The following is a 123,680-nucleotide window of genomic DNA, read 5'->3' on the forward strand; positions in this document are numbered from 1 at the left end:
TACCCTGCCCTTTTTTCAGCTTTCGAATTAATCTTTGCATTCAAAAAAATTTGAATATTGTCATGATTCCTCTCCAGCCGAGGTGGCCTTGTCCAAGGCTTAAAAACGTTTAAATAAATACTTTATGAAATGTCTATGCAAGAAATGAATGGAGAAAACGCTTCCGACACCAGAGTGAGGACGTGGTGGGGCTTCAACTGCGATGCTCTATTACGGGGGGAGGGGTACATTGGGCAGAAATGTTTCAAAATGTGTTCTTCTTTTTGAAAATAGCCCCTCTACAAGCTCACAGACACAGTACGACCTCGTTGGAGGTAGGGATGGGACCATATGAAAATTTCATATCATTGTGACAAAAGAAATCGCAATTTACGATATTATCACGATAATCAAAATCCATTATCCTGGAGCGGAACATTTGCCAAGGTGACGCGTTGTGAGCTTGTAGATCGGCTATTTTTGGGCAAAGACATTTGCGAGAGAGTGAAAAAAAGACTGTATCAAATACGTATATTATAAATACCTTTTACCAATTATAGAGGGTTTAAGTGGTACCGGATATGCAGCTCGGCAAATAAAAGGTGAATTGATCCCAGTGCATGACGGAGGACGATATCACGATAAATCAAATCTCCACGATACGATTATCGTGAGTGTTTTTTTTATCACGATAAACGATAATATCGCGTATCGTCCCATCCCTAGTTGGAGGTCTACCGTCTGCTGAAGCTCTGCTCCATGCACTTCCTCTACATCAAGGGTCTTCAACAGGGGGTCCCCTAGGGGGTCCTCAGAGTTACTACAGGGGGTCCTCCAAATCTTTGTGTGATAGATACTTCTCCTTTATATTAACCCCTTGCCAAAAATAGCAGATCTACAAGCTCACAACGCCTCGCGCTGCGAGGCGTTGTGAGCTTGTAGATCGGCTATTTTAGGCAAAGGGGTTTGGGGTAGAGGGGGAAAGGAGTAGACTATGTATAGAGTGAAAAGTCAAGTTTATTAAAGGAGCTATAGTCAACTTTTTCTTGAAAAACAGATGCTAAAATAAAAATGTTTCGAAGATATTTTATAAAAAAATAAGCTTCATATATGTGTTTCTATTCAAAAATGACCACAAAAAGCGTAAAATAATGATAAAATAATCATTTTGGCCATTGTCAGACCGACACTTTGTTTACATTCTAGTCTATAGACTAGGATGTAAACAAAGTGTCGGCCCTGCAATGAAAAAGTTGACTATAGCTCCTTTAAGTATTGACGGTTCAATGGTGAAATATCTGAAAACACAAATTGACATGAATTTAAAATACACTGATGATTGTGATGTCAAACGATGAAACTACACTACATGGAATCAATGAAAGGGTTGTGGGTGGGGGTCCCTGCTTCATCTCTTTCTCAACTAAGGACTCCTTGGCCTGAACACGTTGAAGACCCCTGCTCTACATAGTAGAAGACTCTCAGCCATGCCAGTGATTTATGGCCTCTCCTTGTCACCCATGGGGCCTCAAGCACTTCAGCGCAAGACAAATGACATTAACAACGCCAACACATAATGTCTTTAACAACGCCAAAACATAATGTCTTCTTTTCCACAGCGTACAGACCTGGCTTTGTTTCAACAAAAGGTGTTCTGTTCGACTTGACATTTATCTTACTGGACTATTGTGCCATTTCTGAAAACTGTTAAGTCAAACAATCGGCCACGGTTTGTCATTACTAATGGAATAGCAAAGGTCGGCCGTAAAAACATGACATTTTTCTCCCTGCGCTGAGCAATAGATCAAAGCCAGCGCTGGTTTGCAAACCCTATATAGATTATCGCAGATGACAAAACCCGTGGTAATCTTTTAGCATTGGTGACAATGGGGGGGGGGGGGGGGGAGTTTTCCGAGCACAGATCGCAGACAGTAACATTTGCATGCGGCATCCATTTTAATTTGTGTAAAAGAGTGCAGGCAACATTACAGAAACCGCTATAATCCCTCATGGATGACAACCTTGATATGGATGTTAATGTTGTGGCCATACTGGTCTGTGCCTGCGGGACAATGGAGGCCATTGGTACAGTCGCTTTGCGCTGCCACAAATTGGCTGCGATGCAAGGTGCTGGAATTGCAATAACTGTACAAAATACAATGGAAACGCTACTGAATGCCGTCGGCCAAGCCAAAGGGATTAACTATGATATACTCATAATGCATTATAATATGCTTATGACAATGTATAAGTATAGTTATAAGGACGCATATGTAAATACTCATAATGTTTACACATTTTAAAGCATTTTATCATGACTTATAAGGTCAAGTATAAATGCTTTGTAATCTCCTTATAACACTGTATAAATATAGTTAAAAGCACTCACTCATAATGCAATCATAATACACTATAAAGCATTATAAAATGACATAGAAGTCGTATCATAATACTTCAGAATTACTGGTCACTCATTGACATTTTCCCTTGGCCATCGTTGAAACACATAATAATAGGCTAATAACATATTTCTTTAGTGATCGTTTTTTAGACTTCTAAACTTAGACTAGACGTCTATTAGACGTCTAATCAACGTCTAGTCTAAGTTTAGATGTCTAAAAAACCTTCACTTTTAGACCAATTTTAGACAGTGTGCTCGGGGGGTTGGTGCTTTAACTAAAGTAAAAGGAGGCCTATTTCCAAATCTATCATCGTTAAAATGAACTTTGAAGTTACAATGGGTGTGTATGTGGAGAGGCACTGAGCCTGGGGGGCAGATAACATTTACATCAAATATCTAAATATTGAATCAAGAAAATTAAAAACTGTTCAGGATGTTCATAAAAGCCTGATTAGATGATAAATTGACCAAAAGTTTTGTTTGAAAGTGGAATAACCCTTTAAAATCCCCCCAGGGCAGCATTCAACGGCTGATATGAGGGTCCGAGGGAACTAAAGGTGGGTGAGGAAAGGAATGCAAAAAGCAACCCCCCCACCCATCACATGTTCATTTGTTTGGCTGCCACCGTGCTGATAGGTTTATCAGCTGTAGAAAACTAATGTAAACCCGAGCGCTGATGAAACCAGCCATGTGTCCCGGGGTCCCCGGAGCGCGGTGGGAAGTCTGTGTAAAGACCACAGACTCCTGGATCAGGGTAAAAGGCTGGTGTTGTAAGTACCTTTCAGCGCCCGCTGATTCAGTGCACATTTAGAGCCGCGTTGCCATGTGCGCTTGTTATAAGCCACTTTTTTCCCCCCTCTCTCCCTGTAAAGTCGCTTGTAAATCATTGCCGTCGGGCAGAAACCCCTTATATTCTCCATATTTTAACGTTTTGTGTTTTCTTTCGTAAATTAACTACGCACTACACAACAGTATCAAAAGTAGCAGATCTACAAGCTCAAAACTGCTTTTGCCATTTTTGAATTTGAATCCTGAAAAGTAACAGTTTGGGACATGCAGTATGAGGTTACTTTCCACCTGAGTCAAAATATTGGCACTGTAGTTGCGAGTTGTGTTTTTTGGGGAGCTTGTTTAAAAAGTGTAGTTGCTTATTTTGGGCTATCTGAGGTGCCTGCTGGCCTAGAGGGCCAGGCGCATACCACATACAGTAGGCTCTGATGCATGACAGTGCATTGTGGGTTCAATCCCGATCCGACGACCTTTGCTGCGTGTCACTCCGTCTCCCTCTCCATGTTTCCTGTCTACCTCCACTGTGTACAACCAGTAAGACTCCCTAATCGGGAGATAAGCGACCGTCAGGTCGCAACGTGATTTTAGGCCAAAATGTGTAGGAGCAGTGTCCAAAAATGTGTTTAAAAAAATCAGCCTGATGGTGGCGCTAGAAGAGAGCCATGTGAGAATTGATGGGTGTGGTGGGGAGGTTGTGGTTTGGCAGGCAAGGAGTGTGTGTGCAACATTTGGCATGGATCGGGGCAATGGTTGCGGAGATGAGCAGGGCAAAAGTGTGACGTGTGACAGACTGACAGACTGACAGACGGACAGCTGGTCGAGGTTTTGACAGTAACTGCGACCGTCAATAATGGCAGAAAAGCCCCAAACATATCTTTAAAAAAATCTGTGGCTATCAAACATGTGTGTGTGGGCTAGTTGCTTCTTTTGGGCACATTTTCATTGACCTGGATCCCTTGTTTCTTTCTGCAAAATCTGGCAACGCTGATTCAGAGGCCCCCACATTACACTACAGGTACGGCACTGTGAGCTGCAGTGGTTTGTGCCCAAAACCACGGCCATCTTTCTGTCATCGAGGGCTCTACTCGGGGATCTCTTTACCAGCTGTTACAATACTCTGGTTTATATAACACTGTCAAGATTAACTCTCTGGGGTTTGACATCCATAATCTCCTGAGAAATACAGGTTCTTATATTCCTCAAGCTCGCAAATGGACGAAGTATTCCTGCGATTTACGGTCTACAAGTTACAGGCGTTCGTCTTGAGTCAACTTACAAGACGCGACGTGGGACTAAAATGGAATGGATCCTAGACAAGCAGCAGGGTTGACGGGCATGTACTGTAAATAGAGAGGAAAGACCACAGTTTTAAAAGCAAAGTAACTAGGATACCAGGAAAGCAAATACATCCTCAATTATTCAGTTACATAGATAGACCTATTGATCCCACGAGGGAAATGCAGTTGTCCTGCCAGTACTGCAAAGTGATACAACCAAAACAATATATTATTATACATAAATTATACTAGGTCAACTAGGACCTTGCCCAGGGGGGGGGGATGTGCTCAGTATATGAGGGATTGAAAGCAGGAGTCTCAGAAGTAATGTTGGAGAACCCAGACGTATCAGTGATGTCGGTCATCTCCAAATTAGGGCATTGTTTCAGCATGTGGATGTTACCATGTCGGGGACGCATGCACATAAGTCGGTGGTATCAGTGATGTCAGAGATGTGTTTTTTTATATGAGTAAACAGGTAGGAATTTACAGGAATTAGTCATAAAATTACAAAAACCAACAGAACATTTAGTTATGGTTTCTATTCGGCCATCTGCACTTGGACCACCCAGGGTTTGCATGTCGCACAAGCATTCTCAAAATAAAGAATACACATAAACATTATTGTTGCTGTCGGGTGGAAACATATGTTCAAAACCGTTCCTTTAAATATTATTAAAAAAAAATTAGAGCTGACAACGTGCCACGTGTCGTAGGCTACGTCTGTTTTCACTACTTTTGTGTGACACTCGATAAAGTAGTGGATTAACATGGAAAAACAGGGAGATACAAGGTTTCTGCCAGACAGCGACCATACTGTATATGCATGTATTTATGAATGTAGTTGTGGCCCAAATGCAGTGTGCATACAACCAGTAGATGACCTGATGAAGATCTGAATAGATCGAAACGTTGTCCAAATAAAGAAAGTCTTTTTGTACCTTATCTGGTGTGCGGGCTCCATCCATTTTTCATACAACCAGTAGAGCCATGGTGATTGGTGGAGGTTTGGCGTTGATCTTATCTTCTAATAGCCTACTTATGGGGGGTAGGTGTTCCCACCCTTAGCAGATGGCAGCGTGCCATCACGGGGACATACCATAGAGAAGAATTTACCTTCTGCTCTCCAGACACTAGATCACAAACACAGACAACACAGACTCTTCCCTGCCCTCCCTATACCTCTATACCTGAGAGCCCCCGACATAGAGTAGATCTCATGTTAGACAAAGTCAACTCAGGTGAAAAACATAGGCCTCAACCTGAGTTAAAACATTTTCCACCATGCCAACTGACCCGTGAGATGATATTGCTTGGGAGCCACCAAACAATAGGGCAAAACAACAAGATTTTATTGATAACATAAAATCTTAGATATTAACCCTAATCGTGCCTATCCCGAACAAGTTCGGGATATTTTCAATCCAATACAATATTTTATTTGCTATTTTACTTACCCTGAGCTGCTTGGAGCAACGTGGGTGGTCCTGGCTCGTCCAGCGCTTACCAACGAGAGACGCTAGATGGTCCGACGATTTATTCCATTGAAAATGGTTTAAAATAAAGTTTAGAGCCCCCCAAAAAAAAAACTCAATCTATACTGTCGGCGGCGCGACGTATTCCAGGGTGCCTATCCCGATCTAGTCCGGGATATTTAATAAAATGAATTATTTAATCGGAGGCCTCAACGAAGCCCCGGTCTAAATTTCCATCCATGGCCGGGGCCGACACTCGGCCATCCACGGGCCGTATTCGCGCAAACGGCCGCATCGCGCCGCCCACTCCAATAATAAGTCACATCTTTAGAGAGGATTTTCTCTGAATTGTGTTCCCAGACCAAAGAGAAAGTTTTTTTGCGACTGAAATAGCTTTAGATCGGGCTTTTAAAGGGGTTAGCAGTGAATGGCTAAGTGTAAGCTAACTTCGTCCTCTCGTCACCCATAGCATTGGCTGGAGTGAAATCCCAAGGCACTTCGGACAGTGTCGACGGAAGCTAGAGCGAAAGCCTATAGAGATTTGTCTGGCACTCTAGTGGCCACTTGTGGCCCGGGGCACTGTATGAGTTAAAGGGGAAGACCACCCATTTTAAATTTTCAACTATGTCATTAATATACCTTTGAGGAGTTAAGAGGAAATAAAAAAAAAGTTCCCCCCCTTCTGTGTTGCCTAGAACTGGAGGATTGAATATTAATTCAATATTGAAAATGGGTGGTCTTCCCCTTTAATACATATAAGAAATATGTCAAAACAATTCAAGATATAAAAAGAAGTTGGCATTGTTTTACCGATTAAGTGAGTGAGTAAGTAGATTAATACTAGAACTATAACATGTTAGTTCCATTGATCATTTAAATAAACATGTTCAGAAAATGCATCCATCAGACCACTTACCACAGCACCTGTCAGCAGGGAGTGTTGGGCGGGAGGAGTAGGACGAAGGCTCTAGGTCTTCCCGGTGGGGGCTCCTCACTGGCAGGTGAGTCAGTGGGATAAAACAGCAGTGAGGCATAACACTAAATTGGGGAGAAAAAGGGTATTAAAAAAAAAAGAGTAACTCAATGGATTTGATGTACAACAGAGCAATACAGGGGATCGCAAGGCTTTTCATTTTCGACGTCGCATCTAAAAGATAAAGCAACTGGAGGGACACCAGTCCTATATTGCAGGGGTCTTCAACAGGGGGTCCTTAGAGTACTACAACCAAATCCTTGTGTGATAGGATCATTCTTTTAAATTAAGAACTTGAACCCTTGCATCCCTATTCCGAGGAGAACTTTAGAAAAAAATCACACCCGTGTGAACTGAGCGGTGGTTTACCCACCAACCCCTAGAGCTTCGAATTAATTTATATTTAATTAAAACAACAAATCTGCAGCACTTAAAATGTGGCTGGTCTCGCGAGGCAGAAGTCTCCATTCGCCGCTGCAAAAGTGGTCTGATCTACAAGTCCACAATGCGTCACTGATCCAATAGGTTGTGGGCAGAGCAGTATAATCAGAGAGTGGTGTCACCGCGGGGTCAGAAACAGCGCTGGTCACGTGGTTCATTGTCACTTTACACCTCATAGACTTCAATGCATTTTGTAAACTTCCGGTTCGCCGTTTGTCACTATACGCCAATAGATGTGTGCGTAGAAGACCTGGCCCCATGAAGTGAACGGGAGTGACGCAACTCTCCATTCTAGGGCTCTGGTTGTGGGCTTGTAGATTAATTAAAAGGGTGCTTGTTTAGCGACACCGACATATAGCGAAGAATAAACCTCCAGCTACTGAACTTTCCCTACACTGACCGTCCTCCGCCTAGCAGACAGTGCTTTGCCTCTTGAGTTAAACGTGCTCACGTTTCACACAATGTAACTTTAATTGATTCAGAATGATAACGAGTCAAGCTGAAACGGGCGACTCATTTGGTAGGGACGGGAAGGCAGACTGTTTACGAGACTTCTCCACCGAAAACACTGTGTAAAGCATGGATTTCTTCTCTCACGAGTCTGCCTGCACGCAGCCACGTTCACGGTAAAACTCCCTCCGTCCCTCTGTAGACTACCTAATTTGGTTCAAACGAAAATATAATCCATTGGTGTGATTATAATTGCTCGTTTCACATCGTGGTTGTTCCACGCTTCGCATAGACGATGCGATGATACTGCTCTTGCTTTTACCAACGCCAGTCGTCAGGCACGTGCACACAGACATCAAACGGGGCTTGAGCCCCTGCCCTTTTAAGAGAGAATTGTCCACCAAAGGGCCCTTTTAGAAATGTCAGCCCCTGCCTCTCTTAACATTCTCTGCACGTCCCTGACCAACGCGGTCCCTGACCAACGCGTGAGAGAGAGAGAGAGAGAGAGAGAGAGAGAGAGAGAGAGAGAGAGAGAGAGAGAGAGAGTGTGTGTTGTCTGCCTCAGTGGTGCGTGTTCCCCACACTCAAGCCCCCACCGTTGCGCTGTGTGTGTGTGTGTGTGTGTGTGTGTGAGAGAGAGAGAGAGAGAGAGAGAGAGAGAGGGGGAGAGAGAGAGAGAGAGTGTGTTGTCTGCCTGCCCTGCTCAATAGCGCCCCTCCTTTAACGTGTGTGTGTGTGTGTGTGTGGTCTGTGTGTGTGGTCAGGAGAGGTATGGCCGGCGACAGACATACACGGCAGGCGACAGACATACACGGCCAGTAACATCTTGAAAGCGAATCACAGGAGCGGCTACCACCGCTCAAAAATAGCAGATCTACCACGCAGCGCGAGGCGTTGAGAGCTTGTAAATCAGCTATTTTCGGCAAATAGGTTTGGTGTAGAGGTAAAAAAGAGCAGACCAAGTACATAGTGAAGGTCAAGTTTACAAAATATTGACGATTTAAGTGGTAAAATGTCTGAAAATACACATTAACATGAATCCAACATAGCCTGGTGACAAAGCTGTCAAACAAGTCTATGAATCTATCTATCAAATTGATGAAAATCTGCATCACACATTTATACAATATATAGAGGGGGTCCCTGCTTCATCTCTCTCTCAACTAAGGGCTCCTTGGCCCGGAAACGTTGAAGACCCCTGCTCTATTGCTTTCATATTATGATAGCAATGTTCTGCTGCCTCGAGCTGTCATCATTACAGCCACACGGGAATACAAAAGAGTTATCCGTGTGATTGTCAAAACCATAACCGAGAATGGAAAACAAACACGTTTCAACATCAATTACCAGTTAACGTCCATCTATTCCCATCCAGCAGGCGTGCAACCAGAACATGTTACTGTACCACTCACGCCGTACAGTATGCAACGTGTAATGACATCAATTAGGTAAAAACCATAATAGCGGTTGACATCTTTGTAGTTGCCCACAAATGTGTTTCGGAGAGTGCTTTGCAAGGGTGTTGGGAATGGGATTCATTTACAGAAAGCAGCATTAACAGAACGACGAAAGGTAGGGTAAGTCATATTTTGGCAGCGTATAAAGAGCCTGTGTTGTTAAATTGGGGATCAGTTTAGCTCAGAGGTTCTCAACCTTTTTAACGCCTCGGACAAAAATAAAAGAAAGAATGCTGATGTAAATGGTAAATGGTGCATTTATATAGCGCTTTTATCCAAAGCGCTTTACAGAGATTGTGCATTACATTCACCCATTCACGCACACATTCATACACCGGTGGCGGAGGAAACCATGCAAGGCACCAACCTACTCACCGGGAGCAATGTGGGGTTCAGAGTCTTGACCAAGGACCCTTCGACATTAACTCAGGGGGAGCCCGGATTCGAACTGGGAACCCTTCGGGAACCCTTCGTGCTCTAATAACGGTTTCTCTACCCCTGAGCTATGCCGCCCCACAAACTAACAGTTTGTAACTGAGTGACACGTTGTTGTGAGGTCGTATACATCTGCTATTTTTGAATAGTCAAAGTGGTTAAAACAATTGTGGTGCTATATTAACTAATTTAGCTGGGGAACCCCCCCCACCGACCACTTTGAGAGGCACAGGTTTAGGTCAGTTCTGTGAGGTGAATCTACTCTTACAGGTTTATACTGTATATTCCAGTAGAGTGAGGTAATAATGATACATTTCATCATTCTGACAAGTTAAGTCCCATGAAATCCATGCCTGTACGCACGCAGAAATTAAACATTTATTAATTCCAGCTCAAAATGATTCATGATCTTCACAGTATTTCTTGGAGTACGGTTGAGAAGGCAGTAAAAACAGTGTGTTCCTCATATAGCCTATATCATACCAGTAAGACACCCTAAGGGGCGAGAGGCGACTGTATATTGATTGAACGCTAAAACTAGACTATAGTATACTATACGTAGGGCTGTCACAATTATTACATAATCGTCTAATCGCAATTATTTGAGGTAATCACAATTATTTTGCATAATCGTCATAATCATTTCCATGTTGAGAAATGTTAATATAGTTTTAAACACTTTCAAAAAGTCCACTATCAATTTTCTTTTTTAAGTGTAAAGTTGTCAAAATGTCAGTAATTTTTTGTATATTTTGGTTATGTGTCATAATTGCCATGTGCAACTTCAAAGCCTAAAAGCCAAACAGAAATGTAATTGTCAACGACAAATACACAAAATCGCAATTATTTGAGTGACAATTAACACATTGGCCGCCATTTTAACATTGACTGTTTGGCTCCCCTGCCATTTTGTTTAATGAAAAAATTTATATATTTTTTTTATATTGACATTTTTCCTAAATTCTGTATTCTGTATTTTGTGTCATACAGTACCTGAAATGAAACAAGACCACCTCTAGTCTCACCAAAAAATAAAAAAATAAAATAAAAAGCTTTTTTTTCTATAGTTGCAGCCATCTCAAAATAGCCATTTTTGACCAAAATCCAGCTATAATTGAAAAAACTGGAGTTATTGACCTTTTTGTGAAAAATCTATTTTCAAGCGAATAACTCACTTGATATTTGTCTTTATGGCTTCAGGCATTATCAGATAAGTGTACTAATGTAATTATGTAATAGGATTTTTTTTTTGAATTTTCTGTTTAGAAAAATGCAGAGAAAAATATTTTTATTGGCTATGTCTGACCATAAAACTCAGCAATTTCACATACTGTTTTGCAGTATTTGTGTGAGTATTTGTGTGAGCCCCCACTTGGGGGCGCGTTCTCTCTGTCTCTGTATGTCTGCTTTGGTCTCAGCTGTTTTTGGGTCTGTACAGGTGCACACACACAAATAGACATCAAAGGGGGCATGAGTCTTTTTTCTAACATGTGCTAGAATGTGAAAATAGCAGATCTACAAGCTCTACAAGCTCAACACATCGCTCTGTGACACATTGAGAGCTTGTAGAGCTTGTAGATCTGCTATTTTCACATTCTGGGACATGTTAGAAAAATGTCTCCCACTGCCCCAAAAAAATCCTCTGCACTGCCCTGCAAGAGCAGGGCAGACGCATTTTGCTAACGAGGCGAGGCTGTTGACGTTGATCGATCGCTTGTTGGCTGTAGTTGATCGCTTGTTTTGGTGGAGCGTGGGCCAGGGACCCCCAGTCCCCCACCTGGTTCCCTAAGTGTTGGCTGGAGACCAGGGACCCCTTTGTGAGACCCCATCGACAGGGACCACTTGTCCCTGCAACTGGATCATATGAACTTTATGTAACAAATGATCGGCTTATTGATTGATTTTACAATGTTATGTAACTCTGCACTGCTCTGCGGAGGTCGGCGAAGCGTTGGACCCGCGGACCCCTTATTGGTTGTTAGAAAGGCGACCAGGGACCCCCACCTTTGCAAAGGCGATCATGGCTTGTTTGTGGACTGAAGTTTGTGGACTAAATACCATTATAAAACTAATATTATAGCCTGGATATATGGGTGTGGATTCAAATCAACCATCATCATTATCAGGTACGTTTTAGAAGCATTTATATGGCAAATTGGCGATAATTGTGTGTTTTGTGTCTTGAGAGAGAGAGAGAGAGAGGCAGAGGCAGATCTCACTATAGCACTGTTTTTTATGGGACTGAACACCATCAGGGGGTCCAACAGGGACCACTGAAACAGAGATACACACACACACACACACACACACACACACACACACACACACACACACACACACACACACACACACACACACACACACACACACACACACACACACACACACACACACACACACACACACACACACACACACACACACACACACACACACACACACACACACACACACAGCTGTTCTCACACTTTTTTTTCTTCTCTTTTTTTTTCCGGCAGCCAGCCTTTTGAGCTCAAATGCGTCTTTTGCCAATTAACTGTGGTTGGGGAGATTTATACATTTGTATTGCAATTTATACATTATTACAGTCTTTTTTTCAAACACACTTACTTTGATGTGTGATATGTGTGAGACAGAAGGCTCAAATTTTGTCACGGGCTGGAGAAAAGTGTAATTAAACATTACATTATATAAAAGCAAATTCTCGGGACTATCGGGCCTGGCGGGGAACGACATTTAAAATTTCTCGGGACTATCGGGGGAGGCGGGGAATGAGTTAATCGTCATGTAAAATGTCATAATCGTGACAGCCCTAACTATACAAAATATTGCAAAGCTGTAGCAAACACAAACACACTTCTGTGAAGTATAGCCTACATCTACATTTATTATGACTGTGTCATGCAAATTAGATAAGAATCAAGTGTAAAATACAGAAAGAGTTTTCTCTGCACATTTTCTTGCATTCAGGCTGTTGGGATTGTTCAACTATAAACCAATGGGAGTAGGAGTAGCCATTCTGTGACCTCTGCCTCTCATATCGTCACACTAATATTCATGGAGATCCAGCTCTCAGCTCCCACTGGAGATGTGATAATAAAATGGCACTGCCAATAACATTAGAATTTATGGAACATTCAATAAGAATTGCCGGGCGTCATGACAGCTCATATGAAAATGATTAGAAAAAATCAAAACCTTCAACTATCTGGCAGAAGAGATAGCATAATAATTCATCACTTCATGTCGTGAACCAAACAGAATAGTTGGGACACTCGTCATGTGTTTTTGTTTTTATACAGATCAATGGATTGGGTTTTTTTTGTACATCGAGTATTAATGTGTGATAATCTATGCTATGTTGATGAATTGAATTCCATAGGACCACAATGGAAGTCCCCAGGATTTATTTGGCGTTATCCTTTTAGCCTAAATGTCTTACTGCAGGGGTCTTCAACCTTTTCAGGCCAAGGACCCCTTAGTTGAGAGAGAGAGATGAAGCAGGGACCCCCACAACCTGTTCATAGATTCCATTTGGTTTCATCGTTTCACAGCACAATCATCATGTATTTTGGATTCATGTCAATTTGTGTTTTCAGATATTTAACCACTTGAACTGTCAGTACTTAATAAAGTTGACCTTTCACTCTGTACTTAGTCTGCTCTTTTTCCCCTCTACAACAAACCTCTTTGCCAAAAATAGCCAAAAATAGCCGATCTACAAGCTCACAACACCTCGCAGCGCGAGGCGTTGTGAGCTTGTAGATCAGCTATTTTTGGCTAATGTTCTCTGAATATGGACACTAGGTTTCAAGTGGTTAATATAAAAAAGGAGAAAAAAAGTTCTATCACATAAATATTTGGAGGACCCCCTGTAGTAACTCTGAGGACCCCCTGTTGAAGACCCCTGTCTTACTGTACCTCCGTGCTGTCTGCATGTCTTATAATCACACACAGTGTGAGGGAGGGTTCAGCTGTCAGTCTTAATAAACCTCTGGAGGACAGACAGCCTTGCTGCTAACAGCTAACACAATCCCAAACGTCAAGAGTTCACACAGACCACCCTTGCTGAATTATGTATACGCGTTGTATAAACAGATAAACAAATGTCACAATCAAACTGACAGCTCCATTTCATACTGTGTGTGTAAATAATATGTATTGTGTTCATCATATTGTATGTACTGTATTAGGCTACTGATGAATGGAGTACAATGGACCACCATGTAAACAAGCCCCCATGGGGCTTTTTGTGTTATCCTTAGCCTAACCTTTGACTGTTACTACTTGTACTGTTAACAATCCTGATAATAAAGTATTCGGTCAGTCAATTGATGTCGTATGACGGTGGCAGAAGGCAAATAATAAGGTGATCCACAGGCTCACAACGCACCTCGGTAAGCTTGTAGATCTGCTATTTTCGGAACGGCTTTCATGAGGCAATGGTTGCAACTTGCAACTTGCTGTGTGTGTCAGACAGGGCTCGATCAGCGAGAGACAGAGACAGTTAGTCAATCAGTCAGTCAAGTGAGAAGTTCAGTCACCCGAGAGAGACTTGGAGTAGAACCGCTGCTCCTACACTTGGAAAGGAGTCAGCTTAGGTGGTTCGGGCATCTAGTACGGATGCCCCCCGAGATCCTGTGGCAGACCAAAGGCCAGATGGAGGGATTATATCTCCAAACTGGCTTGGGAACGCCTCGGTATACTCCCTGAGGGAATGGAGGAAGTTGCTCAGGATAAGGAAATCTGGAGGTCTCAGTTGGAACTGTTACCCCCGCGACCCGATTCCGGATAAGCGGTTGAAGATGGATGGATGGATGGAAGTCAGACAGACAGAAAGAGAGAGGAGTAGGGTGGGAGAGAGCTCTATCAGCAAGAGAGAAAGAGATAGGGAGAAAGTGAGAGAAATAGAGAGAGAGAGAGATAGAGCGGGATTCAGATAGAGAGAGAGACAGAGAGGGAGGGAGAAAGAGAGAGAGAATAACAGTCATGGAGAGAAGAAATCTCTGGAAACATTTCAACCTCGTGTTTCCATGTGTTGGTTTAAGGGCTGTCAGTCGCACCGCTCGCACGCTCTGGCGTCCGTGCCGAAGCAGAACGCCGTGACATCACTTCCAACCGTCCAACGTCTACAACAGTGTTCTTAAGCGACAGGTCAGACATCGGAGCGGTGGTCAAACCAGTCACAACATAAACGCAGCGCTCCCCAAATACGCTCCCTATATGGCCTGACAAGCACTAGGACACGTTCAACTCTCAAGATGATCTGGTAGATTATCAGTCAAGAAGCAGGCCTCATTTTTCAACTCACACTTGAAAGCATATAATGTGCTCGGCGAGCGCGCTCAGACAAGCATGATTTTCTTATTAGTCTTTTTTGATGATCTGTTCCCTTTTGTTTGCACGGGGCCGACCGCAAACACATGCTACTCCTTAAGGGGAGTCATTGGACATGAAGCGTACATTTGATCATTTGTCACGTTGGACAAAAGAGATTAGAGATGGCCATAAAGCATGTGCGCGTGCATGTGACTGCGTTGCATAAGCCTGACACTGTGAAGTATCATCGTTGCAACGCTGCACGGATAGAATTTCTCAACATACTAAAATGTGACACTTCTGTCACTTACTGACTTAAAGAAAAAGACGTACAGTAGATGTGGCCCGGCGTGACAAAGGCTGTTCGTTAGCGCACGTCAGTTGCTTTTCAGAAGGGCAGAATAGCGTTGCAGAAATGTCAGGGTCAAAAATGACTTATCCACAGATTCTGAATCTTTCATTTGCCTAAACATAAGTAGGGCCTACTACTGATATATTTCGTATATGAAACTAACTGCACAAATAGCTATAAGAGAATATGATCGTACGGCTGTCTTGGACTAAAGAAATTCTTTAAAAATCACTAGTAAATGGAGCCAAAAGCCTTTAATGAAATAAGGCAAACATGTTTTGACCTCAACAGGTCTTCATCAGGGCAAAAGGACTGTGTTGTTTTCTGTTTTCAAAGGAAATTAAGTCGACTAATAGTCAAAGGAATTTGTCGACTAATCGACTAGTTGATTTAATCAATAAATTACAAAGTAAAAAACTAGGCTATATTTGCTGAATACTGTGCAATCATGCAGAGAATTAAAGGTTTATATCAATAATTTACAGGAGTATCCCAGGGGTCCGTCCTTGGCCCACTCCTGTCTCCGCTCAAGCTCAACCCCAAACCTCTTCACCGGTAGCCTCGGAAACCCATGGCTTCTTGCTTCACCGGTAATAACCCATCGACAACAGCTTATTTTCGCCAGATGTTCACCCGAGAATAGGGACGCTAGGGTTCATAAATGCAACAGACAATTCATAAACTGTAATCAATGATATTATTCATGTTATCATTTCCGTTCTTTTCTTTTCAAAAACCTGTGTCTCTGTCCATTTTGCGGCTGCAGGGACAAGCGAGCAGCCACCTCCATCAAAAGAGCCCTCTCCTTGCTTTTCCCTCCACCGGTGGTGACTGATGGCTGATCTAAATATCTGAGGGTCCCTGCTGGCTGTGTTCTTCACAGACCCCCATCCCATCCCCACACACACACACCCTCCCAGCCCAGCCCAGCCAGCCCAGGCCCCACCTGCCTGCTGCTGTTAGCTGGGAGCCAGCCAGCTGGGAGGATAATTGGCCCCCCAGTCCAACCCTGACTGCCACCCCCGGTGCCTGAAAGCCCCCTGTTTGCACGTGCCGGGGATACAAAACAAGGTGACCGTCTGCCCCCTGCGTCTCTTGTTTAGCCCCTCATCCCGGCGAAGTCACGGTGCCACATTCATTTCCCTGACGCCAAGAAGAGACTGGGGGTAATGCTGCCTCGTTAATGCTCTGTCGTACGGAAATAGACGATCTGAAAGCTCACGGCGCGCCGTGGATGCGAAGCGCTGTGAGGTTATAGATCTGCGATTTTTGCGACGTGACACCGTCGTACGGCGAAGTAGGCTATAAATCTGAATAATGATGACATCTGTCACTGCGGGAGCTGAGACGGTGGGCTTGGGAGAGAGTGGGGGGGAGACTTGAGGGGGGGACAGAGAAAAGAGGAATGGAAATTAGACCACAATATCCCGAGACCACTCTTCAAAATGGCCCTTCCCCCCCCCCTCCCCCCTTTTCCCCCCACTGCGATGCAACAGAAAAAATAATGGAATTTCCCCGACTGATCCCCCCTTTTCTGTGACTTTAATTGAGACGTCTGCATAAATCAAGCTGCAAAGAGCCCCATTCCCGCTGTTGACACCGTGCGATGCACAAGCGTGCACATTGTTAGTAGACGGCGGATGTGCGCGGCAAACCGGTCATCGGTCAATGTTGAGCGTTTGCTCATTATCAGCACAGACATCTCATTGTCTTCCGGGGGGCTACAGAATCAAACTTGCGCTTTTGTTTCTGCGCCGTGCTTGCAGTTTCCTGAAATGACATTTCTCCCCGCGTTGACAATCAGATTATCTGGCATTAGGTTTCACACATTTCATTGACTTTGGGGCTTTTGTGCCGACTTGGATTCCGGTATAATGAAATAAATGAGCGCAACCATCCATGTTAGATCTGGGCTGATAAATACTCCATCTATATGCAAATACACAGACGCTAAAGGCCTATAGGTGTTTGCGCTGAGAATGTATTCATTTTGATCGGTAGCCGTGGGCTTGCAATGAATTTCTTGAGAGATGAGAATAATGTGCAGATTACTTCTACCTATCGGCGTGACAACAACCTGGACAAATCAAACGGGCGACCTTGAGAAGTTGAAACATGCAACGGAAATATGGATGGAAGTCATTTCAGCGCCGTGCTTTCTGACATCAGAAATGTGATCAAACATTTAGTTCAATGTGAAACTGAGTTAAACACAGTGCATTCGTTTTTTACACCAAAAATCTTTGGAAACTATTTGTGGATTAGAATGAAATTTTTTTTTTAAAAAGTGTTTATACAGAAAGACGTATTACTACAAAATGAGATTATTACTGTAATTTCTGTAAATGTAGCCTGTATGGTTCTCACACATTTTCTGGTTGGCAGTAGACCCCAATCTGAAAACATTTTAGGCCAGGGATCACCAGAAGAGAAGATTGCGTCAATATTTGCCTATATTATAATTTGTTTAAATAGCCGAGCTATAACGTTTGTAATTGTCTATGTTCTAATATAATATAGGATAATATTTTCTTTGACCACTGTATACTGTAGCCCCGAGCCTGGTTGGTATCTCAACCTTTTCTGGATCAGGGCCCACTTGAAAATCTTGAAAGCATTCGTGGCCCACCCATCTGTCCACTTAAAGGAGTAGTTCACCCCCAAAATGACTTTTTTTCTATTGATTAGTCACGCAATGGAGACTAGAGTTCAATAATATTTTAGTTTTTTGTCGCATTCCTAAGACAAAAATGTGATAACAATAAATTTACCCCCATTCGTTCCCGTTTCGAAACGGGTCCCCATCCGGAATCAATGGGGGTAAATTTACTCGAATCTAAAAAAGCAAAACATATTATTGAACTCAAGTCTCCATGGCGTGACTAATCAATAGAAAAAAAGTCATTTTGGGGGTGAACTACTCCTTTAACAAGTGGTGAAATGGACAAATCAATTGATTCTATTCCACCTTGGATCAACAGAATGTAGCAGCATGCTTCTTATTTATTGTAGTATTTTGCTAATTATTTGGGGGCCCAATTGCAGGGGTCATCAACAAGTCCGTCCAAGTAAATGTGTCCGTGGCAAATTTGAGATTTCCTTTTACGCACCATTTAAATGTTCTTATTTTGACCATAACACCCAATTACTGAGTCTCCAGGTTTTCTTCAGAATAAGTATGAGACCATACTAGTGTCATATCCAGGGTTCCCACACATTTTTACCAATTCATTTCCAAAACTTTTCCAGAATATTTAACCCAATTTCCAGGACTATATAACAATAATTCAGCTCAATAACAGGTCGCTTACTCCTATGCCTAAAGACAGGTAGTGTATGCCAGTGGTTCTCAACCTTTTCAGGCCGTGACCCCCGGAATAATCATGTTTTAACTGGGGACCCGGCACCCTGACGAGCACTAAGAGTTGAGGAATTTGGTATAACACGGTTCTATTAGATCGGCTATTTTCAAAATCTTTGCCTCTAATATTTGACAATTTGGCCCATGTTTAATTTGTCATTTCAGAGGTATTAACAAAATCAATAACCAAAGACAATGCATAGCTATTTTTTCCAGGACCTTCCAGGACCCTTGATAAATTCCAAAACTTTTCCAGTACTGGAAAAATATTTTTCTAATTTCAAAATATTTCCAGGAATGTCATGACCGTGGGAACCCTGCATTTCACTATTAGTGGTTCTCAAATGTTGTATTTTCAAGGACCCCTTTAACTCTTGAGAGTGCACAAATGGGGTCCATTTGAGCACTCTCAGAGTTACAGACCTGTTATGGTCATTCAGGGCACTTTATTGTCCACTCATTTTGTTCATGAGTCCGTGGCAAAACTGGAATTCTGACAAGAATGTCCACCAGTAGGCCTCGACCCACGGCTTTAGAACCAGTGCCGCAGCCTAACATGTCGGCTACTCGTTCATACCTCTCATGCCAGATATGTTTTCACTTCCTCCCAGCTGCACTGAGCTAGGACACTTAACATTGTGCAGCGCACGCTAGAAGAAACAGATGTAAACCAAGATAAAAGCGACACAGGAACCAAAAATGTTGCTTCGACTGCGTAGTTGACGATTTTTCCACAATGTCTTCCACATGCTAGATATCAATCAACATACCACAACAGAAAGAACAAGAGAAAGAGGCTTTGATTCGTCCAAAACGGACCTGGCATGGATATGTTACGGCTTTAAATATCTCTTGTGGAGGAGCGGGGGTCACGCTTTGCACACGCATATTTAAACTGAACAGGCTCTATGGAGAAGTGGTTCTCAAACTTTTTTTTTCATGTAAGGACTCCCAAAATTAATATGAAACTCCTTCTGAAAATATTTTGTGCCAGGAACCCATATAGAAGGTTTGTGATGTTAAAATATTATTTAAAAAATAATTTAAAATAAAATAAAAAATGAAAGAAAACAGCATAAGTGGTTAAACTGTTTTTGTTGGGGACCACCTGGACCCGCACCAGAGTAGGCCCCCTCTTTGAAAACCACTGCTCTAGAGCAAATGGTTCTCAAAAGGTGGGTCGGGAGGGACCCCCAGGGGGTGTCCATAAATGATTTGGGGACATTGGCCAAATTGTCATAATAGCCTATTAGAGGCATTTAGAAAATAGCCGATCTACACACTCACAACTGCTATTTTCACAATGTTTATCTGCAGAACTGAGTCAAACTAAAATATTGTGCCTCAACACCTACAATCCAAAGTGCTTTTCAGGGTGGTAGGGAGGTGATTTTTTTTTTTGGCTCTCAGTTCAAAGCTTGATGCAGTGAGTTCTGTGGCCAGAGCCCTATCCACACTTAAGCCTAATTTATCATCATAGGATAGTGTTGATAGTAACAGTTTTCAGCAAAGGATGATGTATGATGTAAGCTTCAGACTTCAGAGTAGATGATATTCAGAGCTGCAACTATGGATTAATGTTCTTAGCAATTATTCTGCCGATTACTTTTTCGATCAAATATTGTATACATCAACCACTTAAGTCCTATTGTATACTTAGTGTTACAACAGAGTCATGCCAAGATTAGGGCATTCACGAATAGCGATTTTTAGTATTTGAATTATTCAACCTCAAAGTATTCAAATAGTCGAATATTCGTCAGGACTCGCCAAACTGGCCAAATTGTCAAATATTAAGTAAGCAAGAGGCGGACATTGTGAAAATAGCCGTTCTACATGCTCACATGTAGATCTGCTATTTTCACAATATTTATCTGCAGAACCGAGTCCGAGTCACATTAAATGTAATACCTACAATTCCAAGTGCTTGTCAGGGTGGGGGTCCCCAGTTCAAATATGTTTATTTTGGGGTCACGGCCTAAGAAAGTTTGAGAACCCCTGGTATAGAGCATTAACAAATTCATCCACCAGGGGCATTGACAACTCATTCTTATGACTTCCTATCTAGCCAAGCTTTATAAACTATGAAGAAATATATATATATTATTTTTTAAAGAGAAAACAATATAAAAAAAAAAAAAGAATACGTTAATATTGGACTTCGGTGAACAATGTCGAATAGTGACTTTGATATTCGAATATTTGGTGAATGCCCTAGCCAAGATACAGAAAATCTCTACTCCCTTTAAACCTGAAGCCGATTCTACAAATGCCTACTATATCAGTATTTTTCGGGTGTCGCTCTCCATTCCGACATGTCGCCACTCCGAAATTGACCTCTTATTGTCGGAGTGGCGAACTTCCATAGGGGTTAAGTTTAGGGTAAGGATTAGAGATAGTGTCGGAATGGAGACATGTCGGAAAGGAGACATGTCGGAGTGGCGGGGTGTAACCGTAATTTTCAAACTTTTTCGTGCCATGGACCCCAAAACCGATTGATTTACTATGAAAACCTGCAGCACCCGTGTGTGAGTCACGCCTCATGTCGCACTCCATATATGGCCAAGACAGAATTCATTTGCACTGACCTGTTCTGACATCACAATAATGACTCGACCAGCTCAGCGTTCTCAACGGGTCCGAAAATTAAGGCCTGGCCCTAACTGGGCTGGCCCGAGGGGAGCGTGTCGCTGTTACTACATGTCATCTTTTCGACACCCGACTCTAACCCTCACCTCCGTGGAGTGAGTCGCTAACCCTCTGGTCGAAATGATGGTCGTTCGAAAGAGCACGATTTTCCCGGCCCGAGGCCCTGTCTAGCCTTACTAATTAGCATACATTTAACACACTGCCTGGCCCGAAAACGTCAATATTAAGTCCATATATGGGCATTCCCAGTCAGATGATGCTAGTTAGGGCAACCACACAAATACAATCCCTTTTATGCCCATATATGGAGATCCCTGGTGTCATCAATATTAAGCCCATATCTGGGAATGCCCATATATGGACATAATGTGTAAGTCTCATGATATAGATTTTGTCCAACTTAAACAACCAACTAGGTCTGAGGATTTTTTGAGTCAAATTTGATGCATGCCAAAGCGCCAGCGCTCGCTCATAGTCTGCTGTCACCCAGGCGGATGCGTGCACATGCCCATAGGCGCGAGGTCACTTCTTGCCCTTAGGGCGTCTTACTGGTAGGCCTATACATCATTTGTGGCATGAAGTGACCCGCTGTGAGCTTGTAGATCTGATATTTATGAATAGCCAACACTAGCCAGTTCTTCTTCCACCACTGGACAATAGATATGTTCACTTCGGGAAAAAAGTGTTACATAAGCAGATTTGTACACACTGACCAATGGGCTAATTGGGCTTGTCGCCATCTTGAATTCTAACATGGCCTCCATGACAAAACTTAAGATGTTATTTGTGGGTTCTGAATCAGGGCCGGCCTGGGACAAATATTAATGCCGGGAGCTTCCAGGCCACCCTTAGCTCCTTTTAGAACCTCTCCCTCAGAGCTGTATAGCGGAGGGAGAGGTTCCGAAAGGAGCTACCTACCCGCAAAATGTGCTCCTCAATACAACATTCACAACAGGAAAATAATGTTATATGGTATCATGCAAAAAGGAGGGGGAAAAAAAGAAAAGAGCACGCAAAGTCAGCAAGGACAGTAGGCCTATACATTATGTCATTATGTTATCTGTGGCAAATATGTTTTGTATCTGTATCTACCATCCACTTTGAATGGAAAAATATCTGGAGAAAGAGATTTTTTTATCTGTTATCTGGCCCAGTGGGAATGGGCCTTTAGGCCTACTTAAGAGTCATCTTATTTCAATAACATGAAAACTTTGACAAAGTCAACTCAGCTAATAATAGGCCTGATAATAACCACAACAAAACACATCTACAAGCACTTTGACAGTAGGCTATAACAACAATAAGACTATCGCCAACGAGTAGGCTACAATTTTACTGTTAACAGCTAATAGCCTACAGCCTTGTAGAATAAGCAACGTTTGCTGCATAGCCTACTGTGACTTCGGACGCCAGCTGCAGTGCATATGCACTGATTAGACCACGGACCTGATCACAGCTGCTAAATGATGACCTAACAATCATTTAGCTGGTCTCAAGCACCTCTGGGATCCCCGACCCCCAGACCCCATGTTGACAAGAACCAGTGTTATGTGTTTGTGTAACTTACTTGGGACAGCAGCAAAAGCAGCATCATCTTATATTTGACTGGGGACCGAATATAGGCCTATCAGTCCGTTTGAAGCGTCCTCCTCAAGCACTGGTCACATGCCTTTTTCTTGTCCTTTCAGCGGCACCTCTCCTCTTTCTCTATAAGAATGAGGTTTTGGTCCATTTGATAAAGATACAATGATGTTATTACTTGTCAATTAGTCTCTGCTTCAGTGTTCAGTTCACAATCACATCAACACAGTCACAGCTGCTCCACGTCATGTGTTTACAATGTGCCCTGGAATCGCCTGGAATCTGCCTGGAATCAAGGAATATCTACAAGGAACAGACAACACCCGGAAGTTGGCACGCCGGGTGGCCACTTTTGGGTGGCGGAAGTGACGAAGTGCTCATAGACGCTAATGTTAATTTTGGGTGGCCAAAGTGTCATGGCGGCGTCCCATGGAGCCTGAAATGACGAAAATGACGTTGGTGTCCGTTCCTTCTTTGATCTTCCTTGCCTGGAATCAGGAAGTAAAACAAACCAATCATATTGATTCAAAAAAAAAAGAAGGAAAAAAAAGATACTAACATTTTGACCAAACGGTACCATTGCCCGCCATTCCGAAACACCGCTATTCCGAACGTTGACTTCTAACCCTAACCCTAACCCTACCCCTAACCCTAACCCTAACCCTTACCCTAACCCTAACTAACCCTAACCCTACCCCTAACCCTACCCCTAACCCTAACCCTAAACCTAACCCTAACCCTGCTTCGGAATAGCGGTGTTTCGGAATGGCGGACTGTTGCCGACTTAAATTAGGCAATCTGGCAAGTGGCAAGCTTGTTGTTAATCTTGGCTACTATGTACCTTACCTAAATTGCTTATACCTTTGCTTCCAGTCTTATTTTGCACCATCAGTCTTTAACTAGCCTCGGAAACCCAGGCATTTTATTTTGGCGATAGTCTTTAACAGAAACATATAGGTGTGCTGTCTTATATAACTCTATGGCTGTCTTCCACATGATAGGCCTACCTAGTTGGAGGCTTTGCCACCCAGGTGTCTCTTCCATGTGGCCTCCTTCAGGGAAGATGGGAGATCATAGCAGTCATTCCACTCAAATCTTTTGTCTTTGTTGGCAGGGGAAAACCTTCAGTGTAGTGGTAGCATTCTGTAGTCCACAGGGCTTTGAGAGACCTTCATGTCATGATGTGATTGATGTGCTCAAGTCAAGTGCATTATTCACACCAATGGCACAACATGGTATCTGATTCTTATTGACCGTGATATTCCATCCATTCCATATCTAGATCTGTGGTCTGACTGCAGGGCCTTCATTTCTGTGATTTAGAGGGGCCTGCTTGTATAGGCCTACTTCTGTTTGTCACATGCAATTTGACAATTTGCATAGCACATTGAGTGAAGAAAGGTGACGATCCCAAAGGCATCTAGAGGGAACTTGGGATTATTTGCCTTGTTCTTTACAAACACTGCTATGGCCTCCAGGACTTTGCTGGACTCCAGCTAGCATGGTCTACTGCTCCTTTGCCCCCGCTTGATGGAAGTTCCCCTCAACACCGCTTCTGTCAACCAGCTGTGCTGACTCTGCACATGGACCCTTCAGGTCGGGGTACTCTGTGGAGGATTTGTTCCACATAGAGGTTAAACAGGGCTTGGATTGCCCACTGCATGTGCTTCCCTGCTAGGATATTTCTTGTGGTAGCCTATATACTTATACAGTATCTGCCTCATTACTGGCTTCATAAAGCCCACTATCTTCTATGGCCAGCAGCCCTCAGTGCTGTCATCACAGTATGCATTACACACAGCCTCAGCATCCACTTACCATGCAGTCATTCTTGGTCCTCTCCTCTCTCGTTGCTTTGTACTTTCATACAGGCCAGGGCCAAGCTCATCCCAGTCTTCCAGTCAGGGCCCATGCATGACTACTATGCAGTTGGTGTGCTCTGTCTGCTTCAATACTCAAGAGTGATATCAAATTGCCATTCACCATGAGCTAGTGTTGCAATCAAAGGCGAAGCACAAAGGCGTCTCAGATGCCAGGATAGAAATATGCTGACCAGGTAAAGTATATTGTGACGCTTAACCCTGGTTTCAGCTGCTGGGTGTGGTGAAGCTTGCACTGCTGTCACCTCAGATCTTTAAGAGGGCACGTGCTCATTTCAAGAAGTAGTGTTGATAACTAGAACTGCATCATTCTCAGTGGGGCTGTGATGGAGGTCTGACTGCTAAGCCATAAAGGACATCTTTCTAGCATCCCCAAGAGGAGAGGGTGGCAGCCAGAAGGTCATCTGTTAGCATGATGTCCAATGACCTAGACATCCTCAGCTCCAATTGTGCACATAATAAAACTTGAATGTTGCCAGACCATGTCTTGTGCATAGTAAGGTTTGATTTCTTCAAGGTGTGTTCCAGCCAGGTTCAGCAAATTTTCCACAAATCAATGTATGCATATTATGTTAATAAGGAAAGGTTACATGACTGAGATTCATTTATGGACTCTTGAACAGACTTTAGACTGTAAGATCCTTCTCAATACTCTAAAAGCTAAAATATAGCTTGGTCTTGGTTTCAGCCCAATTAATAACCTAATTACTTAATTAATTGTGGCAAGATAAGAATTTTAGTCATGTAAAAAAACTCATGAGAGTCAACGATAATTATTATTTTTTTAAATAGAAATGTATTTTATCTTGACCAAATGTTTCATAATTTATGCATTATGCAGATTGAGAAAGGTGGCATGATTGCACCATGGTACAGATTAATCACAAAGACATCACAAACATAGACTTCGGCACATGTTGACTCTTAGATCATCTTTCTAAGTTAGCTGGAAGGAAAGTAAACACACCAACGTCACAAGATTCTAACAGATGGTTTCCAAGTTACACTGCTTACAAGGAAATGGGGTTGCAGTCTTGCAGATTCATGTTTGGGGTAGGGGTACCCCTGGTATGACAGTAGGAATGATCTGTCACATGCAAATTATTTTACCACAACTTTTTTTTTTTTTTTTCCCAGAGTTGCAGGAAAAGATGCCGAGTCGCCGGGTTGCATTCTTTGGGCTTTGTTTTAAAAACACAGTGGCAAATCTAACAATCCAACATTTCTTTGATGTATAATAATAATTCCCCATAGTTTTGTGGAGGAGTGTGAATCAATCACATTGAGTGAATCGGTCTGGTGTTTCCCCTGGCTCAATATGTGTGTAATAATAAATTATTTGGGATATGGCCATATTTTTGGCCTTGTTTTTCGAGGTGCGATGTGGCTTTTTTTCTCTACTGTAGCAAGTTTTGGCTTGTTTTTGGAGGTCGGTTGGCTTATTTCTCTCACGAGATACTGAATATTACATTGTGAATCTGGGGTGTTCCCTCTCTACCTGAGATAATGGGTGTGGTGTGGTTATTTGTTGTGCTTTCATCAGTCTTTGTTGCCAGGCCACAAAGTAACATTCACACTCTTTTTCAGGCTCCACAGTCACAGCCTCAGTCTGCTCAGGTAATGTTTTAGTTGTTGAGATTTTATCCCTTGATAAACCTGATTTATATACCATTCTTTCTTGACTCAGGAAGGGCAAGAGCTACATGAAAGACAACAAAGAAAGGTGAATGACAACTTCCTAATGACTTAAAAATCAAAGGAGATTATTTCCAGTGTTATTGTACCAAGAACATATTTTATCATGGAGCATAGTTTTAGGTTCTTTGTCAGACACACTTCAGGACAAAGTGTGTGCACTGAAGCCATCACTGATAAAAGGTGTTGGAATATAGCCCTCATCAGGAGTACTCTCCCTGAAGCAGCAGTACCCCAATCTTTTTCCCTTGGAGCCCCATGCACACACTTTATTTTTTTCAGTTTTTCTGACACGTCAATCACTTACAAGTGGAAAAAGCTAATCTACAAGCTTGTAGATTTCCATTTCTGAACAAAACAAAAAAGGTTTCTGTACAAGTTAAGATTGATATGACATTGAGAAGATACAGGCAATATAGACAACGTGGATCAAATAGTTCTGATTTTGTGCAACATGTTTAACACTTTTGGACTACCTCCAAACAGACTAGGCCTCAAGGTCAACACTCGCTTCTTCAGATGTTGGGAAAGAAAAACATGCATTTGGGCAGGCTTTTCCAACTAGTTCAGACAGTCAAGCAGACAACTGGTGGTGCAGGAACGTCCGAATGAAGTAAAAATTTAGTCATCACCTCCCTTTATGAAAAAAGGATTGATCTTGATCATGATCTTTGGACGCCTGCCCTATAGTCTAGACCACAGGTTGGAGAACGCTGCCCTGAAGGGTTCCTGGTGTTCGGGATAGGAGAATAGATCTTGTTACCATGCTCTCAGAGAACTGTGTCAGAGACAATTCTGATAATCCCCTACTTACAACACAAAAAAACAGTGTAAGGATCTCATCTGGGGCTTCAATCTGACCACACCATGCTTCAAAATCAACTCAAGTCGCCTGAGGGGATTAATTTAATTACTTTTACAGTTAGACGTTCAAAGGAGATTTGCAGTCAGTGTTTGAAACGTAGACCATGCATGACTCACATTGGCAAGATCATCATCCTTTACCGACAATGTTTTTGTTTTGTTTTTTATCTTTGGAGACTTATTACTTGCCACATAACGGGGGGGAGGGGGGATGTTAATTTAGTCCATTGATAGAAAAGATCCAAGTGGACATATTCAGTGTGTAAGTATTTCACTTCTTTATTGTCAGACATTAACTAAGAGGTCACAACATCATGGTTTTTTTCCAGGTATATGAACATAAAAAGGGTCTTGCTGCCACCCAGTGGCGATAAGAAGAAACTGCACAGGGGGACTTCCCTGTAAAGACAGCGACATTGAGCACTCATAACACAGAGCATTGTGTTAATCCTTGCAAAAAGGGTTTGGGGAAAAACATGCCATGTTATGCAAGTCCACTATGAATCGCTTCTTTGTACATAAACATGGGTACATATAATACCAACTTCAATCAATACGAAGCTAATAGTCCATGTAAAAAAAAAAAAAAACAAGAACAAAAAAGAAAATCCTGTGTTAAAACAAATTTAAACCAAGCAGCGAGCTTGTGAACATACAATACAAAGAAACTAAACAAAAACAGAATAACGTCCTCACAACAGGTTTTGGACACTCATCACAACACTGTACATCAGTCAAACTGAAAATAATAATAGGAGCAGAAAAATAAACTGTTCAGAGTTAAAGAACCATCGACACAACCGTAAAACATAGCGATGACAGCTCCCTAGACCAGTGGTTCGCAATACTGTTTCATGCCAAGGGACGTCAGACAGCCATAGCCCCTGACTGTGGCCCCACATATTGCTAAATAGCTTCTTAAAACCCCCAGAACATAGCAGATCTAAACGCTGCAACGTGAGCTTTTAGACCTGCTATTTTTGCAGATTTCTTAAGTCTTCTTTCTAGTTCAAACCTTTTTAAGTTTCAAGGACCCTCAATTTAGTATGCATTATGCCACAGGCCCCCATAATTCTTTGAGTGAACAAATGGATCCGGGTGCATTTGGTTCCATTTGTACACTCAGAGTTACAGAGACCTGTAAGGGTTGATTTGGTTCCTCATTTAGGACACCATGGGACCTTACTTTTGAGAACCACTGCTCTAGTCGAGTGCTCGCAGCTCCACTGCAGGTAAGAAACGAGGCCTTTTGTCTCATCGCATTACTGTTAACCTCATTTCAAAACAAGTACATGAACGGGCCAAGGCAGAAAGGCAGTAAACACAGTCAGAGGTGTGTATGGGTGTGTTAGAGAGTGCGTGCATGTGTGTGTGCGAGAGGAGTAGCCGCAAGCCAACTTACAGAGGCTACCCAGTACCCGAACCTTACTTTTAAAAGTTTCGATTTCTTTTTTTTGCTTCAAATGTAAACACCCTATTCCACGTCTACAGAAGAATGGCAAAAAAAATTGCTAAACAAATGGTTCAAAAAGCCGGTTGGTTTTGATTAAATCTAACATAACATCAGTTTGAAAAGACATGGTTTGTTCTTTTCTATGTTACAATTCCTTCCACTGACAGACAATAAGGGTGATTTATTCTAAAACAAAGGCTTTACAGAGACAAAGAGGATAACACAAGTCCATAGAGGTGCATTATTGGCCAGTTTATCGTTGTTTAATAGAATCGGATTCAACTTTTTTGTCTCTAGGACAGGGCTGTCAACAGAGGGAATAGCAACAGAGGTTGGGATAAACTCCTACGTTGCTTGCAGCTTTGTGAGGGGATTGGGGGACTCCTGACACCAAGGCAGGTAGCTCATTCCGGTTAACTCAGTGATTCTCAACCTATGGGCCAAAGACCACTGGGGGGCTGTGAGGGCATTTGCAAGTGGACCCCCAAATAATTGGCAAAACACTATTAAGATTTGAATGATAAATTGATAATACAACATTAATATAATTTTAAAAAAATATATGTAAAACAAATGACATGGCGTTATTTTTTTCCCTTTAAAACATTGAAAAATGAGTTTTCTTTGTGATAAGTTAGTTCATATGATCCAAGCTGGAACAAAATCGATTGATTTGATTGAACATGGTCTGAAAATGCATGTGGCCTAACCCATCCGACCACTTCCAACATGGCAGCAAAAAGTGGTCAAGTGGATGGAACATCATGCTTTTGGTTGAGAACCACTGGATAAACTCTTCAGAGACAAAGGGGCGACACTATAGCCACTGCCTCATATGGTGGGGACATGTCACTCCAGCTCCTTAAACCTTGCAAACATGGCTTTTCGAACAGCTTGCTTGTAAGTGGCATGGTCCCACACGACAGGCTCTTTCTTTTTCCTCTGTGGGGAGGGAGAGAAAAACACACAGAGAGCAGCTTTTAATTATGAACAACACTTGGAGATGTGCAGGCAGTGGTGGAAAGCAGTGGTTCTCAAACTTTACATTTCAAGGTCTCCCCTTAACTCTGACACCAAATGGATGTGGTTCCATTTGTACACCAGTGTTTCTCAACCACTGTGCCTGGGGACCTTTGGTATGCCCCTGAGAAGGGTCAAGTGTGCCCCTTGAAACGGCTTGAAACGCCAGTATTGTATTTATCATTTTTAAAATGATTTAAACTAGTTAAAACAGCCGATCTACAAGCACACAACGCCTCGCGGTGCGAGGCGTTGTGTGCTTGTAGATCTGCTGTTTTCACTACTGTTGTGCGACAGCCTTGTATGATGAAGCAGGGCTTTACTTGCGAATAAATGTACAAATTTGAAACTTGGAGAAACAAGGTTTCTTCCCGACAGTGACGATATTTACACCCTCGTATTATGTTGGTGTGCCCATGGATTCTTCGGACATGAAAAGTGTGCCCATGCAGAAAAAAGGTTGAGAAACACTGTTGTACACAGTCAAAGTTACAGACTTGTAAGGGTCGATTTAGACCCCCCTAAAGGAACCTAGAGAATACCCAAAATCCACTTTGAGAACCACTGGTGTAAAGTAACTGAGTACATTTACTACTAAGTACTGTACTTAGGTACAATCTTGAAGAAGCATACTTTTACTTTCCTTAAGTATTTCCAATTTTCAATACTTCTACTTCACTACATCTCAGAGGCAAATATTGTGCCTTTACTTCACTACAATTACGTGAAAACATTAGTGACTAGTTACTTATGATTATTACAAAACATACATTAACCACTTCAGCCCTATATACATTTCGGCCTTTTGAAAATAGCGATCTACAAGCTCAGAGCTCGTAGCTCTACATTTCCAAATTATTCTAATACATTTAGATTTAGATTTTATACAGTTGAAAACGTGTGAAAAGGGACATTCTGCACAATGACTATTTTTTACTTTTGGTACATTTTCATGCCAATACTTTAGTACTTTTACTCAAGTACATTTTGAATTCCGCACTATTATTTGTAACAGAGTATTTCTACATTGCAGTAGATATACTTTTACTTTAGTAAAACATTTTTAAAACAACTTTTTCCAACCCTGGCATTGTGCTGCATAAAACCTCTCACACCTACCTCCACAGGTTCGGCACCCAGACCAGGCCTCTCGCTTCCCTTGAAGCTATCCCTGAGCGTGGACAAAAAGAATGTTACGACCATGGGCCAACTATACGCTCATCAACAGTGGTTGCTGGTTAAGAGCACAACATTTTAAAGTAGTGATTCTGAACCTTTTTTCAATTCAAGGTTCCTCAAATTGATATGCATTAGGCAGCATTGTGATACTTTTCTCTTTTTTTAAGAGATATTTCACTTTTAAACATGCAACACTTGTGAGAACTCCAGACAAATTTTTAAGTTTCTTGATGTAGTATTTAGATATTTGATATTCATTTCCTATACGAATCCATTGCAACTTCAACCTCCATTTTAAGCAGGTTATTGAAATCACCTGTCCTTGGTTCTGGTGAATGATATTGGCCTTCTAATCGTGAGGGGTTTTCTTTTTTTTCCTTTCTTCCTTACAATTACTATTTTCATTTATCTTTTATACCAGAACCAAGGATGTATGTTTTTGATATTGTTAAGGAACCGGAATCGTTAAAATCTTAAAGCAGTGGCTCTCAATCAATGGTCCGGGGACCACCTGTGGTCCTTGAGGAGATTCCAGGTGAATCTTAGGTCAGCTAAATGATGGTTAGTTGGTAACCAAATGGACCCTTCCCTCATAGATCTTTAACTCTTGAGAGCGTAAATGAAACCAATTTGGTTTAATTTTATGCTCTCAAGATTTAAATTATTGTTTAACATCTGCATTACTTAATTAACAAGAGGTCTACACCATTAGAGAACGTAGACGAATAGTTTTTGATCAACGTTTGCCTGTTATCCCTCTATGGTACCACATCAATACAGCATAGAATTGTGGACAAAATCTTATCCAACGATAACAAAATATTCCAGGTTTTGGATCCGAGAGGCTAAATTAGGGGTGGGCGATATGGTGATAATTATCGTTGAGATGATACAATGTCTCCACGATATGCCTTTTCAGAGGTATCGTATATATCGTGATACAATTATGGGAGCCTTGTAAAAAATCCTGTTTAATCGTTAATACAGAGATTCATTGGAGAATTCAATTTAAACCTGCATTTTGGTCTAAATCAGTAGTTCTCAAAATGTAAAATGTCAAGGGTCTCCACTTAACTCTGACAGTATACAAATGAAACCCCTTCCAAAAGGAACCCAGAGAGTCTAGTTTTTGTCAAGTAACTTGAAAAATAACCATGAAAACCAACTTGAAAAAATGATTGTGATAAAATCGTGTATCGTGATACAGCTTGGGAAAATATCGTGATATTGTATTTTTCCATATCGCCCACCCCTAGGCTAAATATCATCAAATGGTGGTCCGTGGCTCAAATGCAGAATAAATAACAGACCTTGGTATGAAAAAGGCTGAAAACCACTGTCCTAAAGGATCCCAACCCTAGCTGAGACTTCATTTCACCTACTTGGAGCTTCCAGCCCAGGTGTTGTGCTGGTGTTGCTGGTGATGGTGTTTCCTTTTCTTTGTCTCTGGAGGAGACTTGATGGCATCCTTGGCTATCAGCTACAGAGGATGTTTCACAGTGAGTCAGTGAATCAATGAACATGATGCATGGCTCTCATCAGCATTCTTTATGGTCACTTACCTCTTTTTCCTGGTTCTCTAAAGCCTCCAGTTCCTTCTTGGAGCGTTTGATCTTGAGGTGGATCTCCATGTTTTGCTGTAAGACAAGACACAGCAGCAGTCAGATGTGAATCCATACAGCCGATAGCCGTCTGTAATGGGTAAAAACCTTTCCCCAACTAGTTGTAGTGGCGCTTTGTTTAAACTAAATGGACCTGTCAGGGTCCATTTGGTTCCATTTGTATACTGTCAAAGTTAAGGGGAGACCCTGACTGAAATGTAAAAGTTTGAGAAACACTGCTCAACCTTATGCAGGTCGGAGAGCTGCTGGTGGCGGATGAGTGCGTCCTTGTTGGGAAACTGCCGTCGACACAGCAGGCAGGCCATCTTCTTCCAGTCCGTCAGCTTGTCGTCCTTGTCGTCCGACTTTTTATTGCTCTTGGAGGGCTTTGGAGCGTCGTGTTTCTCCTCCTCCACCTCCTCGTCGCTGCCGGCACCGTAGTCTGAGGCCAGCAGACCCAGAGAGCCCATATGACGCTAGGGAGGGAGGCACAGCACACCTTCAATTTAGGATTCCCCCCCATTGGAATTGATCAGTATAACCATTTAAGACATATTGTAAATGTTATGCTCGTTCTAATGTTGTCTTGATTACACTATATGTATGATGACTATCTTGTTTTACCCTGGTTAAATAAAGGATAAATAAATACATTTCAAAAAGTGATTTATGGGGTACCCAAATACTTCTTTGGCCTGATGGCAGTGTGCGTATAAAGTTTGGTGTTGATCGGTCCAGAGGTATGCAAGATTCACTCTAACCTAACGCGGACAGTTTAGTGTAGGCAGATGGGTGGGCGCGGCGAGTCTCTCCACAAGTCTCCAGCCAATAGCATGTGTTCTCCTCCCCCACCCCCTCTGCTCCTCTGCTCAGCGCAGAGAACGCTGCTGCGTCATGACGTCACATTTGGTGCGACGCTCTCTGCACTCTGATTGGTTAGGGAAATTCTACACTTCCTACTACAGTGATCATAACGCGATCGCCCAGGCTTCTTTTTTTTCCGATCGCCAAAAGAAGTCTGGGTTTCCGAGGCTATGCAAGATTAGACAGACAAATGGCTAGCCTCTTGCAGAGCCACGCTGTGTTCTGGATTACAGCTTTAAATTAGATGAATCTGTTCTTGTTTTCCAGACCGCCAATCTCTTTTTACTTGATCATAATGTGATCGTCACCTTTCCCTTCTCATCTTTCTTGGAGCTTGGAGGAGCAAGGGGCTTCTTGAAGAGATCATCTCCAGCACCCTGTAGAGGGACACAAACAGGATTACACAAAAGAAAATATTGCACATTGGTTGCTGATCTTTAGGACCGACTGTCCACTTGCAAATAGCAGATCTAAAACCTCACAATGCGACGCATTGTGAGCTTGTAGATCTGCTATTTGATCCGTTCAGATTTGTGAGCGTATTCGAACATCGTCAATTTAGCTGTGCTGGTTGCTGTGGTAAAGTAATGACACAGGTGTATTAGCCGTGTTACTAACTCATCTAGTGCCATTCCTGAGATATCTCGCGAAATGTACTCGAGTATCTGTAGTGCCATTCACGAGATATCTCGGGAAAAGTAATAATAATAATAATATTAATAAAATGATTTGGACATGTAGGAAGACCTCACCGCCTTGGCAAAGATGGCGAACCCTGCATCAGCTGCCTTGGAGGGGGTCCTCTTGTCGTCTTGCCCAGGCTTCAGGACGACGGGGGACGGCGATCGGACGGCGTCCTTCTGACGGTTCTGGATCTTTGCCCAGCGTTCCATGTCTTTCATGATCTAAGACAGAAAATAATTAACCGACCACTTTTTTGGGGGGGCAAATAAAGACGTCAGGACCCCACTTCAAGGGGCCAAATGGCCTGACATTTTCACAAAATGTCAAATATATTCGAAAATAGCAAATTCTACAATCAAAAACACATCTGACGCGAAGCATTGTGAGCTTGTAGAGCAGCTATTTTTTGCAGTATATGAGGCTTTAAGTGCTCAAAGAGCTACCTTGACAGCAGCAAGACTTCTGGGCTTTTCTTCTTTGTTGTCCTTTTTGGAGTCATCGTCCTCTCTCCTCTCGGGTGTTAGTGCGGGGGCCGGGGCAGGCTCTGGGGGTGTGGGGGTGGGGGTGGGGGTGACGGGGACGGCAGCAGCAGCAGCAGCAGCAGTAGAAGCAGCAGCAGCAGCAGGAGGGGCAGCAGGTGAAGCAGCAGCAGGAGCAGCAGAAGAAGCAGCAGCAGCAGGAGCAACTTCTGGGGCCGGGGGCTGGACTTCAGGAGCGACGGCTGGCACTGGACATTCGAACACATGAATCACAATTACATTTCTGTTTGCTTTTTAGGTTTTGCAAACAAGAATTGCACTAGGCAGTGACAACAAATAATTCATTTAATAACGTGATACTTTCATCTGTGACATCTGTAAGAATTATGCTAAAATGATTACAAGACTATCTCAAGTAACTGCGACCGGGCGATCATGTAATAACCGTGACATGCCTACCGATGAGGGGAGGTAAAGCAATCGGTAAAGCGGTAGGGGCCGGGAGCACCGGCATGGGCTCTGCGGGCTTCTTCATCTCCAGGGGAGCGTCTGCGGCCGGGTTGGCCAGGATGGCCTGGACCTCAGCGCTTAAGGCCAGAGGCTGCTGGGTGGCCGCGGTCTCCGCTGTCGAGCCACCGCTCGGTACGGGGATGTAGGTCTTGGTCATTCCGTCCCAGTACAAGTACTCCTGAGTCTGGGAGTTGTAGAAATACTACACATGCACAGCACAAAACAAAACCAAAACAGACAAGAGGCATGATGAGAGTGAGCGAACAGAGCAGGGCTGCAACTAGCCATCGATTGCTTTATCAAATAATTGAGAAGTTTTTTTTTTTTTAATATGGACACAAATCCTATTTGATATTATAATCTACTAAATCAATTAGTCTATTTAGCCACTTAAAGCCGAGATTCTTCTTTTTCGTCAATTATCATGCCTTTTACTTTTGTCGTCATGATTTGTTTTTCATCTTTGCATCATTGTATAATTGTAAAGGTTGAAATGAAATGAAAAAAAAATGACTGTTGCACCCCTGGAGCAGAGTATGACACAAGAAGAGCAAAATGGACACCGTGTGAATATGGTCAGTGTAACCGGTTTGTCAGATATTCTCACCCTAGAGTTGGGGTCGTAATACAGAGTGGTCTGGGGGTCGTAGAAGAAGCCGGATGTACCGTCATAGAGGTAGCCCGACATGTCTGGAGTCTCAGAGCCTATGGAGGGACAAAAAAATGGGTATGCAGTTACAAACATCAGCGAAAAACAGCAATGCACTCTTTCATTAAAAAACAGCCTTATGATGATTGACGTGAGAACCAAGAATTTTTTTTCTTTGGTATGACTTGGCCGTGGAACCAGGCCTGGCGGCAGGACTCAATGGCTAGTGGGGCCGTCTGTGAGCTTAAGGTTGCGATCACTATGCAAATTAGTGTTTCGCCTTTGTTTTCGAGTATTTGCCGGGTTCACTGATGGGGACGTGCTGTCTGAGTGAGGGGGGATGGGCCCCAGGCGTCCCCCCCGTGCCGCCGGCGCTGCGTGGAACCGAACGCCGACCTCCCCATCTCAGGGCAGACACCAACTACAAGGCCACTGAGCTCGAGTGCTTCTGTTGTTTCGTACCACAGATGTAACCGTCCATTCCATGTCCTGTGGAGGTCATCCCTGCGGCTGCTGCTTCTCCAGACATAGTGGGTGCCACAGCCTGATGGTATGACTGGTCCATAGTGGGAGGCTGATGGTATGACTGGTCCATAGTGGGAGGCTGATGGTATGACTGGTCCACAGTGGGAGCCTGATGGTAGGACTGCTCCACAGTGGGAGCCTGATGGTAGGACTGCTCCACAGGGGGAGGCTGATGGTAGGACTGCTCCACAGCAGGGCTCTCTCCATAGACGACTCCCTAGAGTGAATGGCAGGGGACACGTTGTGTTAAACAATCACAGGGATTAAAGCAAAATAGAATCTCGGAACCGAATGATTTTTGTGTGGCCATGTCCTAATGTGCGATTGGTGAAACAGTGTGAAAGGAGCCGTTCACACCAGCACGGTTTCCTAAACAATTAACACAATATGATTTTTTTTTAGTAATATTGCTGTTCCTAGCTGTTCCACATGCTGCCAGCTAGGTGAAGACATCACAGATTGAGATTAACATTTGCCATTTGGGTTTTATGGAAGATGCTTCTGGACATATTGCTAGTTTGACCACTTCAAATGCTCCATGTAATCAACTATAGCAGGGCAGACACTGGTTAGTTTTTGCATTGAACTTCAGAGCACCCACCTGGGTATAGTTGGGGCCTGGTAATAGAGGTGCGTTCATACTTCCAGCCATTGGATCACCTGTGGAATTACATAACGCGTTAGGACATGTGTCTACTACACACCAGTCATTTGTAAATATGTTAAGTTTGTCTGAAGCCCATACATACTTATCAATAATAATAACAACAACAACAACTACTAATTACAGGGAATTGGCAGGTATCGGCACTTTACATATTACATTGTTAAATAATCTGTGTCAATCATAGACAGCAATGCTAATGCAAGGATGACAACTTTCAGGGATTGGTTGGAGGGGTTGTGGCTGCACAGATACCATCTACAGTTCATTTGTACCCGTTAGGCTGTTTTGCTTGTATGGAACGCATATAAGAGGCTAAGATATTCCATGTTTGAGGAGATCTGACCTTGCATGCCAGGTGGTGGATGAAGTGCTTGCTGCTGCAGATGTTGTGAATACTGCAGAGAGAGATCTGGAATCGGCGGCGGCTGAAATCACAAAACAAAGCAAAGTGGGTTCGAGTACTACAATTTAGATATTAGATATTCATTTTATCAGACATGCACCCTTCTTATACAAACCCACCATGCTAAAATCTTATGATATTTAGTCGACTAAAACTAGACTAAAACAAACATTTCAGATGACTAAAATATGACTCAAAACTAAATAAATTAGTTTTCAAAAGACTTAAAATCAAAAGGTTTCTGTCAAAATGAACACTTGCAGGGAGAGAATGGGACGCAGACCTACCTCCATCATATTGGCGTCTGGTGGGTAGCCCAGAAGAGACGTGAATGGTTTGTCCGATTCTCGCTTGATGCTTGGATAAAGACAGGGAGAAACCATCACTACGTGAATGACTGGGTGGACTTCTAGAAACTATTTCACAACATTATTCTGAGAGGAATACTCACTTTTGGTTCTTCAGTGGTTTGGCAACCTCAGCGTAAACTCTGACACCGTCGACGTTGAGGGGCCGTGGTTTGGTGAGCAGCTCTACCAGACGCACCACTTGCTAAAAAAACAATATCAACAATTTTTTCCAATTTTCTGTACTTTCATTTCTAATCCACTACATCTCAGAGACAAATATTGTACTTTTACTCCACAACAATTATTTGACAACTTTAGTACTTTGTAGATTTTTATTATTATTACAAAAATCTATATACATTTCGGTCATTTGAAACTGGACGATCTACAAGCTCACAACGCGTTGACTTGTAGATCAGCTATTTTCAAAATATCAAAATATGTTTACGTTCTTAAAACTTGTGAAATGGGACATTGTGCACAATGAGTAGTTCTACTTTTGGTACAAGTATTGGTGTCAAAGATAACATTTTGACACCAATACTTTTGTACTCTCAAGTATATTTTTCGAATTCCAGACATTTACTCGTAACAAAGTATTTGCATGTTGCAGTATTGATACTTTCACTTAGGAAATGTGACTACTTTTCCCCCACCACTGTTGAATAGCAGCGTTAACCGAGTGCTTGTGATGCAAATACCTCGTGGGAGTCCATGTCTACGAAGCAGAAGCATTTGGCGCCAGGCGTCTTGCCCTTGACCAGACGAACGTTCCGCTCGTCCAGATATGCGAAGGGGTCAAGGGCTTTGAGGATGGTCTCCACCGTGGTGGTGGGCTTCACGTTCTTCAGTATCATGGCTGTTAAGTAAAGGAGGAAAAGGTGACTTAAGTCCACTTGCCTCAATTACAGTTCATGACACTGACAAAAACATCAGTGGATACTGATGAGGTGCAATTATATTATTATGGTATATTGGTTAGTAGTGAATACATTTGCTAGTTTGAGTCCTGAGAACCATTTGTAGATGAGGTCAGAAAGTAGGGAGTATAGCATGGAAGGTCACAGCTGGCAGCCAGTCAGTGGCTCCTTGTTTTATGGCTGTGAGAAAGAGATACGTTCTTGGCGTTTAATGAGCTAGGGAAAGAAAAGGAATAGATGTTTTTGTTTTAGCAGATGAAATAATGAACTGTGAGAGGGAGGGCAAGGCAGTCTTGTCTGTCGTTGGTGAAGGATGTATGTGTATGTTGTATGACTGTTACAGCGCTGTAAATAAATGTTTTCTATTATCTTTTAACATCGTTTCTGAGTCAAGGTTTTGCTGATCCTTTGAGAGTTTCAATTCTGCTGTGGAGTCCATAAATTAAGTAGGATTTCTACGTCAATACCAGTCCCCATTTTGGGCATCGTTATGGCCCTAGGCCCAATAAATTCATCAAGTATGGGTCATATGTTGGTGTTGCGCAGTGAAAATGCATTTAGCAGATCTACAAGCACACGCGTTGATCGAATCTAATCGAGTTCTGGAGTCCCCAAATACACAAATAGGTCATAACTTGTCTAACTAACAAGTCGAGAGCTTGTGGATCAGCTATTTTTTGAAAATGCTTTGTCTATAAATGACATGCCAAAACAGGGTCGTTTCCTAAAGGTTTTCCCTATAATGACATGCCCAACACAGGAACATTATCAAATATGTTTACCAATGATGCCACCAGTATGCCCAAAATAAGGATACCAGGTTGGAAGCCATTTAGAACGGGTACACATTATTGTGTATCATTATTTTATGCTTTAACTATTGAAAAATAGCAGATATACTGTACAAGCTCACAGCGCGGCACCGAGTGCCACGCTGCGAGCTTATAGATCTGCTATTTTTGAAAAATCGTGAAAATTAGAATTTTGACCCGATTCTATAAGTGTCTTTTGAATCCTTCTAAGGTTTTTTTATGTTTCTATGTCAGCAATCTGGCTAGCAGAAAAGGTCCTTTTCACTTAACTGGAGCTCAGTTAGTCTGTTCTTGAGAGACTACTATGTCAGTGGTTCTCAAACCTTTTCATGTGAAGGACCCCCAAAATGATATTTATTTGGCCACGGACCCCCATCTCAAAATATTTAGTTCCAGGGATCATCCAGAAGCAAAATTTGAGTTACAAACGTTCACTTTGAAAATACATATATTCAAAGATTTGCACACATTTTCAAGACTTTTTCAAAAATAGCAGATCTACAAGCTCGCAGCGCGGCTGTGAGCTTGTATATCTGCTATTTTTCAAATAGCTAAAGCATTCAATAATTCTAGGCCTAAATGGGTGTTAAATTAAACTCACTCTTGCTCTCTTTGAAGATGGGGTCGCCGTGGGTGGGGGGCGGGCCGTGGCGCGGCGGGTTGGCGCGGCCGGCCCAGGACTCGGCCTGCAGCTCGGCTTCTTGCTGCTTGAGCTGCTGGTCCACCTGCTGCTGCCAGGCCTCGGGGGTCAGGTCACAGTTCCTCTGCCACTGGGCCAGGGGATCCAGCAGAGGCTCCCCCAGCAGGTCTTTGGCCTGCTGGGAGGAGCCGTTCACGTTGTTGTTCTGGGAACTGTCCAAGAGCTCCCCTGGACCGGGCAACAGGGCCTCTGGGACTTGGGGAAGGGACGCCTGAATGATAAAAGGATAAAAAAAAGGGATCAAGACTTGATAATTCATGAAATGCAGTAAAACAGTGGTTCACAAACGTTTTCATGCCAAGGGTGCCGCCCCAATTGATATGTATTTGATATGTATTTGGCTGCAAAGCCCCCATCCATCTTGATGTTGTGCCAAGGACACTCATAAAAGATTTGTGCTTCTTCTTTTAAAATATTCCACTCCCCCCACCTTTACAGATTTTCAGATTATTCTTTTTTTAATAGCCTATATCCACAACTTTCCAACATCCCATCGTGCATTGCGCAGAATGTGCAGGCAGCTTCCGGCACCGCAGCCGAGAGTGATCTACAAGCTCACAACGGTTGCATCTGCGACGCGACGTGAGCTTGTATGTCTGCTGTTCTCCGGAAGTGTCCCGCAAATAATGCTACAGTAAATTCTCGCGGAAACAGGTGGATACAAGCTTTTGTCATTTAAAAAAACATTTGAACATTGCCGATCTACAACTTCACAACGCACCACAATGCGACTCGTTGCAATCTTGTAAATCAGTACAAAATAATGTGGTTAAAGGTTTTCCCATTTTGGTGGGGACCCCCTGGAACCCCTTCAAGGACCCCTCAGCCACCCACTTAGCAAACCACAGCAGTAAAAAGGATGAATGAAAATGATGGCAGAGATAAAGCTGTGTCACTCACATGCAGATCTCTCTCACTCTTGTCTGGCTGGACGTATTTCATGGAGGCAGTTTTAGCACCAACCTTGAGGGAGCCCTGAAAGTAAAAACAGTCACAGTCAGTTCATCAATGGGCAGCACAACTGACTGACATCTAAAGAACATGTCAAATGACTCCCAACATGCACTGTGGCAGGTACGGCCTTCTACCTCAGTGTTGAGGGTGACAAGGACAGCCAGGTGTGTGTGTGTGCAGTGTGCACAAAACAGGACAGATCCCGCGAGGATCTACTACAGTAAACTCCTTTTCCAAGGAAATTAAATATTTCCAAGGAAATTAAATATTACGCATCTGATAACGAGGAAATTATAACCAAAATGACAAGAGCTGTGTTGCCATTACAAAATAAACAAAATTCAACCGTCAATAAGGACTGCAAACGTGCAACTGTGGTAATGTTGAGAAAACTAAACTACAGCGTATGCCAAAGCATAACGTGTTGCTTCAAAGACCGTTTCCGAGTAAAAGTCAGTACATACTTGGCAGACAAAGACAAAGTCAAATTCACACTGTGTGAATAGACTTTATGCCTAAGATGTTCAATGTCAAAGATGACGAAAAACAAACAAAAACAACCTCCACAGCACTTGTTTTCATATATCAGTTTGTTTGCAAGAAGCCACTGTGGAGGGTGAAAAGGAACAGATCTAGCCATGTATAAATGCATTTGGAAATTACCACAAAAATCACTCACGAAAAGGTTCTTTATAGTTTACCACCTAAATAGCTTTTAATCCAATATCGTAATGGATTTAAATAAAACAAAAATTGCAGTTACAGGTGTTGATGGCATCTTAAGATTTATGTAGAGCTATCGGTTTGCAGAGCACACACCATCAAGGGTATCATTTGCAGTGAACCTCTCTACCAATGGAAACCGCAGTGCTAAGTGCTAAATAAATCGCAGCATCTGCATAGTCAGCAAAAGCCGAGGTCATCCCAATGAACATCTGATAGACTAATCCCTAAAATGAAATAAAAATATATATGCAGAGATCTCAAGAGTTCTCCTGGACCGTAGCCGAGTGGGTCGAGAGAGGCCGTATGCGAATGTGTCACCGGTTCACCCACCCAGTCTGTGTCTAAGTGCCACTGAGAAACATAGTTAGCCCCAACTGCTCCGCTCGGGTGCCATATTAATGACAGCCAATACTCCTAATAGTTAGGATGGGTAAATGCAGAGGACAAATTTCACGTAGTGTATGTGCAAAATACTCGAAAAACAACCTGATCGAAGAGCGCTTCCATTGAATCAAGATGAAAATTCCAGAAGTCAGAAACTTACACAAAGCATACCATTGAAAGCTGAGGATCTTCTGACAACATAGACCACGTAGTTGAGATTACTACCCAGAGGGTATATCATTGTTCAAGAAGAAGAGGTCACAGACCAATGAAAAAGAGCGTGAACAGGCCAAGAATGTTTCCACATAAGGACAGAAGCAGAACATTATGGACCAAAGCCTTCTGAAGAAATGAAGCTTGAGGATGCACAATGAAGAAAAGTAGTACCACAATTCTATCAACCACAACCTATCAACTGAAGTACTATATAAAGTGTTTGACTTCTTGCACTACAAAAGGGTTATCTCAGCTCGTAATGTAGATGAACCAGCCACGATTGCGCTTTAAACCTAAACTCCGAGTGCAACAGCTACAAGGCACCAGAAACTAAAGTATTGCAATTTACAGGTATTCCCAAGGCCACAGGGAGAGAACAAAAACAAAAGAAACAGGGTGGCAAAATGTTACCATGCGGTGCAGAGTAAAAAATGCTGGAAATTCTATCTTGTCCTCTAAAGAACAAACACCAAGTCACAACACATGAAAAGTGTCCGGAATTACCTTTTTGTTACAATACACCGTCAGTGTGACAAAGCGACCGACTTCTGAGCTGGAGGTGGGGATGTATGCAATGTTTGAAGTGTGTCCATATCTGATTAGATTCCTTCTGAATTCTGCTACATTACAAAAGCTTAAAGGCTAGACATAGAAGGTGCGAAGATCTGTGTCTTTCAGGGTAAAAGTAAAATATTGTATCTTTAAACCTCATCTTAGATGCTACCCAAGTAACATGAAGTACTCTCATGATTTACTGGATAAGTCACTGAATACATTTTTTTAAACAACGGTGTGGCAACTGTTTACTTTCAAAATACTGCGGTCGGGATTGTCAAGTGATAATCTCCACCCCCATGGCTAATGCAAGCCCAGTAAACATGATCATAAGCTTGGGCGGTACGGCACACCAGGGTACTAAGAAATCCCCATGGTATGATTTTCAATACCATAAAAAATACAGACACTCCTATGCCATAATAGGCTATAGAACTGTATAGAGATGACTTTTTTCAACTACAAAAGCAGCTTATTAGCCACATGATTTTTATTAAACTCAGTCTGTCACCACCACCCACACACCTCCGTTCTTCCCACTGATGCATTGGCAAGCCTCGTCGGCATATAATACAACGATTGCCATCACAAGCAGCTTTCCAAGTAAGCTTGTGTTTGTTTTTTAACTTTTATTTTACACAAATAGCGTCTTAAACTATATACCTGGTGAAGTATCGGGTAGGGATGCACCATCGGTATCGCCCCAGATATTGGTATCCGTCGACATTTGCCATTTCGGTCATTATCGCTATCGGCAAATAAAACTGATATTAACCGATGGCAGTAGCCGATATTTATCTGTTGTTGATAAGCGTACATTCGCGCTATGTTGGTATATTTGTTATCTGCAGCCTACCAAGCTGTAGATTCTGAACAGTTATTTCTTATAATGAAGATGTATTTGTTTCCCTGGCACAAAAGGGGGAAATAAATATATAAACAAATATCTGTAACGGAATCGGTTGTCGGCTAAATTGTCATTTTAAACATCGGTATCGGTCAAGAATTTCCTTATCGGTGCACCCCTACTATGTAGTTATGAAAAGACAGATACCGCCCAAGCCTAATAAACACTTCGCCCCCCAAACCCCCACATCTCCCTCCCGCTTCCTCTGAAAAGCCCTGTCAACCCCCGTAAATCCTGGTGGGAGAGACAGCCTTCGTAGAGTGACGAGAATGGGCCACCTTGTTCGACTCCATGAAGTGGACTGCATCATCGAGGTTTAAAAACTCCACATAGGCCGTATCGTAGCTGTAACCTGGGGACAGCATTTGAAATACAGATGGGTTTTTGTTAGTCAATGCCAGTAAGGACAGTCACCCAGTAAAAAAACAAACATAAAAAACAGTTCGTGAACACATCGATGTAACAGTCAGCATTTCTGTACACCTTTTGACACACATACTTTTTTTTTAAACAACTCACATGATACATATCATACTTATTTCTTCACCTGCCTTCAGTACATTCAGTACATTGACATTTGTTTGACAGGATGTGTTAAAGATGTCTTTAAAAGGAAGATATTCCAGACAGACTTAAAGGATGCATGTTAGCACAACGTGCAGGCTGCATATGGAGACTTTAATTACTGCCAGATATTAAGACTGAATGGCTATTTCTTTACCACTCCAGTATTCAGTGCGAAATTGCGTTCTCGTTAACCGTTTTCTGTGTCCTTTTTTTCACCTAACCAATCGTTCAGTAGTAACCGACATATATGGATGCTCTGTAGCCAGCACTAGCAGCCAGTCAGTGTACAGCATCAACTTAAGTCCCAACGTTTCTCCAATCCTGGAAGAAGCTGTTGACAAGAGCAACCCCAGAAACTCTGAATCACAAAACTAGGCGAATAAGCTAAAGTACAGTATAGAATAGTGATTCATATAAAATGAATTTGCAGAGGAAGAGTAGGAGAACTAATCTAATGTTAAATGAACAGATTAATCAAATACTTATGGCCTCTGGAATGGTTGATGTGGTAAACCATTCGACAAAGGGCTTGGCATCATATTGTATTGGCGTGTGTACCATCAATCCATCAGCGACATGAACAACTTGAGTTCTAAGCACAGCACTAACAAAACCATCTCTGTTCCAGGGATGTTGTCGATGAGATCAACACTGGGGTACTTGGATAAAACAAGGGGTACTTGGATAACAAAACAAAAGAGAATGGGCTATACACCTCTGAAGGACCCAACGAGTTGAGTCACTTGTCACAGAACATTTGCGACAGTGAACAAAAATATACACTCTCCAAGGCAGATATGTTAAGGAAATCCTCTTGGACTGTTGATAAATGTCCCTAGATCGTCAGAACACAGAATTCTCTTACAGCATGATTTTCACAAGACCCAGAAAAACCAAAGGCAACAAAGAAGCTCGAGAAGAGAAGAGTAGTGCGAAGTTTCGAATGTCGTAATAGCGAAATATATCGTAGGGTATGAGGGCGATCGATTGCCCTGAACAGTTCCACAAAGCAACCCGTTTCTCACCTGGCACAACACTTTTGATTTTCATCCCCTGCATTGGCACACCATCACGAACAGCAAAGGCACCAAGAATCTGGTAAAAAATAAAAACACGAACAAAAGATACAAGACTCATGGCAGCGTCAACCAAAACTCCTGTCAAATCAGGATGTTATTATTTAATAGGAATGTAACGATTTCAAATTTAAGTTGACAATTGTCACCTACAATTGTGATTAACAATTTAATTGTCTTTTTGGCATTGGATATAGGAACTTTGTACAGGGCAGATATTGCCAAATAACTATACAAAGAAATCACTGACACATTTAATAATTTTATACATCCCCAAAAATTTACAAAATAGCAGAAATAAGCTTTTAGATCTGCTATTTCTGCCATTTTTGAAAAATGTATGGACATTTTTCAAAATGGAAACGATTTGACGATTATGCAAATATAATTGCGATTAGTTAATTATGTAATACTTTTGACAGGCCTAGGCGTTGATTTGATTATATAACAAATAATTAGAATTGCCTAAAACAGGGATCATTTCTCATTCTTACCTGCTCCATTGTAGCAGTCTTTGGAATGCCAATAATGGATATTGTATTGGAAACCTGGTCCTCCACCGACGCACTCCTGTAATCTTGATCCTTTAATGGACATTTGTAATCAAATAACAGTTATCAAGCATGAAAAGTTCACAAGGAGGTTCCTAAGAGCGAACTACTTTCACAAACTGGTGGAGGAGGGGAGGAAAAAAAAAGGCATTTACCTTAGAACCAGAATCACTAAATTTCGGTGGTGGGAAAGGTTTCGATTCTTTCAGGACTTTCTCCGGTGATTGAAACGATTCATGTTTGTAATCGAAAGCTCTCACTGACCCTGTTCTATAATCAATGTCCCTGTAGTCCTGGTCTCTCCCTTCTGCAGCGCTGCCACTTTGGAACTCAGGTTCAGCCCCCATCTTAGCCCTATCAGGTCGCTGATCATGCACTACAGCCTTCAGCCCTTTGAAGCCTTCACTTGGAGGTCCCTGGATTTTTTCGTTCTTATCTGGATTATCAAATCGCGATGGCCTTCTATCACGATTTGCTGTGTTTTGGATCTGCTTGGGGTCCCCTTCTCCGAGCCAAAGCTTACTGTCAGGGGCTCTACCAAGCAAACCAGGATGACCCATTTCCGGGAATGGGATCGGCAGGTCGAGTGGAGCTTTGAGGCCGACGGGTGGCAGATCCCTGGCGGCAAACTGATCAAGGGGGAAGCCAGCATCTTTCCCAGGGAACTCGGCAGGCTGCCGTCCCCTGTCGCTGAATGGTGGCGGGGCTCCGAGAATACTCTCTCTGCCAAAACCTGGAGGTACGCTTGGTTCAATCATACCTTTAAACAGATCCGTGATGGGGGGTTTCTCCTTGCGACGGCTCTTCCATTCCTCCGCAAGGGTCATCTCTTCACCACTTCTGTAGTGGTCGATTGGGGGGCTGTCTGTTGAATGCAGGAATTCTCTATCTCGGTGTGCACCTTCTCCGCCCCTGAAGTCTGGTCTGTTCGGACCACCGACATCTGGAGGCATGCCTGACCTTCCCCTTTCCATCGGGGCACGATCATCATTTCCGAACCTTACGGGAGACCTGTCCCTACCTCTGAATTCAGGCCCTGGGCGATTTCTGAAGTCCATATCGGAATCGAATCCTCCTCTTGCGTTAAACGGCGGCCCCCCTCTTCTGTCAAAGTCCATCATCCCCCTTTCACGTGAAGGCATGTCCATGTCACAGCCATCGATGTCGTCCCTGCCCATCGGAGACCTATCGCGCATGTCCCTAAACCCGTCATTTCTTCCCATCGGTTCCGAGGGAAATCCTCTCCTCCCGTCCATGTTGGGATTGTTGCCGCCCGGCATGTCGTAGTGAAACATCTCTCTGTCTCTCATGTCCATTAACCTGCCCATTGACTCCCTCTGTGGCATGCCTCTCTCTTCCATGTCTGCCAAGTTCCTGCCCGGTCCCATGAAGCCAGGCGCAGTCATCAGCTTGTCTCTGATTGACATTTCGTATTGCCTCCGGAGACTGAAGTCTCGGTCTCGCTCCCCATCGGGTCCGAAGAAATCTCTGCTTTGATCTCTGCCTCGCATGTCCCGTTGTTCCATGTCACGTCCTCTCATGGGGGGACCGTCGCCCCTCCTCATGTCCATAGGTGGCAGATCCAGAGGCCTGGGACCCATGTTCATCCCGTCTCTACCTCTAAAATCGGGCATGGGACCATCTCGGCCGGCAAACATCTCTCCACGATGGTCGCCGCTAGAACAAACATTTATACTTTCAAGTTAAGCTTTGGCAAGGAAACACGGACAACAAAATAGGCAAAATCAAGCATTGCACTCCAGTGGAAATGCAATTACTTAAAGGAGTAGTTCACCACTTTCCAACCTGTCTTCATATAATAGGTCCTCACTAATGTTCATGATAAAATATCAAAAAAAAATTCTACTCAGTCCAAGTCTCCTAGGAGAGCTGTGGGAAGTTCAGAATCCATCGTCTTGTGACATCATCATTTTCCCAAAAAGAATTTTAATCAATATTTTTGAAAGAAATATTCATATTTTTATTATCGCGAGAACAATGGCTTCCACTTTAAAATTGCAACTTTTCAGGTATAGAAAGCCTGCAGTTTCTATAAGCTGGATTGGCAATCGATGATGTCACAAGACGGTGGGTTTCTGACCTGCCCACAGCCCTCCTCTGAAAAAAAAAAAAAAAAAAAAAAAACTATTTTTGAGTGAGGACCAATTATATGAACATAGGTTGAAAAGTGGTGGAGTGCCCCTTTAAGTAATAGTCCCTGTTACTATGAACAAAAAATAGAAGTCCTTATATACAACTAGTGCGTTCAGTAAAGCAACACAAATCACAATCAGTAGGTACAACTGTCTTACCGAAAGGGAGGCCCCCCTCGCGGTCCTTGTCCAGGTCCATCCCACATTTTCCTCCAAAACGCGTCTTATCTGGTGGCAAAGTTTCATTCAGAAGCATGTCCCAGTTTTATACCAAACCTGAACAGAAATCTAAAATGTGGCCTTTTGACCAAGAAATAACCATTAACTCCTTAATGTAACATAATTACTATTACAATAATTTAAACTGAACATAAAATATGCTTTGCTTATCATAAAGTATGACATATGACTGTCTTACAAGATGTCTTACAGATGGGCGAATGAAGCCATGGGCTAGCCTATAATTCAACATTAGGAGTGGTACCTAGTGTTATGTGTACACTAGAAAAAAAAACGAAAATAGCTTATCTACAAGCTTGCAGACATTTCAGCTACTGAATTATCATTCTAGTACGAAGTATAAAGCAGGGCTCAAGCTTTAACTTCCTTTAAGTCAGTGGTTCTCAAAGTAGGGTCTGGGGACACCCAGGGGTCCTTGAGGGGTCCATTTGGTTCCATTTGTACAGTCCGAGTTAAATTAACATCGACTTTACACTATAAATTGGGGTCTCGAGATGCCATTAAATGGGGGTCCGTAGCCTAATGCATGTCAAACTGGGATTAAAATGGTAAGCATAGGTTGTAAGGCACTGCTAGAGCTGTAAAAATCTTCTCTTGTATGAGGGTCCCACTCCCTGGTATATCTTTTCAAATGGGGGTCCGCGGGCTAATAAGCATCAATTTGGGGGTCCTTGAATTGAACACGTTTGAGAACCAGTGCTTTAAGTGCCCCAAGAAGCTCTTGGTGTTAGCTTTTAGGTCTATTCTTTTTGCCAAGCGACACAATGGTTCTAAATGAGGCTTTTAACACTGCAGGCTAACGTTAGCCTACAAACCACCCGGCCTGTTGATAATTGACAATAAAACCTCCACATTCCGGTAAGTGGGCATGATTGTCCATCCCGTGTCAATTATAGCAGTAAGAACTATTGCAGTAACGTTTATTCATTTATTACCAACTATATCTAGCCTATATCTAGGCCATGGAAAGAAGGTGACGCGCTAGCGTTAGCCACATAAGCTAAAGCTATGTGGAAAGAGGTTTAACTACTCGAACCAAAACATGCGTCATAGCATTAATATCATAATTATCATCTCATATCTATATTTTTAACAAGCTTGGGACAGTGCAATATATACATTGAAACACCAACCTTTATTAACAGTCCACTATGGAGGATGAAGGGTTTTCAGTCTTCTTAACAGAATACGATACTGTCTGTGCGTCTGTCTGTGTGGAACTGCGGAGCCGGAAACAAAGATGGAGGCCAAATCTGCGCTGTGTGTGTGTGTGTGTGTGTGTGTGTGTGTGTGTGTGTGTGTGTGTGTGTGTGTGTGTGTAACCTCGCCTCACCAGGCTTTCGTGTGTGTGTGTGTGTGTGTGTGTGTGTGTGTGTGTGTGTGTGTGTGTGTGTGCGTGTGTGTGTGTGTGTGTGTGTGTGCGTGTGCGTGTCGCTATTTCTATTAGTCATCTTTTCGACAACCAAACTTAACCCTAATCTTATTGTACCCGAGTTTTTGCAAATGGGACCACCTGGAATGTTAATGCAGAAGCAGTGTGAATCTCTGTGCTTTAATGTAAAACATGAATAATACAGTATGTTGGACTAATGAGTAGTAGGCTATACTCATTAGTCCGAATTTAGTTAGGGTTAGGTTTAGGGCCTAAACCTAACCCTAAATCCTAACCCTAACTAAATTCGTAGCCTAAGCCTAACCCCAACCTCAGTAAAACTATGCCTAAACTTTAGGCATAGTTTTACTGAGGTTAGGGTTAGGCTAGGTTTTAAAGAGGTTAGGGTTAGGTTTAGGTTTAGGCATAGCATTTTTCACCAGGTTAACATCATCAGATTTAGCCCCATATAGAACCTCACCCGTCGCTGATTACTTGTATGCAGCGACGGGTGAGGTTCTAGTCTAGTATATGGGGCTAAACAGTATGCAGCGACGGGTGAGGTTCTATATGGGGCTACATCAGATTCTGACTAATGCAATGTAGGAACAATGAGATTTCTGACCAATGCCATGGCACCGAATCTAAAACGTGGTCTCACACTGACACCTAGTGGCACAACTTGGAAAATGGATCTAAAAAACAAACGCTTAAAATGTCCTACAGATACTTATTTCATAACAACAGACACTCTAATACAACAGGTGAATTCATCCTTTATCGTTAGGTTTAATAGAGAATAAAACAATGTTCTGCAACTGCTTTAAACAACACTTTTAATCGGATCGGCTCTACTCTAATTCTTATTGGTGCGTTTCTGCCGGGTGAACACTCCACGTGACCCGAAAAAGTGCATCGTTTATGCGTCGTCGTCTTCCTCGAGCGCCGAAAATATCAGAGCTACAAGCCCACAAGGCATCACGTCCGCGACGCGCTTTGGGCTTGTAGCTCTGATATTTTCTGTGTGACCGTCGTACGACGAACTACAACTCAGGCAAAGCTCGTTTTTAATTTTCTTTCAATTTAAAAGAACACATATTCGACTCCACGACGATTAAAACGAAACGTTAACGCCTCGTTTCAGAGCGTTACCAACATGAATAATGTGACGTCTTAAACTAACAAACAACGTAAATACCCTCAACGTTCCTTGTTATTGCTGGGATTTATCAACCTACTCCAAACCCATTGTAGGTATCGCTTCTCGGCCTTTTGGCTAATATCAAGTGTAGTAAAGAAAAATGGTGCAGAAGAGAAAATGTGCTGTGTAGAAGAGAAAAAATACAATGAAATGTTATATATTTGTTTTTATTGATGAAATGAATGTATGTAAAGGACAAGTGTTAATAAACATTTACGAAACAAAAAAAATCTGTTCTTATCAGTTTAATATCTGATACGTCCCCTACCCGGGGACCATATATTAAATTGATTTTTGGAACTGGGAGATGGAATAGGGGCTTGCTCCGTCCACTCCACGCATCGACCTGGTATTACAGTACCTCCAGGAACGGTGCACCCCCCTCTCTATGTTGAATAAAATTATATACGCAGCCACACTGTCTATTTTCATGTTATGTGAAAACCAATGTACTATTAATTGGTTGTTATGTAGTAAATAAGTTACACTGTAGTAAAATAGATATAGTAGGAAATTGGGATTCCTTAACAGCTAAACACTTAAACAATTAGACATATTCCAAGAGTAGAAATAGCAGAGCCAGTAGAACAAAAGATAGGTGTGGGTGTGAGTGTGACAGGTATGAAAGTACTTGTGCTCTAACAATGGAAGCAGAACCAAACAGCAATCTTCATACAGATACAAATATAGTCAGAATCATCAGACTGCTGCACCACCACACCCATCAAAATGGATTACCCAGATTATGTAAGAGATTAAGAGAACATTAATGATAAAGATCCAACTATATAACAACCAGTAACCAGTAAGACTCCCTAATCCACAATCTGTCAGTAGATAATGCCGGTCTTATATAAGGGTCATTTGTGTACGGTGTGATGTCATACGGATGTCAGCAGTGTGATGTCATACTGATGTCAGCAGCTATGTCGGCCACCCCGTACGGGTTCTAGTCTGAGGTGATAGCCTGCCACCCCGTTAGTAGGCAGGGGTCCCGACAAGCCAAGGGGTCGATTGCACCAGCTTCCTCCTGCCGCGAAGGGTGCCAGCATGACTCACACCATCCTTCCTAGACGATTTTGACATCTTGTTACTAATCTGTCGGTAGATAATGCCGGTCTTATATAAGGGTCATTTGTGTACGGTGTGATGTCATACTGATGTCAGCAGTGTGATGTCATAATGATGCGGAGATATGAGCAGGGCAAAGGTGTGACGTGACGTGTGACCGACGGACGGACGGACGGCCGGTGGAGGTTTTGATACTAAACTGCGACCTGACGGTCGCAACTATTTCAAGAACAGAAAACTGTTTTGTTTTTGTTTTTTTTGGAGAACAGAAGAAATTATGTTTTTGCAGCTGCAAATAAGAACTTTACTGGATATACAGTATAATTCATCTCACTTGAAAGAATAAGCTGATATATGACTTGAGTTAGCTCATATCCATCACTGTTCACTGACAAAAGAGGCTATGTCCTATGTGATTGCTTTAAACAGCGTTAAACTCACTTTGCCACTCGATTTGCCATTCACTTTATGCATGCGCCTCCATTATGTATCACCTCACCTGGTCTGACCATTGACCAATACTCACTTATCATCACTTTTATTCTTTGTAATCTTTATACTTCCCACTCTGATGGCTTCTTCTTCTTCATTTGCTGTAGGCTATATTCATTCATATTTTTGGAGCGGTGCTCCTGGAACAACTTAAGCTCCAACATCTGGCTTTGTCTGTTTGTCCAAAGCTTCACGGAACATGAAGCTTGGCCTACATCTGGCATGCTTAATGAAATTAACTCATAAATAGCACCACTCACTTCACACTAGGTGTGATTTCCCCCCATGTATGAACATTACAAGTCTAAGTCCTTACCTTATTTATGCGCATATACCTGGCCTCGCTCTAGGACTAGGTCGTCCTCAGACGAGCCCTCCATCGTCGCTTCCAGCCATCCCGGGTCTCCATACATCCAGCAAGCGTGTTGGTGCTTTGTGCTCCTGCGTCTTTCTTGAGTAAATCCACATAATGTTAGTGTGGGATGTCCTCATGACCGGTGCCTGTGTGTTGGTTCCCACAGCACCAGTTTGCTGGCTGGCAGCTCTTGTTGTCTTTGGCAGTGTCCTGATAGCCTCATTCTCCAGGCTGCTATTTTACCGCTCACCCTTGGTATTCCAGCATACAGATTCTTGTTGATAACATGTGTACTCTTGCTGATGTTAAGTATGGCACGCAACTTTCTGGTGTAGCACCCGTCTAGACGAGAGACTTCTGCGGAGTTGGCTTCAGGGGCCAACATTCACTGCCATATAGAAGAACAGACTCTACTGTTGCATAGAAGCTGAGTTTGATTATTCTGGGGAGGTTGGAGTTCCATACAGTGGCCAAGTGGTCATGCTATTCAGGGCCCTTCATGCTAGTGCCTTCCTCACTTTAAGATCTTGCTCTGTTGAGTTGACCCATTTCATGTGCCATGATCTACTTGAAGTCCTCGTCTTCCTTCAGAGCAGTGCCTCCTGTTCAAGAGCTCCTGTGCTTGTTCCACGTGGTTGGAGAGTAGGCTGATGTCGTACCTGGCCAATAGACTAGAACTCTGATTGTGGTCATAATAGAGGAAATTAGCAATCACATTTCACAAGACTCACACGTTAAGAAATACATGTAACGGTTTGCGAGTCCGATGGGCCAAACCTCTGGGGGCGACGGGACCAAAGCTGGGAGGCAACCGTTTGTTGCGATCCAAGGCAAGCGGGTTGGTCCGTGTCTCTCCGGCCATCCTGTCTCTCCAGATGTCACCACACTCTTCAAGGTCGTCACCCAGTCATAACGGAATAGTTTATTAAGAGATAATCATGGGGCAGTCGAGGTCGAGATTTAAGTGGGTCGGGAGAATTAGCAGGTCTACAAGCTCTTGTGTTGCATTGTGACGTGAGCTTGTAGATGCTATTTTTTAAAGATTTCTGACACTTAAAAACTGGACATTTTAAACAAAACGGTTTTCAGTTAAATGAACGTACAGCATACAGCCCGCGCAAAGTGAATGCTTTCGTGATCATTTCGTGATCATTTTAAGTCAAAGGCTGATCAGATTTTTTGGCCTTCGTCTTCTCCATCTTCAGCATCCTTCTCCCAATGTTCCCCTCATACCCATGAAGCTGGGCATCCATTTACAAAAACTAAAAGGTTCCAGCCCGACAGCAACGTTATTGAATTTGAGTTTAACCATGTTGTTATTTTCCCTTCCATAAATACAGCCTTGTATTATTGACAAGCGAATGAACAAGTGATTCAGAGTCACTTGTTTCTTTTATACACAAACAATGCAAGGTATGAGTTGCACAAGATTCACACACATTTTTACCAATGAATTTTCCATAACTTATCCTCCCTCCGAATTCCAGGCCTTTAGCACTCATAATAACGAGGATCTCACTCCAGCGTGCTATGCCCCGAGACAGACTTGAGCAAAGGTAACACACCTGTGGTTGTGGGTTTGAATCCACCGTGGCACAATGGTGCATCCGGCTTTGTGGAGCGTCTACGCAGACACAATTGGGCCGTGTTCGGGGGAGGGAAGCCAGGCGGGGAGGAGGGTGATATTGGTCACTGTATGTACTCCTACAGGCTGGAGAGGCGGAGCCTGTCAGCGGGGAGTGTTGGGCGGGAGGAGTAAGACCAAGGCTCTACATCCTCCCATTGGGGGCTCCTCACTGGCAGGTGAGTCAGTAGGATACAACAGTACGTCCTCCCGGTGGGGGCTCCTCACTGGCAGGTGAGTCAGTAGGATACAACAGCAGTGACAACACAGAAATGTGACAACACAAACATTCTCCAAAACATTTGATTCATTGCAAAACTTTTCCAGGATTTTCTTTCTAACAACATATGTCATTACTGTGGGAACTCTGATTGCAGTTTAAAGTTACATTAAAACTGAAGAGATCCGTTTAAGACATGTCGGGAACAAAATTTTTTTATTTTATAAAGCAAACTGCAACATATGAATTATATTATTTACCCAAAGGAGCAGAAAAAGGTCATATTTATACCCGTGGCAGTTAAATCACACAGCTTGTGTTAACTCTAAATCCAACACATTTTATTTTAGACCTCAAAAAGGGGAAATCCACCCTAAAACAGAATTTACATTTCTAAATGTCATTGACAGTGCATTCTGAAGTTTGCCAACATGAATCACTTTTTCCTCAAAGCCAGAAACGAGGGTTTACAAAAAAGAAACCCACAAACAAGACAATTTAAAGAATGTCCACCCGAGCAGTGGTTCCCAAACCTTTTAGCTCAAGACCCATAAAAGAAATTAGACATTTGCCCTTGACATTACTCAAGCTAGTGAAACACTAGCTTGAGTCCCGGGCAAATGTCTAATAGCAGATCTACAAGCTCACCATGCGTTGCTTCGTGCCGCATCGGCTTGCAATTTGCCGTTTTCACTACTTCTTAATTTGTTTTCTATAATTTAGGGAATTTATTTGATTATTTATACATTTATTTTTGACTCAATTCATGAACACTTTAGAAGGTGTGTGGAAATCCTTGGACGTTTTTAGAATTTTTAATGACAAGATCTAGGAAACAAACTCGCGATCCATACAATTTGGGAAACGGTGCACTAGAGAGCAACTCCGGTGACAGTAAATGGGAGAGCAGTTTAATTTACCCACTTCATACAGTAGCTTCTAAAGGATTTATGGGACAACATTTCCAGTTAATATCTGTTAAAGCACTACAAACAAAAAACTCATGAAACAACTAAACTATATTTCAATCCTCTGTTCCAAACACTGAAGAGTTATTTGGGGTTCACAAATAATTGATGTAACTGTTCAACAGCATTATGAATAATGTAATTTCTGTTTTAACGGGAAGACTCGCTTCAAGAAAGCATTCTATCAAAGAACTTCTAAATCACAAATATAAGCTCAGGTGAAAACCGAACTTCAATTAATAAGTTCAGTTATTGCTCAGATAAATAATATTATTAACTCTACAAGAGAAAAGATATAAGCTTCACATTGTTCAGATACATGTAAAAAACAGGAAGTTCCAAAACTTGTGTTGTCGTCAAACTGACTCTTTTTCTTCTTTTTTTCTTTTTTGGTTGAAAAATCCCTGCAACGTTGTTGTTTTCTTTAAACATCTGCCATATTTTTTTGTACAATCTGCATCAAGAAAAAGTGTTGGAAGGATTAGTTTTGATTGGCCGATGAACCCTCAGCCACCATTTAACAAAAACAGTGACAGAAAAATCTGGTGTAACTCTGGAAAAAAAGTCTTGAGGAAAAAAGTAAGTAGCACCGAAGTCACTAAAGAGGGCAAGCAGGAAGGTTTGGGGGCGGGGGGACCAAACCACAGGGTAACACGACTGAAGCTGTGGCTGCTGCTGGCCCACATCAACGAAACTGCTGATCCTTCTACAAGTCTCTGTGTGTGTGTGTGTGTGTGTGTGTGTGTGTGTGTGTGTGTGTGTGTGTGTGTGTGTGTGTGTGTGTGTGTGTGTGTGTGTGTGTGTGTGTGTGTGCGCGTGTGCGCGTGTGTGTGTGTGTGTGTGTGTGTGCGTGTGAGTGAGAGAGTTTTGGTCTTCATTCTCCCTTGTGGTAGTCTGGTTGTGTGCAGCTGATGCAGATGTAGTCGTCGGTCTCCGCCTGGTCGGCAGACAGACCCACACACACCTGGTGGAACCACTGGTTGCAGTGTCCGTCGCACTGGACCCAGTCCACCTGCAAGATGAGACCAAACCAATTAACATTTTGAAACGGTTAATCATATACCTAGCCATCCTGGTTCTGATCTGAACATAAACAAACTAGTGGGAGAAATGTGAAAAAGGTGTTCACTTCCGGCAGAAAGCGTGAAAATTTGCACCTAGGGGTATTTTTGTGCGCTGAATTAAGAAATTTACGGTCCCAAGCACTTTTCTCAAATTCACTTTTCTCTAATTCACTTACCATACAGGGAAAAACACCCCCCAAAAATCTTCTTTAAGTAGCATGTGAGGGGTCTATCTAGGGGGTTTTCATGATTCTGAATCCATTCCAAGCATTTGGTTTGAACAAAAAACATTCCTTGGGCAAGAAATGGACCCCACAAAACTATGGTTTAGTGATGAGTCATCACTTTTCACAGTTGTGTAGGGTCCATTTCTAGCCCAAGGAATGTTTTTCGTGCAAAACAAATGCTTGCAATGGATTCAGAATCATGAAAACCCCCTAGATAGACCCCTCACATGCTATTTAAAGAAGACCTTTTGGGGGGTCTTTTTTCCCTAGTATGGTAAGTGAATTAGAGCCACCAGATCCCATGGGAAAAGTGCTTGGGACTGTCAATCTTTGAATTCGGCGCACAAAAATACCCCTAGGTGCAAATTTTCACGCTTTCTGCCGGAAGTGAACACATTAGCCTATTTTTGTTACATATTTCTCCCACTAAACATGGATGAATTGAACGGCAACGCACCTCGTCTCCTTCGGGCTCCCGGCACCAGGGGGCAGCACACAGAGAATAATCCTCCTCCTCCGAGTCGGACGGGGCCGACTGGGCTGCGGGCTCAGAAGACACAGTGTTGAGCGGAGAGCTGGAGCTCTTGGTGGGGCTGGTGTTGGGGCTGATGAGCTCACTGTGCTGCTGGGGATGGTGGTGGTGGTGATGGTGACTCTTGTCCTTGTGCGTCTTGGACTTCTTCTTGCGGGACTTCTTGGCCTGGTCTCTGTGCCGAGAGGAGTCAGAGCTCTCCTTTCGCCGCTTGGTCCTTTTGCTCTGGCCGTTCACCTCCTTCTCCTTCCTGTGACAGGAGCCTCCGTTCTGAGAACGACAGTTGAACGTCAGTTGAATCACCATGCAAACGGCAGAGGACACTTGAATACAGGATCTTTTGTAAGAGAATTTATACAAAAATATATATATAGTTTTCAGTAATTTGCTACTACGTTGAAAAGAGGATAAGAGAAGAACATTTTAATGGAAAGAAAATACTGCATTTGTGTAAGATAAATAATAAAATGTTGGGTTTTGTCATTTGTCTGCAAAATAATTTTGTGTTTAAAGAATCTTATCATGAACCTACTATCTTGATTAGAATTGAGTTATTCCCGATGTCTTTGCGTGCCCACTGCCCAGGCCCGAGTTTCCAGAGCTACTAATCAATTAGATTTAATTCAAAACAATCCAAAATCGGACCACCACTCCGGGGTTACCAAGTAAAAAACATGAAAAAAAAGCCTGAGAATAAAAAAAATGTAAATTTGATGTCATAAGACCTTTAACTCCATCTTATTCTACCCCGAGCCAAACCAGACTCAGCAAGTGTGTTGTAATGAGGAGGGGTTTACCTGGGTTGGGTGGGGGCTCCCTTTGTGAGAGTGGTGGTGGTGGTGGTGGTCCTTCTCTGAGGGGCTTTTGGGAGGGGGGAGCAGGCAGTGGAGCAGGGATGTGTACAGCTGCTCCGTCTCGGGTAAGGTCACCTGCAGCAGGAAGCCCTCCACCATCAGCTCCTCCAGCTCTGGACCCAAAACTAGACACACACAGCAACAGTTCATCACATTAAGAACGGGGCCGCATTATTACTTTAACCTACTGCATTCACCAAATATTCGAATATCAAAGTCACTATTCGATGTTGTTCACCGAAGTCGAATATTCGCTTATTCTTATCTTTTTATTGTTTTCTCTTTAAAAAATATATAGTTTATAAAGCTTGGCTGGATAGGAAGTCATAAGAATGAGTTGTCAATGCCCCTGGTGGATGAATTTGTTAATGCTCTATACCAGGGGTTCTCAAACCTTTTTAGGCCGTGACCCCCAAAATAAAAATATCTGAACTGGGGACCCCCACCCTGACAAGCACTTGGAATTGTAGGTATTACATTTAATGTGACTCGGTTCCGCAGATAAATATTGTGAAAATAGCAGATCTACATGCTCACAACCCGAGGCGTTGTGAGCATGTAGATCGGCTATTTTCACAATGTTCGCCTCTTGCTTACTTAATATTTGACAGTTTGGCCAGTCCTGTCGAATATTCGACTATTCGAATACTTTGAGGTCGAATAATTCGAATACTAAAAATCACTATTCGTGAATGCCCTACTTTAACCATTATTGTATGCTTTAACTATTAAAAATAAAAGGCAAATACAAGCTCACAGCGCGCTGCGAGCTTGTAGATCAGCTATTTTTGAGAAATTGTGAACATTTGTGCAAGTCTTTGAATATTTTTGAGCCGATTCTATAAATATCTTCTAAATCCTTCAAAGGTTTTTGAAAAAAAGCATGTCAGTGGTTCTCAAGCTTTTTTCATGTCAAGGACCCCCCCGGTTTGTTATCGAGTTTGTAATGGGCTCGGGTTTCGAGCTCCCATCCCCATTTATGACTGAACCAAAATGATCGCTATTCAAAACAACTGGCTTTGCGAATCACTTACGTGTTTGTGCTATAGTCTCAATGTTTGTATAGGAATAATGTGTCTACAAGGGAAAGCAATACAACACATGCTTCAAGCAACAGATGCTTCAAGCACTGACATGAATACATGCTGGGAAGAGTGAATGTTATGGGAAAAATGAAAGAGATATGGGATAGTTTTCTAAAGCATATGAATCTGATATGAAGATGTTAAGGGGTTCCTAATTTATTTTCATTTTTGTAATATATTGGACTTACTGTATGTATCTGTATTTTTTGTTGTGCTGCACTGTATCATAACCACATTTTGAACTAAGAAAAATTAAATAAAAACATTCATTCACGTTCATTACAAGCACTGACCCTGCATAGGAATAGTGGACTGATGCTCTGGGAAGAAATAACCATTTATTTCTAGAGTGGGATGTGGAGAAGATATCCTCTGCCAATGTCTCGCCTGCAAAACAAGAGGATGAATATCAAAACCAGACCAACAATAACCAGCAAATGACTAATCAACTATGTACAAACTAGCAACAATAACCATAACTGTAAATGGCAAGCTAATCAACTATTGCTAGTACACTGTAGTATAGTATAGTATAAAATAGGGTTATCGATTCGTTCATGTCGTCTTTGACAGGTAGAAACCTCTTATCTCCATAATTTAGTAAAATCTTTTCATAAATTAATGCCCTCCTGCCTACTTTATCATACCACAGCATCACACAAAAGTATCAAAAGTTGCAGATCTACAAGCTCGAAATGCGGTACGAAGGGACAGTGTTTTCTGCAGGTCTTCCAGTCCGAGTGTATCAAAACAGCAAATCGGTTAAGGCAGCGGAAGCTTGTGATTGTGTGAAGTTCAGGGTTCCCACACATTTTTACCAATTAATTTCCCAAACTTTCCCAAACCTTTCCAGAATATTTAACCCAATTTCCAGGACTATATAACAATAATTCAGCTCAATAACAGGTCGCTTACTCCTATGCGCAATGCCCAAAGACAGGTAGTGTATGCCAGTGGTTCTCAACCTTTTCAGGCCACGACCCCCGTAATAATCATGTTTTAACTGGGGACCCGGCACCCTGACGAGCACTAAGAGTTGAGGAATTTTGTATAACACGGTTCTATTGTGAAAATAGCAGATCACAACATGCTCGCTTGTGAGCATGTAGATCGGCTATTTTCACAATTTCTGCCTCTATATATTTGACAATTTGGCCCATGTTTAATTTGTCATTTCAGAGGTATTAACAAAATCAATAACCAAAGACAATGCATAGCTATTTTTTCCAGGACGTTCCAGGACCCTTGATCAAATATTTTTCTAATTTCAAAATATTTCCTGGAATTTCATGACCGTGGGAACCCTGTAAACAGAATCAAATAAATCATGGACAGGCCTACAGACTACTGCTCCTAGGTGTGACAGAGTGATAGACTACCTTTCCGTTTCCGTTCTTGGCCATCCTCGCCACCTCCTCCAGCATGCCGTCCGTGCAGCCCTGCTGAACTCTGTGCTGCCAGCGCACCGTCCGCTCGATCAGGAAGCGCAGGGCGTCGCCCTCGGGCAGTCGAACCCGGATCCTCTGCAACGAGGCCAACAGGGGGAGGACCTTGTCCAGGGGGGGCTTCCGCGAGCGCTGGCACAGCGGGCACAGCCAGGGCTGGATGTCGGTGGCGGCCGTCATGGTGGCAGCGGCGGCGGCGACACAGCTGCTGTGGAAGGCTTCTCGACACAGCTGGCACTGAGCCATGGCTCCCGACGGCGCTCGGTGGCACAGGCACACGCTCAGTTCACTGTCGCTCTCCGACGGGAGGAGAAGCTTGGATTCGTTGGAAGCCCTCAGAGCCAGCAGGGTCTCCATCTCCTTCTGACGTACCTCGGCGAGCGTGGCCATCTGGAGAGAAAGCCATTTGAAAATGATTATAACACAAATTGAAAACACAGGATTCCTTACATTTTCAATTGAATTCTATTTAACCCATTTAGACCTGAGGCTGATTCTAAAAGCACCTTCTATTTTTTTTTTTTCTAATTTCAAAATATTTCCAGGAATTTCATGACCGTGGGAACCCTGACTGTACGCAACAAAGACTCAATGTACGTGCTCAGTTGGACCCATGGACACTTAGTAAAAACAAGACAAAGACAATATAAGTGCAACGCACAGCAGAAGCGGAGTCCTTGCTCTCCGACAGAGCTCTTTCCACGTCGCTCAAAGAGTCCAGCGTGGCTGAGCTTCTCTTGCTGCTCTGCATACTGGATTCTTTTGCCCTTTTGGATCGGGATTTCAGCAGCCCTGCCCCGACATCACATGTAGGACACAGTACCTGAAGGACATGCAAAAACAAACAGATTAACTCCCTGAACTCCACACATATAAACACACACACACCCCCTTGTTTGGCAAACAGCTTTGACATTCATTACCTGTGCCTAGTCGAACATGCTTAACTTTAACGATTGCTTCTCTAACATTCTTATCTTATATATACATTCCTCCTATTGCCGCATCCCACTTCCAAGCCCATTCACGCCCCCTTTACATCGACTTCAACTCATAGGTAGTCGTCTAGGACGTAAGGAATACCGCCCCTAACGCTATCATTCGCCCCCCGTCGCCATGGTGACAGCCCTCCATTGGCTCATTCCCAGCTATGGGACCGGCGGATCCAATTTCAACAGAGGGGGGCGTCGCAGTAAGTGGAGTGAAATTTGACACCACTGTGTTTGCATGTGCGTGCTGCTGCTGCTGCCTCCACAGTGAGGGCAGAGAAATAGCAGAGGCATAACAGTCACTTCTCTCCAGTGCGTCCGGCGGTCAAATATGTCCGACCGGAAACGTGCGCTGCGGCACAATAGTTCCGCCACAATAGTTCCCCCCCCCCCAAATTTTTTTTTTTTTTACTTTTTTTTTTTTTTTTACTTTTTTTTTTTCAAAAAACTTTTTTTTTTTTTGAAAAAAAAAGTTTTTTAGTAAAGAAGCGGGCGTGGACTCTAGATGTGAGCGGCCCGAAGGGCCGCGAACCTCTAGTATTATACATTATTGCAGAAGGGCAAAAACCCGCTTGATCTGAGGCAGCGCTTTCACGGTCTGTAGTCATACTGAAAAAGTCTTGGGCTTTTGCCCTTCTGCTCCACGGGAGGTTTCTGTCCTCCCTGAGCCTGCCTTAGGACACCTGCGTTACCATCCCCACATGTCACTGTCCCCGGAGTGTATATTATCTTATACAATTATATTTATTGTACCTCCCTCTCTGTCTCTCCTATCTCCAGTGGTGTAAAGTAACTAAGTACTTTTACTTAACTTTAAGTACAGTTTTGAGGTATTTGTACTTTACTTGAGTATTTCCAATTTCCAATACATCTCAGAGGCAAATATTGTACTTTTACTCCACTACATTTATTTGAAAACTTTAGTAACTAGTTAGTTTGCATACATAAATTATAATATCATAAAACATACATGAACCACTTTAGCCCCATTTTATATTTTGGCTAACTGAAAATAGCCAATCTACAAGCTCACAACACGTTGTAGATCTGCCATTTCCAAACATTTTGTACTTTTACTTTTGGTACTTTAAGTACATTTTGATGCCAATACTTTCGAACTTTTACTCAAGTACATTTTGAATTCCGGATTTTTACTTGTAACGTATTGCTACTTTTACTTAATTAAAAATCACACCCGTGTGAACTGAGCGGTGGAGTCTGTGCGCGTGTGTGTGTGTGTGTGTGTGTGTGTGTGTGCGTGCGTGCGTGCGTGCGTGCGTGTGTTTGAGTGTGAGTGTGCCTTGCCTGTTCTGGCCTGGCCTGAACAACAGCGCCCCTCCCTTAACATGTGTGGTCAGAAAAGGTACTACACCACAGGCTTGAGGCTACATACACACCCACCCACCCACATACATACATACAAACAAACATACATACCTACACACACTGCCACGCTATGGAGACGGTGTGACCACCGCTCAAAAATGTGAGAACTTTTTCCACCACTGACTACCTCTATCTTCCCCCCAACACGTCAAGGCAGATGGCCGCACACCCTAGAGCCTGGGTCTGCCGGATATGTCTTCCAATCAAGAGGGAGTTTCTCGTCGCAACGGTCTGCAAAACCTCTTTGCTCAGGATGGGACGTGGTCAGGTCTCTGCTCTATATCAGGGGGTCCCCCTAGGGCAGGGGTTCCCAAACTTTTCTTGTCTCAGGGCACCCCATAAATATGTTTTTAATCCGAGGCTCCCCTACATTATAATTTTCACTCCCAGCACCTTATATTTATAGCATATCGTTGTTGTCGGGTGGAAACCTTGAATGTCCAAAACCGTTCGTTTTGTATTCATCATCTATAAATGTACTAAACTAGTGAAAACAGCAGATCTACAAGCACACAACGCCTCGCTAGTTTTGTGCGACAGTCTTTTTTATGATGAAGCAGGGCTTTGCTTTACCAAAAGACGTACACATTTGAAACGTATTTCTGCCCGACAGCGACGATATTTTAGTGATTATGTTGCGAGGAAAATGCTGAAATAATAGCCATTTTGGTTAGAACTGACTGAAAATAAATTTGTACTTCAAGTTTCCAAATAAATTCCAAATATCATCAAATTATCTCACGGCACCCCAGGGTGCCCCGTCACCCACTTTGAAAACCCCTGCCCTAGGGGGTCCTCAGAGTTACAACAGGGGGTCCTCCAAATCTTCCAATCCGTGTTGGTCACTTACCTCTAGCAGAGAATAAGGAGAGTTTGACACCAGGAATGTCTTGGCTGCACTCTCCTTCCAGGCCTGCACGTCAGCGACCAGGGCTTCCAGTCGACTCAGAGGGTCCAGCCACACTGGGATGCTCTCTGCTCTGAACACCAGCTCAGAGAGGTTGTCCAGCACAGGGATACGACCCCCCAACTGACACAAGAACAAGAGATGAGTACATATGTACACACACATGTTGCAGTGTATGCTATGTGCATTTAACTCATTTGCTGCCCCCTCCCGAGTTTCCCGAGTTATTACCGTTGTTTGAGGCCGCCAGGGCCCGAGTTTTTTTTTTTTTGACCTCCAAAAATGTAGTAGGCATGATCGCAATCGCGAAATTGTATGTTTAACCCCCATACCAACCACATCTTTCAAACATGGCAGCCATATTTGTTTACATTTGAAGAAAACATAATGGCTTCTATCTCTATCTATTTCCAAGCAGATTTTTTTGTTTGAAAGCTGTGAAAAGCGTGCACACACATGGTGCATGATCTAGGCATGGGCGTGCATGATTCAGTGCACTAAAAAGTGGCAGCCTGGTACTTGGCAGCCATTTTGAAAGGGCAGAAAATGAGTTAAAGAGGAGGTGCCATAGTTTTGTACTATTTGTTTTGCATGTGTCTATGGAGTTAACATTACTCTATCTAATAGACCACCGAGTGGGGTTATTATGTGCAAATTTGCCTTCCCTGTGAATTTTTGGTTTCTTCCTGAAAGCCGAAAGCCACCAGGTCAAATAGCTGGATCGAAAAACACAGATTTAATGACATCATAAAATCATCCCCTCCCCTTTCACCATAAACCCAACACTGTGGGTGTGGCTAACTTAAATCTGGGTCACCACCCACCAGACAACCAGGCATACTTAATGAACTGGTGGGTGTAGGCACATAAAAACATAATTGTAACACTTTTTGTATGCTTTTTTTTTTTGGGGGGGGGGGGGGGAAATCTTCCTCCCAGTATAATCCTAATACCTGATCATCAAGTTTTAAGGGGGGTGGGGGGAGATCATGGCAACCCCTTCAGAACGGGTACACATTATAGTGTATCATTATTTTATGCTTTAACTATTGAAAAATAGCAGATATACAAGCTCACAGCGCGCACCGAGTGCCGCGCTGCGAACTTGTAGATCTGCTATTTTAGAAAAATCGTGAAAATTTGAATTTTGACCAGATTCTAGTGTCTTTTGAATCCTTCTAAGACTTTTTGAAAAACCCATGTTTCTATGTCAGCAATCTGGCTGGCCATCGTCAAAGAAAAGGTCCGTTTCACTTAACTGGAGCTCAGTTAGTCTGTTCTTGAGAGACTACTATGTCAGTGGTTCTCAAACTTTTTCATGTGAAGGACCCCCAAAATGATATATATTTGGCCACGGACCCCCTATCTCAAAATATTGTATCAGGGACCCCCCAGGAGCAAATATTTGAGATACAAATGTTTGCTTTTAAAAAAAGATATATTCGAAGACTTGCACAAATCGTTTTTCAAAAATAGCAGATCTACAAGCTCGCTGTGAGCTTGTAAATCTGCTATGTTTCAATAGTTAAAGCATTCAATAATTATAGGCCTAAATGGGTTAATTAGGAATTAAGTGATGAGAAAAGTAAGCATGGTATAAAGGAGGGGGTTTTCTCACCTGGAGCGCCTCGGTTTCTTGCAGCCAGTCCTGGGCCTTGACAACCACATCCTTCAGCTGCAGACAGTTAGGAAGGTAAGCAGGGATGTTCTCTACTTCCTGCAGCGCTGCTTCCAGGGTTTCTATGGAGTGACTCGGCCTGTGAAACACAGTGTTGACAGGCTTTAGCACACGCATGGTGGACATGGTGATAGGGCATTCACGAATAGTGATTTTTAGTATTCAAATTATTCGACCTCAAAGTATTCGAATAGTCGAATATTCGACAGGACTGGCCAAAGTGTCAAATATTTAGTCAGCAAGAGGCGAACATTGTGAAAATAGCCGATCTACATGCTCACAACGCCTCGCGTTGCGAGGTGTTGTGAGCATGTAGATCTGCTATTTTCACAATATTTATCTTGCTGGAACTGAGTCACATTAAATGTAATACCTACAATTCCAAGTGCTTGTCAGGGTGGGAGTCCCCAGTTCAAATATGTTTATTTTGGGGGTCACGGCCTAAAACAAATTGTGGGTCCCTGGTATATAGAGCATTAACAAATTCATCCACCAGGGGCATTGACGACTCATTCTTATGATTTCCTATCTAGCCATGCTTTATAAACTAGAGAAAACAATAAAAAAAAAAAAAAAAACGAATATTCGACTTCGGTGAACAACGTCGAATAGTGACTTTGATATTCGAATATTCGAATATTTGGTGAATGCCCTACATGGTGAAGTGTGCACGCAAAATGTAGCCGGTCTTTTTTCCGCTGCGTGACATGCTGGCTTCTAGGGAGTACAAATGCAAGCTTGAAATCAGTGGTGGCAAATGAGAAGAACTTTAACCAGGGTTCCCACACATTTTTACCAATGAATTTCCACGACTATATGACAATCATTCAGCGCAACAACGAGTCTCTTACTCCTAATGTATGTGCAATGCCCAAAGACAAAGCAAAAATAAAGCATAGAATGGTATAATTCCATTCCAAGTTTCGTGGTAATGGTTGTTTTTGCTACACCACCTAGCCTAGGACATAGCTCACTGGAATACAAGACTCATTACGGCATCCGTATTACTCGTCCACTGCCTTGCATTTGCCCATTCATGAATGAATGAAGTAATGAAGGATGCATGGATGTTTTAATGCTAGGTTGCACTGCATAGGTTCTGAACTTATGAACATTTTAATGTCCAGGTCTGAATATTTTTTACCCGATTCTATAAATGTCTTCTAAATCCTTCTTCTAAATTAGTGGTTCTCAAACTTTTTCATGTCAAGGACTCCCAAAATTACATGTATTTGGCCACGGAACCCCATCTGAAAATATTTAGTTCCAGGGACCCCGAGAAGCAAAATTTGAGTTATATTCAAAGATTTACACACCATTTTTCAAAAAAAGCAGATCTACAAGCACGCAGCGCGGCACCGCTTGTATATCTGCTGTTTTTCAATAGCTAAAGATATTTTGTGGTTAAAACAAAAAAGTGTTTTGCACTATATTCTGATAGTAATAATGGTCTGCCCTCTGTTACCGAACAAACACTATAGCAATGACTACTATCAGAAAATAGAGCAGCCCTTTAAGCTTAACGTGTCCATCACACAACACTGGCTCAGCTTGTGAATCAGTTCTGTATTAAATCACGGCCTTTCAGGTCTTTATTGGGGTTTAACCCCTGTACTTTGGCCCTCCTCCTCCTCCTCCTCCACCTCACCTGGCCTCCATCAGGCCGAGCGCCCTCTCCTCCCACTGCTCCGACACGGTCAGCAGCTCCTGCAGGCGGGCCATGGCCCGCTCCACGGAGCCGTGGGGCGCCAGGCCCACGCCCTGGTCGATCAGCCTCCTCATGGTGTCCAGACACAGGCTGTGGGGCCGGCCGCTGGCCTGCTGCACCGCCTCCATCCAGCGCGCCTGCTCCAGCCGCTCGCGGAGCAGGGGCAGCTGCTGGAGCTCCACGTCCAGGCCCAGGCTCACGTCCAGCAGCGTCTGCAGCTCCGCGGGGCTGGGCGTCTCCTCCGAGGAGAGCACCGCCTCGCTGCGCCGCTGGAACTCCTCCACCCGAGTCAGGAGGTCCTGTGAACGAACGGGAGAGGAGCGTGTCAGCATTTCGACATGGCATCTGTTCCAACGCAGGGGAATGTTAACCTGGTGAAATGCTAACCTGCTGACACTGGTGAATGGTAACCTGGTGAATGATAACCATTATGCCTAAACCTAACCCAAACCTCAGTAAAACTATGCCTAAACCTAACCCTAACCCTTAGTCGAAATGATGGGACGTCAAAATAGCGAGATTTCACCCCTGTGAACACCATGATGAAAGTCAAACATGCTTCTTTTCACGCTATGAACGGTGAATGTGAACAAATCTTTTGAATGGATCATTACCGTGAACGAAATGAACGAGATTGCCCATCACTAGACTACAGAGTGTAACTAACCTTTAGTAAGGGTCCCTGGCTACAGAGTGTTACTAACCTTTAGTAAGGGTCCCTGGCTACAGAGTGTAACTAACCTTTAGTAAGGGTCCCTGGCTACAGAGTGTAACTAACTTTTAGTAAGGGTCCCTGGCTACAGAGTGTAACTAACCTTTAGTAAGGGTCCCTGGCTACAGAGTGTAACTAACCTTTAGTAAGGGTCCCTGGTTACAGAGTGTAACTAACCTTTAGTAAGGGTCCCTGGCTACAGAGTGTTACTAACCTTTAGTAAGGGTCCCTGGCTACAGAGTGTTACTAACCTTTAGTAAGGGTCCCTGGCTACAGAGTATAACTAACCTTTAGTAAGGGTCCCTGGCTACAGAGTATAACTAACCTTTAGTAAGGGTCCCTGGCTACACAGTGTAACTAACCTTTAGTAAGGGTCCCTGGCTACACAGTGTAACTAACCTTTAGTAAGGGTCCCTGGCTACAGAGTATAACTAACCTTTAGTAAGGGTCCCTGGCGGATGTTACACGGCAAGTTGTCCAGTTGTCCCACAAACGAGCGCAGCTCCTCCACCGTCAACAGGTTCTGACTTTGAGTCTTTCCTCCTCCATAGCGATACCTTCCATACAAATGAAAATCGTCAAGAGTGGGGGAAAAAAAGCTTTAAGTTGGCTTCCTCAAAATAATAGTTGCGAGGCGTTGTGAGCATGTAGATCGGCTATTTTCACAATTTCTGCCTCTAATATTTGACAAATTGGCCAATGTTTAATTAGTCATTTCAGAGGTATTAACAAAATCAATAACCAAAGACAATGCATAGCTATTTTTCCAGGACCCTTGATCAATTCCAAACCTTTTCCAGTACTGGAAACAGGGTTCCCACGGTCATCAAATTCATTCAATTTCATGACCGTGGGAACCCTGTTTGCACCATGTATGTCTCTTCCCGTTGAGGAATATAAACATGTGATCTAAGCACCTTGTCGGTCTCTTCCCGTTGAGGAATATAAACATGTGATCTATGCACCTTGTCTGTCTCTTCCCGTTGAGGAGTTGCTGAGCCATCACAGCACACTTCTCAGCCTCAGTAGTGACGGTGCGTAGCTGCTGCAGAAGGTCCGGCTGGGGGAACAACTTGCCCTCTGCCTGCTCCACCAAGCTGCGGAGATCTTCCAGACCTGAGAGCACAGCCAAAAGAGAAGCATCTGTGTAAACAAGTGGTTGGCTCTCAAAACCTTTTTGTGTGTCAAGGACAGACCCAAATTGATATGTATTTGGCCACATTCTCTTATCTGTAAAAGGTTATTCAACATTTTATGCTCACTATATTTCCAGGCTCTAACAGTTATAAATAAAATGCATTTCTACAGAATAAACAGAAATAAATAATTGACCGGATCCGTTTTTATGTAGCATAGTGAAGGTTTTAGACATTCAAATTATAAAACAGAATTTGCAAAGACTAAATAAATTAAAAAAAAATTATGAGGGCACAGGGAGACAAACAAGGCACCAACATAATTTAATAAAGATAAACTGAATTCAATTAAACTACGCATACAACCAGAGGTGCATTAGTGATTCAATGTTTGGGGGGGTTGCTTATCTAGAGACATCCTGCGCACGTCGCTTAACACCTACTATGGTGCTACTATACAGGCCTTATGCATACAGGCTTGTTTCTTTGTGAAAACACCCTGTTGTGACAATAAAGCGTTGGCGAGGTGTGAACTTGGGGGTTTCCGTTTGCGTGAGAGGCGAGACCTCTGCTCAGAAAAGATATGGGGGCGGAGGGGGAGAGCGACCAAGACTAATTCAACACTGCATGCAACAAATGCACAAGTAAAGCAAATAAAACGCAAATATACAGTATTTATAGGATAAGTGTTCAAATGTGGAATATGTACTGTATGTATGTGGACTGCTCTTGCAACTGGTTAACCCATTTAGGCCTAGGATTATTGACCGCTTTAACAATTGAAAAATAGCAGATATACAAGCTCACAGCGCGGCACCGAGTGCCGCGCTGCGAGCTTGTAGATCTGCTATTTTTGAAAAATCTTTGAATATATCTATTTAAAAGAGAACATTTGTAAATCAAATATTTGCTTCTGGGGGGTCCCTGGAACAACATATTTTGAGATGGGGGTCCGTGGCTAAATACCTGTAATTTTGGGGGTCCTTGACATGAAAAAGTTTGAGAACCACTGATTTAGAGGAAGGATTTAGAAGTCGGGTCAAAGATCGGGTCAAAGATATTCATAGACTTGCACACATTTTCACGATTTTTCAAAAATAGCAGACCTACAAGCTCGCAGCGCGGCACTCGGTGCCGCGCTGTGAGCTTGTAGATCTGCTATTTTTCTAAGGTTAAAGCATACAATAATGGTTAAAGTGGTTAAAATCTAACGCAACTCGGGCGCGTTCCAGGTATTTGAGAGTTAAGGATGAAAATGCTTTCTATTATTGACTCACTTCTTTTCTTCTCCAGTTTGTTGTTATTGTCCAGGACATCCTGGACGTTGTCCAGCCAGTCTCTGATGGACTCGTGACGGAGCTTCACTGCTTCCATCATGGTGTGTAATTCATCCAGAGAAAACCTGAAACTGTAGCAAAGACATAGTTGGTGTCAAAGTTAGGGCTGTCACAATTATTACATAATCGTCTAATCGTGATTATTTGACCTTATCGCAATTATTTTGTCATAATCGTCATAATCGTGAATGTTGAAAAATGTCCGAAATAGTGGAAATAGCAGATCTACAAGCTCACAACGCGTCGCATCGCGACGCGTTGTGAGTTTGTAGATCGGCTATTTCCACTATCAAAGTAATTTTTTAAGTAGTAAGTTGTCAAATATGTCAGTAATTTCTTTGTATATTTAGGTTATGTGTCATATCTACCATGTACAACTTCAAAGCCTAAAAGCCAAACAGAAATGTAATTATCAACGACAAAAACACAATTAAATCGTTAATCGCCAATTATTTGAGTGACAATTAATCGTCATGTAAAATGTCATATCGTGACAGCCCTAGACTCAAGAACCCCTGACTGCTCCCGATGTGCAGGTTGGTGCCTTGCATGGTTTCCTCTGCCATCGCTGTGTGAATGTAATGCACAATCCATCTGAAGTTCTTTGGATAAATAGTGCCATATAAATGCACCATTTACATAGAAATGTATTATGTGTGTCCACACATAAAAGGAATACAATATGCAGGGTTCCCACACATTTTATCAATTAATTTCCAAAACCTTTACAGAATATTTAACCCGATTTCCAGGACTATATAACAATGATTCAGCTCAATAACAGGTCGTTTACTCCTATGCGCAATGCCCAAAGACAGGTAGTGTATGCCAGTGGTTCTCAACCTTTTCAGGCCGTGACCCCCGAAATAATCATGTTTTAACTGGGGACCCGGCACCCTGACGAGCACTAAGAGTTGAGGAATTTTGTATAACACGGTTCTATTGTGAAAATAGCAGTTTGGCCTTGTGCCCCTCAAAACAATGGCATGACCTGAGGCCACAGTGGCCTTAATACCCCAGCTGATTGAACCGCTTTCTCCTGTCTCTTTCTGGTCAATATGTAGACAGTAGACACCAGTGTCTCTTTCTTGTCATGTAGACTCCAGTGTCTTTTGTTGAGATTCTGAAATCGTAACTCCACGAGTCCCAATCTTTAAACCAATTCAGTGACTTTGGTTGGTGCAGGGCTGAGCATGGATCAGATTGTAAATACCATCATTTATCCATTCACTGCAGATTAGGTTATCATCCCTAACCCTTAAATTCAACACATTCTTTCAATGGACTAAAATCTTATTTTATTTGATGTCCTTCCTGCCCTGGCATTTGGCCTTTGTGCCCTTAAGAAAATGGACAACACCAAAGGCCTTGCCCCAAAATGACGAAATTCCAGGCCTGGAACTCGGTATGGGTTCACATTCACAAATTATGGGTACCAGAATGGGTATATCCGTGAAGGATCCAAATGCTTGTGGGCAACATGTGTACTCACTAGGGCATTCACCAACTATTCGAATATTCGAATATCAAAGTCACTATTCGACGCTGTTCACCGAAGTCGAATATTCGCTTATTTTTATTGTTTTCTCTTTAAAAAAATATATACTTTATAAAACTTGGCTAGATAGGAAGTCATAAGAATGAGTTGTCAATGCCACGGGTGGATGAATTTGTTAATGCTCTATACCAGGGGTTCTCAAACCTTTTTAGGCAGTGACCCCCAAAATAAACATATTTGAACCCCCCACCCTAACAAGCACTTGGAATTGTAGGTATTACATTTAATGTGACTCGGTTCCACAGATAAATACATGTAGATCGGCTATTTTCACGATGTTCGCCTCTTGCTTACTTAATATTTGACAGTTTGGCCGGTCCTGACGGATATTCGACTATTCGAATACTTTGAGGTCGAATAATTCGAATACTAAAAATCAAAACTCGGTTCGAAGTGAAGCGGTGAACTTTTATTCTATGTGTTCTAGAGCTATGAACTCTGTGTTCTAGATCTATACATTCTTCCAATTCTGAATGAATGAATGATTTTATCTGGAGGGCCAAATTGTCATGTGAAGCTTGACCAATCCTCAATTCTGGACGCACGGGACACACATATCTTTCAAAAAAAATTAATTGTCATGTGAAATTTCAAAGTATGGTCTCGTTGGACATTTTTAATCATCCAATCATCAGACCGGGACGGACGGGACACACATATTCTGGATGTACGGGACAGATAAAACCTGTTCATTCTGGACTGGAATGACCAACCATATATGGACATGTACGGGACACACAAAGCCACTCCTTGGAAGCGGCTTTCACCGCTTCAAAAATCACTATTCGTGAATTGCCCTAGTACTCACTGGAGGGTGTAGTTGTCGGGAGAACAGGGGCACAGCTCCCAGGGGTGGTGCAGACACACCAGCTTGTCGGGGCTGCAGGGACAGGTGATGCCAGACAGGTAGCAGGTGGTCCGGCACTTGTGGCACTGGCGCTCCTCGTCTGGCATGAGCTCATAGCGTACCCGCTGAGCCTGGACCACGCCCTGGTGGGGAGGAGGATACACATGATTACCACCTTCTACAGTCAGCATTACAGCTCAGCTGGAAGGGTGGAGAGGAAAGGGCTGTAGCGTACGTAGACATTAGATCATATTTTAAAACTGGTTTTATGTCACGAAAAGCCATCATCTTCAAAGGACAAGAAAACACATTATAGACAGAGAACACTGTCATTGTGCTTTGGAATTATACATTTCGGTAGCGAAAATAACTCTGAAATCACATAATTCTTACAATTAAGACACGATGACTTCAGAAGACTGTGTTTTAGCTATAAAAAAAAAAGCTGTGGTTAAAAATCTTAGGCACCTGCTGATACACGTATAATAAAGACATGGGTTTGGATCAGGGGTTAGTCTGGAGTTGGAGCGCTGGGGATCGCCACTCCAGTGGTTGTTTGAGCTGCACGCGCACATGCATGGACGTGCACATTCACACCTCGTACCAAAGCTTACAGAAGCTGCCGAGTGACAACAGTGTGAATTAAAATAAGAATGACCGTGTTTTTTCCGAGACTGGAAGCAGGTTGGAGTCTACATCATTCCATTGGGAGAGTGCCACGCTGCGAGCTTGTAGGTCTGCTATTTTTGAAAAAGTCGTGAAAATGTGTGCAAATCTTTGAATATATGTATTTTTTAAAGCAAGCGTTTGTAACTCAAATTTTGCTTCTGGGGGGTCCCTGGAACAAAATATTTTGAGATGGGGGTCTGTGGACAAATTCATATCATTTTGGGGGTCCTTGACGTGAAAAGGTTTGAGAACCACTGACATAGTAACTGAGCTCCAGTTAAGTGAAAAGGACATTTTCTTTGACGATGGCTAGCCAGATTGCTGACATAGAAAGCTAGGTTTTTCCAAAAATCTTAGAAGGATTCAAAAGACACTTATAGAATCGGGTCAAAATTCGAATTTTCACAATTTAAAAAAAATAGCAGATCTACAAGCTTGCAGCCGCACTGTGAGCTTGTATATCTGCTATTTTTCAATAGTTAAAGCATAAAATAATGATACACAATAATGTGTACCATTTCTGAATGGGTTAACGGAACCGTGGCTTTGACTCACCATTTTGTCCAGCTTGTCCCTCAGCCCCTCCTCTTCGTGTATCATGTCCACCATGTCTTTGTGCACGGTGTGAGCCAGCTCCATGTCCATGGTGTCTGCCTTGGCCGCCATGTTGCACGTCAGCTCGTCGTGGGAGAACACGCAGTAGCGGCTCAGCTGGCGGTAGTGAGCCACGCACTTACGGCCCAGAGGCATCTGGAGAAGAAAACAAAATGTTACTGTACAGTATTTTCTGGATTATAAGGCGCACTGTCAATGAATGGTCTATTTTCAAACTGTTTTCATATATAAGGCGCACCTGACTATAAGGCGCACATAATAGACGCTACCGTTGCGTTATGCATCCAACAGATGGAGCTGTGCTAAAGGGAATGTCAATGTCAATGAATGATCCATATATAAGGCGCACTGGACTATAAGGCACACTGTAGTTTTTTGAGAAAATTAAAGGCTTTTAAGTGCGCCTTATAGTCCGGAAAATACGGTAAATTAATTTATTATAAAATGTTTTTTTTTTTTTTTTCTCCAACGTTGAGGACACAGGGCAAGGAATTGCCTGCAAGGCCATGAGTAGGGATGGGACATTATGACAATTTCGTGTCACGACTATTGTGACCAAAGAAATTTGCGATTTACAATATTATCGTGATAATCAAAATATCCCCACGTCCTTCTGGCAATGAGACGCGTTGTGAGATTGTAGATCTGCTATTTTTTGGCAAAGAGATTTGGTAGAGAGTGAAAAAAAGGGTTAGGGTCAACTATCAAGTACGTTATTTCCAGGTCCGTTTTACCGATTATAGAGGGTTTAAATGGTACCAGATATGCAGATCGGCAAACAAAAGGTGAATTGATCCCAGTGCATGACGGAGGATCATTTCATGATTAATTTAAATCTTCATGATACGATTATTGTGAACTAATGCCCTACTCAATCATTCAACCGAAGCGTTGGGAGCTTTTAGATCTGCTACTTTTGCTGCTGCTGAAAAGTAACAGTTTTGGAGGTGAGGTTTCCATCTGATAGAGACGATACGCCCCCTTGTGTCCTAAGAAGTGACCTGGGACCAGAGCAGTGTTATGATTGGTCCAGGGCCCTGTGACCTCACTGACCTGGGACCAGAGCAGTGTTCTGATTGGTCCAGGGCTGAGCATGTATGAACCTTTGACTTCGGGAGTTTGTGCAAATATTTGCCATTTCTAAATCATAAATTATGTGAAAAAACAACTTTTATCTTACCATTTACTACCCAGTAAAAAATGAAATCATTTCCAACCCTTAAAGTCAAAACAGTATTTCTGTTTTTTACACAGATACTGCTTTTTTTCCTCAAGGTCACAAAATGTACTGTAAAACTGCAACAAGTATTTAGCTACCACGGCTATAAGCCTCGCTGGGTGATCACAAATTAACCAAAACATTTCCTCAAGGTTTTTGCAGGCAGGTTTTGCGTTACATAGTTTCAATATGCCAAACAGAGATCAAACAATTGTTTTGTTTGATGGCCTTGCCTCCCTGGTGTTTAGCCAGTGTTCCCTCATATATTTATACCACAGTCTGAAGTGGCCTTGCCTCCAAAATGGTGTCCATGACTCCATGGTGCAGAATATACTGTAAACATGTTCTTCTTACTAGCGATATCGTGGTAAAAACACAATAATCGTATCGTAGAGATTTAAATTTATTGTGAAATCGTCCTCCGTCATGCACTAGGATCAATTTATTTGCTGAGTTGCGTATCCGGTACCATTTAAACTCTCTATTGGTAAAACGTACTTATAATATATGTACTTGATACAGTCTTTTTTTCACTCTCCACCAAATCTCTTTGCCAAAAAATAGACGATCTACAAGCTCACAACGTGTCGCAACACGACGCGGTGTGAGCTTGTAGATCGGCTATTTTTTGGCAAATGTTCCACCCCAGGATAATGGATGTTGGGGATATTTTGATTATCGCGATGATATCGTAAATTGTCTTTGGTCACAATAACCGTGATATGACATTTTCATATCGTCACATCCCTACTTCTTACCCAGTCAGAATATAAGCATGTTCTTCTTACCCAGTCCATAGTGTAGAATATAAACATGTCTTCTTACCCAGTCCATAATGCAGAAAATAAACATGTTTTCTTACCCAGTCCATGGTGCAGAAGTTGACAGCCTCCGCAAAGTTGAATCCCTGGTTGAAGCCACTGTGGTAGGCTCTGGGGAATGTGATGACAAACTCTCCTGCACACTGGTTGGTGCGAAAGACCTACAACAAAAGAGATTACAGTTAGAATACATTTTGTTTAAAGTTTGTCATTTTTAAACAGTCCATATCTTCACACCTAATTCTGCCTGTTATAGACTTCATTATTATCATCATCATCATCATCATACCGTAATTGTAGATGTACCGATACTGAGATTCAGATTCCTATAAATTGTGTATGGGTCGATATAGAGCACTGACCCCATCCCGGTGTGTGATTAAAAACAACTCTAGGACAGTGGTTCTCAAAGTGGGGTCCAGGGACCTCGGGGCTCTACAAATGGAACCAAATGAACACTATGGTTCCATTTCTACACTCTCCCCAGTTTTGGCGGTCCTTAAAATTAAAAAGGTTTGAAAAGCACTTCATTATTATTTCCACTTTTATTTGTACTTGTTATTTATTTTTATCAAGTCCTTTATTTCCATATACATTTTGTTTTTTCTCTTGTTTTTTTTTCTCTTTTCTTTCTTTCTTTTTTTTCTTCTCTTCTTTTTTTCTTCATGAAAAAAATAATAATAATCTGAACACTCTTATAACTAATCAATGTCTTAATTCATGAATACGTAGGATAGGCATTCACAAGATTTCAGCTTCTGCCTATTCCTTTTGATCACCTGTAACAATGATTTATATGAATGCATAACCTGTATAAAAAGTATGAGATGATCAAATAAACCAAACTAAACTAAACTAAAACTGATCTAGGAATAATGTAATATCTATATAAAACAGTACATCATCATCAACTGAAGCATTCAAAATAGAAAATAATTGATTACTGTAAATGATACAAATGATGTGGTATCAGAATGGCATAGACTGCTTATGTGATACTGTTAATCGGAACAACTCTAATGGTAATCATCTAGACCAGGGGTCTTCAACAGGGGGTCCGGGACCCCTAGGGTGTCCTCAGAGTTACTACAGGGGGTCCTTCAAATCTTTGTGTGATAGAAACTTATCATCCTTAGCATCCATATTCTGAGAACTTTAGCCAAAAATAGCAGATCTACAAGCTCACAACGCCTCTGTGAGCTTGTAGATCGGCTATTTTTGGCAAAGAAGTTTGGTGTAGAGGGGCAAAAGAGCAGACTAAGTACAGAGTGAAAGGTCAAGTTTATTAAGTATTGACGGTTCAAGTGGTTAAATATCTGACAACACAATTTGACATGAATCCAAAATACACTGATGATTGTGCCGCCAAACGATGAAACTATGGTATCTATGGGTTGTGTGGGGGGTCCCTTCTTCATCTCTCTCTCGACTAAGGGGTCCTTGGCCTGAAAACGTTGAAGACCCCTGATCTAGACATTAATTCATCATTCATCATGGAGCGATTTTCTTACCGGGACCCCGTTGTTCATCAGAGTGTTGGGGTTCATGATGGTCACCAGCTGGTGCAGGAGATCAGGCTGGGACTCGAACAGCTCGGGGGCCAGTTTCTTCATCACCCCTTCCAGCTGCTCCGCCGCGTAGCTGGGGACGCCGTACCACGTCTTGGGCTCCCCCCTGTGGGAAACAAACACCTCAGTTCATTAACCCATTAAGACCCGGAACACGTGCGTGTCGCGTTTTTTTGTTTTTTTCACACTGATTTTTGACATTGCACTATTAGTATTTTGCTTTGTTTAACAATGACAGTGAGATACTTGTTGCACTAACTAGCATTGACTGTTACGGTCTCTTTTTGTAAGACACTTTATGTATATATACTTATATATTATTCGCCCCCTCTATTGATGCACCTTCTCTTTATTGGTACTGCTCTTGTTTTTTTCCCCCCTCTTATCTATCTTTTTTCTTACTTCTCTGTAACTTTATAAATAACTGTATACTGCTGTGCTACAACTGGACAACTGAATTTCCCCCTTGGGATAATAAAGGTATCTATCTATCTATCTAAAGACGTGAACCGCTTTAACCATTGTTTTATGCTTTAGAAACTCACAGCGCGGCACAGAGTGATGCGCTGCGAGCTTGTAGATCTGCTATTTTTGTGAAAAATCATGACAATTTGTGTCTTTGAATGTAATGACCCGATTCTATAAATGTCTTCTAAATCCTTCTAAGGTTTTTGAAAAACGCATGTTTCTAGTCAGTGGGTCTCAAACCTTTTCATGTCAAGGACCCCCTAGAATTATATATATTTTATATATATTTTTTCATTCCCCCCCTCCCCCTCTGCAAACCACGATACCAGTGACGTTCAGTTTCCTGTTCACAAAATCTTGATTTAGTTAGTAAAGACAAAAATAGGGCTGATACAATTATCATTGGGAAGGAGAAGGAAAAGAAAACTTGGTGGTTTACTAATGGATTTTGCAGACTAGATAGAATCAGTTTTGTGTACTTCCTTGATGGAATACAGAAACATATCATTGACGCGAGCGAAACATGGAATTGGGAGCTTCCATTCTTACACAATTCTGTGCAGGGAAATAACCCTGAATTCAGTCGCAGATTGGTGGAATTTGTGATCGTTTATTTTCAAGCGAGCTGTGGTCAATGTATGACTATTTACATTTAGCAGGCAAAACCACAACTATGACAATGATTTGTGGCAATCTAAAAGCAGTAAACCACCAAGAGCCCAAAAGGCCTGAATTATATCTAGTTGTACAGGGGTGTCACGACTTGTAGATCAGCTATTTTTGGCGGCGCACGGAACCAGTTCACCAAGTATAAATCAAAGCTAAAGGTAGCTCTCCACCAAACAGAACAGCAGATTAGTATAGACTGGCAGTCGAATGAAGTCGGGAGATCGGTTGGTTGGAAGGCGTGAAAGAACGTTTCTGAACACACCTGAGAGCCGACACCGACAGACTGCTACTATGGGGCTAAAAATAGCCTATGGCCTTGATGTCTTTTTCAACAACAAGCCTGCGGCTTAGGGTGGATCTTAAATTACCTTTTTTTGATTTTCTTGAGTCTTACCCCCAATTATGTTCCTATGTACAAAAAACTGCTTTGGTTAAAATTTGGTTGAATTTCAAGCATATTTAGAGGTAGCTCAATCAAGTCAAAGATTGTACATTTTATTGGTCAAAATCGAATTGCACTGCCTGCACATTTAAGTTATATATTACACATTATTCTTATACTATGCACAGAAATTATATTTTTTAAGCTTACAAATCTAAACACAAATCTGATTACATGTTTGTCATATGTCAAAACAGAATTAATGTATTGTAGGAAATAGCAAAGCAAAGAATGACAAATTGCTATTTTTCAGGTAACGTGGAGAATGACTTTATTGCACACTCTTCAGTCATACGCACAACACAACAAGCACACAGCCCCACTTGTTTACCCCCAAAACCCCTGAAAGTCACTGCAATATAGTAACTTAGTAGTTACTGATCAATTAAAGTTGATTTGCGGCTATCGGGATACTTGTGCCGATGGTTCTGCACAATTTGCAGCAAGTACTGGAGTTGGGTCTCATCTTTGGTGATGAGACCACAATATTCCTGTATTAGGGTAACCCCACGCTCTGCATGATCATTGACAACATTGATTGTCTTCATTACAGCCAGAGCTTCTTGGTAGTCCTCCCTGGTCTCCCACTCATCGGGATCAACATCAAGGAAGTCATCTGGGAGATCCATCAGTTTGAAGAGCACCTTGGATTTGGGAGATACAAAATCTTCAATGTTCTTCCTTGCAACTGTTCCAAGGTCAACAGTGATTCTCTTCATATGCCCCTGTTCATCCTCTTCATTTCCATCTTTCATGGCTCTCACCATCAGCCTCTTTGTTTGCGCACTCACTTGACTGTCAAACAGTGCAAGTCCGACGATCTCTGGAGCCAAATACCACAAGTGATTGGAGAACTTTTGAGAAGCAGCTTTAGACACCTCAGGATTTATTGATGCATATTCCAGCAACGATTTTAACAGTTGCAAGTCATTTAGTGGAGCGCTGACAGCAACAGGAGCTACCCATCATGCCCGTTGGATGGCAAAGGTTATTTATTGTTTGAAGATCTGGATGTTTCATGGCCAATTCAAACTGACCCGCAGGGAAGAAAAAGCATGCATGGATTTGTGCATTTTTGCAGTTTGCATTTATGTGAAGGCATGGATGATGGCACCTGTTGCTGTCAGCGCTCCACTAAATGACTTGCAACTGTTAAAATCGTTGCTGGAATATGCATCAATAAATCCTGAGGTGTCTAAAGCTGCTTCTCAAAAGTTCTCCAATCACTTGTGGTATTTGGCTCCAGAGATCGTCGGACTTGCACTGTTTGACAGTCAAGTGAGTGCGCAAACAAAGAGGCTGATGGTGAGAGCCATGAAAGATGGATATGAAGAGAATCACTGTTGACCTTGGACAGTTGCAAGGAAGAACATTGAAGATTTTGTATCTCCCAAATCCAAGGTGCTCTTCAAACTGATGGATCTCCCAGATGACTTCCTTGATGTTGATCCCGATGAGTGGGAGACCAGGGAGGACTACCAAGAAGCTCTGGCTGTAATGAAGACAATCAATGTTGTCAATGATCATGCAGAGCGTGGGGTTACCCTAATACAGGAATATTGTGGTCTCATCACCAAAGATGAGACCCAACTCCAGTACTTGCTGCAAATTGTGCAGAACCATCGGCACAAGTATCCCGATAGCCGCAAATCAACTTTAATTGATCAGTAACTACTAAGTTACTATATTGCAGTGACTTTCAGGGGTTTTGGGGGTAAACAAGTGGGGCTGTGTGCTTGTTGTGTTGTGAGTATGACTGAAGAGTGTGCAATAAAGTCATTCTCCACGTTACCTGAAAAATAGCAATTTGTCATTCTTTGCTTTGCTATTTCCTACAATACATTAATTCTGTTTTGACATATGACAAACATGTAATCAGATTTGTGTTTAGATTTGTAAGCTTAAAAAATATAATTTCTGTGCATAGTATAAGAATAATGTGTAATATATAACTTAAATGTGCAGGCAGTGCAATTCGATTTTGACCAATAAAATGTACAATCTTTGACTTGATTGAGCTAACTCTAAATATGCTTGAAATTCAACCAAATTTTAACCAAAGCAGTTTTTTGTACATAGGAACATAATTGGGGGGTAAGACTCAAGAAAATCAAAAAAAGGTAATTTAAGATCCACCCTACTGCGGCTATCCGACGGTCGAAAGCGTCTTTTTCGAACCTTCCCTACAACTTGCTACCGGTGCGACAGTGTACCCACCACCCATTCAACGGCAGATTGCCTGCAACCAATGCTTTCCAAGGTGTACCGCCATCGACCGCGTCGGTGCGGTGGAGAGCTACCTTAAAGGCCCGCTGACACGCCCCGAAATTATAATAGTATGATACAGTAGGTCACGTGGTCTCTCTGAAAACGCTCTGAAACAGTCTGAAACTCATGTCACAGTGCAATCTGCCCCTCGCCCCCCAACAACAGCTGACCAGTACAGTAAGTAGTCTAAGTACAGTCAATTAATTTGATTGGCTTATAATTGCGCATAATTGCCCACAATGACATCATAAAAATATGAACTCATATTTTAAGATGACTTTTTAACTCCTTCTCTGCCTTTTCAAAATGGCTGCCAAAAAATGTAATTTTTAGTGCACGGAATCATGCACGCCCATGCCTAGTTCATGCACCATGTGTGTGCATGCTGTTCACAGCTTTCAAACAAAAAAATCCGCTTGGAAATCCGTTCAGGCATTCATGAGATAGAAGCCATTATGTTTTCTTCAAATGTAAACAAACATGGCTGCCATGTTTGAAAGATGTGGTTGGTATGGGGGTTAAACATACAATTTCGCGATTGCGATCATGCCTACTACATCTTTTTTCAAAATGGCTGCCAACTCGGAAAACTCGGGCCCTGGCGGCCTCAAACAACGGTAATAACTCGGGAAACTCGGGAGGGGGCAGCAAATGAGTTTAAAGTGACAATACCCCTTTAGATGAAAACACAGAAACCAAGTACTGCCATCCATCCACCATCAGTACTTCTACACGATGGTTGACTGTGCAATTCAGCAAAGAGGAAGACAATGAGAGAGCGCCCTCTTCTCTTACCAGTGCAGGTAGTTAATGGAGTAGCTCCAGTGGTCCTCGATGTGCCAACAGAAGGAGGAGAAGCACATGCCCACGTAGAGCCAGGGTAACTTCATCCCGCAGATGTCGGCCGTGACGTGGGTCAGCACCGAGGCGTCCAGCACCGGCATGTTGTTGAGGTTCCACCCAGCGTTGAGGTAAACCTGCAGGCCAGAGAGAGAGAGAGGTCACAATACTTCCTTTAACCACAAAAGACAATTTACACTTTTGGCATTTAGCAGACGCTCTTAATAACCAAACGAATCTATAATCTGTACATTGAAGCTATACACACTATAGCAGGGTTCCCCGATTAGTTTTCCGCAAGGGCCGAATTATGTCTAGGGTACCAAGCCGAGGGCCACAACATTGCAGGGGCGACGGTGGTGTTCCTGCTACTCCAGTGACAGTTCAGATATCGTCGTTGTCGGGTGAAAATCTTGTATGTCCAAAACCGTTCGTTTTGCATTTATCATTTTAAAAACGATTTAAACTAGTGAAAACAGCCGATCTACAAGCACACAATGCCTCGGGGTGCGAGGCGTTGTGTGCTTGTAGATCAGCTGTTTTCACTACTTTTGTGCGACAGCCTCGTATGATGAAGTAGGGCTTTACTTTGTGAAAGAACGTACACATTTTGAGATACGAGGTTTCCACCCAACAATGACAATATACTAATGTTGTTGCTGCTCTTATACCACCATTATTACTGGGGTTGGTGGGGGCCAGACAGTAGCCCCCGCGGGCCGCCTATTGGGGAACCCTGCACTATAGGATGACAGGTCAACAATGACAATGCCGAACGGGCTAGGGGCCGGGCTGAGCCTGAATTCCATTTTAGTCTCGTGCAGGGCCACTGCGATGTTTTCAAAGACAACCAATGTGAATGTTGGCCAGCGGGGAAAAAGCAATGGCATTGGGGAACAGTTCGAATCGATCAGACCCTTAAGGTGTCTCCACACCAAACAGCCTACAGGAGACTACTTCTGACTGTACACAGACTGCAAAGAACTGCAAAGAACTGCAAAAAACGAAGCACTTTTATTTTTTCAGACGACGCCGACTGTAGTTACTGTATGGCAGTGGTGCCAGGTCTGCTCGTTATAAGCAACGTTGATCCTGTTTTCCTATAATGTTGCTAGTTGTGGGTTGCTTTTGTTTGGGCTTGTTTCTGAAGTGTAGTTGCTTATTTGGCCTTGCTTTCAACATTATTTTATAAAATAACTAATGTAATAGAGCTCAGAGGTGAAACTGGTCACTGCTTTTGGGCTTATTTTCATAGACCTGGTCGCTTATTTCACTCACAGAATCTGGCAACCATACCCGGAGGCACTGTGTGTTCTCCGTGCAGAGGAGAAGGAAAAAAAAAGAACAACAACAACACGGGGAGCTGCTGCACTATTTACTAGCTTTGCTTTGGATCAGATTGGAATAGGAACTGAGAGTTGAGATTGAGAATATGGTATTTAGTAAAAATATGCGACGGGAAAATGTCTCTGGCTTATTTTGGCTTGGTTTTGCAGTAGCAAACTATTCTACAACTCCCTCAATCTTACCGACGGCCAGGGGCGACTGAACAAAACTGAGCAAGTCCAGTTTTCCAGTTTTCGGTCGATAATGTTCCCGACCCGCTGCCGAAAACCTGACGATGAGCTCCCGTTCGGCAACCGACGCTATCCGCCGCCTTCCGCCGCCGATTCGCGGCCGAATCGGTTTGGTTAAAAGTGCCCTTAAGTGAAACAGCTTGTTTCCTTCTACAACGAGTCCCTTTGCCAGTGAATGTTCCCCCCTAGAATACAGGGGGCCTTGGGGTTCAAGTGGTTAACTCTAGATCACTCCCAGGCAGGCTGTATAGCCTTTAACACATGGTATTACTATCACTAGGGGAACATCTGTGGATTTCACCTACGACAGGAATGTCACATTTGCCGAACAACCGGGCAACTTGTCTAGTTGCTGTGTTTTAGACTAGTGGTCCTCAACTAGGGGGGTCCCCAAATCATTTTGGGGGGTCCCAGGATGATTAACCTCGGTTCAGGAAGTCACAACATCTCGGTGGCACCAAAAAATTAATAACGGTGCCCGCCCCTCCAAGCCTCTGAACCACGTCATATTGTAGTTTGGACAGAGCCGAACCAAAATAAATTCGGCTTTAAAAGTGGAGTATGAATCGGCCCATAGACATGGAAAAAGTTAGAAAACAAATATTAAAGAAACCACAACACTGTACCTCGTCGTCGGGGGAGATTTGGACCTGGCCGTTTTGAACGGGGAAACCACTTCCAAAGTCTTTGGAGGCGATGTCCGCCCCGTACTCCACCGTTACGTCCTCCTCGATGGTGCTGACCAGACGCCAGAACTCCTTCTCCACCAGCTCAGTGGGAACCATCTGAAGCACAAACATACACAATACAAAAGGATGTTATTATAGGTTCAAACATATCCTACTACACTGTCACGCATTTTTCAGACTAAAACTTAAGTCCCAAGTCCTTGTTTAAACTTCAAATATTTATTCAAAAGTAAAAATATATATATATCCTTGTTGTCGGGAAAACCGTTTGTTTTGTAGTCATAATTTTAAAATGTTTAAATAGTCAAAATAGCCCATCTACAAGCACACAACGCGTGTGTGCTTGTAGAACAGCTATTTTCACTAGTTTTGTGCAACAGTCTTGTATGATGAAGCAGGGCTTCACTTTACGAAGAAACTTGCAAATTTGAAACTTGGAGCAGTGGTGATACGTTGCTATAAACCGTACATAGCAACAAGAACCCCACAAGGGGTTCCTGTCTTGAAAGGTATAGTTACAAATGGGGATTCCCGTCCTAAATGTGTTAAGCTCTAACGCAGATTGGCTTCATTCTCTTATCAATGTCAAAGAACAGAGGAAACCATATCAACCATACTCAAATGGACTGGCATGTTGAAATAAACCATATCGACCATACTCAAATGGACTGGCATGTTGAAATAAACCATATCAACCATACTCAAATGGACTGGCATGTTGAAATAAACCATATCAACCATACTCACATGGACTGGCATGTTGAAATAATCGGACTTGAAGGAGTCGGCCATGTCTCCAAAGGCTCGGAGGTTGTACTTCCTGCTGGCTTGCTCAAAGCCAAACGCAACAGCAGGTTTGCCACATTCCTGTAGAAAGATGGGAATAACAAGGAAAAACATATGGTAATAAACCCACATAAGGTGTTAACTAATTTTGACTGTCAGTCATTAAGTCTAACTCCACATTATACGTTGTCATTCCTATTAGGATGTGGCAGTTTGTTCCCGGAGAGAATATCTCATTAAAGGCAGAACAGATGCTGCCCAGTACAAAAGACTGCATTTGCTTGACTGCAAGTCTGCTATGATTTCTGTTGGTGCATCCGTCAATACAACTAGATGGATTAATAGTAATAATAGCATTAATAGTGGTTGTGTTTTCTTTATAGCTTTCATTATTCACTTCTGCTATGGTCTTTAAGAAGTCCTCGATCTATCTGACCTCTGCTTGACCTTTCACATGAAAGAAGCCGTTCCTTGCGGAAGTGAATATGGAACTTTGAGTGTTGGGAGCTGGCTCTTGCTTTTCTGTTTACTTTATTTTATTTCTTATTGCTTTTATTTTATTGCTTATTGCTTTAGTCTGTTTAGTCAGTGGGTCTCCCTGGCAGTGTTTTGGTTTGAAGCTGCACAAATACAAACAATTGAATATTTTCAGATATTTTCTACTGTTAACTAGGTCTCCATTATGACCCATTGGATATGGTCTTACATTTTTTTTCTTTTCTTTTCCAGCTGATTGTTATGTTCCCCAGAGCAGAGTCCATTTCAGATGAGAATAAAGCATCTTTGTTGTTGTTCTAAACAGAAACCAACTCTTAAGGGGGAGAGTGAGTGGCAGACATGGTCTCACCTGCGCCAGGCACTTGGGGCACCTCCAGTCCCCTTTGGGGACATCGTGGAGGGGCGGGATCAGACAGAAGGTGTGGTAGCTGTCGTCGCAGCCGTCACACAGCAACAGGCGGTCCTCGGCAGTCCCACAGCCACACATCAGACACATGTACTGTTCCACCTGAGAGATACAACGCACAACAAGACCATCAAGTATGTTATTTACAGGTCCGTCTCACCAATTAGAGGGTTTAAATGGTACTGGATATGCAGCTAGTTAAATAAACGTGAATTGATCCGGTTATGTACTTGCACAAATGCACTCTTTACTCCTCACAATACTGTTAATATTTGTTCACTAATACTCTTTTCTGTTTCTGGCATAGTGACAAAACAGTTCCCCAGCACAGAACAACCCAACGTGTGATTCCTTAGTCAAGTTTTCCTGTATTTGTTTACGTTAAGTTCTGATGGGCTGGTTGTAAGAGTTATTTGGTATGTTTTTCGTGACTGCATAGTTTAGCTTTTTATTTTGTTTTGGTAGTTTATGGGAGTCACAGTGACTGGCTCACCAGACTCCCCACTTTTGCTTTTGGCCAGCCCATCCTTTTTTGTTTGGTTAGGATTTAGTGAGGTCTCAGTTTTGGTTCTCCACTTTCTCCCTTATTTGTATGTTAGTAACTTGTTGGCAAACTATCTATTTAATGTGTTGTGTGAATTTATAATAGAATTCAATGTATTTTGAGACTTGACTCTGTCCTATTATGATGTTGTGGCCATGGTGATCGAGCCATGGTTAGTGGCTGTAACAGATCCCAGTGCACGGTGGAGGATAATATCACGGTAAATTGAAATCTCCAAAATACGATTATTGTGAGTAATCTTTATCACGATAAATGATAATAACGATAATAATTCAGATTCTGCTTGTCGATTACCAGTTTCAGTTACGATATGGTAAAAAAAGAGGTCCAAATGCTTAGATAGCAAAACTAAACAGATAACTGAAGTTGTATTAAAAGAAAATAGCTGGTAGTGTTCATTATTACTGGAAAGCTGAGTGCCACAAAGAGCAGTCACCGCATTTGAGGTCAAAGCACTACACACGTTATGTTAGCCGTGCATAACTACATGGACATAACACTACACACGTTAAGTTAGCCGTGCATAACTACATGGACCTAACACTAAACACGTTATGTTAGCCGTGCATAACTACATGGACAAAACACTACACACGTTATGTTAGCCATGCATAACTACATGGGAGCTCTTATGTAAACAGATGGACACGCTTGGTCTGTTGTGTTGACACATGGCGGAGCCACATAACTTAAAGACAGGTCCTAGCAGATAGCTGTGTGTGTGTATGTCCTTGCAGAATGCAGACGTGGCCTTTGTTTGAAAATGGCATTTAGAGTGTAGTAGCTCAGTGGCCTTGTGGTCAGAGTGTCCGCCCCGAGACTGGGAGGTCGGGGTTCCATTCCCAAGCCGGCTATTAAAATGATTCCCCAGGCCGACTATGAAAATGGGACTCGATGCCTCCCTGCATTGCACTCAGCATCAAGGGTTGGACTTGGGGGGGGGGGGTAAGCCCCTGTGACTTGGAGACAAAATTAAAACTATGGGGTGCATGATGCATATCTGTTAACCCATTTAGGCCTAGAATTATTGAATGTTTTAGCTATTGAAAAATAGCAGATATACAAGCTCACAGCGCAGCACCGAGTGCCGCTCTGCGAGCTTGTAGATCTGCTATTTTTGTTGAAAAAGTCGTGAAAATGTGTGCAAATCTTATTTTTAAATTGTATTTTCAAAGCGAACGTTTGTTACTCAAATTTTGCTTCTGGGTGGTCACTGGAACTAAATGTTTTGAGATGCGGGTCCGTGGCCAAATAAATATCATTTTGGGGGTCCTTCACATGAAAAGGTTTGAGAACCACTGACAGTAGTCTCTCAAGAACAGACTAACTGAGCTCCATTTAAGTGAAAAGGACCTTTTCTTTGACAATGGCTAACCAGATTGCTGACATAGAAACATAAGTTTTTCTAAAAATCTTAGAAGGATTCAAAAGACATTCGGGTAAAAATTCAAATTTTCACAATTTTTCAAAAATAGCAGATCTACAAGCTCGCAGCGCGGCACTCGGTGCCGCTCTGTGAGCTTGTATATCTGCTATTTTTCAATAGACTGTGTACCCGTTCTAAATGGGTTAAATACAAAAAGAACAGGCTTCCTTTACTTACTCCAGTATCGTTCTTTTTAAGCTGCAACATTTCTTTGTCATCAGTTGTTTCTTCAATCTTTAGAGGTTCCCGTTTCACCTCCATAATTTCCGGTCTCACTGAAAAGAGAGGGATATGAGATGTGTGTCACCACAGAAGTTACACACGTGATGATCCAGGCATGCAGACACAGCCCAGTCCATCGGATATCTAACATCATGCAGGCAATTTGTAACCACTTTCATACTGGCATTCCTATCTTTGGCATGTCATTATAGAATAATAATACAAATTCTGCAAGATCATGTTGTGATAGGATCGGCTATTTCAGTTCTTTTTTTAATCAAAATATTGAGCAAACATCGTTAACTTATTTAGAATTCCTGGCTTTAACTTGTAACAGTATTTCTACATTGCAGACAGTATTGATACTTTAAATGCAATACTTTTTCCACTACTGCCTAAAGGCTCGGTCACACCACACGTTTATTCTACCCGTGAGGGCAGATTCTGCCAGTGCATTTCAATGGGAATGGAGCTTTTTACTGCCATCTGCGGATTTCTGCAAAAATAAATCCGCTCCAATCCCATTGAAATGCATTGGCAGAATCCACTCTCACGGGTAGAATATTATTCCGGTGTGACCGTCCCCTAACGGTACAGGACTCTCAGAACTTTCTGCTCACCAGGTTCTGGCTTGGCCACGTAGATCCCCATCCTCCTCCTGAGATTGGGACGATTCTCACAGTCCTCATCGTCTGGCTCAGTCTTAACACAGCCATTCAGCTAGACAGACAGACAGACACAGACAGACAGTGAAGGATTGATAGAAGCTTTATTTTCTCCTTTTTTATATTAACCACTTGAACCATAGTGTCCATATTCAGCTAAAGAGAACTTTAGCCAAAAACAGCAGATCTACAATCTTATCACAGCGCGAGGCGTTGTGATAAGATTGTGGGGGTCCCTGTTTCATCTCTCTCTCAACTAAGGGGTCCTTGGCCTGAAAACATTGAAGACCCCTGTTGTATATAGAATCAACAGTGGGACTCACCTCTGCTTTCATTCTCTTGGCACGCCGGGCGATGCTGCAGATTTCCACAGGCTGCACGGACTGACGCTGGGGGAGGTCGTGAGGTTTGTACACTTTATCTTTCTTGTCGTTGGTCAAGGTCGCCTTCTGTGGAGAGGAAACACATTGAGAGAAACATTTAACCCTGGGGCTGTACTCAAATCTGGGGAAGATTAAAAAGCTGACAAATGGCCATGTTTATATTTGCATATTATCATGTAAAGAAAATATAAACATTCGTCTTCTCCTCGTCTGAGAATAAAGGTCAAGGTTCAAGGTAGGGCATTCACCGAATATTCAAATATCAAAGTCACTATTCAACGTTGTTCACCGAAGTCGAATATTCGCTTTTTTTTTTTATTGTTTTCTCTTTAAAAAATATATAGTTTATAAAGCTTGTCTAGATAGGAAGTCATAAGAATGAGTTGTCAATGCCCTTTTTAGGCCGTGACCCCCAAAATAAACATATTTGAACTGGGGACCCCCACCCTGACAAGCACTTGGAATTGTAGGTATTACATTTAATGTGACTCGGTTCCACAGATAAATATTGTGAAAATAGCAGATCTACATGCTCACAGTGAGCATGTAGATCGGCTATTTTCACAACGTTTGCCTCTTGCTTCCTTATTTATTTTATACATGCCCATGCATGGGTGGCACTAACTGAAAATAATATCCACAAACTCACAGCGCATGGCGAGAATAAACTATTTGCAGCCTGTGTATAAATCAAGCTTTAAGTTCTGAGTTTTGCGTTTACATTTACTGTAGTCGGTCATAGTCTACATCTACAACACATTCTTTCAACGTCAATGGGGCCTTGCTCCTGAACTGTCATTGTGCATAACAATCATTCACAATTTGGCTGAGATGCATTGGCAAAATGTCAAGGGCCATGCATTCAACTGTTGTGGTTGAGAGAGACACTGTAACAAGGGAAGTAGTCCACGGGGAGCACATATAATTAGGATCATCATGCCAAGCGAGAACAGGTTAAGATTCCGGCTTCCGAGAGAGAAATATTCACATGAACAGTCGGCCCCCCAACTCGCAATTCCTGGTCTTTCTTCAAACCTCTGAGAGAGATAGTGATGCTACGTCAAGTAAACACACTCAACATAAGTGTGCTTCATGATGATTTGTTAGCCAGAAACGTACAAGAAATATGTTTATTTCAAGCGTCCATTTCGTTCCAACGTCCAAGCGCAACCACTCAAACATTTTACGCTATAATGTTAACGTTGTTTAAGTTAATAGAAACTACTCGGTTTTCATAAAGGACAACTTTGTTTTTTTACAACAAGGGTTCATATTTTAGATTGTAATTAGAGAAAAGAAAAAGTAAGTGTTAAAATGTTTTCATTTGCTTCGTTCTATTGTTTTATCGCGTTTACCGTGCTAAAATGTGGGGCATGCGTACGCATGGGGGCATGCGTACAAGTGGCTAAATATGTCTTTTTAGACACAATAAGCCAGCAGTTTCTTTATTGCTATTTACTGTGACACTTCTAGCCCCCATAAGTCACATCGAACCATGAAAGGTTTCGTTGTATCTTGGGAATGGGCTTATTCTGTGTAAAATGACATATTTAGCCACTTGTACGCATGCCCCCAACCACTGAAATAAGAATCTCTAAAACCCTAGAAAGAAGTAAATTAAATCATTTTAACACTCATCTTTTATATTCTTTAATTACAATCTAAAATATGAACCCTTGTTGTAAAAAACTAAAGTTGTCCTTTAAATCACCTGATATTTTCTGAGATGTGTTAAGTGAAATTGTGATTGCTTAAGACAGTGGTTCTCAACCTGTAGGTCGGGACCTCCAGGGGGGTCCACAGATGTTTAGCTCAATGTTAACATTGTTTTCTCACTCAACAGTAAACAGAACACCACACAGTATAAGTGTATACAGGTTATCTGCACATTTCTAAAGTACCAATTTAAGTACCTCTGGTAAAACATTGGTGAAATTGTCAAATATTAGAGGCAGAAATTGTGGAAATAGGCAATCTACATGCTCACAACGCCTCACAACGCTAGGCATTGTGAGCATGTAGATCAGCTATTTTCACAATGGGATAGATCGAGTCAAAATAAATGCAATGCCAACTCCTACAATTCCAAGTGCTTGTGCAGGGTGGGGGGACCCCAGTTCAAATATGATTATTTTGGGGGTCGCGGCCTGAAATGGTTGAGAACCACTGGCTTAAGAGAGAAGAAAGTGACAGGAGTTGTGACATACGGGCAGGCTGGCTCCACTCCTGAACAGGTTGTATGGGTAGAGGATGCGCTCGTAGTGAGCCCTCAGGTGAGAGCCGATGGCCTTGCCCGAAACAAAGCCCATCCTGACAGAGATCTTACTCCAGCGCCGCTCTCTGCAGACCATCTCAAACCCTCCTTCTTCATCCACCAACTGGAAAAATTACAAAAAATTACATTTACATTACCACTATTGCAAAGTTGTATAAGTATTGTATATCGGCGTTGTCAGGTGGAAACCTCGTATCTCCAAGTTTCAAATGTGTACGTTCTTTCGCAAATTAAAGCCCTGCCACATCATACAAGGCCGTCGCACAAAAGTAGTGAAAACAGCAGATCTACAAGCACACAACGCCTCGCGGTGCGAGGCGTTGTGTGCTTGTAGATCGGCTGTTTTCACTAGTTTAAATCATTTTTAAAATGATAAACGCAAAACGAACGGTTTTGGACATACAAGGTTTTCACCCGACAACGACAATATGTTTTAGAAAATGCTTCTTTCATATGACATGCAGAACACTTTATTCTAGCCTGATTGTAATAAACAGATGTGGGTTGATCTAGGAGGAATACAATGTGTCCATACCTTGTTCAGTTGGTACAGATCCAAAATCTTTCTTTCTACGTGGGGGATTTTCAGAGTGCATCCTTGCAGCTCCCAGAACTTTGCTATTTGATCCAGAAAGTTGAGCTTAACTCTAGTCTGGGCCTAAACACAGGAGGGGAGGTAAAATAAGTGTTATTTCATCTAATTACATACTTCAGATGGCAATTTAAAGACATTCAGCGAGGTCTGACTACCTACCAGTGACCTTCCTTTGCCCAGATTACCTTTTGCATTGATGACATTTAACTTGATGTCAACTTCCTAGATATGGCCCATTTTAAATGTACTGTAGTAGCCTGAATTTGGAGGCATTTGATGTGGCATCCTGATTTATTAAAAACACTATTAAAAAAAATTATTTGACGTGACAAGAAAGTGTCAGAATAAATGTTGTTGATTGTAGTTGTGTGGCAGAATGTGACATCCGCCATTTGGAGCAAAATGGGACTTTAGTTACAGAGTGAACTAAGAGTTCTATTCTCATCAGCAGAGTTCATCACATCCAGTTCAATTCAAAGGAGCTTTATTGGCATGAGAAAACATACGTTTACATAAGCATTATTTTCCCTCAATACGATTTCAATAGTATACAAAAAAGCCTCATATTTAAAATGAATTTATAGGTAGCAGCTCTGTTTATATGTACAGTAGGTCTAGAGGTCACTCGATGGTTTGTAGTCCTTAGGGTGGTTGTATTCCATTTTTTAGCCTTCTTTTATCGCAACAGTTCACAAATCTTGCTGCTGTGTTCGCACATTGTTGTATTTCTCCCAGTAGGTATGGGAGTCTTTTGCACTAAACGTCCATTACTGATAAATCCCAAACTCGGACTTGAATGAATGAATATAGTGATATAAACAGTAAAATACTATCTTAATTACTATTTTAATGTGTACATTACTATTCAAACAAATACTATACTAGTAATGTTGTAGCTGATTATAGGTTCAGTGGAATGAAACGTTACCTCCAACTCGTTGAGCCTTTGTATGCGTGGAGTGAATTGCAGTCTGTCCACATCACAAGCAAATGGTGGCTGCCATTCCTGTGAGGGGAAACAAAAGCACATTGTTAATTCAGAGAATACAAATGTCTTTGCTTAAAAAACTAAATAAACAGATATCAAGAGAAATGACTCTAGAACAGGGGTCTTCAACAGGGGGTCCGGGACCCATAGGGGGTCCTCAGAGCTACTACAGGGGGTCCTCCAAATCTTTGTGTGATAGAAACTAGCGTCCATATTCTGAGAACTGTAGCCAAAAATAGCAGATCTACAAGCTCACAATGCCTCGCAGATCGGCTATATTCGGCAAAGAAGTTTGTTGTAGATGGGAAAAGTATTGATGGTTAAATAAGTGGTTAAATATCTGAAAACACAAATTGAATGAATCCAAAATACACTGATGATTGTGCTGTCAAACAATGAAACTATGGAATCTCTGAAACTGTTGCGGGGGTCCCTGCTTCATCTCTCTCAACTAAGGGGTCCTTGGCCTGAAAACGTTGAAGACCCCTGTGTTTGAAGACACTTTGTTTAAATGAGTTTTGTATCATCTTCTGATCGTGCCTGAACAGTGAACATAGTAATAATACCTGCTATGTCTCTGGAATGCCTGGAAATCAGAATTTGTCCCATAATGCATGAGCACACATTTAGTCCACCGACGGACAATGAATAAACACTAGTATTAGTAGTCCATTATGGGCGCACACTGAACTGCAGAGCTGCTGTAAGTCATTGTGTGTGCATTTACAGTACAATGCTGCTATGGGACCAGAACATTCTCCACACTACTATTTATTATAGAGAGCTAAGGGGTCCTTTTCATGTCAAGGACCCCTTCGCTGAGACTGAGATGAAGCAGGGACCCCCACTACATATTGTATAACATTGTGTTGAAGATTAAACCGTTTCATAGATAGCTTCATAGACATGTTTGACAGCACTATAATATCATCAGTTTGTTGGATTCGTGTTTTAAGACATTTAACCACTGAAACGCCCGCTGGCCTAGTGGTCCGGGCGCATACCGCATATGGCATTGATGCCTGATGGCATGTCACTCCCCATCTCTCCCCCGTGTCCTGTCAGTTTACTGTCCTATTCGAATAAAGGCATAAAAGCCCAACAAAAATAATATGTTTAAACGCTCAATACTTTGTAAACTTGACCTTTCACTCTGTACTTGGGTCTGCTCTGTTTTCCTCTCTACACCAAACCTCTTTGCCGAAAATAGCAGATCGACAATCGCAGCGCGAGGCGCTGTGAGCTTGTTGATCTGCTATTTCCGGCGAATGTTCTCCTCAGGTTCAATTGGTTAATGTAAAAACGAAGTTCCTATCACACAAAGATTTGGTGCCCCCCCCCCCTGTATTAACTCTGAGGACCCCCTGTTGAAGACCCCTGGTGTAGACCCAAACAAGACAAGACAAGTTATGGAAACAATCTTGGGAGTTTCTCATAAACCATTTATTTACAAGTCCATTCAAATCAATGTATTGATCCAACGGAAGGAAATGTTTCCTTTCTACAACATAAAGAACGTAACATCTGTTCCAATATAGTAAATATATCTGTACAAAGTACTTCAATCTTAAAGCAGACAAACAAGAACCTCGATATAAAGGCCTTTGCTCACTGCTGCGTTATTTTCGACCGAGTATCGGAGCGAATTTCGGAGCACGTAAACAAAAAATATCAACCTCACATTATTGTCAATCACATTTGCACACTGCCGCTCGTTTCATATTTATTTTCTGACCAGGGTTGATTTTTATCAGATTTTTGCAACTGTCACCACTGGATCCCTTGCTCTCTCTCTTCTTTCTCTCCTTGGCCTGAAAAATTTTGGATTTCCAAAACGCAAGGGAAAAACACAGCTGTGTGCCACCAGCTTTGCACTGTTCTATCATTTCTTAATTTTACTTGCACTGCATGGAGAGTGAGATGACATGGGAAACATACTTTTCAGAATTCAGGAAAAAATAGCAGCAAAGTAGCAGATCTACAAGCTCGAGGCGTGGCGTTGTAGTATGATGTGTTGTTGGGGCACAGTCACACACCTTTATTCTACCTACTAGGAACAGTCGCCTACTCTCCTTGCGATACCTGGGCCTTGCTCAACCCCCTAATCTACGCTCTTAAGTAGAATTAACCCATTTAGGCCTAGAATTATTGAATGCTTTAACCAGTGAAAAACGGCAGATATACAAGCTCACAGCGCGGCACCAAGTGCCGCGCAGCGAGCTTGTAGATCTGCTATTTTTGAAAAATCATGAAAATTAGAATTTTGACCCGATTCTATAAGTGTCTTTTGAATCCTTCTAAGATTTTTTGAAAAACCTATGTTTCTATGTCAGCAATCTGGCTAGCCATCGTCAAAGAAAAGGTCTTTTTCACTTAACTCATTGAGTGCCAGCCTATCACCACTAGAGGGCGCCCAGTGACCAGAGAATAATAGAGATATGCTGGTAATGCATGCCCAAGCCCTGGAGCCATGACTTTTTTTACAAAGGAAAGGACACTTTCCTTTGTGCATGTACAGGAAGAGGATGAAGTTAGCTTGAAGTTAGCTATTGGCTACCAAGCATTTTAGAAGCCTTATTTTCGTCAACTTAGCCATGATTAAACCTTGCACACCTCATGCATGGGAAAAAAACAGAGAAGAATGAGCTCTAAAAAATCCAATGCAATCCTGGATTGCATTGGAGTGGATTTGTGCAGTTTGTTCACAGCTTTCAAACAAAAAAATCCGATTGGAAATCCGTTCAGGCATTCTTGAGATAATCGCCATTATGTTTTACATGTAATGTAAACAAAAATGGCTGCCCTGTATGTTAGATGGGGTTGTATGGGGGTGGAACATGCAAAATCGCGATTGAAATCATGTTCACCAGATTTGATGGGGTCCAAAAAAAAAAAAAAAAAATTCAAAAAAATTTTTTTCAAAAAAAAAAAAAAAAATTTTTTTTTTTTTTTTTTTTTTAAAAGCCGAACTTGTTCGGGATCGGCACACTACGATACGCTAATAAAGCCGAACTAGTTCGGGATTGGCACTCAATGAGTTAAATGGAGCTCAGTTAGTCTGTTCTTGAGAGACTACTATGTCAGTGGTTCTCAAACCTTTTCATGTGAAGGACCCCCAAAATGATATGTATTTGGCCACGGACCCCCATCTCAAAATATTTAGTTCCAGGGACCCCCAGAAGCAAAATTTGAGTTACAAACGTTTCCTTTGAAAATGCCAGATCTACAAGCTCGCCGCGGGGCAATCGGTGCAGCGATGTGAGCTTGCCTTGTATATCTGCTATTTTTCACTGGTTAAAGCATTCAATAAAGTGCTGTATGATCGTGACTTGAAGAGGTTTCTGCCGACAGCAACTTATTTAAATGATGATACACGCAAACTTTTAATGTTTCAAATTCAAACGGTTATTCATAACTCAGAAAAATAATGAATAAAGACGTTAAGCCTTCTTTACACAACTGGGCTGATTAAACATGTTGGCACACCAGCGATAAGACTGACACAAAAGCTACAATTTCCACTGGCATTGTGTCTTTTACCCAGCAGCTAATGAAGTTATTAGTGGCTTGAGCAAAACATACTTCAGGTTTGTTCACAATGTGTTAGAAATGATGTGGTTAAGTTCAAGTAAACTAAAAAAGGCATGGAAAATGCTTTGCATAGAATGTTTGCGGTCTGATAAGAATTGCTGGCAGTGGTTCTCAACCTTTTCAGGCTGAGACCCCCACAAAAGAATCATATTTGAACTGGGGACCCCCCACCCTGACAAGCAATAACTTGGAATTAGGAGTTGAGGCATTACATTTAATTTGACTCCGTTCCACAGATATAAAGTGAAAATAGCAGATCTACAAGATCGCAACGGGAGGCTTGTGAGCTTGTAGATCGGCTAAAATGTTTGTTTGACAATTTGGCCAATGTTTGAACAGTTTTTACAACATAAAGAACTGATTGCTTTTGATGCAGTAATGTTCTAATGGGACCTCGGACTAATGACACATCTAAAAAGCGATATGCTCCCTTTTTCTTTTCTTTCTTACGGTATTAAAAAGGTCTAGGGGGCCCTAAATTGTCACTTCACTGTCAACTGGGAAGTAAGGGCACTGATATAGCTGATAGACATACTGCTTACTCCATTTTTAAGCATTTGTGACAGCTTCCATTTTTCCAATCCAAACCTGTGTGTGGCCTTGTGGTAAGAAAAACCTTCTAAACACTTCTAGTCTGGTCACCAGACTACCCCTACTGAAGTAGAAAACATTTCTAAACAGACCAGACTACACCTACTGAAGTAGAAAACATTTCTAAACAGACCAGACTACACCTACTGAAGTAGAAAACATTTCTAAACAGACCAGACTACCCCTACTGAAGTAGAAAACATTTCTAAACAGACCAGACTACACCTACTGAAGTAGAAAACATTTCTAAACAGACCAGACTACCCCTACTGAAGTAGAAAACATTTCTAAACAGACCAGACTACACCTACTGAAGTAGAAAACACTTCTAAACAGACCAGACTACCCCTACTGAAGTAGAAAACATTTCTAAACAGACCAGACTACACCTACTGAAGTAGAAAACACTTCTAAACAGACCAGACTACCCCTACTGAAGTAGAAAACACTTCTAAACAGACCAGACTACCCCTACTGAAGTAGAAAACACTTCTAAACAGACCAGACTACCCCTACTGAAGTAGAAAACACTTCTAAACAGACCAGACTACACCTACTGAAGTAGAAAATACTTCTAAACAGACCAGACTACACCTACTGAAGTAGAAAATACTTCTAAACAGACCAGACTACCCCTACTGAAGTAGAAATACTTCTAAACAGACCAGAATACCCCTACTGAAGTAGAAAATACTTCTAAACAGACCAGAATACCCCTACGGAAGTAGAAAAGAAAATACTTCTAAACAGACCAGACTACCCCTACTGAAGTAGAAAATACTTCTAAACAGACCAGACTACCCCTACTGAAGTAGAAAATACTTCTAAACAGACCAGACTACCCCTACTGAAGTAGAAAATACTTCTTAACAGACCAGACTACACCTACTGAAGTAGAAAACACTTCTAAACAGACCAGACTACCCCTACTGAAGAAGAGATGGCTATGAGTTAACTAGCCAACAATGTTGGCAGATTTTGCAAGAGAAATAAGCAACCAGGCCTATGAAAACAATTTCAAAATAAGCAACTATAGGCCATGTGAACACTTTAAACCTATATACATCGGATATTTGAAAATAGCAGATCTACAAGCTCACAACGTGTCGACACGTTGGTGCCTGATCCGTGAACTAATATGGGAGAGTGTTTTCTGCTGGTGTTTCAGTCCGAGTGTATCAAAGGGTGCGTTCGGAAATGCGCACCGGGTGTGTGCTCAGTGTAGTGAGTGCGTAAACCCAACCCTAATCCTAACCTCAGTAAAACTATGCCTAAACTCAACCCTAACCCTAACCTTAACCCGAGTAAAACTATGCCTAAACGTAACCCTAACCCCTAACCCTAACTACACCCGGTGCGCATTTCCGAACGCACCCTTTGATACACTCGGACTGAAACAAAAAAAACACTCTCCCGAACTAATACATCTACATTTGGGGGTCCATGACATGAAAATGTTTGAGAATCACTGGTTTAAAAAACATTAGGAAGCGAGACCAAATAAGCAACTACACTTTAGAAACAAGCCTAAATAAGCAACTACAAAAACGCAACCCAGTCAACTATCAACAATTTACAAGCAACTTTACAGAGAAACAAGCCCAAAGTTGCTTACAATAAGCAGACATGGCAACGCTGGACTAGACGTACTAAAGAAAGAGATGGTCATGAGATAACCAGCTTAGTCTTGCTGCACGAGACTTGCTCCAGCCCTCTTCCTGGACCTCCTTTGTTTACATCAAGGGTCTTCAACAGGGGGTCCGGGACCCCTAGGGGGTCCTCAGAGTTACTACAGGGAGTCCTCCAAACCTTTTTTATATGAACCGTTTGAACCCTAGCATCCATATTCTGACTTCTGAGATCTACAAGCTCACAGTCACAACGCCGTAGATCGGCTATTTTTGTCAAAGAGCTTTGGTGTAGAGGGAAAGGTCAAGTATTGATGGTTCAAAGTGGTTTCATATCTGAAAACAAATTGACATGAATCCAAAATACACTGATGATTGGGCTGTCAAACAATTAAACTATATGGAATCTATTAACAGGTTGTGGGGGTCCCTGCTTCATCCATTTCTCAACTATGGGGTCCTTGGCCTGAAAACGTTGAAGACCCAGGTTTACATGTATTGAGCCATGCTTTGGTTGTGTTTCTTGTTGAGCAGGTGGTCATCATGGGTGCAATCATTTTCACAAACTCCACAGAGTCATTCCAGTCATGATGACACATGAATAGATTATTTATCACACAAGTTGAAAAGTATATTATATTGAAATTCTTTATTTAGGATTAACCCCTTGAGATGAACCATCTCGTTTTCAAGGAGCTCCTTCTACAAAATACACTAAGTCTGTGTTACAGAATTGACAAAGTTGTTCAATATCAGACATAATGCAGGATGTTTTTGCACCCCCAAATGGTTTTAAACAAGAGTCCCTAACAGGGTAGTTTTGTCAGCCCAATGCCACATCTGAATGAACAGAATACTCATTGTGGTATTTGCATAGTCACCAGCAGGACACACCCTTACTGTCTGCATAATTGAATTATATCTGCCCTCTCTGCAATAATAGCCCCAAATAGGGGGGGAAGGTGAACAAAAAGGTGAACCTAGAGATTATAATTTAACAGTGTGGACAACAACCCAAGTATAACCTGACAGGATACTTAATAAGGTAGAAAATAAAACTCAAAAGATGCTTCAACCAATTCAATTCAAAGCAATAAAAAAAAATCGACTTTAGTTTATATACTGAAAGGGTATATTACAAAGACACTGTACAGATAATTAATCAGGTGAAGAAAGCACAACTGTATATAAGGGGGAGGGGTGGCCGATGGAAAAACAAAACAAAAACACAAGCCACTTGTCCGAAAATAACTGCTAAGTCAATTATTATATTATCTAACACACAGGACAGGAGAGGAGGCCTACCTAGCCTAAACATAACGTCACCCTGGTCTGGTGAAAAAAAAACGTCGATGCAAAAAGCCAAATCTTACAGTGTTTTAAAGAGAGATCAGTTGTGATAGCAACGTGTCATTGTTTCATTGTGATCCCTGTCCATCCATCCATCCATAAACAGATGGCCATGAAGCACGTAGGTGACCATTAACTGACACAAACCAACGGCCTCAGAACGCTGGGCCTAGTTGGAATGGTCCCACAACTTAACCATCAAATAACAAACACGGATGGAGCCTTTTAGGTCTTCTTTCTTCTAGGAGAGGTTGTTTTAAATGGATTTAACTACGCGATGGGGGCTAAAATACTGGTCAAATGATATTATTATGGCGTTTATTTGATTTCCTTCCGTGCCTCAGTCAAAATCATCCAGGAAGCAAAGCGACCATTCTTTATGCAACGTTTAATAATAGAACATAAACGTTTTACCTTTTTTAGGCATACTGGACAAACTTTGGGTCGCTTTTTGGGGGAGAATAACGTGCCACATATGATAACAGTTAGGCCTGTGACAATAAATGTTGGTTGTATTATTAAAAAATATATTTTGGAAGTTTTATCTTATCTCAGCGTAAATGCAAAAATGACAGATGGACAGCAGAATACAACAGTACAGCGCCTCGATAAAACTCAAATATTCCGAGATTATTTTAAAATAGTTCTGCACTGACGTTAGACCGTTATTGTTCAATTTCTTTTTTTTACTTCTTTATAAGATATTTTATATCGTATTCAAATTATCTTTTACATTAAAAAACGTGTTTATTTTATTTTATTGTGCTTAATCTGATAGGCAAAGAAGCATTTAGTTTGAGAAATGAACTGGCTTGTTGGGGGAAAAGGTTGAAATGCAAACATAAACTTGCCTTTCACTCAAAAAAGCAGATCTACAAACAAACAACACGTCGCCAAAGCGACGTGTTGTTGGTTTGTAGATCTGCGTTTTTGTGCTCGAGCTCAGCTTTTACTATTCTACAAGATACGACACAAAAAAGCAGACATACAAACCAACAACACGTCGCGAAAGCGACGTGTTGTTGGTTTGTAGATCTGCTTTTTTCCTGTGAGCTCGAGCTCAGCTCTTACTATCCAGCTGAACCAGAAGCCCTGCTAGCGGCCGCCATGTTGGAAAAGCCGCTGTCTCTCTCTCTGTACCACCAACAACAACACAACTTTTACTGCTAAAATACCAAGCCGGGCGAAGCCGCACAAACTCCCCCGGTAGAACGCCTTAAAGTGGGACAAATAAACGTGGTTTACCGGCGGCGGGCGTATCTTGCAGATGCCGGTCCGCTCGGCTATGTGTCGTATCTTGCTGATGTACGCGAAGGGGTCCGTGAACTCCTCTAGGCTGGGCTCGAACACCGGACACTCCGGAGGGGCCAGGAACTCTAAGAGACCGGCCTGGCTCATCCTAGCATCTTTTATTAGTATCCTTTTAGTTCCCCCTGGGTGTTGTCTCCCTTCTTCTTGGCGGCTTTAAACGATGTAGAAGAAAAAAGGTTCCAAACGGTTGTGTTTGTGAAGAATGGATTATAAACAAAGCAGAGACTGGTTGTTGAATCAGACCATCTCTGCTCTGAGCTCAACTCCTCCGTAGTAGAATGAGAGGGGAGGGGACTGGGTGTGGGAGGGACCACAGTGTATGTATGCGTCCGCCTGACAAAATAGACACCCCGTGTGGAGTTTATTTTTTTAATATATAGTTTTTAATACTCTCAAACATGACATTTATTGGCCCGCGGACCACCATTTGAAAAAATAATTAAAAAAATAATAATCAATGGGTTAAATTTCAGCCATTAAAAAACAAATGTAGGTGTACAGAAATTGATTTGATAACTGAAGCAAAGTAAGATACATCTTTAATAATGACCAGCCTTAATGGCTGAAAAATGCCTAAAAATACTCAGTAACTCGGTAGAAATTGACACCCACAGCCCAATTTAGAAGCTTAACAGTGCAGATGCAGAGAATGTGGTCAACATTATGTAATAGGCTATTTTAGTTATTTTAGTTCAGTTGTAAGGAAGCTACTGTTGTCAGAATGGCTTAATATGTTATTTAAAAAGAAAACGAAGACAAAAATATATACTGTTAGCTAAATCACTTTATATGATTGGCCTATTTTTGGTTCTTCTTTTGTTTGGGTGGGCACAGGCCTACCCAGGCCCACCCATAGCTACGCCCCTACTTGCTGTTGATGATTTATTTTGTTAGGCCTATAGACGGGTTTCTTGTTTACAAACATTGAGACTAAATGCACAGGTGACTGTATCATGTAATCAATTCCTACCAATCCCCAAACCTGTTGTTTTGGGGAGCGCTGGTTTACATTGGCTAATTTTGGTACTGACCTTGCGCACGCATCTAGTTCTTATCAGTCTAACGTGGACCAGAAACCCGTCCATAGTATTAAGTATAGGCCTTTAAATGTTGATTGAAGACATTCACAGGGTTGCCAAGTTGCCAATACTCCTGAATCCGGCAAGAATCTCCTGAATTTTCAACCCCATCTCCTGCGGTGTTCCTGAATTGTCATTTCTCCTGAATTTGGTCTCAAACTCCCAAAATTCACCAGAACACAAGACATTACATCTACTATGGGTTTACTTCTACTACCCAGCTGGCACACGACGTCAGTACAACGTTGGGACAATGTTGTACTCCAACGTTGGATGACCATTGGATTTTGGTTGTAAATGAAAGTTTTTCTGACGTCCTAACCTAACGTTGGTTAGACGTCATAACCTGATGTTGCTTTGACGTTGTAACCTGATGTTGGTTTGACATCTTAAACTAACATTGATTTAACGTTAATCTCTGATGTTACATAGACGTTGATTAACGGTTAGACTCCCAACGTTGGATACCAGTTGTATTTTCGTTGTAAATGAAAGTTTGTCTGACGTCATAACCTAACGTTGGTTAGACGTCATAACCTGATGTTGCTTTGACGTCGTAACCTGATGTTGGTTTGACATCTTTTGACATCCGGTAGAACGCCTTAAAGTGGGACAAATAAACGTGGTTTACCGGCGGCGGGCGTATCTTGCAGATGCCGGTCCGCTCGGCTATGTGTCGTATCTTGCTGATGTACGCGAAGGGGTCCGTGAACTCCTCTAGGCTGGGCTCGAACACCGGACACTCCGGAGGGGCCAGGAACTCTAAGAGACCGGCCTGGCTCATCCTAGCATCTTTTATTAGTATCCTTTTAGTTCCCCCTGGGTGTTGTCTCCCTTCTTCTTGGTGGCTTTAAACGATGTAGAAGAAAAAAGGTTCCAAACGGTTGTGTTTGTGAAGAATGGATTATAAACAAAGCAGAGACTGGTTGTTGAATCAGACCATCTCTGCTCTGAGCTCAACTCCTCCGTAGTAGAATGAGAGGGGAGGGGACTGGGTGTGGGAGGGACCACAGTGTATGTATGCGTCCGCCTGACAAAATAGACACCCCGTGTGGAGTTTATTTTTTTAATATATAGTTTTTAATACTCTCAAACATGACATTTATTGGCCCGCGGACCACCATTTGAAAAAATAATTAAAAAAATAATAATCAATGGGTTAAATTTCAGCCATTAAAAAACAAATGTAGGTGTACAGAAATTGATTTGATAACTGAAGCAAAGTAAGATACATCTTTAATAATGACCAGCCTTAATGGCTGAAAAATGCCTAAAAATACTCAGTAACTCGGTAGAAATTGACACCCACAGCCCAATTTAGAAGCTTAACAGTGCAGATGCAGAGAATGTGGTCAACATTATGTAATAGGCTATTTTAGTTATTTTAGTTCAGTTGTAAGGAAGCTACTGTTGTCAGAATGGCTTAATATGTTATTTAAAAAGAAAACGAAGACAAAAATATATACTGTTAGCTAAATCACTTTATATGATTGGCCTATTTTTGGTTCTTCTTTTGTTTGGGTGGGCACAGGCCTACCCAGGCCCACCCATAGCTACGCCCCTACTTGCTGTTGATGATTTATTTTGTTAGGCCTATAGACGGGTTTCTTGTTTACAAACATTGAGACTAAATGCACAGGTGACTGTATCATGTAATCAATTCCTACCAATCCCCAAACCTGTTGTTTTGGGGAGCGCTGGTTTACATTGGCTAATTTTGGTACTGACCTTGCGCACGCATCTAGTTCTTATCAGTCTAACGTGGACCAGAAACCCGTCCATAGTATTAAGTATAGGCCTTTAAATGTTGATTGAAGACATTCACAGGGTTGCCAAGTTGCCAATACTCCTGAATCCGGCAAGAATCTCCTGAATTTTCAACCCCATCTCCTGCGGTGTTCCTGAATTGTCATTTCTCCTGAATTTGGTCTCAAACTCCCAAAATTCACCAGAACACAAGACATTACATCTACTATGGGTTTACTTCTACTACCCAGCTGGCACACGACGTCAGTACAACGTTGGGACAATGTTGTACTCCAACGTTGGATGACCATTGGATTTTGGTTGTAAATGAAAGTTTTTCTGACGTCCTAACCTAACGTTGGTTAGACGTCATAACCTGATGTTGCTTTGACGTTGTAACCTGATGTTGGTTTGACATCTTAAACTAACATTGATTTAACGTTAATCTCTGATGTTACATAGACGTTGATTAACGGTTAGACTCCCAACGTTGGATACCAGTTGTATTTTCGTTGTAAATGAAAGTTTGTCTGACGTCATAACCTAACGTTGGTTAGACGTCATAACCTGATGTTGCTTTGACGTCGTAACCTGATGTTGGTTTGACATCTTAAACTAACGTCGATTTAACGTTAATCTCTGATGTTACATAGACGTTGATTAAAGGTTAGACTCCCAATGTTGGATACCAGTTGTATTTTTGTTGTAAATGAAAGTTTGTCTGACGTCATAACCTAACGTTGGTTAGACGTCATAACCTGCTGTTGCTTTAACGTCGTAACCTGATGTTGGTTTGACATCTTAAACTAACGTCGTTTTAACGTTAATCTCTGATGTTACATAGACGTTGATTAAAGGTTAGACTCCCAACGTTGGATACCAGTTGTATTTTCGTTGTAAATGAAAGTTTGTCTGACATCATAACCTAACGTTGGTTAGACGTCATAACCTGATGTTGGTTTGACATCTTAAACTCACGTTGATTTAATGTTAATCTCTGATGTTACATAGACGTTGATTAAAGGTTAGACTCCCAACGTTGGATACCAGTTGTATTTTGGTTGTAAATGAAAGTTTGTCTGACATCATGACCTAACGTTGGTTAGACGTCATAACCTGATGTTGGTTTGACATCTTAAACTAATGTTGATTTAATGTTAATCTCTGATGTTACGTAAACGTTGATTAAAGGTCAGACTCCCAATGTTGGATGTTGAAAATGAAAGTTTGTCTGACGTCATAACCTAACGTTGGTTAGACGACATAACCCGATGTTGGTTTGATGTCATAACCTGATGTTGGTTTGACATCTTAAACTAACGTTGATTTAATGTCAATCTCTGATGTTACGTAGACGTTGATTAAAGGTTAGACTCCCAACGTTGGATACCAGTTGTATTTTGGTTAAAATTAAAGTTTGATTGACGTCATAACCTGATGTTGGTTTGACATCTTAAACTAACGTTGATTTAACGTCAATCTCTGATGTTATGTATACTTTGATTAAAGGTTATAAGACTCCCAACGTTGGATAACAGTTGTATTTTGGTTGAAAATCAAAGTTTGATTGACGTCATAACAACATTTGTTTGATGTCAATCTCTGATGTCATGTAGACATTGATTAAAGGTTAGACTCCCAATGTATTTTTGTTGAAAAGTAAATCGGATTGACGTCATAAGGCAAACATTGATTTGATGTAAGCATCTGATGTTTTCTTGACATTGAATTTTGGTTGGTCTCCTAACGTTGGATAAAAGTTATTTTAGTTTAATAAAATTGGACTGACATAATCCAACGTCAGCTTGATGTTAATCTCAGATGTTATGTAGACGATTACTGGTTCAACTCCAAATTTTGATAAAAGTTCTAATTTGGTTAAATGAACATAACCCAACGTTGGCAAGGCGTCATCCTCCAATGTTGGTTAGACATGTAAGCAAGAGGTGCATTGCTGTCAAAACCCAACATTAGGTTGACATCAATGACCAAAGTTGGACATGCAAAACATCAGATGGCCGTGAAAACCAACGCTAACCTCACATCAACTTCCAACATAAGACAAACATGAGAAAATAATAGTTAACACAATTCACAAAATAAATCAAGAGTGATTTAATTATCACTTCAAAACTGGGCCCACAAAAAGGGCACAATTCACAGAAATAAACAAAACTTAAGAACAGTATTTTAAGAACAATACACACACACACACAATTCTTACTTAACACACTCCAGGTAGGTAAGAACACTATTTGAAACAGGTCAGTGTTGAACAGAATAAACAAATCAGAACCAAAAGCATGAACAGAACACCACCGTTAATTGGCACTGTGCAAACTATAATCCCATGTTTCCAGAAGATGGTATAAATGTTTCCCGTTCTTCCATAGCTTGTTCTGGTTATTCTGGTTCAAATCCGCTGCTGAGCCAATGAAACAAAGCTATGGGAATCTGAACAGGAAACATTTATGCCCCTTCTAAAAACCCAAGAGTACAGTTGTACACAGAGCCTATAACAAGCCTTACTAAGTCCCAGAGGTGTCCTCCTCACTCTGCTGCAGGTAGATATGCTTGCCCTCTGCAGGACTGGGGGCTCTTCTTGTAAACTGTCCACGATAGGTGTGAACATGGGTGGACCTGGGCTGCACACACCCTTCTTCCTATTGTCATCCAGGACCTTCTGACAGTCCGCCATTATTTTGGACAGCCGTCATGAGCGCCACTTTGGTGATTTGATTTTGAAAACAGTTTTGTCCTCGTCACTGACGAAATTGGCGACTGCACCGCTGAGGTATAGCTGGTCCTCTTTGGACAGTATCTTCTGTCCAACACCGACCTGTTTCTTGAAGAGCTGTGTAACAGATGGGAAGAGGAGGTTAGACTCAACAGTTTTTGCTCCTGGCCATCCGTTTTCGCTATAACTCCACTGAATAAATATTGTACAAACATACTCCCTAGAGGCCAAGGAAAAACCCTTTCCCTGCATTGTGTAAAATAAAATGTGCTTATTTTCCATTGATTTCTGTCTAGACCAGAGCTCCATTCTAAAGTTAGTTGGTGTTACAAAAACCATTGTGCAGCAGGTTGCACATGTAAAGACAAAACAGACCTACAATGGCAATAATTTAACTTGGCAAAAACAATATAATTTGCATACTGTGTGTGTTTGCGCCATCGTGTGCCCTCCATGCGTGACAGCATATTGGGTTGTGCATATATTTTACAGTAGTCTCTGAACATCATAACCACTGAGGACATCCCTAAAGCCCCTTTTCCCACCGCACAGATTTTGCACAACGCAGCATTGGAACAAGTCGAAAAGCGCCGACAAGCTGCCTTTGGGAGCCTTTCAGCAATGATGGGGTAGATACTCTAGTTCTGTGGACCTCTAGTCTGCAACAGAAACAAGCCTAAATAAGGCAGGGACATTTTCCCATTGCACATTTGAACCAATACCATATTACTGTATCTATTTCAACACTCAATTAACAAATCGATCAATTCCTAAGCAAAGCTTGAATACTAAAATGTGTGTTTGATTGTTTGGTGTTGCCACTTACAGTATCTGTGAGTGAAACATGCGGAACAGGTCTATATACTTAAAAGCAAGCCCAAATAAGCAACTACACTTACGAAAACAAGTCCAAACTAAAGCAACCCGCAACTATGAATATTTACAAGTGTAATCATTCCTCATTTGTTGTAATCAACTTAATATATCAAACAGCTAACCATATTTTGAGCACACTCTGAGCAACTGCTGTAGGCCAACATAGATAGGATGAGACATGACCAGGTTAACTGCACACATAGATGGTTAACAAACCTTATAGATCTGCCATTTTCAAATAGCCGGTGTACTGTAGAGTGGTCAAACCTAGCCTAGTTCTTTTGTGCTTGTTTTACTTATACCTAGTCCCTTGTTTCTCTTCTCAAACCTGGCAATAAAGCGATTACCTGCCTTACACTTGCTGCCCACTAAGGAGGAAGTTGAATGAAACAGATAAGGGCAATAACCAGTAAGACTCCCTAATCGGGAGATAAGCGACCGTAGGTGGCTTATCTCCACAAATAGGGCAAAAATGTGTTTTTCCCAAATCTTCCTGATCCATGTTGATGACATGAGTGTAGACATGCTGTGTAGTGATATTCGTGATTTTAGGGCAAAAACTGTAGGAGCAGTGTCCAAAAATGTGTTTTAAAAATCGGCCTGAAGGTGGCGCTAGAATAGGGCCATGTGAGAAATGAGGGGTGGGGTCTCTGCGTTGCCTTGGCGGACAAATAGGTACCGGCCCCGGCTCTCCCGGACGCTCCTAGCCCGAGTTACGGCATTTTATGTGCGCTGCAGTGGCAGGGGGTCCTCCACTGGGGGCGCCACCACTTTTGCATCCGTTCTGGAGCACCAGGAGTCGGTGGTCCCCGGGAATTCCCCGTGAGCAGCCCCGTTGGAGTGGTCATTTGTGCACATTTGGTCATTTTTTACATCTGGGGGTCCCCCAGGGACCTGGGGGTCCCTGGGGCTCCGGGGGTCCTTGGAGGTTGTAGTTTGGCAGGCAAGGAGTGTGTGTGTAAAATCTGGCATGGATCGGGTCAACGGGTGCGGAGATATAAGCAGGGAAAAAGTGTGACGTCTGACGTGTGAGCACATTTGGTCATTTTTTACATCTGGGGGTCCCCCAGGGACCTGGGGGTCCCTGGGGCTCCGGGGGTCCTTGGAGGTTGTAGTTTGGCAGTCAAGGAGTGTGTGTGCAAAATTTGGCATGGATGGGGGCAACGGTTGTGGAGATATGAGCAGGGCAAAAGTGTGACGGACTCACTGACTGACTGACTGACTCACTCACAGACAGCCCGTGGAGGTTTTGGTAGTAAATGCGACCTACGGTCGCAATCAATGCTGGCGACTAGAGAAGGGCCAGGAACAAGTTAATGTCAACCCTTTCCAAACTCCAAACCAACTAGGATCTTAAAGAATAGGGATTATTCTGGTCCAGCTGAAACACTTATTCAAGGTCACAAAATGAATCTGACCCTGTTCTTGGCAACACAATGTAACAATGAAATAGGCATTAAAGCTCTGGGAAAACCAGAGATCACTTTCATCCAATATGAACTGTATGACAATACTCTACATGTTACAGATGGGAAGAAAAAGTAATGTTATTAGTTACTACTTCAATTGATTTACAGATGCATTAACTTCAGCTCAACAGCTTGTCGCAGGCATCATCCAACTCACTGCTACCAGCAGCCCTTGCTGCCAGCTTCCATCCAAAATGACTGTATGGGGGCTATATTATGGCTAGAAAAATAATAATAATCATACTTGAACTGGGGATGCCCACCCTGACAAGCACTTGGACTTGCAGGAGTTGATTTATTACATTTAGTTGACTGTTCCACTGATAACTATTGTTAAAATCGACAAGCTCACAATGAAAGCCGTAAAAAAATATATGTATACAAATATGCTGTATGTTTGTATGTTTACTGTTGGGTGAGAAAACAATGTTGCATTAGTTACTCATCAGTGGACCCCAACTTCGGCGACTTGGGAATCATCAACACTTGAGTAAACAGTTTGATATGACTCAAAGACAGTTTCATGATACCATCATGAAAGCCTATGGTAGGAAGCCTCTCAGAACCCCACCTTTTGGGTAAAATCCACCTTTGGCCAGGAAATAGAATATGCCCACCAGACAGAATCTTTGATTCACTCAAGTGTGCCACCTATCTGGACTGGACAACAATGCTATTGCCCAGACCTGTAGAATAAGCTTAAGATCATACCTGCCTTTGTTTTTGTGAGTAGTGAAACCATTTCTCAGCAATGACCACCTCACTGTTATATCCCTTACATAAGGTAATTGATAATTGACATGATCAAACAAATGCAACCGTAATACAACAGGGCAATACCTCACCCGATCTCTCTTGCTGGTAATCGTCTTCCTCCTCTTCACGTCCTCTATGGGCCCATCCAGCTCCATCTTCTTGCTGGCCTTTAGGTTTTCATAGCTCTATTGCAAACTTCTAGTGAATTAAACAACAAATACAACTAAATGAACTCTAAATTAAGGCTGGGACATTAACTGATTAATTGCGATTCATTAATTACCATTTTAATCGCACCACAGAACCTTAAGTTTCGGGCATACCGATCATATCGATGCACAAATCAAGAAGAGACAACAAACGTAAAGGGAGAAGTAGCCGATCAGAGCGCTTTGCTTGGCCCAGTGGATGCGAAATTTAGATTTAAAAAACTCACTCGTTGATTCACTCATACAACAAAATGTGTTTTACTTGAAAGAAAATGCTTCTCAGGTCAAATATTGATGTGCGATTAAAATGCGATTAATTGAGATTAATTAATCACAGAGCCTGTAATTAATTAGATTAAAAATTTTAATCGCATCCCAGCCCTACTCTAAATATAAAATAAAGGCATCTCAAAAGGATGATAACTCGAAGAAATAAGCAGACCAAATGTACAAATCTGCAATCTAGAGCTGCACCACTAACCATTGACTGCCCGTACATCCAAACAAACAGTCCTATCTGACAGTACTAAATTATTTTAAACTCACCTTTTGTTTTCTGATTTCTGTTTAGATGTATGGGATGCCACAGGTTGTTGTTGCAGCTCTAGATTCAACATATTTAAAAATAATCTAGAGTTGCAAGTTGCAGTGAAGGGAGACCCCTGTTATTTAATTTAGCAAACATTATAGAAATCACTAATGTTTGAATAGAAAAACAACCTTTTCAAACAAATCACTTGCACCAATATTACATTTTTCAATATTAGTCAGTGTGCCAATTGTTAACTTCAACTGTGTAAAATCATATTTACAATTTAGGCATTTAGCAGAAGCTTTTAATTCAGAGCAACTTACAGTGAGCAAGGTTAACACATGTAGAGACAGTGTAGTACCTCAGTAAACTAGGATCACAGGTATGCCAGGACATCCTATAGTTAAAATTACAACCAATGTAAGGGCATATGTCCCCAAATTAAAGGCCTCTCCATACTTCGACCGAAATGTTCGGTGAGTTGTGTTTTCCGACGTGCAAATTTCCGAACTCTCGTTCGGTCCAATGCTTTTCAGAAGTCCCGAGGGATATAATTTTATGGTAGAAAAGGACCTTTTGACCGAAAACTGCGGTTTCGGTCAAAGTATGGATAGGCCTTAACGCAATATCACACTTACTTCTGATAAGGCAGGTGGACCATTGAGAGTCGTCGTGTTTTATGGCCTGCACCTCAGCCTGCGTCACTGACTCATTGTGTGCGGTACGGAATCTATGAAAAAAAACAAAAACAAAAAACACTTTTAAGATAACACTCCTTCGGCATAGCATTATACAAATTAACATCTCACAAAGCAAGGCATTTTCAGAAGGAAAAATAATAAAAATGTACTGATCCGCTGGCTGGACCTGCCATCTAAGATCCTCTCCAAGGCCTCTGTAGATTTGACACCACTGTAGACAGTGGTGTCAAATCATGTGCCATGGAGAAGGCAGAGATAATTCATGCTCAGACACATTAGCCCTAAAACATACAGTATGTGTATATAGTTAATAAAGGGCAGAAGCATGGATTTACAAGACAATCTCAATCTTCTCATCAATAATGCCAGAACGCACAGCTGTGGAGATTCCACCACATGCAGCTCAGCTGGTCCAGTGAAATTACTCATAGCAGGAAGGATAGAGTTGAATGCGTACTGGGGATGCAGTGATGCTTAGTTTATTGTGTGTGTCAGGGAGGCAGGATGCAGGGCTAGCAGCATCATTGGGAGTTATCACTTTGCACAGAATGCTGCAGACGAGATTTGACTACTTCCCTGTTTCAACACTAGAGGGCACTGTTTACCAATATATGGAGTCAACATCTATGCAATTTTAGTCTTTAAGACAACTGTATACACTATATGTAATGGGGGGTTCCTGCTTGATATTTCTCAGATAAGGGGTCCTTGGCCTGAAAAATGTTGAAGTACTTACAGACAACTCTGATGGGATTTTGGATGAGGAAGTCCTTGTGTCCACCCCATCAATATTCTCCATGATGGCATCCCATTTTGAATGTAGGTTTTCTGCAGGTCATCAACCCTGTTATTGAGCAATTATAGTTCTCTAAAAATGTGGGAGAAAATAATATATAGTTATGAATTTAGCATTACTGTCTTACTTGTTGGTGAACTCACTCAAGTAGCCTAATACTAGTACATTTTCTGTTGAAACGATTTTGACTGGGCAGAAGCATAATTGCCTTGATGCAGATTCAAACTAGTGTCAGCTGGTGGCTGGACAAACACACCTGCCCTCTGCAGTGGTCTAATTTGAATGTATTCTCAAAAGCCCTTGAATATGATGGAATATTATTAAGGATTACTGGGATTATGGTAAGATCACATTTCATGACACACGCACGCACGCACGCACGCACACACGCACACACGCACACACACACACACACACACACACACACACACACACACACACACACACCATGCAGTATGAACTCCTGTAAATCACTTCTAGCTCCCACTCCCACTTTGAGAACCATGGCACAAAATCAGTGTTTGTCAATTATGCATTTGAGCCATGGACCACCATTTAGTGAGATTTAGCCTCTCAGTCTCATACCCAATAATTTAGGAATACAGATCATGTGTAAAAATAATTTAGCTTGTCCATTTGGTTTGATTTTACAGTAATTAAAAGATCTATAGGGGTCCATTTGGTTATCAACTCCCCATCATTTAGCTGGGGACCACCTGGAAGGCTGGAACCACCTCACGGACCACTTGTGCAGTGGTTCTCAACCTAACATGTTACTAAACAAACACTCTATAAATAGCAATGATTACTGTCACAATAACGCTATTTAACTGCTGAATAAATAATGGACCTTGGAAACATTATATAATGGAAACTTGTTTACAGGAATGAGGGTTCCTGTCACATATTAAAAGGGGTCTGCAGCCAAATAGTCTACATTTTGGATTTTGGGGTCCTTGACATGAAAAGGGCTGAAAACACTGGAGTATGAATTGTAAATAGTGAAGTTGTAAAAAATACTGGAAGCAAAAGCAATCAATTAAAATAGCTTTACATACCTGTGTCATCTCCCTGCTCCAAAACTCCTTCTCTGTGTGCAAAAAGTCTCCATAATGTAGATTTAATCCCACAAATAGACTGGCAGCAACCTATCTTCCTGTTCAACAATCAACAGTGATTTTATTTAGTTTAGCTTTATCCTAAATCACTTTTAGACAAGCAGCTCTCAATGCTTGCTGTTGGTGACAAATGTAACTGCTGTGTGCTGGTTTGGATTCAAAGTGGGGGTGTGCTCTCAGCAGAGCCAGTGGTAGCTGGCCACGTCACAGTCACATGACACACAGCCAATCAGGCATTTGCAATTGCATTGTGGGCAGTGTAGTTGATTTTCAAACTGCTTTCCATAAACACACATATATTGTGTTCCTCTCTGTAACTACAAAGATGGCTCCCTTCATCTTTCATATGTTTCCTCCAAACTATAATATCCCAAAAGATAGGCATTAAAATGTGTTTTAATCAGATTTAATTACAGATGATAATTTGCTTGTACAACCAATGTCTGCCCAATGTTATTTTATTAACGTCCACATAACGTTGAAGTCTAACATAATCAGACGTTGATATTTGGTTGGTTTTAGGTTGTGTTGGTAACTAACCAATAACCAACGTCTGTTCAACGTATTATCCCAACGTCAGGTTGACGTCAGGATGATGTTTTTATTGTATTATACTCATTTCAAGCAGCATAGTTTTATATTAAGCTTCTGAAGCATTGAAACATTCAAACATTTCAAAGAAGAAACATTTCCATTAGAGAAGATTTTGATGAGTCTAGCAGTGATTCTTAACTATTTTAATTGCAAGAACCCCAGTTTGACATGCATTAGTCTAAGTACGGACCACCATTTTATGGCATTTCTATCTGAGACCCCAATTTATTGTAAAAATCAATGTTAATGGGTCCATTTTGGTTCCATTTGTACACTCTATGAGTTACCCATAAGGGTCCATTTCATTCCTAACTATCATTTAGCAGGGGACCCCCTGGAACTCCCTCAAGGACCCCACTTCGAGAACTAATGCAGTTAATATCAGGTTGCCATTCCATATATCTTTACTGTTTTTTAACCCATTAAGACATAAGGTCGATACCTTCTAAAGCCTGACCTAAGTTTTCAGAAAAAACAACACAAAAATGTGTTCCCCGCCTGAGGGATAAAACAGGGGTTCCCGTCCATAATGGGTTGTGTATGTTGGGCTGATTTGTACACTTTGTTCTATGTCACATCTATAATGTTTTGCGGTGGACATTTTTGTCTGAATGATATTTTTGCCATGGAGTGGACATTAATGTTACCAGAAGCACACAAAGAGCCAGTCTCAAATGTCTACTAGCACAGTGGTTCTCAAAGCGGGTTGAGAGGGACCGCAAAGTTCCTTGAATGCGGTCCAAATCGAACATTACAGGTCTGTAACTCTGAGAGTGTATGGAACCAAATGGACCCATAAACACTCTCAGAGTTATGGGTCCTCAAAAATAATAATAATACAAATAAATTGAGAACCTAAAATCTACGATGGACAAAGACAAGTCTCGCCACATGTGTCAATGTACAGACATTGATGATCCCTGTGCCAGGAGATATTATGGGATATGTTGTTTTTATCTTTAAATGGGTATACCCCTTTTGATGGTGTCCCATAGATGTTCAACAATGACCTATGACAGCTGAGGTCAAGACCTTTCCATTAACAGTTAGCCATTTCTAGCCTATGTAAGCCCTTCTGTGGCTGAATGATATGCCTTTAATCATGGACTCTATAGGGTTCAAGATTCAGAGGTCATTATCAAAGCAGTGCTGCTGTGTACTGTTAGATAAGCATCATGGTGTGCCTATCTGTCTGTCTGTCTGTCTGTCTGTCTGTCTGTCTGTCTGTCTGTCTGTCTGTCTGTCTGTCTGTCTGTCTGTCTTTCTCTCTTTATCGCCCGAGTTTAGGCCACAATGCATTTTGTTATACCCCCACTGAAGAAATATAGGCCTACTTGTCCTCTAAGTTCCTGTCATTTCAGATTAGATACACTAGCTCTTATTTAGGATTCAAAACATTGAAATTGAAATGGTCCTGGACTTTAAGGACAACCCACATTCGTTTATAATCGGCACTGTTGCGGCCTATCTTTAGTTTTTGGTTGAGCCAATGTAATGGTACGATGGACCAATGAAGCGGCTAGTGTCCTCAGGGGTTGCTTATCAAGGAACTTTGACATTCTTGCTAGATACCTTGTTCACTATGTCCATGCCAATAAACTCCCCAGTTATACTGGTCTTGTTCACATCCAAGATTAACTGAATGCTCATGCTTACCTGTAACTACCATTACATTCAAGAGAGACGCTGATAGTCCAATGAATGCTATGATCCTAATTAATTTAATTTCATAAACATTCAGATGTCCCTAACTGTAATGACACCTTACTGTCGCTTCAACTGCATACTTTATGTGGTCTTTAACCAGAGATGTTCTGTTTTTATCCCCAGCAAAGCATAATCCTTTGCAATGCATACAGCATTGTAAGTTAAGCAGTAAACCTGACGTTGGGATAATATGTTGAACACACGTTGGTTATTGGTTAGTTACCCACACAACCTCTAACCAACCAAATATCAACGTCTAATGACGTTAGATTGCAACGTTGTGTAGGCGTTGTCATAATAACGTTGGACAGACACTGAGGTTTATTCAAATATCCGACAACAGCATGTCAGTGATTCAACATCAGCCTGACGTTGGGAAAATACGTTGAACACACGTTGGTTATTCGTTAGTTACCAACACAACCTAAAACCAACCAAATATCTATGTCTAATGATGTTAGACTGCAACGTTGTGTGGACGTTGTCATGATAACGTTGGGCAGACATTGACGTTTGGTCAAAAATCCGACAACATGTCAGAATTCGACGTCAACCTGACATTGGGATAATACGTTGAACAGACGTTGGTTATTGGTTAGTTACCAACACAACCTAAAAACCAACCAAATATCTACGTCTGATGATGTTATACTTCAACGTTATGTGGACGTTAGTAAAATAACGTTGGGCAGACATTGAGGTTTGGTCAAAAATCCGACAAGAGCATGTCAGTGTTCGACGTCAACATGACGTTGGGATAATACGTTGAACAGATGTTGGTTATTGGTTAGTTACCAACACAACCTAAAACCAACCAAATGTCAACGTCTGATGATGTTAGACTGCAACGTTGTGTAGAAGTTATTATAATAACGTTGGACAGACACTGAGGTTTAGTCAAATATCCGACAACAGCATGTCAGTGATTCAACATCAGCCTGACGTTGGGATAATACGTTGAACAGACGTTGGTTATTGGTCCGTTACCAACACAACCTAAAACCAACCAAATATCAACGTCTGATGATGTTAGACTTCAACGTTATGTGGACGTTAGTAAAATAACGTTGGGCAGACATTGAGGTTTGGTCAAAAATCCGACAAGAGCATGTCAGTGTTCGACGTCAACATGACGTTGGGATAATACGTTGAACAGACGTTGGTTATTGGTCAGTTACCAACACAACCTAAAACCAACCAAATATCAACATCTAATGACGTTAGACTGCAACGTTGTGTAGACGTTATTATAATAACATTGGACAGACACTGAGGTTTAGTCAAATATCCCACAACAGCATGTCAGTGATTCAACATCAGCCTGACGTTGGGAAAATACGTTGAACACACGTTGGTTATTCGTTAGTTACAAACACAACCTAAAACCAACCAAATATCTATGTCTAATGACGTTAGACTGCAACGTTGTGTAGACGTTATTATAATAACGTTGGACAGACACTGAGGTTTAGTCAAATATCCGACAACAGCATGTCAGTGATTCAACATCAACCTGACGTTGGGATAATACGTTGACCAGACGTTGGTTATTGGTCAGTTACCAACACAACCTAAAACCAACCAAATATCAACGTCTGATGATGTTAGACTTCAACGTTATGTGGACGTTAGTAAAATAACGTTGGGCAGACATTGAGGTTTGGTCAAAAATCCGACAAGAGCATGTCAGTGTTCGACGTCAACATGACGTTGGGATAATACGTTGAACAGACGTTGGTTATTGGTTAGTTACCAACACAACCTAAAACCAACCAAATGTCAACGTCTGATGATGTTAGACTGCAACGTTGTGTAGACGTTATTATAATAACGTTGGACAGACACTGAGGTTTAGTCAAATATCCGACAACAGCATGTCAGTGATTCAACATCAGCCTGACGTTGGGATAATACGTTGAACAGACGTTGGTTATTGGTCAGTTACCAACACAACCTAAAACCAACCAAATGTCAACGTCTGATGATGTTAGACTTCAACGTTATGTGGACGTTAGTAAAATAACGTTGGGCAGACATTGAGGTTTGGTCAAATATCTGCCAACAGCATGTCACTATTCGACGTCAACCTGACGTTGGGATAATACGTTGAACAGATGTTGGTTATTGGTTAGTTACCAACACAACCTAAAACCAATCAAATATCTACGTCTAATGATGTTAGACTGCAACGTTGTGTGGACGTTGTCATAATAACGTTGGGCAGACATTGAGGTTTGGTCAAAAATCCGACAACAGAATGTCAGTATTCGACGTCAGGATGACGTTGGGATAATACATTGAACAGACGTTGGTTATTGGTCAGTTACCAACACAACCTAAAACCAACCAAATATCAGCGTCTGATGATGTTAGACTTCAACGTTATGTGGACGTTAGTAAAATAACGTTGGGCAGACATTGAGGTTTGGTCAAAAATCCGACAACAGCATGTCAGTATTCGACGTCAACCTGACGTTGGCTTAATACGTTGAACGGACGTTGGTTATTGGTTAGTTACCAACACAACCTAAAACCAACCAAATATCAACGTCTGATGATGTTAAACTGCAACGTTGTGTGGACGTTGTCATAATAACGTTGGGCAGACATTGAGGTTTGGTCAAATATCCCACAACAGCATGTCAGTGATTCAACATCAGCCTGACGTTGGGAAAATACGTTGAACACACGTTGGTTATTCGTTAGTTACAAACACAACCTAAAACCAACCAAATATCTATGTCTAATGACGTTAGACTGCAACGTTGTGTAGACATTATTATAATAACGTTGGACAGACACTGAGGTTTAGTCAAATATCCGACAACAGCATGTCAGTGATTCAACATCAACCTGACGTTGGGATAATACGTTGACCAGACGTTGGTTATTGGTCAGTTACCAACACAACCTAAAACCAACCAAATATCAACGTCTGATGATGTTAGACTTCAACGTTATGTGGACGTTAGTAAAATAACGTTGGGCAGACATTGAGGTTTGGTCAAAAATCCGACAAGAGCATGTCAGTGTTCGACGTCAACATGACGTTGGGATAATACGTTGAACAGACGTTGGTTATTGGTTAGTTACCAACACAACCTAAAACCAACCAAATGTCAACGTCTGATGATGTTAGACTGCAACGTTGTGTAGACGTTATTATAATAACGTTGGACAGACACTGAGGTTTAGTCAAATATCCGACAACAGCATGTCAGTGATTCAACATCAGCCTGACGTTGGGATAATACGTTGAACAGACGTTGGTTATTGGTCAGTTACCAACACAACCTAAAACCAACCAAATGTCAACGTCTGATGATGTTAGACTTCAACGTTATGTGGACGTTAGTAAAATAACGTTGGGCAGACATTGAGGTTTGGTCAAATATCTGCCAACAGCATGTCACTATTCGACGTCAACCTGACGTTGGGATAATACGTTGAACAGATGTTGGTTATTGGTTAGTTACCAACACAACCTAAAACCAACCAAATATCAACGTCTGATGATGTTAAACTGCAACGTTGTGTGGACGTTGTCATAATAACGTTGGGCAGACATTGAGGTTTGGTCAAAAATCCGACAACAGAATGTCAGTATTCGACGTCAGGATGACGTTGGGATAATACGTTGAACAGACGTTGGTTATTGGTCAGTTACCAACACAACCTAAAACCAACCAAATATCAACGTCAATTGACGTCAAATTAATACGTTGATACAACGTTGGAAGTTGACGTTGGTCCAACGTTGGATTTTGGTTAGCTGACGTCGCGACCTAAATCCAACCAAAAAACAACGTCAACGGACGTCGTGTGCCAGCTGGGTATGGGTCTACATCTACTTTCTACTAGGGTTGCCAGTGTTGGCACCCTGAATACATAGGACCACAAATGAATGGTTATCTTTTTTAGCGTCATTGTATACCACTGTACTCTTTGCAAACTGTTAATAATATTAACAGTTAATATTATTATTCAAAACTTGTATTTTACCAGGAAGTCAAGAGAAAAAGAGAAATCTCATACTATATTGGCCAAGGTTGCAGCCATTACCATATAAATTCATATAGCCATTTATTTATGTCCACATAAGAAACATATAGGGACACACATATTATATAGGTGCAGTTAAGGTTGCATTCACAAAATCATGACATAGTCTTCATGATACATTAAGCATGTCACTCAGTACTCTATGTGTAAAAGTAACAGCATCTCCGCCATATAGCGGCTTGCAATTATAGCAGAGACAGCACAGTCATTTACCAGGCTTTTTGCCTCCTTTTTGGGCATTCCAAGTTGTTGACACCCTCTAACAACCAGTCTGTGGGCTGGCAAATATTAAAACCCATAGTCTGCAACTAGTCAAGCTCTGAGATGGTATGTAGGAGTGGTTTCTATTTAATGACCTTGGTCATAAATGCTTCCTCTAAGCTAAGGTCAAAGGTGCATGCCATGCATCTCTAATACAGACACTTCCCTGTTCCCTGGACTCTTCATCAACCACAACAACATCTGGTGTATAGGTTTGTCAAAGACTAAAGATGTCAGGGTAATCATAGAATTGATAAAGCACACACATATTCCACTACTCACACAAAAAAATAGGTGCTGGGCTGAGGTCAGAATGCAATGCTCTAAAACTTAAAAATGTATTTGGTTCCTTTCTAACCAGTGGTTCCCAAACTTTTCGGGTTGGGACCATAACTGGTGAAAATAGCAGATCTACAAGGTCACAACGTGTTGCTTTACGACGCGTTGCGAGCTTATTGGCTATTTTCACGAATTAATGATATATTAAAATTCATGGGATTTCTTGTTTGTTTGTTTTACATATATTAAAGCAATATATGAATGAATATATATTTTGGGGAGGGGATAATCGTTTAAAATATATTTTATATTTAAGCAATATACAGTATTAGCCTTGTTGGATCAAGATAGACTAGCTATCATGTTATCATAAAATAGGCCTACATCTATGACGGTATTGATCCATAAGGCTAATACAGTAGGCCTATATGATATTCAAACAGTGGCCTCTCAAGATTAACAACCGCGTGCTTCATTACTAGCCTATACATCTTTTATGATTTTCAGTGTGTTCTTCTAAATGTGTAATTAGAATGTCACCCATTCATATTTCATGATTAAATACCTATTACATCACACACACGCACGCACACGCACGCACGCACACAAACACAAACACAAACACAAGAGATGTGTGGTCGCAAGAGATTATAGTAGTTATGGTCACTTGGTCAGGGTGCGTTGGATTCAACTACAGCCTGACACCGTACATTGGTGAATGTGACAAAAGAACATGACTAACTCCTAATCCCGCCCGGGCAATGAGTAACAACCATCCTCCTTTCTGCATGAACGAGCGCACTCCCACGATATCCTTGCGCGACGACCGGGACTTGCTTTTTAAATGGCCCGAGTGAGCTCGTCGATTGGCTGTCAGCAGAGAGAGTGAGCTCGCTGATTGGGCTGCCTGCAAAGTGAATATGAGCTCTTTGATTGGCTACCAGCAGAGAGAATATGAGCTCGTTGATTGGCTGTCAGCAGAGAGAATGTGCTCGCTGATTGGCTGTCAGCAGAGAGATTGAGCTCGTTGATTGGCTGTCAGCAGAAAGCGAGTCAAGAGTGACCATGGCCGTTTTTTCATCATCAGACTACAATATCATATTGTACATGTAAAAGTATCAATACTAATAATATAGAAATAGGCTATACTTTGTTACAAGTAAAAGTCCGGAATTCAAAATGTAGGCTACTTGAGTAAAAGTACGAAAGTGTTGGCATCAAAATGTACTTAAAGGGGCACTCCACCACTTTTCAACTTATGTTCATATAATTGATCCTCACTCAAAAATAGCCTTTCTTTTTTTTTTCTTTCTTTTTTTTCAGAGGAGGGCTGTGGGCAGGTCAGAAACCCATAGTCTTGTGACATCATCAATTGCCAATCCAGCTTATAGAAACTGCAGACTTTCTATTCCTGAAAAGTTGCAATTTTAAAGTGGAAGCCATTGTTCTCGCGATAATAAAAATATATATATATTTTTTTCAAAAATATTGATAAAAAAAAAATTTTGGGAAAATGATGTCACAAGACTATGGATTCTGAACTTCCCACAGCTCTCCTAGGAGACTTGGACTAAGTAGAAAAAAATTGTGATATTTTATCATGACCATTAGTGAGGACCTATTATATGAAGACAGGTTGAAAAGTGGTGAACTACTCCTTTAAGTAGCCTACGAAATGTTTGAAAACAGCAGATCTACAAGCTCACAACACTTCACATCTGTAGATAGGCTATTTTCAAATAGCCAAGGAATAAAATAGGGATAAAGTGGTTCATGTATGTTTTATAATATAATCATTTATAAAGTAACTAGTAACTAAAGTGTTTGAATAAATGTAGTTGAGTAAAAGAACAATATTTGGATCCGAGATGTCGTGGAGAGTAGTAGTAGTGGGGTTGCCCAAACAGGGCAACCACACATGATTTGAGGACCCCCTCGAAAACCAGTTGCTGCAACTAAAGGGGCTTAAGCCTTATCCTCTGGTGAAACTTCCAATACATCTACAGTAATGATGATGTCATACAGTAATGAATATTTTTATTTTATTTTGAAAGCTTCAGTGGATGTTGCACTACTGTTATTTCAGCCGAAGGTCATAGTTTACAATGAGAAACCTAACAGCTTGTCCGTGTCTGTCTGGACGTGTACACATTTTTGGTCTATGGGTTTACCGCTCTGACATCAGGCTTTGATGTCACTGTGATGTCACTCAGGGGAACCACTCTAACAGAATGGGTTCGCCGCTTTGACATTTCGCTCTGGCTGATGTCACACTAACAGAATCCCCTTTATGCCCATATATGGAGTTCCCTGATGTCATCAATATTAACGATGTCCTGTTA

The 123,680-nt window shown here is 41.9% G+C and overlaps 2 protein-coding genes across 2 annotated transcripts; both read right to left on the reverse strand.

Annotated features, from left to right (window-relative positions):
- Positions 1-27,632: 27,632 nt before the first annotated feature.
- Positions 27,633-49,753, reverse strand: rbm6 (RNA binding motif protein 6). The gene is made up of 24 exons (XM_080728913.1): positions 49,657-49,753; positions 48,443-48,511; positions 46,286-47,807; positions 46,074-46,163; positions 45,529-45,598; positions 44,215-44,288; positions 41,095-41,169; positions 40,096-40,405; positions 38,464-38,621; positions 37,864-37,964; positions 37,700-37,769; positions 37,353-37,434; positions 36,944-37,002; positions 36,280-36,559; positions 35,776-35,873; positions 35,118-35,370; positions 34,623-34,906; positions 34,248-34,400; positions 33,804-33,872; positions 32,877-33,107; positions 32,593-32,667; positions 32,413-32,510; positions 30,971-31,022; positions 27,633-29,773 (listed from the first exon to the last, which is right to left on the reverse strand). Exons 2-24 carry the CDS (start codon positions 48,487-48,489, stop codon positions 29,681-29,683), a joined length of 4,344 nt encoding a protein of 1,447 aa, XP_080585039.1. The 5' UTR covers positions 48,490-48,511; positions 49,657-49,753; the 3' UTR covers positions 27,633-29,680.
- Positions 49,754-55,128: 5,375 nt separating this feature from the next.
- On the reverse strand, positions 55,129-102,649 carry kdm5ba (lysine demethylase 5Ba). Its single transcript, XM_080728959.1, has 27 exons — positions 102,351-102,649; positions 93,886-93,963; positions 92,898-93,020; positions 92,295-92,465; positions 90,028-90,153; positions 89,660-89,759; positions 88,995-89,092; positions 86,770-86,928; positions 85,884-86,003; positions 85,074-85,232; positions 82,826-83,007; positions 78,127-78,289; positions 76,657-76,776; positions 74,516-74,710; positions 73,253-73,434; positions 70,827-70,957; positions 69,379-69,529; positions 68,850-68,970; positions 67,642-68,000; positions 65,934-66,072; positions 64,259-64,438; positions 61,695-61,856; positions 60,968-61,423; positions 59,882-59,975; positions 58,447-58,628; positions 57,575-57,919; positions 55,129-56,838 (listed from the first exon to the last, which is right to left on the reverse strand). The coding sequence occupies exons 1-27, from the start codon at positions 102,501-102,503 to the stop codon at positions 56,701-56,703; spliced, it is 4,587 nt and encodes a 1,528-aa protein (XP_080585085.1). The 5' UTR covers positions 102,504-102,649; the 3' UTR covers positions 55,129-56,700.
- Between the last annotated feature and the right edge of the window lie 21,031 nt (positions 102,650-123,680).

The sequence above is a fragment of the Nannobrachium achirus genome (assembly GCF_963921795.1).
Source record: "Nannobrachium achirus genome assembly, chromosome: 6".
NCBI classification, from domain to species: Eukaryota; Metazoa; Chordata; class Actinopteri; order Myctophiformes; family Myctophidae; genus Nannobrachium; species Nannobrachium achirus.

Bases quoted from the DNA above. Each gene is read 5' to 3' on its own strand.
- kdm5ba (XM_080728959.1), bottom strand. From the start codon at position 102,503: ATGAGCCAGGCCGGTCTCTTAGAGTTCCTGGCCCCTCCGGAGTGTCCG. The intron at 61,857-64,258 runs GTAAGTGACCAA...CATGTCCTTCAG, and splicing joins CTCCTTATTCTCTGCTAGAG to GTACTGTGTCCTACATGTGA. The intron at 57,920-58,446 runs GTAAACCCCTCC...TGTCGTTCTCAG, and splicing joins GGAGCCCCCACCCAACCCAG to AACGGAGGCTCCTGTCACAG.
- rbm6 (XM_080728913.1), bottom strand. From the start codon at position 48,489: ATGTGGGATGGACCTGGACAAGGACCGCGAGGGGGGCCTCCCTTTCG. The intron at 46,164-46,285 runs GTAAATGCCTTT...TGTCCATTAAAG, and splicing joins TTAGTGATTCTGGTTCTAAG to GATCAAGATTACAGGAGTGC. The intron at 37,003-37,352 runs GTCAGATCTCCT...GTAATTCCACAG, and splicing joins TCCACCACCTGGCATGCAAG to GTGATCCAATGGCTGGAAGT.